We start from the raw sequence: 144,179 nt of genomic DNA on the forward strand, positions 1-144,179 counted from the left end.
ACTCAAAACTCTGTTAAGTTCAGGGATATCCGCTTTATTATAAATTATGAGTTTTTAAACACATGTACCTATTATCCGTACTATTTTGAAAAGTGCTTGAAGCTGGACATTTGTTGTTGCTTTCTTTCTTGCAATTTAACATTTTAATGTTTCAATGTTTCCATTTCAATGCAGAAAGTTTATAGAAAAACGGCTAAATTCTACATAATTCCCGGGCAAGAGGAAATTGCTTCCAGCACTTTTCATGTAAAGGGATTTCTTTCAAAGAAAACACAAACAATTTTAATAGTGAAAATATATCTGTATATCGTTGAGCTTTCAGGATCTTTGTACTCATACATATTTATATATATATATATACATGTCACGTGACAGACAGCTGATGTAAGTGAAGTTGCTTTGACCGAACTCGGCATAGACCCGATAGAAACATATGAAAAAATGGAGCCCCCATTCATCAAAACTCATGCTGTTAAAAAGTACATCAAAACTATATTCCTTTTCTTTGTATTTCCTATTGGCGACCTTAATTATGTACACTGCTAAATATGGTTTAGGTATTTATATATCAATTAAATGAAAAGGTATATCTTTAATTTCAAATAACACTGCATGATATCTCGAGAATAGTGCAAGTCTAATCATTATCCCGGAAGATTTACAGGAAATGACAAGAGGAGAATTGGATTTGTACCAGCACACATAACGAGAACTCCACTTTTTTAAATTACTGTCAAATAAACGGAAATGAAAAAGAATTAATTATAGAATTTTAAGTACTATTCTACATTATTTTCTTCAAAGTGACCTGTTTTGATAATTTCAAAAAAATACAATTTGTCATTGAACCCTCTTAATACGAATGAATCTTTTTTGTCGTTTTTAAATTGAAATGATATTCTACTTATTTGGGGATGGGGGCGGGGTGCTCCCTTATTTAGATAAAAAAAAGTGGTCTCTAATAAGACTTTGAATGACAATGTCAATGTTGAATTCACAAAACAATAAGTGATTATCGTAATTATTCATGGCTTATAGCTGTTATGACAGTTATTTTACAACATAGGAAATACACGCATAAGGTTTTTTTATGTTACATACAAACTAGTAAATCTGGCCATAAATTATCAAATACATATTTACAAATAATCTTTAAAATATGTTTCATGTCCATTTCAAGCGTTTTCGATAGATTTTACAATATTGTATAGGATATAGAAAGTACTGGGGGCACTGAACAAATTCATATTTAATTCGCGTAATTGACAAATTTAAACTAAAAATACAAAAATAGATTACTTGATTACTTTCCTTTAAATATCAATGTACAGGATTACATGAAAATCCATTTGGTTTCCTTTGATCTTAATATTTCTATTTATACCAATTAATACTTTGTTAATTAATTTCAGTTAGTTACTGTATTTCCCAAAACCATCTTCCATGTGAGACAATATATGATATAGAATATGTTGGCCATATATGAAGTTAACGTATCCTTTTTTATAAAGTTGATTTTCTGTATTTTTATTTAGAATTCAAATTAGTCAAAGATATATTCGATTCATCATTGTAACCACCTATTATGAAAAAAAATATATATATATAAATGCACAGAATACATGTCAATCCACTTTTAAGTACTCTTCGTTGAAACAAGTAGAGGACAAAATAGCCAAAAAGGTACAATGCTTCTTTTAAATATAGATGCATGTCTTTATTACGAAGTACGATTTTTTTTAAATAATCAAAATCTTGCGGAAAAAAAAATTGTCGACAATCTTGATTTAAATTTCTCGATTTATTATTCTTTTAGATGCCTTGAATCGTTATTAAAGAAATCGTTCTATCATCTATTGGTGAAAAAATCGGAAAGATTTACGTGGAACAATTATGGAACGGCAAATTATATATCTACTTTTATCGTGAGAACGTAAAACTCATTTACATATTTAGAGAATTAAAAATATCCATAACAGAAGATATTATTATAAAGAACAATATTGTACATTTAACGAGGCCGAGCCTAATTTTTTCTACCCTAGATATTTCAATAAATTTTCTTGAATAAAGTTTTACTATTATATTAATTATTTTAAGATAAAAAAAATCAAATGTTTACCATCCCGATTTCTTAGTGGACCATCTCAAAAGCTGTCAAATTTCACTATTGGACCCTATGGAAATTTGTTGGAAAAGCGCCAAATTATCACATTTTTCCATATTTTTTGTATTTCTGTCCTAGAAATTTCTTTTCAAGTCAAGTACACGAAAGTTATTGTAAAAATCACCAAATTGTGAAATTAAAAAAAAAGACCATTTGGTTTAGTCTAGGAATTATTACGAAGTTATGTTCTGTCAACAATTTTTAATAAAATCTCCATGGGCGTCTTGAATACTCAAACGGTTCATGCGTCATTCTTCAGCGTCATGCATTGCTTATAGAACCGAAAACAGTGACGTCGTGAAAGCCATGTCAGCGTTTATTCCTAATTATTATGTTAAAAACACATTGTAAGAACAATTCACGTTACAGATAATGTTAAATAATGTTAATTTTGTATCAAAATTATTATACTTAAGATAGGTGTTACGTTGCACCTACGACTGTATGAAACTAAAAACATGCGCAAAGTCATGCGCACTCGAATTAGACTCGGCCTCGTTAAATGAATAATTATTTCAAGGTTTCAATCATGATGTACAATTATTTCCCCACTTAGTTTCGGCGTCAGTGTCCGTATATTCTGAAAACCTACATTTTGACACAACTGTCTTTAATGATTTATATATTGACTTTTTTTCCGCTGAGCACATTTTTTGCAAAGTTTGAGAAGAAAAGGAGACATATTACAGTAAGTGTGAAGCAATTTTATATTTTAAATTCAATGAAAAGGAATTAATATTAGATTTGTCGCTCCTTGTAATTAGTTCAATGAAACCCTGATAAAGTGGTTTGTGAGAATACATGTAAAATTGACATTGACTTAAAATAGCAAAAATAGCTTCAAATGGTGATGGTTTTTTTTTTTTTTATAAATGTAACATACATGTATCAATTTATATATTTCATGTTCAGTAATTCAATTTAAGATTCAATTGAAGAAAGAAAATAAGTCATTAATATGACATAAATAACATTAATAAAAATTACATTAATTTTAAGATTGTTATATATGTATTTTTATAAACTTTTTTATACTCATCAGTATACGTAGTCACTCACTGTTAACTTTAATTTTTAGAAATTCGTACTGATAAAATATCTAAAGATTCACAATTAAAGCCTCATATTACCTAAAGTATTGCTGAATTCAGTGACCTTATCATTTATTGCATATCGCATTGCGATTATTTTATAAATTATTTAAGAAATGTTAATAATAAAAAAGAACAATAAAAATAATAAAATATGATGTAATACAGCTACAAAGAAGTTTCTAAACAAAGTTTATACACTTGTACATTCATGTATTTCTTTTTGTACAACTAATCTTTACTAACATTCTAAAAAAAGACATGCTAACTCTTTTTCATAGATAATTGAGAGAATGCCTATGTTTTCTCAGATAAAGTCTGCTATACAAGCTTTATATCATGGGGGCAAGAATAACTCAGAATTTTTTTTCCATGCAGTGTCCGGTATTATCCCAGAGACGATCCTTGTTTGAGTTAATTTTTGTCAATCAACAAGCTGCACTATAGAGACTCAAATGGAGGGTCTATACTTCAGCGGTTTCTTTGATGCGGTTCCTCTGGTTGGTCACGTAAAAGGCTTCCTTCACTATGCTTTAGGAGACAAAGATGGCGGGGATTATGCTATGAAATCTGCATCTCGTACAACAGTGGTAATGATGGGTGGTGCCGCTGGTTTCGTTATCGGTGGAAATCCATGGGCCGTTCTTGGAGGTATTGCAGGGGGAGAAATCATAGATATAGTGATTACAGAGGTAGATTCTGCTGTTCATGGTTATAGAAGACCATTTGGTATTGTTAGGCAAATTGTAGACATCTGTGAAAATCCTTCTGACCTAGGGAAATGGTTCGAGACTATTATTATGGTAGCAGGGGATGGAGCTTGTGGATTTGCAAGTGGGACAGCGTACGTCTCAGTGATGAAATTTTTAGCAAAAAAGGGAATTCTAAATCAGTTTGAATCCAAACAAAAATCTTTAATCGTAGATTTAGGGAAGCCTGGTGAAAAGGATTTTACTAAACCTGCGGATAGTTCAAAATACATGGTTCCTGACAATGAGCCGTATGATAAAACTATTCTTTGGGATTTGGAAAATAATGATGAATACCCTTGGTATGAGGTTCACCGTCACCAACTGAAAAACCTTTGGAAAATTCAAGAGCAGCAAGAGGCTGAAATCATGGGTAGCAAATATCCTCATTCAAAAATAAAAAGTCCATATGTGGAGCCGCTTTGGAAGCTTCAGCCTAATCAAAACACATTTACAGAAATACATAATTTTAACAAAGTAAAACCTCATGTTCATCCAAAGAATACACTTCCTGCAAGTGCTTCTATTGACAAAACAAATAAAATTCGAGCAATAAAACACTGATAAAATTACACAGCTTAGATGTTCCAGAAGATAAATGATAGACGGTGATTTTTTTTTCTTAATTATCCAGATTTTGGAAAATGTTCCTCCTTCTGTGAATGGCAATTGCTGAAGGGGTTGAAGAAATTCACATAAGAACATAAAAGAAAAATAAAAGGACACAAAAAAGAAATAGAAATAGAAAATTAGTCTTTATTTTAGAAGCCAAAACTAGTCTTTGCTAACTCATATAAGGCCATATGGCTTTTTGTCATGGAATACAATTTTATTTTATTTTATCAATTGATTTTTGGAGTCACTGCATTAAGTTAAGTTCAGATTCGATTGTTTTAATTTTAGTGATCGCTACTTTACTATCAGAAGAAAGAAAAAATATAGATGTGAGTCATACCACAGACCTACAAACATTATATAGTCCAACACTCATTTTCCTATGTAATTTTTTATCATTTATTTTATGACTTTAATATTACATGTGTGTGCACTCGTTTTCGTTATCTTACAGTCTTTCTCATATTCACAGTGTAATTTTATGTGTAACAAAATTAACTGGCATTTTTTCCTTATGATTGTAGATTTCATATATGCAAGCAAGTAATTTTTTTCATTACATCAAATTTGAATGTTCATATTTCTATTAAACAAATACATTAAAGCTATCTATTAGTTTTGTGAGATATTTAGTTGAAAGGTTGCCATATTCTGTATATTACAGTTTGTAGAAATTCTGTATTATTCATTTTAGCACTGATTCTGTCCGTCGTGAACATGCTGAACGGATAAGGTCGACTAAGAGATCAGAATGATAAGAAGAAAATTCTAACACGTATTGAATGATGAAGGCTAGAGCTGATTCTTGTCTTCCAAATATTTTGTCGATGTCCGAAAATCTGCTACTGCAACTCTTAGCAGCAATATACCTGGCCCTTCAAATACAGAACGAATTATTTTGTTATGGCAATTGATTTTATTGGATATTGTTAAAACTATGTAGTAGTTTGCGATATCTGCAATGGAAGCAAAAAATTGGGATATGATTTTTTTTCTATCGGAATTTCTTTTCAGGAATCTAGCTAAAGTAAGCACCAAATACTCAAATCTATACGCACATAACATATATTTATATATCTATTCTACATATATTCGGATATTTAAAATGCTCAGTACGCTGCTCTGTCTAAGCTTATGTTGGTGTTTTGCCGAATTTCACCAAGATGTAATAGCTGGAAGTACACTCGAAGGCGGAATTATTGGCATTCCTTTCTGAGCTTTGCAGACTAACGATAGTGTGTTGCAATTGTGCATCGCTTTTGCTCAATGCCATATGTTTAATTTCATTGTCAGGTGTACATGTAAAAATGCTGTTTGTTCTTCTCCGAAGAGAGATTATTAAAATGTGATCCTATTCAGATATATGAAAATGCAAGAAAGGTGTGTCCATCGTAATTCAACTTCACTGGTCATGACCTATAAGGAATTAAAACTTTGCGCCAAAATTATGTCTATTGTATATATAGTTTTGGCCTTTAAGACCTGGAAAATATTTTCATTTATGTCAACTGAATCTGCAAAAAACAAGAAAAAAAGTTACAGACATTTTTTTTTCAGCATAAATTATGAAAGCGAAAGTTTCTTTTTTGATTTTACAAAATTAAACAATCACAGTTATTCAGCATCCAATTTTACGGAAGTAAATAATGTATGCCTGCTCTGAGCTTTCCATTACAGATCTTCACTTAAGATGTAGACAAAGTAGAAGTGGAGAAACTCAAAGGTATTTATATAGTTTGAATTGTTATTAAACTAATTGTCCCCCGCTTTCGCGAAAGTGAGGGAACATTAAATCTCATTCGTCTATCTGTCAGTCTGTCAGTCTGTCGCAAAAACTTTAACCTTGGTCATAACTTTTGAATGAGAATAGATAGGGCTTTCATATTTCGTATGTATATTACCTGTGACAAGACCTTTCCAAACATATTATGATTTTTGACCCCATGACCATGATGTTGAGGTTTGAACTACTTTTAAAAAATTTTAACAATACTTTAAATTGGTCATAAAATTTGATTGAAAAAAAATTTGACCTTCATATTACATTTTTACAATACATATGACAAGACCTTTCCAAATATACTATGGTTTTTACACCCCGTGACCTTGTCCTACTTTCAAAATAAAAAAAAGTATCTATGCTAAAATTTTGATTGAGAATAGACAGGGCTTTCATATTTGACATGTGACAAGGTGATTCTGAGCATGCTATTCTTTTGACTCCTTGACTTTGACCTTTAGGTTTGATCTTTTTTTCAAAACTTTTAACTTTGGTGATTACTTTTGAATGATATATGATAGGGCGTTCATATTTGACAAGTGAAATTTGTGAAAAACAAAGTGATGAATTCGCATGTTTCTTTCGTGTAACAAATCCTGATTGCTGAAGGGATACATGGAACAATTGTACATGACTGACTACAAAGTGTATAAATTGAATAATTTAACAGAAGGGATCAAATATTTTTGTTTCCAAAGCAGATTACTAAACACCTTCAATGACACTCGTAATCAGTAGCAGGTATTGTTGTACAAGAAGTTATGTTTGTTTGTTTGAATGTTGTTTAACATACCTCTCGAGAATTTTTCACTCATTTGGAGACGCCACCGCTCGGCACTCAGGGCCATTGAGCAGCGAGGGATCTTTTTCGTATCAACCTACTGCGACACGGGACCTCGGTTAATGCAGTCTCATCCGAAGGACTGGTCTCCACATCCCACAGTGGATTCGAACCCGCGACGTAAGGATAAACTCCTTACTTCGCGACTCTAGAGCAGATGCTCTAACCACTACTCAAGAAGTTATGTGCACGGTCCCTTTTATGGCTGAGAATTAATTTTCTTAATTGTCAAAGGCTGATCCAGCACCAGCGGACCGTGCGATGCCCCCTCCCCCCTTTTGAGATTTTTTTTTAATTTAGCTATATTTATTTATTTATTTTCCCTTCTGTTAATTTTTTCAACTTGCTCATACACTTAATTTAGTCCACATGAAATGTTTTTAATACTTTTAAGTTAATGGAAACTCAGTCGTGTAGGTGAATTACTTTTCTTAGATTTGCATACATTATGAACACATTTATTTTAATGCAAAACCCATTTGTGTTGGATTTCTATTTTAATAATTTGTCAGTCATCAAAATATGATAGTTACTTTGAAATATAAACCCCTATATTTTCCTCTGTTTTCAGTTTAAAAAAAAATTCATAATTGATATTATATTCATTCATTAATTTTATATCATGGCACTTAACACATGAAACACCTCAATGTTACGAAAGCCCAGAAAACTCATTCCTTAACATTTTATATAATTTTATTTTTCTCCCTAATCAATGGAGTCATTAAATTATTTATCGACGTGAAAAATTTCTTGTTCAACGATAAGGCTTTATAATATCTATGTATTTATTGTTTTATTAAATAAGAAAAAAAAGTCATTAATGCATAATTTTATCAACGTAACCAAATATCCATGTTCATTTCGTTTTCTTAACTGTAACATTCTTTCTTACATTATTATTTAATCAAATGACTCGAGACTTACACGCTAGGTGTCGTTTTTGCATCACTTCCGTAATTTCTACTTTGACATTTCCAAATCTTGTAGCATTTTTCACGTTTGACAATGAATACTCGGATTATTATGGAATGCCTGGGCAATCAAATAGCACGATTAAAGACAAAAATATCTACCGAAACAAGATATCATGACACATTTTGGTGACATGTATTACGTAAATGATATTTCGGGCCTGATATCCAAGAGGGGTCAAGTGTAAACAAATGGAAGTGACTTACCTTCTCTATTTTATAATACCGCTGGTATGATTTTTTAGTAAAACGTTAATTCTGCGTTATTTTTTTTTTTATTTTTCTAATGGAATACATTGCAAATGTGTACTAGAAGAATATTTTATGAAAAAATTACATAAAAATATTTTTGACCTGTGGGGTATATTCGGGGGGGGGGGGAGGGGGGGTCTTGTCCACAAGTACCTGTGCTAGGGAGTTCTGGTATAATTTCATTGCAAAGGCTCAAAAGCTTCTTGAGATATCGCCCAGAAACGAAAGTGTTACACAAAGACGGAATGTATAAATTTATGACCTTGACCTTTGACCTTTTGACCTCAAAATCAATAGGGTTCTTCTTTAAGCCATAGGGAGTTGCTATGAAAAATTTCATTGCGAAAGCTCAAAGGGTTTTCGAGATATCGCGCGCAAATGAAAGTGTTACAGACAGTATATAAATACTGCATGTAGTTGAGTGTAACATTGAAAATTTTCACCCCAAGAAAACCATTGTCAACCGAGGTGCAGCCGAGGTTGACAATGGTTTTCGAGGGGTGAAAATTTTCAATGTTACACTCAACTACATGCAGTATTTATTATATTATACTGAATGTTTTATACAAATACATATTACAGTGAACCTTGCGCGCATGAATTCTGCGCAGTCAATATTTTTTGGAATAACACCCGTCGTCAAGCAATGTTAACTGTTGCTACGCTGGTGGGCGTGGCTTCCTTATTCAGCGGGTAATAGTGTTTTTTAACAAATGTTTCTCGACGAATCAGATTCAACTAATTTACATGAAAATATAATATACAGAAATACAGACGGACGGATGGACGGACAGACAGACCCAAATCAATATCCCCCACTTTCAGTGAAAGCGGGGGACAAAAATGTTCGATTACAAACTACTTCCAATTACTTGACAATCTGTAAAATAATTACACTCTTTTTCACTTACTTTTTTTAAACATTTTCCCATCCCCTTTATCTATTACCAAGATACACATTTGATTGTGTACCTGACACCAGAAGTGCTACGTGCAGTATATAATATATAGCCCGACAGATTTACAGTAAGTGGCGAGGAGGAAATTGTGTTGTTGTTTTTATTAACCAACACTATTAATTACGAGAATCCCAGTTAGCAAGAACTGTCACATATACCTAAATGAAAAATAAGTGAATTTAAATGTACTTCTTATTCTATTCACTACAAACTAACGAATTGCCAAAGCTCTAATAAGTTGGGAAAACAAACTGCCATTGTGCCTTCAAAGCGGGAATGAGTCTATGTGTACTTTTCCTTTGTATAATAATATTTATTTACATTCTGCATATATTATTAACGTTCTGCATATATTATAAAGAACTAAACTGCAATGGTAGCAATATAATTATTTTAATGTGCACATTTACAAAACAGCAGAAACATATTATTTATATGCTATAACTGTGAAAAAGTTAAACCAATATAAAAAATCAATGAAATCAATCAAATTTTGAAAGAAAAAAAAGTTAATTGGTTGATGCCAAAATTGAGGCCATTTCTTTCTACAGAAGCCAAAATAGAGGACAGGTTTCGGGGGCCAGGTCAGGTTTTTATGGTATGCCAAAACAGAGCGCACTTAAATCATTATGAATGATTCATTGTGATGTAGTTTTCTTTCCTTTACACGTACTCAGGATAGTTTCGGTTTCAGTGTGCTTATCATGTTTTATACGGTACTGTATTGACTTAACCTTGAAGGGGAATTTAAAACACCGACGTAAGTTTTTGATTTTCATGCTCAATTGACAAATGCTCATTGATCTGAGTAAATTCATAGACATTTTTACGCATGTTGACCACAAGATGCAACTTTTCATGTGTACTTACCTCATGCTTTTATGTATTCAAAATATATAGGTTAAATTATTTCGCATTGCTTTGACATCTTTCATATTTACTCACACATGGTTTACCTTTAAATATCAAGCACACTTGGCAATGTCGTTATAAAGATGACAAAAAATAAGATGACATTTTTCGAGAAAGTTATTGAAATATGCTGACATTGAACTGCCAAGGCATGAGGGATGTCAATAAAAATGAGAAATGACTTCGATTTTTGCAGGGAAAAAATAATGTGAAAAAAAACGAGAAGTACATATTATTTTTAGTAACATGTACATGTAGATTGTACGATTCTTGTATTTCTCAACACTTAATTCTTTGTATTTTTTTATAAAAAGTTACTCCTTTTATATTTTACACTGATATTTAAATAACTTGCAGGACTATCGTTGTTTTTTCTATTTATATTTTTTTATTGCCAAAAACAGATATTTACTCGTGTATGGTGTATTTATCTTACTAAGGGGCTAGCTGTTTCTAACTTTAAACAAACATTCTGAGGGTATTGCGTAAATGATATTAGTCCCTAACAAGCAAGTACAATCTGGTACCTCTTTAAAAAAAAAAATGTAATTCTCTCAAAAATAATTAAAAGCAGATGAAAATTGATCTGGAACTCAAGACAGATTTATATACCAAATCCTAGTATCAGTTGAATATCTGTGCATTTTTTTTTAGAAAATAATTGTGGAAAACCAAGTGGGGTAGACTGACAGAAAAATAAAGGGTGAGACAGATTGACATTTGAGGAGGAATCCTGTAGTCCCCTCAGGTTATCAGGAGAGTTATGTTTGTTTGTTTAACGTCCCTTCGAGAATTTTAACTCATATTGAGACGCCATTAACTGTCGGTGAAGGGCTGCAGACCTGTACTCGGCACTTACGGCCTTTGAGCATTGAGAGATCTTTTTCGTGCCAGCCCCTAATGCGACAAAGAACCTGGTTTATACGGTCTCATCCAAAGGACCAGTATCCACGTCCCCCTGTGGGATTTGAACCAGTGGGATCATCTCCTTACTCCGCGACTCTAGAGCAAACGCTGAGCTACGCCGGCGACTAGGAGACAAATAAAAATAAACACAGCACACAAACATCCCTAAACTAAGTGGTATGAACGTCATTATTTAATTGTAGGGCATTAACTTGTGACAAATTCACTTTTAAAATAAGGACACAATATCTGTTGAAAAGTAAAATATTTTAAAAATTAAATTTAGATTATTAGATGTATAAAAATGCCATCATTTGTTGCGATCGAAGTACAACCATGGTGTGGATTATTTTATACCTAATTATATACCGTCTTGTTTTGTTTTCCTATACTCATTACACAAGCTGTAATCTGAAATGCATTCACACTGTTTCATTTCCGTAGGGATTTTTTTTTCTTTACTCTCCTAAAAGTCACCTTTTAAATTGACAAATTATTATCATAGCTCATCCTAAGTCGTAATACATGTAAGTGCGTGTGAATTAATGCAATCAAACGGAAAGTTTCTGTATTGTTTAAATTTAATAACAGAAAAAGGGCTTGTCGTTATTTGAAATTTAATGAGAGCTTATTTCTTTTGTCCATTCATATTGTAATGATGATTTGGAACCTTCGATTTGGTTTTCCTTATGTATTTCCTTTATTTATTTCAATAAAATAATCCGAAAAGGTATGATTATATACAGGTCCATTTTGAAGTGAAAAAAGTTTCGGAGGAAATGGATCATGATGTGCCGGGTTTCGGTTTCGCATAATTACTTATTTCTAGAGTTAAGTACATGTAATTGTTTGTTCACAAGGGGGTATGTGTAAAACACGAAACGAGAAACAAGAAATGAGAAACTACGGAATAAAAACATAAAAATGACCTCAAAATGCCAACCAAGGGGGCAGTTTTTACTCTGATTTAATTCTGTTAGACAACTACGGAAGCCGGTTGGTGCCAGGTAGAAAAAATATTTTATCTGGCGGCCGCCACATAAATAACTGGCGGCCACCAGAAACTTATCTGGCGGCCGCCAAATAATTTTCTGGCGGCCGCCAGATAAAATATTTTTCTACCTGCCACCTACCGGCTTCCGTAGACAACAGATGCTGAGTGAAATTAAAACATTTAACTGCTCTGCTAACCCATAAAGTCTTGACAGATTTAATTAGATATGAACAGCTGCAAAGTACGGTAGAGTCTATAACATAACCCAGTCACGGTTTCCGGGAAAATTATTTCCGGTATGGTTTTTTGTAATATAACGCATATTCGATCCCGATGCAATATAGTTTTGTAAACACTATCTATCGTGTGTGGTAAATAATACGATCAATAGCCATAATCGGAGTCTTAATATTAGGACATTCAGGCGAATGAACGACTTTCACGAAGGTTAGGGTATTAAATAGTTATAACATGATAAATTAATAGATTGCGTTTTCATGGCCTGTTAGCCACTGGTAGAACTAGTGACCTAGTTAGTATGTGTGTATGCACAGCAGAAAAGACTTGAATTTCTCAATAATTATTTTTTACGCTAATCTTCCGAGGGTAAACGGAATCCCGCCCATAAAGACAATCACGTACAGTGAAAAAACAAAAATCACTAAATTGTTGACCTGCAGTTTTACAAGAAGTGGTGATTCTTAAATATGACCTATTAGGTCACAGTAAAAAATTTCCCAGTTACAAACCAACATAATCTAGTCTTTGAACAACATAACCTAGTCACTGTGAAACTTAACTCAGTCACTTGAAAACCTAACCTAGTCACTGTTCAACGTATTATACCCAATCAATAACATAACCAATTCACTGTTCAACTGTGAGATAATGAACACACATAATTTAGTAGATATTCATGGTTTTCTAAATTTATTTAAATCCTATTTTACAGCTTTGAAATACACTGTAAAAGATGATAAAAAACTTTCTGACTATAACACTTTCTGGCAAAAATGGGTTGTTATATTTTAATGTTTTTTGGCAATCACTTTAATATGATACAAGTGAATCCCTCAAAACTGCACTGTTCTAGCTTTTCTTTCTCTTTTCTTCATTTTCTTTCTCAATTGTGAGCTTAAATGAAACAACATAACCCAGTCACTGCTTAACAAAACCAAGTCACTGAAAAACATAACCAAGTCACTGTACAACAAAACCCATTCACTGGGAAACCTAACCCAGTCACAGTTCAACATAACCCAGTCTCTCAACAGCATAACCCAGTCACTGAAAAATATAACCCATTTACTGAGAACCAAATCCCAGTCCCTGAATAACATAACCCAGTCACTGAAAATCATTACCCAGTCACCGAGCAACATAACCCAGTCTCTCAACAACATAACCCAGAGAGAAACATAACCCAGTCACTGTACAACATAACCCTGTCACTGAGGAACATAACTTAGTTTTTGAACAACATTACCCAGTCACAGAGAAACATAATCCAGTCACTCAACAACAAAACTTAGTCACAGAGATATATAACCCAGTCACTGAACAACATAACTCAGTCTCCGAGCAATATAAACCAGTCCCTGCGCAACATAACCCAGAAACAGAGGAAAATAAGCCAGTCACTGAGAAACATAACCCAGTTACTGTACAACAAAACCCATCATTGGGAAACCTAACCCTGTCACAGTTCAACATAACCCAGTCACTGTTCAACGTAACCCAGTCACTGAACAACATAACCCAGTCACTGTTCAACATAACCCAGTCACTGAACAACATACCCCAGTCACTGTTTAACATAACCCAGTCACTGTTTAACATAACCCAATCACTGTTTAACATAACCCAGTCACTGTTTAACATAACCCAGTCACTGTTCAACATAACCCAGTCACTGAACAACATAACCCAGTCACTGTTCAACATAACCCAGTCACTGAACAACATAACCCAGTCACTGTTTAACATAACCCAGTCACTGAGGAACATAACCCAGTCACTGTTTAACATAACCCAGTCACTGAGGAACATGGCCCAGTCACTGTTCAACATAACCCAGTCACTGAACAACATAACCCAGTCACTGTTTAACATAACCCAGTCACTGTTCAACATAACCCAGTCACTGAGCAACATAACCCAGTCACTGTTCAACATAACCCAGTCACTGAGCAACATAACCCAGTCACTGAGCAACATAACCCAGTCACTGAGGAGCATGACCCAGTCACTGTTCAACATAACCCAGTCACTGAACAACAAAACCCAGTCAATGTTCAACATAACCCAGTCACTGTTCAACATAACCCAGTCACTGAACAACATAACCCAGTCACTGTTCAACATAACCCAGTCTCTCAGCAGCATAACCCAGTCATGCACTGAACAACATAACCCAGTCACTGAACAACATAACCATGTCACTGTTCAACATAACCCAGTCACTGAGGAACATAACCCAGTCACTGAACAACATAACCCAGTCACTGAACAACATAACCCAAGCATTGAATATGAATTAATGTGCATAATTTGGTCTCCATATATAAGGCATATATACAAAAGTGGTAAGGAAAATAATTTATTTGACACAATCATTATTTGGAACATAAACTAATGTTAAGCCTTTTTCTAGAGCTCTGCTCCCAATTTTTATACAAATTGGGTTTAGTCACTGAGGAACTTAAAGATGAAAATAACATAGATCAATTAATCCTAGGGGAAAAAAATGGCCACACAATATTAAGACCATACAAATGTATTACAGGTACTGTTTAAGAAATAATGCATGGTTGCACAAGTGTTCCTTTTAAATTACACCCAAATCCAATGGTATGAATTCTGCATGTGAAATTCATTTCACTTGTCAGAAAAACAAAACTTTAATAGATATTTTCAAAGTCAAATTACATCAAATTTTATTAAATTCTTCCTACATTTAAACTAATGTTTCTAGTAGGAATTAATGATAAAACAGTCTGGGTCTGGTGTGGATTTGATTTGAATGAAATCACAATTATTAGAGTTTATGAGTTCATCTAGAGTAACCAAGTACAATTGATCAGCCCTGACAAATATTGTTCAACATTGTTGTCATATAGCAATTGATGTAGAACATCTTTTGCAATGCTATCACAATCGAAATATTCCAATATAACAAATTTGCAAACTCAATCAACCGAAACATAAATTTGTTATTTCAATGGAAAGAGAAGTTCTTCAGCTTCTCTATATGTTATGTTCTTGACAACAGAAGCAATAATGATTCTTGCTTCTACAAGCAATACATCCTTAAAGTATCTAACTCCTTCATTCAATCTCTGTCCTGTCCTAAAAGAGAATGAAAATAATAAAGAATAAAGTTGTCTATGGAGATCAATCAAATCAAGAAAATATCAGACATGAATTATGATTAAATTATGAATATGAAGAGACATATGGTTTACTTTAAAAGTTAATAATTTAGTTACAAAGATAACCCCTGACTGACATTACACAATATGCCTCTCAATTTTCTTCAACAAGGATGAATAAAAAATATCATACTCATCTTCCAGTGTTGCCTTAAGCTTTCCATTATTGCAGTTTTTCAAACTAAGGTAATATCCTGGAGGACCGAAGAGACCACTAAAATCGACAAATTTTTTTTATTAAAAAAGTACAATGAAGAATGCTGAACATGACTTAGTCGTCTTTAATTTGTTGAAAAGGGGGAGTGGAATTAACTTGGTGCAAAATGTGTGCTTCTTTTATTTGATATTTACAAGCAAAATAAAATTTTCACAACTTTTGGTATCTGCCCTATATAATCTTTATAAGAGAAATATTATGTGTGAATGAAATTTTCCCCTACAAACAGTCTCGCTAATATGCAAAAATAAAGTTATCACCAAAAAAAAAATTATTTACAGTACATACAATATTCTTTAATGGGTACATTATGTCTACCTCTTGAAATCAATCCTTAGTAAGCAGATGTACTGATGATGTATGTCTAGAAATTTATTTATAAATCTTAGTCGGACTTATATGAAGTCTTGATGACAATTTTCTTAACTCCAAGAGTTAAATATTCACAAAGCTCTAAAGGTGACAGGTTAAGATTCATCTTCCGTGGTAAGTTTATATAGCTATATAATATAGAATAGCAAATTAAATTGAGGTATAAACTTACATGAGTGTTTTTGGTTTAAACAAGCCAAATTCTTCTAAAACAAGAGCACTCATTTCAGCCCATCTCTACTGGAAGGGAAAAAAAATAGGCAAATAAACTTGTTTCCTTCTCTAACACACACACACATACACACGCTCATGCATATATATGTATACAGTCAAACCTCGTTATCTCCAACTCAATGGGACCGAGAATAAACTTCAAGATATCTGAGGGTTCGAGATATTGGGGGTAAAATACTTAAAATATTAAGTGCTTGGGACTTCCAAATCACCTCGAGTCATATCCATAAGATTTGAGATATCCGTGTTCGAGATACCGAAGTTCAACTGTATATATATATATATATATATCATGAGTAGAGAAAGACTCTGTTCAATAAAAAAGAAAACAATCATGTTATAAATCAGTATCCATAACAACACTTGCGCATGAGCAAGAATATGCAGGACTAGCCTTGTAAAATATACATTAAAATCTACAGAGAGTACATATGGATGTTATCTCTTTATGAAAAAGTTTATTTCTTTCTTCCATTCCTTTCACAGAGTTATTCATCACGTACATTATGGTCGGTCAAATCATTCCTGTCAATCCATCGCAGATGTCTCCAGCGTGGTTCATAACACCTGTAAAAGGAATATTATAACACTCGATCAAGTTCATTTAATTTTAACCAGTTGTTAAGGTACATCTTGTAAACCAAAGTGCATGAAACAGTGTTAAACTATAAAAGACATACCATAAAATCTCTTTAATTTCCAATGAATGGAATCTCATTTTATTGCCCATAAATTTAATGAAGACAATTTAAAAGTAAATGGCTGCTTTCAATGTTTATTATTTACCTCTTATCACCCTCTTCTAATTCCAATATTTCCTTCAGTTTTGTTTTGATGTCTTTTGCAAACTGTTAAAATTTTTAAATAATTACAGGATTTTTTTCTCCTGAAAATCTCTCTGCCATAAACAGGTAGTGTTACAGAACTATTACTAATCACTTAGAGCAGGCTATACTATCCCCTTTTTCACTCTAATCTTCATTGTTGAGCTTATATATATATATCATGCTGTTTATATATCTAAACATCAATTCTTAATAAATTTCTCTAACTTGACCTGAAGATTGAGTCAGTTTCAGAAAGTGTGATATGGATTCAGAAAACTGATCAGAAAGTCAGATCACACCATATGATTGTGTGAAATAAACAGTAAAATTGAGTGATAAATAAGTCAGAATTAAATTCTGAACCCAGGGCTGTTAGATAACCATGCATGCAACAGATACTAAAAATTACCAGAGTTGCTATATTGTAGCCTTGTATGTTTCCTGTTCCCTTGTTTAAATGGGAAGATCCATCCTTGGCCATTCGCACAAAATGTTAACCAGTTTCATGGACTGTTCAGTCTATAAACAAAAAAATGTTAATTTTTCATGAACAATATAGACAAACCTTATTGTTTAACTTTTAGTTAAGTCAAATTTGATTGGTTTAAAAACATTTGTTAAAAAGTACTGCTACCCTACCGCATGTGTAAACTATGCCCTCCACGTAACATTACATAACAACGGTGACACTGCATGACGACAGGTTACAGTGCAAAATTGGGCAGAATGTATGCCCGTACGGTTTACTGTGGGTTCTTTTTTTTAAATGCTTTATTCTAAATAGATTTGGTATAACAAAGGAAAATATTTACATTTTTAAGGTTATCCCTTGAAAACCATTGCTGCCTGGTGTCCATCATGCTATCTTTAAACTATTTACATTATAAAAACTAGAGGCCCATGAGCCACAACACTCACCTGAGTAACTTTGGCCCTGCTGTTCTTCACCAGACTTTCCCCAATGTTATACCTATTGTGGCCCCACCCTACCCCCAGGAGTATGATTTTAACAATTTGTAATCTTCACTACTCCAGGTTGCTTCCACATAAATTTCAGCATATATGGCCCAGTGGTTCTTAAAAAGGAGATCTCCAAGGATTTTTTCATATATATTTTAATGTAAAAAATAGATTCCTGTTGTGGCCCCACTCTATCCCTGGGGATCATGATTTTAACAATTTAGAATCTACACTACTCCAGCATGATTCCATGAGTTTAAGCTTTTCTGGCCCAGTGGTTCTTAAGAATAAGATTTTTTAATGACCCCACCCTATTTTTGCCTTTTCTTGATTATCTCCCCTTGTAAGGGGGTTTGCCCCTTATTTTAACAATTTAATTTCCCCTTCACCAAAGGATGCTTTGTACCAACTTTGGTTAAAATTGGCCCAGTGGTTCTTGAGAAGAAGATGAAAATGTGAAAAATTAACAGACGGACAACGGGTGATCAGAAGAGCTCACTTGAGCTTTCAGCTCAGGTGAGCTAATAATACATTTTTAGGGTAACATGTGAAATTGTTATCCCTTGAAAACCATTGATGACCTCAGCTTTGCATCAGTCAGCAATGGTTTTCACAGGATATCAATTTAATGTGTTACCCTAAAACATCATAACATGTTTTATTTTTATAATGTAAATAGTTTAAAGATAGTATGATGGACACCAGAAGAATTTGTTTCATCAGAAATGCTCATAGGAATATTTAATGGGTCAGGTGACATGGAAAGTAACCAGAAAGACATTGGAATGCATTTATATACTAAAGGTGTGAATTGCATGTATATTAATTATTATTATTATACTCACTTCAGCTTTTACACTCTTGTGCAACCAGGCATTGCATTCTGATATCTGTTCTGAAGCTTTCTGTTTAGTGGAAAAAATATGATGAATTAATGACTAGTACATTTAATAAGAATTTTCATTTGTATCATCTATATCGCTATGACCAAAATACAAGGGTTGTCCAGTAAAATAATAAAATGACTAGATGTAAAAAAAAAAAAAAAATCAGCGCTGCACTCTTAAATTTACACAACACTCATTAACACAATAATTTCTTAAATGTACATATACAACTGTAGCAATTTTTATAAAGATATATGTGTAAATATGGCATTATATGTCATATATATGCTATCACCTTACAGAACATGGATCATATCGTCAAAATGTCTGAACAACCTCAAGTTTCATTAATTTTGATAATCTGCTAAAAAAAAAGTGGATCTGCTTGCATCGATACACTGGATTTTCATTCATCAGATTATGATGCAAGGGATTAATCTCTCTTGAAGTTTTGCATTAGCCTGTTATCGAGGTACTTACAAAATTTAACTAAAGAAGCAATCTGACAAACCGGCCGTTTTCTGATAGTATGTCAAATGTGTTGACAGCATCTTTCATTACTGCCTGAGTTACTACAACTGTTTACTCGTATATGTTTTGGTCTGTGACTATAAGTCCAAAGTTCTGCTTAAAAAGTTCATAGGCCATTTTTATATCAAAGATCAAATAATATTCTATTTTTTTCCCCTCTGCTTATATTGTTAAAAGGTCTGAAGAAAACATTTTTGGCAGGTTTCTATTTGTCAGCTTTTGATGAAAAAAAAAAATATATGGATGAAAGATATTATAATGGGTAAACCTCATTTCCCTCCTAAAACACAGATTTGTTTATCAATTAAAAAAAAATTATCAAACCTAGCTCTACATAATCAAAGGGAATTGCTTTCTCTTATAACTGTGTATACTTACTGTAAGAACTCTCTCCCAAACACCTCACCTTTGAACAAGGCATATATCTAAAATAAAAGAAAAACATATTTACCTACAAAAATGAGATGACAAAATAAAACTGTATGTACACATGCTTCTAATAATTCTGTGTATATGCAAGTTAACATTTAACCAGTGTCTAATAATAAATTAAGCTAATTGAGTGAAATCAACCAAAAACACACACACACATACACCCTACACACAAACAACATATTACCGATCATTAATACAAATCATACACATAAGGTTTACATAAAATGGTTTATGAAAATAAAAAGTAAACACATTGCATATAATCACAACAAATATAGTTAATGAGCACACTGAATTTTGTGCCTGGTGCTGAATTCAATAAATTCCAAAAAGGTTGCTTTTTATAAGTTACATGCTTGTATGTTTACTAAATATCATTATTAGTACTGATAACATGTAATAATATTTAGTATGAAACTTTCATGTACATGTATATGATTGAACTTGGAACATCTCAAAGATTCCCATTTATAAACATAATCTTTGCAATGGTTGTTTGCTACAACTACTCTGTAACTCAAACTGCTGAACTTATTGCAATTGCTTATAAAGAAGTCTAAACTAAGAACTTTTCTATTTCAATGCCCATGCTGAAACTTTTGTGTACCTTCCTCTAATATCTGAGTACAAGAAAGATGTTCTCTTTCTTTTCTGAAAAGTAATTGATCAAAGATGAACTTTTTGTGTACTGGCCTTCATTATTACCTAACCATTTTATAACTGTCAATAAAACCGTTATTTAATTGAAGAATATTGGCTTTGCGGGACAACTGTAATTGTTCATTAATTAATGACAAAGACGAACATGCACACTTAGGTATTCATATGTAAGTTCTACAGGAATAAATTAGTTTAACATCTCATTGACAACAGAAAAAAGCTGTTAAACAAAAAAGTGATTTTACCCAAAATTGTTAAAATATTTTTACCTTTCCTCAAATAATATTCTACAGAGATCTGAAATCATTTAGCATGTCAAGTTAATAAAGATATTGTGAATTTGAGTACAGAAATATATATGTGTGACATATAAAGAAAATTTTCCTCAAGAATATCTCTTTCAGATCCAATTTACCATTTCCAAGTAACTTACAATATACAATGTTCAGTGACTGGGTTATGTTGAACAATGACTGGGTTATGTTGTTCAGTGACTGGGTTATGTTGTTCAGTGACTGGGTTATGTTCCTCAGTGACTGGGTTATGTTGTTTGGTGACTTGGTAATGTTGTTCAGTGACTTAGTTATGTTTCTCTGTGACTGGGTATGTTCCTCAGTGACATGGTTATGTTGTTCAGTGACTGGGTTATGTTGTTCAGTGACTGGGTTATGTTGAACAGTGACTGAGTTATGTTGAACAGTGACTGGGTTATATTAAACAGTGACTGGGTTATGTTGTTCAGTGACTGGGTTATGTTGTTCAGTGACTGGGTTATGTTGAACAGTGACTGGGTTATGTTAAACAGTGACTGGGTTATGTTCCTCAGTGACTGGGTTATATTCCTCAGTGACTGGGTTATGTTGTATAGTGACTGGGTTATGTTGTTCAGTGACTGGGTTATGTTGTAAAGTGACTGGGTTGTGTTAAACAGTGACTGGGTTATATTAAACAGTGACTGGGTTATGTTGTTCAGTGACTGGGTTATGTTAAACAGTGACTGGGTTATATTAAACAGTGACTGGGTTATGTTGTTTAGTGACTGGGTTATGTTAAACAGTGACTGGGTTATGTTAAACAGTGACTGGGTTATGTTAAACAGTGACTGGGTTATGTTGTTTGGTGACTTGGTTATGTTGTTCGGTGACTTTGTTATGTTTCTCTGTGACTGGGTTATGCTGTTCAGTGACTGGGTTATGTTAAACAGTGACTGGCTTATGTTGTTCAGTGACTGGGTTATGTTCCTCAGTGACTGGGTTATGTTATACAGTAACTGGGATATGTTATACATTGACTGGGTTATGTTAAACAGTGACTTGGTTATGTTGAACAGTGACTGGGATATGTTATACAGTGACTGGGTTATGTTGAACAATGACTGGATCATGTTATACATTGACTGGGTTATGTTAAACAGTGACTGGGTTATGTTGAACAGTGACTGGGTTATGTTAAACAGTGACTGGGTTATGTTGTTCGGTGACTTGGTTATGTTGTTCAGTGACTTAGTTATGTTTCTCTGTGATTGGGTATGTTCCTCAGTGACATGGTTATGATGTTCAGTGACTGGGTTATGTTGTTCAGTGACTGGGTTATGTTGAACAGTGACTGGGTTATGTTAAACAGTGACTGGGTTATGTTGTATAGTGACTGGGTTATGTTCCTCAGTGACTGGGTTATGTTAAACAGTGACTGGGTTATGTTAAACAGTGACTGGGTTATGTTGTATAGTGACTGGGTTATGTTCCTCAGTGACTGGGTTATGTTAAACAGTGACTGGGTTATGTTAAACAGTGACTGGGTTATATTGTTCAGTGACTGGGTTATGTTGAACAGTGACTGGGTTATGTTAAACAGTGACTGGGTTATGTTCCTCAGTGACTGGGTTATGTTGTTCCCCAGAGAATGGATATAGCCCGACTGGTCTAGTTCTCATAAAATTAATGTGAAACCCTAGACAGTGGGTTATCCTTCTCAGTCCTCATCTTTGCTTCATTATTAGTTTATTAGAAGTAGAATAAATAATGCATACTTACATCTTCTCTTGCTTTGCTTTGTTTCTTTTGGTTGTTTCTTTTGTCTCTGTCATATCCCTGGTGACATTCCAAGATTTTTTGGCACATAATAATGAAAGGGATAGCATCATATTCTATATGGGGTTCAGCATTTTCCTGTGTGTCCACAAATGTGATATGGGATTTATCAATCTCTCCTACATCTACAGTAATTGCAAAAGAATTTTCAGTGTAAATTGGTATTAACAAATGTGAATCTGAAAGGGGGGGGGGGGGTACTTTGAACAAATACATAAAAAAGTTTCTAAGTTCAACTTCTCAACTTTTCTGGAGAATAAGTTGAGAAGATTTTAAAAATGTTTACAACACCCAAAACACCAACAACACAGACAATGGACAAATTTCGATCACAAAAGCTCATGTGAGCCTAGAATGGGGATGGTTACCTACCTCTTACTTGTTCGACCTACGTGGTTTCGACATAAACCATGCAGGTCATAACCATGCAGGTCAAACACGGAATCAAAATGTAACCACCCGACTAGGGGTGCAACGATACACTAACCTCACGATACGATACGTATCACGGTATTCAGTTCACGATACGATACATATCACGATACATGACAAGGTTAAAAAGTCTTTCAAGTTTGCATCATATTTTTTTTAAACCTTGACAGGGTTATATAAAATGTTCATATTTTTTAATAATAATAAAAATAAAATTTTGTTAACTTGAATTGGATTGTTAGGTAGATCTTTGAGTTTTGACAATTTTCTAAACCAATGATGAACATTTACAGGGAACTACGGGGACCTTTCCTAATAATCTTCCTTTTAAATTGGAATGAAAAAGGAAGACATTCATTCTTTTATTCATTTTATTTACGTAGAAAACCAGTTGTCATATTTCTCATGTTAACACGTTTTAGTCAACAAGACAGTGAATTTTCATCAAAATACACAGGTGATGAAATATCGTGTATTACCAAAGAATACGTTTAGATCTAAAGGGTTTGTCTTAACATGTATAACTTATAATCACATTAAGTCCTTCTCCGTTTTAAATCTGAGGTCTGTAAGATGCTGGAGATGAGTTTAACTTCCGTTAATGCGTTATCGGCGACCTCACGTTTTGCGCTAGCCTGGTTCCGGCCTACCCATAATGCTACGCACAGTACGTAGCATTATGGGTAGGCCGGAACCAGGCTAGTTTTGCGCGGAAGCCATTTTGAAATTGTAAAAAAGGAAACAAAACGGACAATTCGGATAATTCTGGACCGATTGAACCGAACCGCGATATCAGTTAAGCGTATCGTGAATTGAACCGTGGAAAAATATACCGCGATATACCGTCAAACGGTTTATCGTTGCACCCTTACACCCGACGCCATGAGTCTATGGTTCAGGTGAGCTTAAAATGGTTACAATAATGAGAAGATTCAAGAAATTATTTTGCTGAAGTTGCATTTAAAAATAAAATATTGCAACAAGACCTTACCAACATCCTTTCCAAATTGTTTGGAACTTTTTAAACATCGGAACCTAGAGGAAGTTGCATAATCATACTCCTGTGACAACTTGTCCAATTTTGTGGAAGATGTCACATACCCAGATAGTGATGTTGATCTTACATCGAACTGATCTTTCCAAGTGTCACTATGGATAAGGAAAAAAAATAATTATAAAAAAAACCTGTTAACACTCGACTAAATTTGGCACCCTCTCTCTTTGAATCCGGGTATTATCAGTGATTATATCTTTACAAAAACTTTATCCAGGTGTTGAGAATTTCTTGAATACTGCATATTCACTATATCATAATTATCTTCATACAACATTCTTACCTTGTTTCTTCATCCATTTCATACAGTTGCTGAGATGAAAGGATAACGGCATTCAATACCTCGAACTTTTCCTTACTTGGATTTCCCGCCTCAATGTCACGAAAAATACAATCGGGTTCGGTATTAAATAAAATTGTACATTTGAAAACCATACCGGAAATAATTTTCCCGGAAACCGTGACTGGGTCGTGTTATTAACAATCGGATCACCTCGCCCTTTTCCGTCGCACGCTAGAAAAAAGACTCGGAAGTAAGCGTATGAACAAGTTTGGCTTTCCAGAAAGCCTGAAATGTCATTTCTTTGGCTTCATTAATGTCACAGAATAAACAGTGGAATGTTATATTATTTTCTCAGCTATTACAGGCAGTAGTATCGCTTTTGAAAAAATGGGGGGTGGAGGACAGAAAAAAAAATCGACGATTTATCTGAACAATCTTTGACAAGGGGAAAAAGGGGCTATCCAAACTCAACATTTTCATTTCTTGGAAGGAGGGATTACAACTTTTCCGACAAACATATTTTATATTATAATACATTCTTCATGTTCTTATGGGATGACTTGACGTACCATACTGCAACAAAAGGTGGAAGAGGGGTCAAGGGTGCGCCTTTTCAATGTTTGGGAAAACAGTGGAAGGGGACGGCCCTCCTGGTGCTATGTGCCTGTATTATTTTGCCTGTTGTAAATATGCTTTATTCAGTTTAAATATATTTTGTATAATGTCTGTAAAAAAAATCTAACCACTGAGAAATATTCGTAAGAATTATTTAAAATCAAATATTGCGGGTTTTTTTTAATAAGTTCAGACTACCTAAATTAAAAAGATCTTTCTATTTGTTTTATTACTTTATATAAAAATAGGACTTTCCTGTAAATTTCACAATTTAAATCAATCACGTTTCAAAGATATTAGAAATTTAAAACAATAACCGATTTATTTACCGATTCAGATTTTAATTAACAGACACAGTTTTAAATTTTTTTTTAATCAGTCGAACTGTGGAAACATGAGGTAATTCAAGTTCAAAATCGGTGAAAAATTTAATTTCAACGTAAATAACATATATCATGTTTAGCTACACCCAATCTCGTATTTTTATTTTTTAGCTCAGATACGCCATATATAGCTTTAACAATTATTCCGAAAGAAGATGGATAAAAAATTAGCGTTCCTTTTGACTTTAGTTCTTAGCCGCCTACTACGGCAGCAAAGAAGTTTTAAAGCGCCAACTTAAATTAATCTGAACCTGAATTAATTCCCAAGACTCTCCTTATTTTCCTTAATCGTATCCTCTGAAGTGACTTGGCCATCGAGCCACTGGGAATATCAAGGGAAAAACTGAGACACTCCTGCATCATGCCCTTCTGCTGCCCATGCAGATTCATGTTCTAACGCTATATTATGTGTAATATAAGTACATGTACATGTATACGCTCCTGGGAAAAAAAATCATGCATAGAAAGGTAATAAAATTGAAACGTTGCCATTTAAAATTAAGTATTTACACACTGAAAAGAACCCCAATCTACCAACATCGATTTTATAGGCTGTTCCATGAGACACACATTTTATAATTTTAGCTTTATTTCAAGAATACGAGGAGTGATTTTTTTTTTTACCTTTTCTCATTCACAAAAAACGCAGTTTAGAATTACATAAAGAAAAATGATAAACAGTTGCTTTGTTTATTAATTCTTAAAATCTGAGCCAGGAAAAGAAAACTGTATCTTTTCCTAAAACTTTTCTACAGGGGTAAATTTAAATAAAAAAGAATATAGCACACACATCCGAGAAAATACTCATAATGATTCTTTATGATCTTTATTCCAATGCCTGCAGCACCGAGTTACTTAAATCAGAGACATTTATGTTTCTGCCTAAATTGTGCTTTTAGGTAGAATTTCTTTCTTTCTTTATTTATTTATTTATTTTTTGAATAAGTTCTGTTTTATTTTTCATATATATACGGCATTAATTATCGATTGACTAAAGTGCACATAAAAGTAAAGTTTTTGCCATTGTATAAATGCATTTAATGTGAGTTGTTATTTAAATGTTTTCACTGTTTACTTTCGTCAGTAAATCTTGGATCCACGCCTTGGCTTATACATTCAATATGCCATGTTTTGTGTATATTGATCCCCGCGCGCTGACCATCGTTTTACGCAAAAGCCTAGATACAATGTTTATGTATATATATATACATGTATATATATAAGCCGTTAATGAAGACCCACCACAACCCAAGTGATCCTACCTCTATTACTCTTAATGAACCCTGGCGTAGTTTTACCTTAACTTTAAGATGGACCATTTTGTTTAATAATAATAAGACAGACTTTGGTCAATTTTGTTTACATCTCTATATTTAGAAATCGTGTCATCGTCAGTTCCTTTGCCAGACCACCAGCTTATCAATGGCAGCTTACACTAGGACTTTACTTCCGGTGATTCAAACTTAATGTATCCCGAGGGAGATGACAATAATGCTCGAACAATCGGATCACCTCGCCCTTTTCCGTCGCACGCTTCTTTTTTCTAGCGTGCGACGGAAAAGGGCGAGATGATCCGATTGGTGTTATTAACTGGTGAGGGTCAGATCACATCAAATTATTATCTGATTGCTACATAATCAAAGAAATAAACAAAACATTAAAAATACATTTATACATGCTGTTTATCAATAAAAATATATAAAATATCAAAAGCTATTATAACATTGACTTATTTAAATTACAACAATTAATTATTGTAATGTAACCAGATTTACTAAATCACAAAGATGGTCTTGGACATTGTGATATTGAAAGCTAATGATCTGTAATAGTTCATTTTTCTTAGACAGAGTGTAGTAAGTTTATCACTGAATTATCACTGAAAGTATCATTTGATGACAAATTTATTATTATCGGCAAAAACTGAGCAAGCATTTCTTTCAGATAATAGTATTGTATTGATTAAATCCGTCAAGATTTTCTGATTTTTCTGTGTGAGATAGTTGTGTGGATCACTGGTAAATCTGATCTAAATTAGATGTTTAAATCATTTCACTATGCATCTGTCATCTAACAAAATGAAGTCATAAGCACAAGATGTCCCCCTTTATTGACATTTTAAGGTCATTAGTTATTTTATGCTGAATCTCATTTCATTGTTTCTTGTTTCGTGTCTCTTGTTTCTCGTTTCGTGTTTTACAAATTCCCACGTTGTCGCATAACTGTTACAATTCAAGGCTATGTACCGATAACATCCATTACTACGTTGTATATGTAAACATACAGGCTTTTCAAGTAAATGTGGGGAGTTACGTCTTTGATAATGCATCAAAATAAGAGGACGAGAGGATGACACAGTTTTAAATTTTCTTCATAAAGTGTTATCTAAAAATGAAATCTCAAATAGAAATAAAACAATTTTGTTTCAGTAATAAATTTCAAAAGAATTGCAGGTTTCAGATTAATTGAAATGACCGAAGTAACGTAGAATTTTGACCTGGGGTTCATTTTTCAAGGTTGAATATTGAAGCAGGGGTGAATTTTCAATTGAAAATTGAGACCAAAGGTCGTGAAATTTATATCCGGAGTCATTTTTAAACATCTTGGTTATTTATTTTATTTCGGCGCTTACGGCATAAACGCGTTGAGAATTGCTTGAACATCTTCATAAAAATGTTTCAGTAATATAAATTATCGATTTTAAAAATCTCTCGTTTTTGAAACATTTAAAACATGGCCGTAGGAATCGGAGGGGGGGGGGGAGGGCGTGCCCCCCCCCCCAATAATTTTGCCGATATATAGATTACTGTAGTAAACATAGATACTATACGCTTGTGCCCCCTCAATAAAAACGTCTGATGACCTTTGGTTTTTTTTTTTTTTTTTTTTTGCTTGTCAGTGGTAGTGCCCCCTCAACTCTCAACTGCAAAATGTTTGGCTGTGCCCCCCCGCCCCCCCCAACTGAAATTGCTTCCTACGGGCCTGTTAAATCACAATTTTTCTCCAAAGTCAGTAACACCAAAACGTATGATTTTTCAACACATTATATAGCCATTCCTTACGATAAATCAACCATAAGGTGTTTTGCTATCATAGAATGGCTTCCTCAAGAAAAATGGAATAAGGAAAATTTCCTGCCTAGTGACTAGTCATTATACAATTAATTTCATTAAGAAAACAGTCTAAATTCTACAAACAAGTATACTCTAAGGATGATGTTAAAATTATGCCTTAGTTACTCTTTCACAAGATCTACCCGGTATGTAGACTTTGGAGACCATGTTCTCCAATAATCTGTTGGAATTTCGATGGGACCTAATTGTATTCCTTTATTAAAACCTGTTTTTATAATCCTTATGATGTAGAATTTATTCAAATACTTCTACATGAGAACAAAGCAAAAAAAAAAAAAAAAAAAAAAAAAAAAAAAAAAAATCCTGCATGTTGTGGGCTTTTACTAAACATTCAGATATATCGACGACGTTTTATCTATTAACAATAATTACTTTCATGAGCAAGATTGCCTCTTCCAAAATTGTGAAATTCATAGCCCCTTGGTAAGGGTTCCTGGTGTTATGGCGGGGCTCTATTGATTATATATAGTGAAAATGCATTAAGTATTTGAAAATCTTCTTCTCTATTCCTGGGTATTATTTTAACAAACTAGTAAGTGCGTAGTTTATGATTATGATAAGCAAGGAATGCTCTTCCAAAATTGTGAAATCCATTGCCCAAAGGTCGGAGTAAGTAGTTCATTACTCTTATGCAGCTAAGAATCGCAAATTATTTCATTTTCTGTTATTGTGAGGAATTGCTATATTTGTGTGATGTCACAGTAAACTTTTCCCGTATAAATTAGGCCCCGCCCCTTTATGCAGCCTTAACAGAGCTGCGTGGTTCCGGTGATAGAGTAGGTGAATCTGTAGTGAAAATGCATTATTTCTTTGAAAATCTTCTCTCCTCCTGGGCATAAACGAGGCATATTAATAAACGAGGGTATTTTACCAGATTTTTGAACATCTGGACATTTTGTCAAGTGTTCTGGTCCTGGCCAGGGCTCTATTAATTTACAGGTATTCTACTGATGGAAGTTATTCTCCTTTGCCATTCACTTTTAATAATTAATTAGTGTAAACAATGTATTTGAAAGGTTTGTTTGCTTATTGTTTAACGTCTCTCTCATATGGAGATGCCACCACTTGCCGGTGGAGGGCTGCAAATTTATACCTATACATGGTCTCCACGTCCAGCAATGGATTCCGGTCCTTCGGATGAGACTGTTTAAACCGAGGTCCCGTGTCGCAGTAGGTGTTGGCACGAAAAAGATCCCTCACTGCTCAATGGCCCTGAGTGCCAAGTTTAAGTATTTGAAAGGTTAATAGAATAAAAGAATTATGCAAGAATTTTATTGTATATTACAAAAAGTACTTTCATAGTTTTAATGATCAGGTAAATAATAAATAAATAAAATGAGACAAAAATAACATATCTTATTAAATGTTCTTCAAAGATCAAGGAAGGCCAATGTGAGAGGTTACAATATGGGGTTAAAAATGTACAGAATAGTTTGTTAATAGTCTACATGGTGATGGTGAAAAATGGGGGGGGGGGGGCAGATTAAAACTGAATTTATGAGTTGTTACTGAATACTAGACTAACTACTTCGTTGATCCTGATCATCCTATTTCTCTTGCTTTTAGACAACAAAGCTTCATCTATCAGTTGTTTTATTCTCTGTGGATCCTCTAAATTGTTGTATTATACTCAGGTGACCCTTAAGGCTCTTGGACCTCTTGTTTTGAATTCAAATAAATAAAGATATTGAAAACACCGATACATTGTTTTATTGACTTGGGAATAAATTGGAATAAATTGCTTTTTCACTGTTAAAAAGTGGGCACATGCATATACATTTCCTTAGGATGCTTTTGAATTAAAATTAGTATATGACACATAATGGCTTTGCTGTTCTTAGGAGTAAAATTTTTATTGATGTATCCTTTATATTCCTTTGTATAAATGATCCCATGTTATGGCCCCTCTATTTCCCTGGGGGTCATGATTTGAACAAATCTGAATCTACATTACCAGGGGATGCTTTAATATTATTATGACCAATCATGGCTTTGCTGTTCTTGAGAAGAATTTTAATGATCTTTCCTATGTATTCCTACGTAAAACTTTGATCACCCATTGTAGCCCCACCCTACCCCAGGGGGTCATGATTGGACAAACTTGATTCTACATACCTGAGGATTCTTGCATATAAATATGACCAATCATGGCTTTGCTATTCTTGAGAAGAAGATTTTTAAAGTTTTCTTATGTAAAACTTTTTAAAATCGCCCATTGTAGCCCCACCCTACCCCTTGGGGGTCATGTTTTGAACAAACTTGAATCTACACTATCTGAGGATGCTTGCATATAAATATGACCAATCATGGCGTTTCTGTTCTGGAGAAGAAGGCTTTTTCAATGATTTAAAGTATGAATAGATACATTTCTTAACTATCTTCCCTTAGGAATACACAAGGTCTAGAGCAGAGGTAGTGTACTGTCCAAGTCATGGCATAGTCCTAAGTTGTAGCTTAGAGTAGATTTTACACTCGCATTGTGACATAGGAGGGGACACAACTCAGATGTCTCAGCCTGCAACACACAAATACAAATTATTACACTATAACAGAGATAAAAAGAAAATCCAAGTCATGATTACTTTATGGAAGGTATACTCCATGAATTGTGCCAAAGTCAATACCAAACAGCCAATTACTAGTATAAAATTTTTTATAAATTTTGCAGTCAAATTGTGAAAAGTGATTTGGAATATATGTACCCATAATGGCTGCACTGAGCCCTAAATAGTGATTAATTTCAGAAATAATTCAAATTAATAATTTGATTTCAAAAATAATTTTAAAAATCTGAGAAATTGTCAGAGAATGTACATGTACCATGATATATTTTGTTGGGAAATAAAAACAAAGACCAATGGGCAAGGATTTTATTTATTTTTTAAAAAAAATCTGGAGATTAAGGGAAACCTATATTCTCCTACAGTGGCAAGGAAAGTATTTCTATTCTGCTAAGGCAAATTTTTAAACTTCTAAAAAAAAAAGAAACAAGTTCAAACTATAGATTTCCAATAAAAGAAGTGTTGCAATTATGACTTGGCAATCCATTAATAACTTTACTATAATTTTTATTTCCATTTCACACAATAGAATTTGCATCAAAATCGAAGAATGCACTGATCTCTTTCCTTTAGTGATAGCAGTAAAAATTAAAATTAGATTCAACTAGATCGTAATGTGTAGCAATCTCGTTGGAGTGGAATAAAGATCTAATTTTAGTTAGACTGAATTTACTGAAATTTGTTTATTTTGTTTGTAATTTATAGAAGGATAATGACCAGCACTTATTACTCATCTTTGCAATCAATCAAAGTTAAGCATATTTGTACAAAAGACAAGAGACAAAATGCACATCAAACCACAGGTGCTTGGGGACAGGAACACCCCCTCCCCCCATAAATTAAGGGCTTCCCGAGTTTTTTTTTTATGATTTATTTTTTTAAGCATATGTTGATGTATATTGCACTATAAAAATTCACAATTAATAATATAGCTACTTCATTCTTGGGTTGGGCATGCTGAGTCTTTTTCTCAAATTTATTTCAGAGAGCTATATGTGATACACATGTACTTCCTGCCATGTCGCGTCTAGCCTCGTTTCGTATGATATAGGGGAAAAATAATTATTTCATTTTAAGGATAACTGGAAACGAGATATATATCTCTTACATTAAATGATATATTTTTCTAACTTAGAAAGATATTTCTTTTTGAAAATCTAAAGAGATATCTCTTAAGCTTAGAAAGATATCTCTTTTAACGTTGTTTAAGAGATATCTCTCTAACTCCATGAGGCATCTCTCTCGCTTAAAGAGATATCTCTCTAGCTTAAAAAGATATCTCTCTAAGTAAAAGAGATATCTCTTGCAAAAAGAAATATCTCTTTTGTTTAAAAAAATATCTCTCTAGGTTATAAAGATATCTCCCCTAGTCAAAGAGATATCTCTTTTAGTTAAAGAGATATCTCCAAAAGGTGAAGAGATATCTCTAAAAGCTAAAGAGATATCTCTCTTATTGAAAGAAATTGAAAGAAAATTTTTATTTTATGATATTGTAAAAGGGCTTGCCCTAAAAGAACAATCTGAAAAAGGAACAGACTATTTAACGTCTATATAGCGTCTCCACGTTATGTTCTTTTCACGGTTATCTGGTGTACGGCTGTACTCCTTGTATCGTGAAGCCTCGATGGGGAGATCAGAACATCAAATTTGTTATCCGCCTGATGACAGACTTAGATATAGGTTTTGCCTCCATTTCATCAGCTTTATTACTACATGTAAATGTATAACCTAGTCTCACTTAAAGGGTGGTTGGATGTAAAATGAAAAGAAACAAGATGTGTTTGTGAAACACTGATGCCCCCGTATGGCAGCTTATGGCGAAGATTAAAGTTCTTGAATGCAAGTCAAACTCCATGTCAAGAGATCAAAAATGTTGGTACCCAAAGAAAGGTCTTGTCTCGAGGAAATACCTGTGAAATATGAAAGCCCTAGTACAAACCGTTGAAAAGTTATTTTTTCAAAGTAAGTAAAACGGCAAAGTCAAGGTCAAATGGTGCCCTAGGGGAGTTCTTATCACAAGTGATACAAATGATCGTGAAATGTGAAAGCCCTAGAACCAAACGTTTAAATGTTATGGCCAATGTTAAAAATTTTTAAGAGTAGGTCAAACTCCAAGGTCAATGCCAAAATTGTTGGTATCCAAAGGAAGGTCTTGTCACAAGGAATATACTTGTGAAGTATGAAAGCTCTAACACCAACTGTTCAAAAAATATGGCCAAGGTTAAAGTTTTTTAAAAGTAGGTCAAACTTCAAGGTCAAGGTCAAAGGGTCAGATTTGTTGGTATCTAAAGGAAGGTCTTGTCACAAGGAATACACATGTGAAATATGAAAGCCATAGCTCCAACCAATCAAAAGTTATGGGCAAGGTTAAAGTTTTTGCGGACAAACAGACAGACAGACAGACGGACGGACAGGGCAAAAACTATATGCTACCGAATCTTCGATTACGGGGGCATAAAAAATGAACGAGATGGGTGGCTTCAAATCCTTTGCCACTGTTTGCAGTTTAACATATTATCATATTCAAACCAAAAAACCAACTATAAACTGCCTGCATGTTAGTTTTAATATGTTTTGTTCAAAATAAGAAAAAAAGGGTTTTTTTCTCTTTACAGACTATTTCGAGATGTCTGAAAACATTACCACACTAACTGGCGTCCTTGTTGATGTTTCTGGATCAATGAGGTGGAATGTTGGAGAAGGTGTTAACGAAGGAGGCGGTGATTGGGTGCGATCAATATTTCAGCTAGGTCATTGACGATCTAATCAAACACGATATATCTGAAACAAACGAAGTGTTTGCTATCGCTTATGGAGCAAACAATTGTAAAAATGAAATTTTTGACATTCTTAGCACGTTAAAACGGTTTCAAATTCCAGTGCCTCGTTACGAGTCTTTTAGACAAATTATTGACCGTTTACTGCAAATACTTCAGAATGCCGGTGCTTCATCTGTCAGAAAATGGGCAACTATTGATGTCATCAAGAATGCCATTTCACATAACCTGGCGGCTGCAATATTGCGCGAACTCGAATCTGACCGTAACTTTGTAACATTTTGCGTCGATAAATGTTTACCACCAGCATGCAAGGGATATACACCAGTAGCCCTCAGAGGATATGATATATTTTCTTTGTTTGCAAAGGGAGTGATAGGCACAGCTGAGTCCGTAGCCAGTACAGTTCGCCCAGCAACGAAGGCTGATATAACAGAAGCAGTGGGAAAGGCAATGGGTTTCCTCCTAAATGATGTCAGCATAAGTTCATCCATATTTAGTGTTCAAGAGGCTTCAAACATAATCCATGGAAGCGTTGGTGAAGAAGAGCTCACAGAAAATCGTTTGCAGGAGTTGATTGATACAGTAAGGCCTATTATTTATGGTTTTACACCATTTTATACATCATTGCGAAAGGCGAAAGAACTGTTTTCCAGTACAAGGTATAGAAACCATAAAAAGCTGTTGTTTGTTTTTTCTGATGGAGTGCCTACGGATCAAGGAAATGAAAAAATGTTCGGGGAGTTGAGGGATGAAAATGTAGTGGTGGTGAGCTGTTTCATTACAAGATCAACAGCAGTCGAGTCACAGAGACTTTATAGTGAGATTGAAAGAGAATGGGACAACGGTGCTAAATTAATGTTTAAGCTGAGTTCCAAAGTTCCAACTCAGCTGCTGCCACGTACAATATTCGTTAAGCGTGGGTGGAAGATTGATATAAAAAATAACGAAACAAAATTGTTTTTGCAGGCGAATCACCCTGATATCATGAGGGATGCCTGTAGTCTAGCGCGGAATGTAGTCTGTTGTCAAGATGCATTAGCGGATATACTTGTTTCGGTTTCGCTAGACATTTATATCAACCAAAGTACCACTGGGTTTGGTGCACAACGTCAGGTTGGGGGTACGTGCTATGCTAACGCTTCAGCAGCAGTACTTCATCTGTCAATGAAACGAATTCTTGGACGAGAGGGTGGTTATCCGGACTTCTTAGAGTTGAGACAAGATTTAATCGATTTGTATGGTATAGAGGGAGCAAATACTCTTGCAGTTCTTCAAAATGTGTGCCCAAAGTACCGGCTACATTGTAAGGAAGTTGACATAATCGGCGCAATGCATGCCATAACTGCCAAGCGCCCAGTGGTTGCAAGGTTCCGTCTTACTGATGCCGAATGGAAAGTATTTTCAAAGTTCTATGAAGAACACAAAACAGGTGTTCTTACTAGAAATGAAATAGATCTACGCAAATCCCGATTTGGTAAACTAGGAGGCCATGCAGTCGTTCTTACTAGCTTCAACAGTGAGTGTCTGTATTTGATGAATTCCTGGGGAACAGAATGGGGAGACAATGGATTTTTTAGGGTGCAAAATGCTGATGTCCTTAATTTAGAGTTCATTGATGTTTTCTGGACACTAAATGATCTCACTGAAAATGAAAAAGACTACTATAAGCGACATGGCTCTGAAGTTGCTGATAAATTGATGAAAAGTTTGATTAGCTTACAGAGGGCAAAGTACCAATGCCCAGTATGCAACCAAACATCACTTGTCACTGAGTTTTCAGGCCATTTGACACAAGCAAAATGTCCAAAATGCTATTGCTTTTTCAATAGTAATGAAGCGGGGAATATCTTAGCATTGAATATGTACCTCACCTCCATCAGTAGCTAGGTAGATGGTTTATTTTTGAAAACTGAGAAATGACACTTTCAACATTTTCATCCTTATACACATTCCAGTGGATGAAAGAAGATAGGTGAACAAGTCGAGAAACATGTCTATGGTTCGACAAATAAAAATATGAAAATGAAATCTCAATTACAACACAACTTTCTTTGATATCTTAGTGAACATTAAAGTAGTAACATTGAAGTTTGAAATATAACATGCATATGATGAACGTATCAGATATAGCAAAACATCTATAAGTAATAAAATTGTTTGACCCTATAGCACTCACTTGAAGCGTGATTTACTGTAACTGTACATGTTAAGCAAGACACGCTCTATGCTTTATCAATATGATATACTTTACTATACAGGGAATAAAAATCCCTTCGTTGTAATTCATTAACAGTGTTTTAAAGTTTCCTCTTTGATACATACATGTTATTCATATTATAGCTATATATAGTAAAGATTGTTTCTGCAGTTTTATAATGGGTATTGCCCTGTTGGCCACCTCATCAGGGGTCCACCTTACAGTGAATTCCTGTGGGAAACGTAATCAAATAATCATATCGCCTTTGCTTTTGTGCTTGCTGTAAGCTATAATTGGTTCCAGTGTAAATATGTGTCTGTTTTCATCTCATTCCAGCATTTTATGATGCATCTTATTCATTCTTTGATTCTTGGATCATATTCTGCAAACAGAAGTGATAACTAATTATGGATTATGGTTTTATTTAGCATGTCATTTCTGTCACCTCATGCCCTTAAGAATGAAGTTTATATCTGAGAAAGAAACTTGGTGCAAGTACGTGTACACAATATAAAACCATCGAAATACCCTTTACTATATTACCATTTATCATGAATTATACACAAAAAAAGGAAAATAAAATGTCGCAAAAATTAGTATTGGAGTGTCAGTTACCTAATAAATTTCATACACAAATTTGGCTGAATGTCCTTTTTTCACACCAAATGATGTTTAACTTTAAGTCAAATCTGATCTGTAAGTCATCAGAAATAAAAGCAAACACAAATCTGGAAAACTTAATGTGAAAGAATGACAGATTGACAATCTGAGGGATAGAGGGGGTTAAAAAATTCCATGGCATTTCTTTATAAAACAACAACAACATTAGAAAAAGGTCTCAATTTTTTATTATTGCACATCTATTGACTTCTACAGGACTCAGGACATCTGTATCTCCTACAATACAAAAAGATTCAGGACATAAGTAAGACTAAGTGTCATGATACAAATGACATATCCAAACTTTACTATCAAGAACATGGAGTGTGATAAAAATCACAAGTACAAAGTACTTACAATTATTTCAGTATTTGGAAATTCAGAATTAACCAAAGAAAATCAATGTCTGCTACATATACAATAAATATTATTCAATATTTTTTTGGGCAAGTAACATTCCAGGTAAAATTTTCAAAATAAAATAGCTGAATTAAATTTTATTTTTAGGTGCAGGCTAATATCAGCATCAGTCAACTGAATTACAAAATACCTCATAATTCCTAACCCATGTGTATGCATTAGACATAGAATTCCATTTACCGGTACGTAAAAAAATTAGTGTGCAATAACACGGGGGTATTTTGATGTAATCAAATCATCTTAATTAAAATAAAATAATTTTTACAGTGAAAGACATATCAAAATACATTGAACTGTAAAATCAATTATATTCAGGGAGTCAAATTTTTGTGGGAAAAGGAAAACATTTGGTTTCTGGGGACTTTATTTCATGGTTTAAGAAGACACATGAATACTTTTGTTTAAAATTTTATCATTTTGTGAAGGATGTCTCTTTGTATCCCATAAACAAATGAAAATTAATCCACTTTGGAAATTAATGAATTCATGGTAATAAATACTGTATTGAAAAAGGCCCATGCAAACATATATATATATATATGATCATGTAGAGCTTTAAATTAATTTTAAAATGCATAACATCAAAAATACTTATATTCATTATGATAATTATTGAGAGTTAAATTTTATATTTCCGCTGTCATTAAATTGCTCGCAATATGGCAATAAGATTTATTTATCTATATTCTATATCACAAAGATACAATGAGACCCACTAAATCCATTAAATGACATCATTTACTTTATAGTACTGAAGTAAAACTTCTAAAACATTCATAACAAAGCTACTATAAGCAGTATAAAAATGTACAGAAAAATGACAATAACATTTAAATATTACAAAGGTAAAATATTTTAAAACAAATGCCACCGTGATTGTTACATTATTTGTCAATTTTACAGATACCAAAACTTAAATCACAAATATTCATTTAAATGATTATTGCAAAACAAACATCAAAAAATCTTCATAAATGCAGCAGCTCTGATGACATACAAAAACTTAAACACAAGACATAAACAAAAATTTCCTGTTCCTCATTTTTGTAAGAAAATATGGTTCATTACAGAGATTCTTTTTCCACATTCTATCCAGCCGAAATCAAGTCGCACTCTTCTGCGGGTTTCATCTTAGATGCTGCAAGAGAAACTGGCTTGTACTGGAAGCACGAATTATAAACATTCCATTTCCTTTGTGAAATAAGGCATGAAAACCATTTGACAGGTAACTAAGCAACAAGATAAGGTCAGTCTAATATCTGTAAAATGTCTGTACATCACTAATCCTTTCCAACTCGCTTCTTTCTCACTGAAAAGAAAAATAAAGATCAAATCTTGTCAGTAACACTTAAAACATTTTCTATTAAAACAAGTTTAGAACAAGATGTGTTTGTGAAACACTGATGCCCCCGTATGGCAGCTTATGGCGAAGGTTAAAGTTTCTTCAAATGCAAGTCAAAATCCAGGCCAAAAGATAAGAAATGTTGACACCCAAAGAAAGGTCTTGTCTCGAGGAATACACCTATGAAATTTGAAAGACCTAGATACAACTGTTCAGAAGTTATGGCGAAGGTTAAAGTTTTTTGAATAAAAGTCAAACGTCAAGGTCAAGGTCAAAGTGGTTAGTATCCAAAGGAAGATCTTGTCACAAGGATTACATGTGTGAAGTATGAAAGCCCTAGCACCAACCATTCAAAAGTTATGGCCAAGGTTAAAGTTTTTCAAAAGTAGGTCAAACTCCTAGGTCAAGGTCAAAGGGTCAACTAGGTTGGTATCCAAAGGAAGGTCTTGTCACAAGGATTACATATGTGAAGTATGAAAGCCCTAGCATCAACCATTCCAAAGTTATGGCCAAGGTTAAAGTTTTTCAAAAGTAGGTCAAACTCCAAGGTCAAGGTCAAAAGGTCATAGTGGTGGTTGGTATCCAAAGGAAGGTCTTGTCGCAAGGATTACATATGTGAAGTATGAAAGCCCTAGCTCCAACCATTCAAAAGTTATGGCCAAGGTTAAAGTTTTTCAAAAGTAGGTCAAACTCCTAGGTCAAGGTCAAAGGGTCAAAGTGGTTGATATCCAGAGGAAGGTCTTGTCACAAGGAATACACATGTGAAGTTTGAAACCCTAAGCACCAACTGTACAAAAGTTATGGCCAAGGTTAAAGTTTTTCAAAAGTAGGTCAAACTCCAAGGTCAAGGTCAAAAGGTCAAAGTTGTTGGTATCCAAAGGAAGGCCTTGTCACAAAGAATACACATGTGAAGTTTGAAACCCCTAGCACCAACTGTTCAGAAGTTATGGCTAAGGTTAAAGTCTCATAAAATTTTGCAAAAGTAAGTCAAACTCCAAGGTCAAGGTCAAAAGGTCAAATATGATGGTACCCAAAGAAAGGCCTTGTCACAAGGAATATACATGTGAAATATGAAAGTCATAGCTCCAACCAATCAAAAGTTATGGGCAAGGTTAAAGTTGACAACAGACAGACAGACAAACGGACAAACAGACAAACGGACAAACAGACAAACAGATAAACAGACAAACAGATAAACAGACAAACAGACAGACAGGACAAAAACAATATACCCCTGGGATCTTTCGATCCGGGGGCATAAAAATATTTATTCATATACTGTAGAAATACTTTTTTCTGCATCAGAGATTACTTTTTACTGTGTATGCAGTAAGAAATTTTCCACAAAAATTTTGTCACTGTGTACTCTGAGTTCCTTTAAGACACAATGACTATCCAAGAAATCTGCGTATTTTTCTAACCATGTACAGAAATTCTAATTTCACAGAATTATGACCCCATAGAAAGAAGTATGTCTACAGTACATGTATTTAAACAGCTTTTTTTTTCTTCAAATAAATGGTATTGCATCATAGTATTTAAATTGCATCTTGAAGCACAAGTTGAAGAATAATCTCAGATAATGTCTATATGCATCAGTTTTCTTTCAGCTTTTATGGAAACATCTTCATAATTACTTACAATTATCGTTGTTCTCCTGGAGTTTTTCATGGATTCGAACTCTTGCATCAGGAAATTCTAAAGCAATTCCAAACCTAAGTAAGTTACTGTTTTCACCGACTAGTTTGACTAGAGCCATCTCGACCTTGTTTCCCAGCACCTCTGGTTTCTACAAAATAATATCAAAAAGTGGAGATGATGCACAATATGTGTCACATACATGTAAAACATGATGAGGAAAAAAATAGCCTTTCAAATCATTTTCAAAGAAATGAGAGTTGTCTTTCTTGGTCTATCACGTCTGATCTGGAAAAGAAGTCCAAGACTTCAAGAAAAGAATTTTTTAACTAAACTAAAGACAGTCAAATTTTGGATTCAAAATAAGCATTCACATTAAATTCCTGAGTGCTAACAATCTATGTATTGTTTGTTTTGTCTTTAAAATATCTCCAATACAGGGTGTTTCAGAAAACATGCAACCATATACTTTCCTCACTTTATTCATATGCAAACATGAACATACGGACATTTTATATAAAATTATGCTAAAAAGGTTAAAGTTTTTATTAATAACAAAAATTTAGAAAAAAAATTACCATTTGAATTAATTATGACATCATATTTGACATCACTGAAAAAACAGATAATTTCATTCTTAATGTGGAATTTAATAAAAAGCAATCATCAGGAGTTCTGATACTGCTTTATCAGAGCATGTCACTAGTTCCTGTGATTAGGACAAGGAAAATAACGTTTACAGAATGCAAAGAACTTACTAAATAAATAGTAATATAAAGTGGAAGTTGTATAAATCTGTAAAATTTTGCAACTAATGGAAGAGTTAATGCATGATTAAAGAAATTTAAAGAAAAAAATTGAAGAAAAAGACAATTAGAACACATGAAAACATTTAGAATGTTACAAAAGAGGCATTGTTCCAGAGACTCACATGAAATCCTTTTGTAAAATAACAGAGTCTGTGAACAAATTGAGCAAGTCAAGTGTAGATCAGATGCTGAAATATGTTTTGAGTCTTAAACCTTGGACTTGTTAGAACAAGTGTTTGGAGGACCATTCAACTCTTTCAAATCCGTTAAATTTGGTCTCCACACTCACCTGACTTAACACCCCTTGACTTTTATCTGTGGGGATATTTAAAGGTCAAAGTTTTTAAAATACACCCCCAAAAACAAATGAACTCAAAATGGTGCGAAAAATGATACCTGATTCATTACCAAGAGACTCTCTGCAATAGTAATGAGAACTTTCTTGCATCGGATAGATTTATTCATTCAGCAAAAATGACGCCATTTAGGACATATTTTGTAACCAAGTGAAACTTTACAAGTTTCTTTTTTCTTTTGTAATTCATTATCTATTTGACATATTAACTTTATTTTCATTAGAATAAATCTTGAGCTTGTGACTTTTAATTTGATATGTTGGTGCATGGTATTGATTGAAACACCAGTAAAATTTAATCAATCAAAATGGTTGCATGTTTTCTGAAACATCCTGTACCTGATTTTCTATTTTGATATCATAATCATCTTATATTGACTCTGTTGACCGCCGATATATGGCTGAAATATTGCCGACTCGGCGTTAAATAATATCAATCAGTCTTTCTGTTCTTTTATCTGATTGGCTACTTATATATATATATAGCTCTATAGAGCTCCTTAAATGTTTTCTTTATATTGAAAGCTTAATTTCTACAATCTGATTGGTAGTTTAGAGTTTTTCTCTTACCTGATTGGCTACTCTAAGCTCCTGAAGTGTTTGGTTCTTATTGATAGCTTTCATAAGTTCTACTATGGATTCCCCGCTAATGAAATTGGACTCCACATTTAACACTTTCAGGGTTTTATTTTCTGACAAGGCCTCTGCTAATTTCTGAAAAATGCAGAACAATTTAACACTAGAAATTAAAAGAACTATATTCTTAAAAGCATATTTTGGTATATTGGTCATTATCGAATATAGTCCTTTATTATTCACAATCTAAATGTTGTGTTGAAAACATGCAATGAAAGATAAGAAAACTCAGCTAACACATGCAACTTTGACCTGTTAACCACTTTTGTTGTTTTTCAGTATTTCAGATGACATTTGTCAGTAAAATTTGGCCTTCTAATTAAGATTCACAGATTTGACAATGCAGAATAAAGTGATTAAAGTAAAACAAAAAAAAAACAAAAAACAAAAGAAAAAAAAATCAATAGCTTTAATTACTTTAACTAAGCTGCCATTACAAAGCATTCTAGATGTAATCATTCAAGCATTTGCTTGACAATAATACTTCTGAAGTGTTTATGAAACTTAGATGCTAAAATTTTTAATTTTCAAATTTTAATAGATAAACACACACTTAGAATATACAATTATTTAATTAGCATTCAAATTCAAAAGAAAAAATTGCTATTACCATGATAATGTCATTTGAATCCTCAAAGCATGCTTATATTTGTAAATCCATTCAAAATATCCCCAACATCAACATCCCCTGGCCACATTTATAGATAAATCAGGCATCTTGAAAAATGGTTCCATGTTTGGTAATTTCTATAATGCAATGTTTACTGAAAAGTTTATTTTATATTACCTTGGCAACTTTGTCTGTCATATTAACACTAGCCATCTCCAGATTTTCCAGGACTGTGTTTGTTTTCAGAGCATCACAAATCTCTATCAACCTCTCCACCGAAATATTCTAAATAAACAAATGCTTTAATTTAATAATCACATTGATTTTTTAAAATCTCAATTGTACAAAAATTCACCAAGCGGCTACAAATCTTATGAAAGAATGACACTGTTTTCTTTCTTTTTTTTTTTAACAATCATTTGCACATTCCAGCTGAATTTACTTATTTTGAGGAATAATCTTACACTGATGTAAATTAACAGTCAACAAAGTTGATATGAATGTTCCCTCAACATGCCATACACTGATTTGAATAAAATCAAAAATTTGTGTAGCAGGGAGTGTTGGATTAGACAGGTCTCACTGTATTACACATATTAATTTCAATGCATTTACAGATAACCTTACATTCAATGACACATGTATGAGACTGACCTTGATAACATTGACGTTAAGGTGTTAACCTGAATAAGAGACTGACCTTGATATTGTTAAGGTGTTTGAAACTGACCTTGATACTGTTGAGTTTGAGGTGTTAACTGACCATGATATTGTTGACACTGAGTTCACTGACCTTGATATTGTTGAAGTTGAGGTGTTTACTGACCTTGATATTGTTAAGGTTGAGGTATGTACTTACCTAGATATTTGAGGTTGTGGTGTTTACTGACCTTAATACGTTTGAGGACTATTGAGGTTGAGAGGTTAACTGACCTTCATACTGTTGAGGTTGTGGTGTTGACTGACCTTAATATGTTTGAGGACAATTGAGGTTGAGGTGTTGACTGACCTTGATATTTGAGGTTGAGATGTTGACTGACCTTGATATTTTTGAGGTTTAGGTGTTTACCGACCTTAATATTGTTAAGGATGAGGTCTTTACTGACCTTGATATTGTTGAGGTTGAGGTGTTTCAGTTTTGGGTCGTTGTCCTTTAGTTTCTGTAGACTCTCCTCCACATCTGTGGTGTTGGGAGGCTCGTCTGGGACCTTGATCAACTCCTGGGCTTTGGCAACTCCTAAAACACGTATATACAGACATCTGAATAACACTACTGAACAGCCATAATTTGTTGTATATCCCGTCTCTATCCTGACAAACTACTAGCATTCTGATAACCATCTTATATGGTTTCTTTTCTTTTGTAATATTTTCTTTCATCAACTTCTAAATGAATTTCATACTTTGTAATGATAAAACAGCTTTACAATTCAGCAATACGTTGACAATTTATATCTACTTTGAAAAATATTAAAATTATGACATTTATGTCACAATTAAACTTTATGATACTATGAGTTATTTGATTTTTTAACAAAAATAAAAATGCAGTATTTCATGATTAAAATGATATATGGTTTGTATTAGAAATATGATCATAGGTAAAAAAAAATACTTAGCTTTAAAAATGTAACATATATCATGAAACACTCTGTATGTAATATGATGTAGTCTTCTAGAATTTACTTTATTTGTTGGTTTTATTTTTTGTCTTTAGTAATTGCTAGAAACTCATTTTCAAGCTTAAACACTTTAATCTACATTTAAATTAATCTTGAGCAAAGACACTTCTGTTTTCAAGTCTGCATCTATTTACTATTATAAGACAAGTGGCTTTACTCAGGCCATCTAAAAACTAAATAGAAATTCACATTCATAGTTTGACCCAGTGTAGAAAGAATTTTCACTATTAAACCAAAAATCTGAAATTCTAGCTAAAATCTGTACATTTTGGAACATAGCTTTAAAATTAGACTGGCTCATTTAAAAAAAAAAAAAAATTCAAAACACCCAGAAAATCTGTCGTTTACCCTGAAATCCGCCACCGTCAATCTTCGTGTTCTCCAGTCCGGCATAGTACTGAGTCTGGTTCAGCATTCCGTGGAACCCCAGCACCGCGGCGAGGTCTACCAGCTCCTCCTCTGAGGCCTGGGTCAGGATGTCGTCCCACTCTGTATCAATGCTCTCCTCCTCCTTAGTTTTGGGTTCCTCCTTCGGTTTCCAGATTTTTCCTGGGTAATTAATATATCATATACTGTGAAATCACTACTTTTCAGGGGGGGATTGTTAATTCTCATTGTTTTTGTGGTATGACGAAACCCACGAATTCGTGTCCTCAACGATATGTACAATTTCAAATGCCTTATAACTAACACTTCTTCATCCACAAAAATAAATCCCCATAAACCTTCTTTTTTTTTTTCTCAAATTGGGATGAACCAGTATTTTTTTTTCTCTCAAACCACAAAAATCTGACCCATACAAATATGTACAGTAATTCTCTAAGCTGTAGTTGGTCCTTGATATCTTGAATATGTTGGAACTATATCAAAGACATCCAGTTGTTTGTGTTATTATTAAAGTAAATATTGTAATGTTGGATAAGGTCAGGATCACTGATTCACTATGACACATTCACCAATAATAAACATCTCAATGTTTGAGATATTAAAATTAAATAGAGTGTAAGTGGAATTTTGAGCAAAAATTTAGCCATTTGATGATGCCTAGAAGATAACGGAAATCTCCGATGTGGAATGAATTGCTAGTAATATTCAATTTTAGTGATCTCAACATCTTCGCTAAAAATATCGAAATCATTTATAACAACCTTCAGCCTTTGACCTAAAGTGACCTCTGATTTCCTTTTTAATCTTTCACCTATACTGAGCTCTGATTTCCTTTTTAACCTTTTACCTATACTGACCTCTGATCTCCCTTTTAACTTTTGACCTATACTGACCTCTGATCTCCTTTTTAACCTTTGAACTATACTGACCTCTGATCTCCTTTTAACCTTTGACCTATACTGACCTCTGATTTCCTTGACAAAAGGTTTATTTTGTTCCCAGTCTTTTTCTTCCTTAGCCTTCTTCTCCAGGAACTGGAGCAGTTTCTGTCTCTGGAACGGCCCAGTCGGTGCCTTAGAGGTCTGGTTCTTCATACGCTGACTAGGGGGAAGTAAGGAATTCTGTGAAAAAGGGGCACAAATTACATAGCATATTTTTGAATAGTAAACATTATGTTTGAGACAAAGAAAATATACCTTTTTCTGCTGCACAGAAGGTATGTTTTGACAGATTTACCTTGCTAGAAAATATTTACTGAATTACAGAAGTTAATTTTTTTTCTTCTCATAACTGATCTATTCTGTTTTATTACATTTACTAATACATGTGCTATAGTGACAATACTGATGAAACAAGTACAGAATTCCTAAACCTCATCATTGTTTAACTTTCTGCATGATGATAGCTGATGTTTATTATGATGATGATCATAATGATGATGATAGCTGATAAGGAAAGAGCTCTCTCCCAATTTATGAAATTAATGCCCTTAAATCCAGACTAAGAGTCCATGCTGTAATAATCATTCAATTTACACCTGGATGTCTCAAAATAATTCCTTAACAAACTCACAGCTAGGTCAAAGTTCCCATTCAACCCTAACATTTATCTCACATGGGGATCATTTTAAGTTCCCATTCAACCTTAACAAACTCACATCTGGGTCAAAGTTCCCATTCAATCTAATCTAAGACTTAACAAACTCACATTTGGATCAAAGTTCCCATTCAACCTTAACAAACTCACATCTGGATCAAAGTTCCCATTCAACCTTAACAAACTCACATCTGGATCAAAGTTCCTATTCAACCTTAACAAAACTCACATCTGGGTCTAAGTTCCCATTCAATTTAATCTTAACAAACTCAGACACATTGGGATCAAAGTTCCCATTCAACCTTAACAAACTCACATCTGGGTCAAAGTTCCCATTCAGCTCTTCCAGCTCCTCTGGGGACAGGGATTCCAGGAGTTTGTCAATGTCATCGAGGTCAATTTCGGGGACATCATGGACGGGCTTCAGACTGGGGACCTCCATATTGTCAGCTGACTACAATTATACAACAGTTATCATAGTAACATATTAATCACAAAATTTCTGTATAAATGTACAGATGACAATGAGTTTCATGTTTTAATTACTATATACTAGATGTGTATTGTCACAGAACCACTCATTATTATTTGCTATAATTCTTAGATTTATTTCAATATAGTTTTTCAAATATGTCTTGTACATTTCTCTATGGACATGATCCGAATTAAGAAATATAAAATTTTACAATATTTATGAAATACATACAACACTATTTAAGTATTCAGTTTATATTTTAAGATTCGGTTTTGAAATGAAATAAATTCCATGAAAATCATTTTTTAAGACTTTCATTTTTCTCAACAATTGAATAGTAGCATAAAATAGCTAACCCATATTTAAAACGATTAACTACCTGTTCATTAAATAAAACTGTATGTATGATGCATCTAAGTTTCCCTTTATCTAAATTTTCATTCATATATACAGTTGTCAAACTTGCTGATGAACATTATTGACACTTGAAGGCATTAAAATACACATACCATTGGGATGACTAACTCATGATTACAAATTATAATATCTGTTTGGGCTGTACATACATCTAATAAATTGGTCTAATGCACAGCTAAATATCAGTTTTACCCTTTTCAAAGTATATAATTCATAATCTAGATATACATGTATCTATATACATCTCATAGTAAATTTATGCTAGTAGCTACACTCTATTCCATATTACATGTATGACACCTTTAATACTAGTCTTAGTACATATACCACTTGGATATACCTAACTGCTTTATTCATCAATACTAATAATATGAGTACACTGTATATAGTATCATGTCTACAACTGAAATATATTTACAGACAGAAAAGGGATTAAACTCTTATAATCTTTTAATTAAATCATGGCACAATGTAAGTACCAGGTTTCTTCATTCAGAGCAAGTAAACTATGATACAGCAGCTGTTTGATGTATACGCCATAAACCAGCTGATGACCTGTAATACATACAGCTAGATCTATTTATAGAGAGGAATGTCTGGCAGACTCCATAGATAACACACAACATGTGGCCAACATTGAGGGTGTGTTCTTGTACAATATCCAAAATACAAATAATTCTATTTCAATTCATCTTTTTTTTTTTGCATCTTCATTCCATTTATTCTATTTTCAAAGTAAAAACCCCAGCCGACCTTCAATCAATTTAATAAATACCCAGTACATGGTGTTCAGATCACAGGTAATGGAAGTTAATGTAAATATTGAGGATGCGCATGTATAAAAATTTACACATGCACATCCTCAATATTTACATTAACTTCCAGTACCCGTGGTTTAGATCAAGAACTTTACTGAAATGTTCTAAACTTGTTAATTGGGAATTCAACAAATATTTAGTTTAACTATTCCACTAATACAATGCCAACTAGTTAAAAAAATGTGTAGTGTTATTATTCTATGATGGATTTCCTAGATTCATCGTTTAAGTGTGATTTAACTAATTTGATAAAAAGCAAATATTCAGATTTATACAGGTCTTCTCTTCAAAATGGGATTTTTTTTCCAAAAGGGGGAAAATTGGGGCATGATATGCTAGTGATATGTATATCCCTTTAAAATCTCTGCTATAAAACAAAGAAATCCCTTTTAAATAATGTACATGAAAATCGGACAAACTTACTACAAAAATACATTATACTCAAAATATTCTGCGAGTAATCATCTAGCTAACAAAGGCTTAAGAAATATTATTCCTACTCCAGTTTTAAAAATGACTGCCCCCATTTTTCAAAGTAAACCTATGTTCACTTAACTGTTCAATAGGTTTAAGCTCCTATTTTGGGTTTAAATACCTGTGGATACAAAGCCTGTTTATCTTGGCTGTTATAAGTAACTGACTCATCAGATTAAAAAGATCAAAAACTGTTTATTATTCACAAGTAGTTATAAAGGAGTAATTTATGTGTGTTTGTTAATATGCTTTGAATACAGCGCCACACTAGAGAATATATAAAACAATGTATAAGCAAGTCTTAGAATATTCCGTAAATTCTGGAACAGTTATTTCTCTCTAGATTTTAAAAACCTATTATTTTTTCTACAAATATCAGCAAACATTAATTTATAATTCTCTAAGTACATATGTACTACATATACAGCTATAGTAGTGAGATAACATTCTCATCAAACATGTGTTTATAGCTGGGATAAAAAAAGCTAACATTCATAGGCTTAGGATTTTGTTCCTGGATGTGTATTCATGTTCAGCTACATATATCATTATGTATTATAAAAAGTACTATAAATTAAATGCACTATGTAAATTTATACATGACTATAACTCGTGGACAGTTTTTGGTGAAACTCTCCGTATCTTACATAGAACACGATAAGTCAATGTGACCATTTTTTTTCTTCATCTTTATGTTCTAGTCTGAGCATAACAAACATAAATAAATTGTTTTGTTTGCTACTTGTCTGTCTGTCTGTCCAGCTGTACGTCCTAAGTCGTCCTTCTGTCTGAGAATTTCCAAATTTCAAAAAAGTACATGACAGCAATTGATTATCATACATGACCATTTCTTTTTCATTCAGTTTTAATAATTAAAGGAGAGTAAAAGGTGGTCTTTCAAAATTTTAGACAAAGTTTTTAAGTCAAATCTTTTCTTTTATCTCTATCCATTCATTGACATAATAAATTGTTTTCTAAAATCTACAAAGTAAATGCACTGCTCTATAAAATCTACAATGAAAACCTGTGCATTTTTCCCATCTGTCTCTTTTGAATCCATCTCTGAAAATAAGAGCTAGCTACCTTAAAAATCAAGAAATTATAAACTAATCTGTGTTCTAAAAATGCTTTAAATTTCAATGTTATCATAAGCAGTTGTCAAAAACTGTTGGTCCTGTAGGCAAAGCCAGTAAGAAATCGTCTGGATGAATAGCTTATTAAAAAAAAACATTGGTCCAAATGTCAGACTGTTGTTTGGGAAAAAAAAATGGTGTGATGCAAATTTTTAAAAGATCAGGATCCAGATGCATAGGTAAGAGGCAAAAAAACAAAACAAAACAAAACAAAAAAAAAACAAACAAACAAACAAACAAACAAATATGGCTTTGCAGTGATGGTGCTTGATTAAATTTATGACAGCATAGACATAAATCGCGTTATTTAGGTTTCTCTGAGATGGAATGCTGTTGAAAACAATGAAAAGGCATTTTGTTGAAGTTTACTGTTAGAAATTTTATTTTCTGTAAATAAATAAGATTCATGCACAGTAATGATGTATCTGGTCTGACATAATTTTATCTGGTCTGATAGAACTTCTAACTTATCTGACAGTGATTTTAGAAAAAAAATTCTACAACTCTGATCAATAAAAGCATTTTCTATTTTATTTTACTTTAAAGAGTTTAATATTTAGCCTTTTATATTACAAATGCAAGTCTACAAAATTAAAGCCTTGTCTCCTAAAAATATGTAAAAGTGTTAAATATGTAATTATAATTAAAAATTATTGATTAATTAAGTGGATTACTCTCTTTTCACTTAGAAAAATCTAGTGTTTAACAAGGAAATTCTAATAAAATCCCATAAAAAAAATACTTAATACAGAAATGGCAATGAATCTTCATATTTGTATTACATACACCATGTATATTCATGTATATAGCACCTCTCAAAAGGCTGCATATGATGTAAACAACTAATTAAGTGCTGGAAACTCTTAGATGTTATCTTACTGTGCTGTATGTAACACAAACCATCTGGTGAAACCCAATATATTAGCAGGCCTGTTGTGTGCATGTACATGTATTTTATCACCAAGCAACTCCATGTTAATACAAATGTAGCCTAAAATTGTGCAAAAAACACTTTTTCCGCATTGCTAAATTTATAGTTAATTTACCCAACTGCATCAGAAGGAAATTTGAAGAGAGCTTTTACACTGTATTGTATGCAGGTTATGTTGAATAAAACAAGTGATAAATTTATCATATCTCTTGTTTTTTTTCAAAATTAATATATATATATATATTTTCGAGTTAAAATAAAAAAAAACATGCAGAACACAATGCTTGTAACCACTACCCACTAACCTGATTTTAAGGCCTGTTGAAGTTTTACGTTCCACTTAAAGTTCTGTGCACATGTAAATCACACTGTCCTGACCTGTACAAATATTATGGTCACTTTTAATACCACTGACTTCTATAAATGTTTACACCTGTTTGTGAGTAATAGCTGAACAAACAGTGAAGAATTTCACTTTTGGTGTTACTACATACTTATCTGATAAGATGAATTTAATATGTTTATAAACATGTTACAGGATAGCTAAAGGGCCGTAACTTTTGCTTCATCTCGGTAAGTCTACATAATTTATTTATCATTATATATATACCAATGCATCATTACACTCATGTCCTAGTATGACTGATTATTATTATTTATATTTATTCAGCAAATTTTTACATAATGTTTATGAATGGTAGAAGTTATGATTCTCTTTATATTACCCCCTCCCCTAAAAATTTATATACATTTAAAAGCTAAATAAACTTTTGAAACAATGCATATTGTAATCAATAGTTCACTATGTGTTGATAATTATTAAACGTTGAGTTGGAAAATAGATCAAAATAACATTTATTGATGATTCTTCTGACATACTTATCATTAAATTGTATTTAATGGAGCACATTCTGATTCAAAGCAAGAATTTTAGTTTTGGAATCCACTGTACAACCATTAAGACTAGAGGGGATATGGACCTACATCTTTCTTTTCTCTTTGTAAAAAATAAAAAAAAAAAACAAACATTTGTAGTTCCCAATGGTTAGAAAAAAATCTTGAATAAATAATTATAATGCAGTATTGAAATAAAAACCTCTAAATTTAGTCTGTAGGCAGTGTTTTGTTAACGCAAATTTCTGCGTAATTTATGCATAAAAAATACCTTATACCCCCTAATTCATCACCCAAAGGGTCATCATGATGCAAGAAAAATACGGAAACCAATATTAAAAAGTTCCATGTTGTTGCCTGGATGGAACCAGTTTAATAATCTGCATTCAAAAATTCTAGGAATAAACTGTTGCTTTAATTTCCAAGTGACAGTGCTTGGAGTGAGTCTCGTTCAAACAGACGTAAACTCCTACGAGCTAGAATTTTAGCATATCAACAATCTATTTAAATTTTCAAATGATCTATCCAATTTTTAACAAAACTGGAAGTCCGAATTTAAAAGAAATCATGTCTGACATCTGCATATTTATTTCAGTTTTGGCTTTGTAAAAAAGACTGAAGATAGTAAGAATAAGGTCAGCGAAATTCAAATAATTAATGAACAGTTTTGCAAAACGTTCAAAGAACTTTTAGATGTTGCCTCTTGAAAGACGTACTGTAACCAATATGGCGGAATTGGTAGAATGTGTAAATAAAACAAGTTCAATTATATTTTTTACTTTCATATTTTTAAACATTAAATTATGATGAAAGGAATCATACCTAGTATAACATCTGAAAGCAAAATAAGAATATATTTTGACCCTCAAAAATTCTCTTTGACTTCCAAAAGTTCAAAAGGTCATGATGACCCTTAGTTTTCAGAGTCAGCGGAAACACTGGGAAGTCTGTGGTCTTGACATAAGCTGTACATTATTTTGTAGGAGTACAAAACATCAAAGAGAGAAGATTGAGTTTGTAGTAACATATATACATGGTCCTCCTCCTCTTCATAATGAGAGAGAGAGAATGAAACAAGCATCTAAGGTCCTATGATGTAAATAATTAATAATAATAAGCCCTCCTAATTAATGACTTAACTAAAAATAAATTGTCAGAAAACAGCAAAACAATCTCGTTTTCCTATACTATACTGAAGCAACAATACACAGTAGATTATCTCACTCAGTAAGCGATTGTTTAGTAAAAATGAGTCAGAATAAACATCAGGCTTGCTCAAAGGTCTAACGTTAGTCTGGGCCGGGACAGGTCGGCATTAAAATTTTCTTCAATAAACTCTACTTTATAAACAATTCTAATGTAAATGAATATCATAAATTTAGTTTTGATATTTTTAGTCTGGAAACATTTGTTTTACCAAAGTAAATGTAAAAAATTCACCTTTTATTCACTTCTTTTCACTGCACCGTACGTCTCACTCTTCGTCAAGAATCCAATTGACCTTCACCTTGTCAATAAATCTAAAAATAAATATACTTGTTCTCGTTACTGCGAGAAGACATTATATCTTCTTTTTTTTTTTTTACAATTTTTTTTTGCCTGTTATTGTTTCATTGTGAATTAAAGCGTTTGCTAAATTTCTGTATATGTATTCATTTTTTTTTTCTTTAAAAGTAGCGAAACCTACCGTGTTGCCAAGCAATGTGTAAGCAACATGGCCGCCAAAAAGTGTATCTACTTTTGATTAGGTGGCCAAAATGCAGTAAATACAAGCTGTTTTAGACAGCAATTCATATAGATTTTGAATAAACGTGGAGATAATAGAAAAGGTATTTATAAAATGTTAAGAAAACTTAATGTTTTTCATCTCTTTTTCCTTTGAATTTATTGTTTTGTGTGCAATAATTGAATGTCTGCCAAAAATTCAAACAGATTATACAGGACAGGGGGTCGTGTTAAATTTTGTAACACTAGTATGAGTAATTGGTAACTGCGTTTTTGTTTGTCATTTTTGCTATTCATTTCTTCTGGATTTTTCACTGTTTGTTTTTAAGGTTAATGGAACGATCAAGATCTATACTGCATTCTAGATCTATTTTTATTTATAATTGTATAGAAAAGTTGACAATGGTAGATGTCAATGAAAATTTATACTTTCATATATAACCAGAATTTGTTTTTATGTGATTTAAATACAATTGAGTGATTTGACATTGTTTTATAGGTTACAAAATGGCCTACAGACAAACAAATGGTGTACACAGGAGTATGAATGATGCTGCAAACATGAATGGATCAGGGATGAATGGAGCAACAGATAATGATCAAATGGCAGCTAGTCAGCCCATGGGATTGAGGGGTATAGACCCAGAATCTCTTAAATCCCGACTCATCTCCTTTGCTCCACAGCAAGCGGCAGTGAATACAAAGGCTCTTCGATTCAATAGAGTCACACAAACCCAAATGAGGAAAAGTTTTGCTCCCATTGGACCAAAATTGGAACCTGTGGTATATACTTATTCTTTGATTGCAACAGGATCATTTACCGAAAGCTGTATTTTGTGTTAAATCACATGTAAATGTTTTCAACATGACGAAATAAAATTTAATCTAAACTTATTAAATGCATCCCTCTAATATTGTGATATTGTGGTGTAATCAAAGCTTTAGCATTATCCATGAACACATGATATGCTACCTCAGAAGTACTGAATATATGTACATTGTAAGATTAAGACTGGAATAAAAAGCAACACTTTTATTTCAATTTCAGCCAAGTTTACAAAAATACCAAGAGAGAAATCATCCAACTTACATTCAGAATCAGAATAGAATAAGGTTGGAGTCCCAGGGAATGTTCAAGAAGGATGAACCTACAGCCAAGAAGATGAAAAGGGCTGGTTCTGTAGAACCAATGGACAAATCCGAGTCCCCCCTCCCAGAATTACCTGGTGACCTCCAACAAAAACAGGTCAGAATTTTTGATAAATTTTGTTTCGTCAAGTTGTTAGAAATGCATTTTTTTTTATTCTTACATTATGGTTATCCCCATGACTATTGAAAATTAACCCCCAGTAATTGTGTTTGCCTGCTACTCAGTTGTTTGATTAATAAGCATTGTTCAATAATTTTTTAAAATTTTGAAACCAGGATTCCATGGTTTTACGAGTGCCTACACCCCCATCAGAGCCCAAGCCTATCTCACCTCGGGGTAAAGCACACACATCTGGTCCCAAAATGCCAGCATCAACAAAAGCCAAAAGTAAGTGCTTGGTTTCAGAAAAAAAAGAAGCACCAAAAATATATCATACAAACAATGTAGCTCAAAACTGTATTTAGGAATTCACAAAGTAATGTGCATAGCTATGTTATTATAAAATGTAACTTTTAGGGTTAAATTGTTGCTCAAAACTGTATTTAGGAATTCACAAAGTAATGTGCATAGTTATGTTATTATAAAAGGTAACTTTAAGGATGAAATTGCACAAAAATTATGTTGAACTAAATGTTGCTTCCAGAGATACAGATAAGAGAAATGTTCATATCTTATATAGATTATTTTATTTCATGAACAGAAACTTACAATTAAGACATAAATGACTTTCAGACTCTTTAGCTCTATATGAAAAATTCAAATTACCATTATTCCGTGAGTATGAAATACGAATGAAAATTTTTTGACTTTCCATTATCTTGGAAAAAGGTAGCACATGCTTAAATGAATAAATTTATGTTTGGATTGAAAAGATGTGAAAAATGTTCCTGAAAATTTCAAGACAAAATTGCTTAAACTTATTTCAGTCTTGGAACCTATATTAAGACTTTTATTACAATCATGTATTGATAAGTTTGGAATAGATCAAGCAAGAAAGCAATTTTTGAAGATACATATTGATTATTAAAGAAAATATTTCACATCTTTAAAGTTCAGAATTTTTACAGAGATTTAAATATGTTTTACTTGAGTTTTCTGTTCCAAATTTTGGTTAAAGAAAAAAAAAGCAAGTGTGCTTGTTTATTTGTTTTAAGCATTACCAAATTGTTTTAATTTGCATTTTGCAATACATGTATAGCAATGCATGAGACATATGTATTGATGATTTATGCACATTTGCTGCATCCATGATTTTTGTGCAACATTTGCACATTAGCTATGCGGCAAAAATTCTGAATGCAACATTTTACATGGAGTACAAATATGTGAAAAACAAGAACTTATTATTACATGTATGACAAGTGTGGTTTCTTTGAAACCGTGGACTCGTTTTTATTTCTGAGTGCTAAATTTTTAAAGATTGTCAAAAACCTAAAAGATTCTCTCAATATTTCTCAGGTTTGATCATAATTTTGACATATTTATTAACCCTATTTTTTTTTCATATTTCAGTTGCTGAGACCCATGAAGGGCTGAATGATGCTGATGAAATCATCAGACTGATAAAGGAAGACAAGAGAATCGGATTCTTATATCTGAGTCCAAATGTACCGAAATCCTCAGTCAAATATCACTATTACAATCTCAGGTAAGTACCAGACTTGTTACAACTCAGTATCTGTTATCTGTGCTGATCCAATATAGTGGGACATCAGCAGCATCCCTCAACCCCCCCACCTTACACACAATGTAAGTACATGTACATGTATTGTTGAGGCCATTTTTCATGCAGAAAGTTGTCTCGGACTTGGATGGCGATGTTGTTCACAACGGAACATCTTATGATTTGACAATTGCGTGCTTCAATTCTTATGTATATATATGTAGACAATTTAAGTATTTAAGCTATGAATTTATCATGAATGATAATGTTAAAAATTCTTAAACTTAATTCATCAGATAATAAAGCAACACCAGAAAAAATGTCCTAATTGGAGACCAATGAGATTCAATTTTTTTAATGTTGTCCATCAGATCATAGGAACATTTGATAAATGCACAAAGGAGTTTCCTTTAAACACTGTCTTTTTTTTTTCAGGGTGGTGAACCACCAAAACATCAACCACACAGACTACTGTACGATCAGCCAGGAGGGCGTGACGAGAATGCGTAATGATGACGAGACAGAGTTTGTGACCCTGGATCGCTGGGAACAGGAGTACAACTACTTCAAAAAAATTATCAAGGTCAGCGATGTCTGTAAATAAATTAAGGAACTACGTTTTTTGTAAATACAGGACACAATTTTAAAGTACAGTAAATGCTGGTTATCTCGAACTGAATGGGACTGAGGAAAAACTTCGAGATATCTCAGGATTTGAGTTATTGAGGGTAAAATACTTAAAGAATAAGTGTTTTGGACTTCAAAATCACTTCAACCTATCCATGGTATTCCAGATATCAATGTCCAAAATTACAATTAAAGTTCAACTGTATTTGGACCAGTGCAGCATATGATTCAAGTGTCTTTTGTCTACATGCTTGAAAGTATTGTAGATTTATACTTGATATTTTGTAATCATTAAATACATGTATTATTCGTACTAATTAAGAATTCTTCAACTTATTTTGACTTTCATATTTTGATATATCTGAGAGCATGGAAGTATAGCATTTATATTTTAGATTAAGCAGTTACTTATTCTGTTCTCAAACAAAATACCGGGATATTCCATCTTTTACGTCTTTTCCAGATCAAGACTTTTGCACTGTTTAGAAAATGGAAGGCATTTAATGTCTGGAGGAAGAATGTCAGAACAAAGAAGATAACAGAGTGTACCAAAGCACTCAATGAAAATCTGTTTATTGTTAACCCGGTCAGTGTTTGTATTTACATTGTAATTATTAAAGAGGTTATCAGTTTTGTTGTCAGGAACTATTCACAACTGAAAGATGTTAAATCAAGCTTACAGTTGAGCTATTAATTATATTTTATTTACTCTTTAGTTAGTTTTTGAGTTTATGAGACCTGCTTGCCTATTTGAGATTATGTTTGAATGGACATTCACTAAATATTTTAATTTTGAATAAGTAATGATTACTTTGGATTTCAATCAGATGTGTAAAATTCAGATCTACATTTAATGTTTTCAGGCTTTCAGTAGAGCTAAGCCATATCACTCTGTATTTTACAATTTAAACATGTTTTTTCAGTCTTTGAGACCTGCCCTGCTTAACGTACGTGAGATGTGTCATCGTATCAGTGATATGGGTCTGTGTAAGGTGGAGAAGGGGAACACGTACGCCCTGTCACAGTTCCGGGAGGCCCAATTTACACAGCTTACAGAGGTATCGGAAATGTACATGACTCTTCAGAAAACTGTAAACCAAATCTTATTTGCATGCAAGAAATATCCACATATTACTAAATCTTACTCGCAAATATTTCTCATCCTGAACTATTTATTTAATTGTGTATTTATTGTCGCATACTGCAGATTTCAAATGACAAATTGCAAATAAAAGTTGTCACAAATGATAGTTGCTCTATAGTAACTCGATCCACAACAAATGAAAACTTACTAGTTATATGAAGCTAGATGTTATTAAATAAAACTTTTTATGGTCAATTAAGTCATATACCAAAGAACTGATAGTGACAATGGGTTAATAGTTCTTCATATTGTTTGACTAAACTGGAAAAAGCTAGGAAATTTCCTTTTACACTTACTTTTCAAGATTTAAGTTAACTTGCACATGATGCATATTCATTAACACATTGAATAATTTATTCTCCAGGTTGCAGGCAGATTGTCGGAGTTCCGGGACTTGGTTAAGGAGGTGGTCCGTTCCGCCTGTAGAACCGCCCTCCTGGAGGCGGGCTTCACTCCTGACGATTATTACATGGCAGATGATGGCGCCAACAGCCCAGGACTTGGTAAGAATCATTCTAAGACTATAGTTAGTGATAGCATACAGAGTGAATTCTATATCAGAGGATCTCAGCTTGGTTATCTATAACTCTTTACCCTCTGAACTTTACAAATTACATGACTCCTTGTGTGTTTTTTTGCTCTTCACCCTTTGACCATTACAAGCAAGATGGCTTCTGCTGATCTGTAACTCTTTGCCATTTAACCTTCACAAGTGACATGGCCCCAGGATTATAGTTCTAGAGTATATTTGTAACTCTTTGCCCTTTGACCTTTACAGGTGACATGGCCCCTGGTACCTCCTCCAGCTACATGATGCCTAGTAACTATGATATGGATATATATGGTGAGGCCCCAGACAGGATGACATACACAGAGCAGGCCAACAAGAGGGCACACTGCAAGCGCCTCACGTGGTAAGCTTGTTATTCAGAATAAGTTGAATTTATATTTTTTTTTTAAAGAACAATTACAATGTTTGAAGATAATACAGACTGTTGTATTTGATTTGTACAAAGCATATTTAACATATTAAATAAAATTTTGAAAAATGAAAAAAAAAATTACCAATACCTGGAAATATTTCTGAAAAGTACTTATGATAAATTTATTCACAGCTTCATCCGATTGGCTGATTACCTGATTGTGAACACAATGCATGTTCTGGCTGTGAACTCCGTGTCCACTCTCCTGAACTACCTATCTGAACAACTCCAGAGCACGCCCACTCTTGAACAAATCCAGGCATTCGCAGAAGAGGCCAAGCAGGCTGCCGACGAACTCAAGGAAGATCCAGAGACGGTAAGTAATCCATGGAGTAAATCCAGATGGTTTTTATCTGGCTTGGATGTGAGATTCTATTTTTCTTTTTGGATAAATTTAAATTTAAAGATATGAATTCTTATATACCCTAGTACATGTATATTTAAAAAAAATCTCTTTCATAGAGTTTAAATTGTTTTTTGAAAAAGCTTTTCAGAATATTTTAAAGACCTAAAAAATCTTAGTACCCCTGGTACTTGGGAGGAGGGGGTGTTACATTTATACTCAAGTAAATCAAGCACAGTTATAATACTGGCACCAGTCCCTATATAAAAGAGATAATAATAACATTCTTATTGATAGTGATGTATTTTATGTATTGTATTGTGTGTAATTAATGACTTGACATTTAATCAGATTCTCCCTGCAGTGTGTGATACATGTGTATAATATTGTGTGGCATTCCTTTGTACTAGCATGTAAAACTTTTGTGGTCTTTTTTATCTGCAGTGTGAATTACTCCATTTAAATACTCATTTGCATGTGTGTAATAAGGAAATTTATATCTATGTGCATTCAACTGCCTTGCAGAGTTAAACTTAATTTGCTTAAAATACATTATTTTAGCCGAACTTTCTATTTATAAGGCTTTCATTAAATTGAATTTCACTCAGTGTCCTTCAGTAAATGAAAATAAAAAGTATCCTTGTAAACTTGATTATTAAATAAATAAATGCAAGAAAATAAGAGTCAAGCCTTGTAAGGATAGGGGAGGTTAAATCTTCAATATGGACCTAATCTAAATCTTCACGAGAAAAATTGGGGAGGGGAGGGGGGGGTTAGAGTATAAATTTCTCTTCAGTGTGCTTTGAAATTCTAGCAGCATTGTGAATATATATATACATGTATGACCAAGCTTCAGTGATTGTGTTATCATAAATCAGACTAAACAACCAAATACTATTTCTGAGTAACTCTCCCAGCTTTACAATGATATGGAAACCAAGCATTCATTATCTTCCTTATAAATTCTCTAATTATTTTATTAAAAAGCATTATCTAAACCTTGTTGCAAGGTTTTTATTACACCCCTCTAAGGCTTTGTAATTATACATGTACTCATCATTTCCAGAGGGTAAAGTAATTTCTATACCATATCTCTAGTTCTACGAGGTAGGAAAAAAATTCTTTCAGAATCCGAATTAAAGCCGAGCTACACTGATCACACAAGGCAAATCTATTTTTCTGTTTAACCCTCATTTAATGTGGCTGGCCTGTGACCTTACAGAGAGAAGAGAAAAAAGCCGAAAAAGCGCGACAAGAAAAAGAGAAAGCCGAAAAGGGAAAACATGAGGAACAGGTAGAAGAATTATCTCCCTTATTTTGTTGTTTTGACGTAGTTATCACCCTTTTCCTGGTAGATCTATATATAGCTGCCCTCTGCTTATGCTTTTAAGCACACATATCTCCCCTGCTTTTATAAAAAGAAGAGTTACTTGTAGTTCTTAGATAAGGTGAAGGGATATCAATTTATTTTTGTTTTAGTTTACAGGTTCAACTTGCAAGCTGTATTTAATATTAAAATGTCTTCACTTTTAACTGTCACTAATGAAATGACTTCACATATTAATAACATGGTGTGCTCATGTTCATGGAGTGTAGTTTGAATAGCTAATCAATGAAAATTATCAGAAACTACCATCATTTAGCTGTTTCCCTATTTATAAGATATGCCTAACATTTTCAATAGGGAATTTTTTTTTCATATTTTTATTTCCAGATAAAAAAAAAAAAAAAATTAATAAATAAATAGATACATAAACAAATGCAGTACATTTTTTTTTTCAAAAAATGTTAAAGCTACTGTTTCATTTAAGATTCTAAATGTTATATTCTCCAAAAATGTTGAAATATCAAAGGCAGATACATATAGTTGTACCTGTAGGGATATTATGACCTTCAAAGATGTCTGTCATCTTTTTGAAGTCGATAGCTACAAACTATATACTATAAATAAATTATTTCTCTTTAGTACCTATATTTCTACTGTGACACACCTGATCTGGACTCTGGGGTACACATAAAAATTATTTAGTAGTTGTATTTCTCTCTCTCTCTCTCTCTCTTTGTTATGGCATTTCAAAAGGCAACATAGTCAATTTCTTTTGAATTTAATGTTATTTACTGGAATGTTTTGTTTTAATTTTTTTTAAAGTCAATGTTCATGACTTTTGTTATAGTTTGACTTTTTTCTAAAACTAGTTTACTTTAAAACAAATAATTAAATTAAAAAAAAAAATAATTTTTTATGCTCATTAATTACAATAATTTTCATAAAACTCAAATCAAATATACAGAACTTCTAAAAAATGTTTATGAAACTAGCTAAAACAGATCTAAGGTTATCTGAAATTTCAAACAGCAGATCAAAATTTACTTAATTCAGATTTTAATTTGAGTGTTATCTGCCCTTACAGGAGGATGAGGAAGGGCACCAGTTGCCTCCCTTGTTCATCACAGAGTTTGTCCTGGAGCCCAATCAGCTCTTATTTGCGCCGGACTCGGACGACTTCCAGGAGGGACTGGCTGAGGTCATCAAGAAGTTCCAGGATGCTGTGTTGTCGGTTCAGAACCTGGTACCAGACAATTACTTTGATGCTTTCACACAGTAAGTTAATGCTGAAACATGTTTATGTTTTTAAAGGAACTGACACAGTGAATGAGAAAAATGAGGGTGCTGTAACATTTTGTACAGTTCTATATGTTAACCTAGTCATACATATTCTTGGTCATATTCAAATTTTAGAGCAAGTGATGGATGTATAATCAAATTAAAATCAGCTCTTTGATCCACTCCCAAATTTTATATATGTATTTATATCTCATTCGGGAGTTGATCATAGATTTGAATTTAATCAGATTGGTGTTGGATATGCTGTTTTTAACAAAATCATGAATTAACACTAATGAGCACAGAAATATATTACTAACACCAAATGCATTATACATCCTGGTTTATATGCACAAAATGCCAACATCTTATTTCAACTAAGATTTCAACACATTAATTTGATGAAATAAATTCAGATATGATACATGTATATGTCAAGTTCATCAGAGATGCTCTGGATGTTTTTAGATAGAATTCTTGTAACTACATTTAATGATGTCCTTCTTTTAGCCCGATCATCAACAACAAATTTGAGGAGAAGACGTGCGGTGACGGTCCTAGTCTAAGTACCATGTTTGAAGATGACAAGCACCTACAGAGCATCATAGCAGACATCAGGGTCAGTCAAATGTTTGATTTCTATGTACAAAGCACCTGTTCATAATATTGATCAATTTATAAATTAATTTCAATCAGTATTATCATTTTAGGTGAACAACACATAATTTTTTGATACTCAGTCAGTAAAATGATTTTTGTTCTTTCTTGCAGAACTCTATTACTGCGGCTTTCAATGCTGCCTCTAACTATGCTGACACATTTGAGCCTCACCGAGAATTCTACAGAGAGAACGAGAGTCTGGATCTGGAGGCACTCCGAGCACAAGAGCATGGTAAACTAAGAGTTACTGCCCTTTGTGATGAAAGTACATGCACAAATACAAATAATGTACCAGATGAAATTACTCAATTTTATTAATTGATTTACCTGCATGGTTTTGGACTTCTAGAAATGTGAACTTCAAATATTTAGTTTTCAAGCAAGTTACTTTTTTGAATCCTATTTTAGATGTGGCCTTTTTTACTGAGGCTCTAGAGAAGTACAACGGACAGGTGAGGATGGCCCAGGTCATCAAGGAGAAACGACCAATCGGAATGCTCCTCATAGACGGAACTAAGATGAAGAGTCTGCTGTGTCCCTCACCCATACGATGTCTGGATGTAAGTCATATATATTTAATTTTTAGATGCAATGTAAAGTTTTCATGTACAGCATCTTATCTGACTTTATGTATTAATACACAGACAAACTTAAATATCCTTAGGCTAGAGTAACTGTGAAAATATTCTAGATATCAAAGAGTTTGAAATTTCAAAGATGAAAAATTAATTGAAAAGTCAGACCACCGTTTCACTTTTACATTTCCTTTGTATTCAATATATCAATGTTTTGAGAAACTGAATTTCAAAGGCAGGTCTATGATTGATCAATTTCAGGTCATTAATGATCTACTACCAGTGAAGGCCAGAAAGGAAGTGGACAGACTCATTGCTGAGTTACAGGACGCTCAGTTCAAACTTGAGGTCGTACCTACCACCACCATTGAGTTTGTCAACTCGCTCACGTTCCTGGATGACATTCAAGTCAGGGTAAGTTAAGTTGACTCAGAGTAAGTTGCCACACGACAAAGATGGCTTATGCTCATGAAAACATGGGAAATCTTAGGTGTAATAAAATTTTTAGATACTTATCTTTTTTAACATGTTCTTAAAATATTTAAATGTCTTGAATGTACGTCATCAATAAAAATGTACAGTGTATATTCAAGCTTAGAATTCCTATTTTTTTAACAGATTGATCCTTTGGAGAAGGAGGCAATGGTTGTGAAGGATATGTATGAATTAATTGAGCAGTATAATGTACCTACACCACCAGAGGATTTTGCTGTATACCAGGTAATGTGTACATGTGTCTATAGGTAGTCAAAATTGTTACAAGTCAACTGACTTGATCACTTCTGAGAGGCATAAAGCCAATTGTGGGATATTAAATGCTGAAAATTTTATTCATAATTGGGAAAGGGTGGGAGAGGAGGGGGATTCTAAGGTAAGAAGGGGGTGGAAAGAATTCAGGGAACCTTCTAAAAACCCACTTTATTTCAAAGATGAAAGCACATGTACTTACTGAACTTTGATGTTTTGTTTTTGAATTTTCTGACAGACATTGAACCCCAGCATCACAGGTGTTAGAAATGCCATAGATAAGTCACTAACAGAGAGAGATGCCAACATTGACAAGTTCTGTACTCACCTTGACAAGGACATAGCCGAGCTCGGCAAAGAGGTCAAAGAAATCAAACAGGAGGCTCAGGTAAAGGGAGATAATCCAGAGGTTTGGTAAGGGAGATAATCATGTGAATGCTGCATGCAGGAATTCTTTCTCAAACAAATGATTTTTGTTTTTTTCCCTTTTTAAGCTTTTCAAGATTCAGAAATAAAAAGTTAGAATTTAGATCTTATTGAACATAGTTGCTAAGACTGTCAAATTTTTCAAAGTTAACATAGGAATTACTCAAATATTTCTAAAAGTCTCTCAGGTCTGCTTTAAAAAAGTTGAACAGAATTTTTTTTGTACTACACAAGGTGCAGTGTGCTTCAATGTTTTTTATTTTGTTATATGTATATCTTGTAACACATAACATTAAATGTCTTCAGAACCCATTGATTCTGGATTCCACCGCAGAGAAAGATAAGGTACAGGGCATTCTGAAGAGAATGCTGAACCAGATAGAGGGTCTACAGAAACAAGCCTTCACGTACAAGTCGTACCAGAAGAACTTCAAGGTTGAGGTCACAAAGTACGATGCTCTGGAGGAAGTCCATGCTGAACTGAAGCTGAAGGAGCTGTTGTGGACGGCCATTGATGAGTGGGATGGCCATATTAATGAATGGATGAATGTAAGTAGAATACGGAAATTAGGGCTGGAAAAATTTACTACAGGAAGCATTCTTTGTGGGGCTGGGTGGGAGAAGCAATATTTTTTTGTTTACATAGTAGTTAGAAAAGGTTAGAATGTGCATAAGACATTAGATAATTGGAAAATTTGAAGTGAATTTAATTTTTATTAGACTAATGATTTTATGATGCAATTAAAATTTCAGAATATTTGAAAATGGGGAATAAATTCTTCACTTCAAATTTTCTGAGGAAAATAAATCATTATAAAGATATATCTTAAATTTTTAAGAGATTTAAAGTTGGTTTATGATATTGTGTGTGTGTGTTGGGGGGGGGGGGGGGTAAGGGGATGGTGAACATGTATATGCCTTGAAAAGTTGAGGTGTACTTATAATTTAAATAAACTGCAAATACTTTTTTAGGTTCCATTTGAGACCCTTGACCCAGAGCAGATGAACAACACAACCATGAAGTTTGCCAAGTCTGTGATGCAGCTGGAAAAAGGACTGCCCCCTAATGGGGTTGTCCCCATGCTGAAGGAAAGAGTGGAAACAATGAGAGACAGGGTAGGTCATTTCATGTAATCAATAGTTTTTTTTTTCTTGAATTTTCAATTTTTGATGTGTAAAATGGAAATGGGATGGTTATAAGAGGTGAATAGATTAGTTTATTAATTTTCGTACTTGTGATGTCTGACATATCTCCATTTTCAGTTGCCAGTAATCACAGATTTAAGGAACCCTACCCTGAAGCCCCGTCACTGGGAGGTGATAGAACAGATCCTGGATTACCACTTCACCCCAGAGGACCCCCTCACCCTGGGGAAACTTGTGGAAATCAATGCCTTCCGCAGTGGAGAGGCCTTACAGGAAATCTCAGGCCAGGCCAGCTCAGAGGCCAGTCTGGAGGCCATCCTCAAAAAAGTACGTAGTAGTAGGAGGCAATTTTATTTAAGTATGAAAGGGGAGTAACATAATTTTCTGTTTGAAGTTAAAACAAAAATAACCATAATTCAGAAAATTTGATGACAAGAGGAAGAAAGATAACTCTTGCAAGAAGAATAAAAGTCTTAAAACCTTGCTTCATTTTTTTTTTTAAATGAAATTTATAGGAGAAGCATATTATCAGATGAATTTCATTATTCGCAAGAAATATAAATTTTCTGAGATTTCCACAAAAACTGAACAACCACAAAAACTACTTGTTATACTGCTGTGTTAGCATGCTAATTCAAGGTTCAAATTTGTTTTCAAAGTTTAAATAATTTTATACCCAATATTTAGCAACTTAAGTTAGTCATGTGCTTGTACAAAAATTATGCATTTTCCTATTATGTACCGGTAATCAGAACATTGGTTTAATGGACCACATTTTCTGTCTCTTTTAGGTGGAGGATTCCTGGAAAGCCACAGAGTTCATGGTTCTGCCACACAAAGATTCCAAGGATGTTTTTATCCTTGGTGGCACGGACGATATTCAGCAACTTCTGGATGACAGCAACATCAATGTAGCAACCATCGCTAGCTCTAGACATGTCGGCCCAATCAAGAGCAAGGTTGACGAATGGACCAGAAACCTGGATCTGTTTGGAAAAACCCTGGTAAATATTTCATTTTTTGAGATTACGTAATTAACCAGTCAAATTAAGTAATAATTTTATGTTTTTGTAAAACGACAAGAGATTACATATTTTATGTATTGGTCATATGATTGACCAATCAAATTAGCTTGTAATATCATATGGCACAAGAAATTAAAAAAAAAAAAAAAAAAACAAGATCTTTATATATCTGAGAATGAATTTATTCAAAACTGTTTGCTTCTCGATGGAAATTATCTGACATCTAAGGTCATATTTTCTTAGAAATGTAAACAATTACACTGTAACTCAGTACAAAATTTTCTGTCTCTTTCAGGATGAGTGGTTGAACTGCCAGCGTAACTGGTTGTACTTGGAGAGTATTTTCTCTGCCCCTGACATTCAGCGTCAGCTGCCAGCGGAGGCCAGAATGTTCATGCAGGTGGACAAATCCTACAAAGATATCATGAGGAAGGTCAACAGGGTACCACTGGCCATAAGAGCTGCCACTCAACCTGGTAAGTTATACCACTGGCCAAAGAAGATTCCACAGGCTTTTATGAGTCTGATAAGTCTGTAGGGTACCACTGGTGATCTCAGGCACCACCTAGCCATAAAAGTTTGTCATGTAACACAGTTTGATAAATATTATGACAGATATACATAAACATGTAATAAACATGTATCATGTTTTAAATCTTTGTCTGATTTATTTTTTTCCAAATTTGTTAATTTAAAGGTTTGCTGGAGACTTTCCAGAACAACAATGCCTTGTTGGACCAGATCCAGAAATGTCTAGAAGCCTATCTGGAGTCCAAGAGAGTTCTGTTTGCCAGGTCTGTCTGTTTGTCTAGCTGTCATCATTTTAACTTCCTTCAATTGCATCTGCTAAATCATATCAAACTTTAAAGCATGGAATGGTTAAGATATATATAAATTATAAATCAATTGAATGTTGTTCTGAATTTCAATTGAGTTGAAGGTTAAGTTGAAAATGATTTGAAATCTATTCCAGATTTTACTTCTTGTCTAATGACGAGCTCCTTGAAATCCTGGCTCAAACCAGGAACCCCCTGGCTGTACAACCACATCTCAGGAAGTGCTTTGACGCCATCGCTAAACTCGAGTTTGGAGTTTTACCATCTCAAGACCCAGATGGTGAGATAGTCTGTGAAGACAGAAATTTATGAGTCAAAACTAAATAGCATGATTTGAATTTACAGATTTACTAACACTGAGTACCTGTTATGTTTATTATTTGAGCAGAAAGTCTTATCTATTACAGTTTAAATCTGCAAAACATCTATCTGGCAGTGCATTGATAAGGAATTGTCAGTGTTACTTTGTGTTATATTGCAGCAAGAATACTTGATCATTATTTATGTCATGCTTTTGTGATTTTCAAAACTTTTAAAATATTTTTGATCAACAGAGGAAGTACAGTACAGTAATGATATCCTGGCCATGGTTTCTCCAGAAAATGAAGTCGTCAGCTTAGGAAGGGTAAGTTGAATTAGACTGAACTTTCAGAGTTTAATTAAAGAAGATAATTATTGAGGAAATTTTGTCCAAGATCACATGAGGAACCTGTGGGAATTCACATAAATTTTCAGCAACTTTATATAGTAAGTGGTGTCTAGATTGGTAATTCACATAAAGTTATCACCTTTTGTCACGAAGTATGAGAGCTTTATTTCACAATTTAATGATTTTTTTGCACAATTAATGCATTCTATTTTATCCAGGGTTTGAAAGCCAGAGGAAATGTGGAAGACTGGTTAGGAAAAGTAGAAGAGGCCATGTTTGTTAACCTCCGTAAGCTTGTAAAGGCGGCTTTGGTAGATTTTGAACAGAGACCGCGAGCTGAGTGGGTGGTGACTCACGCCTCTCAGATCGTCCTGACTGTGTCACAGATCATCTGGTGCCGAAATGTGACAGAAATTCTGGAGGGAGACATGGACAGACTAGAGGGCATGAGAGAATTTGAACAGAAAAATTTCAAGGTGAGCTGAGGTCATTGAACCTTGACCTCAATAGTTATCTTGTCAAATTTTTTCAATAAACCTAGATTCTCATTTATTAACATCATATGCATGTAGTAGGTCTTAAATACATGGATAGCAGGGAGAAGGCTTTTTTTCACTAAAGTCTTTTACCTTCTGTGTATTTTAGGATTTGAATGAATTGGCTGCCATTGTACGTGGGGAAATCCCCAAACTCGCTCGAGCAAACCTCTGTGCTCTGATCACACTTGACGTCCATGCTCGAGACATGATCACTGGTATGGTGGCTTCTAAGGTAGACACTGTAACTAACTTTGAGTGGCAGAAACAACTGAGATATTACTGGGATCTGGAGATGGACAACTGTGTGGTCAGGATGTCAAACTCGCTGTATGTGTACGGATACGAGTATCTCGGGGCATCACCGAGATTGGTCATCACCCCATTGACTGTAAGTATATATTAAAAAGTTTTGTGGTAAGAAACAGAAGGAAAATAAACATGTAATTTTTGTTAATTTTGTAAGCTTTGCCAAAGAAAAGATTACTAAGTTGCATTAAAATTGTTTTACAGATGATAAAAATATTTCTAGGCAATTTAAAAAAAAAATTATTTTTGGTAAATCTTCAGAGAGATAAATAAAGCTGTTTATTTCACTGCAGTGTATAGAATTATCTTTCTGAGCATAAAAACCAGTGCTGGTTTTATATAAAAACACTAAGAAACTTTGTACAGCCTACCTATTTGACTATTAAAGGATCGTTGTTACCTGTGTCTTATGGGAGCCTTACAGCTGGATCTTGGGGGTGCCCCAGCTGGCCCTGCAGGGACAGGCAAAACAGAAACCACTAAAGATCTGGCCAAGTCCCTCGCCAAGCAGTGTGTGGTCTTCAACTGCTCTGATGGTCTGGATTACAAGGTAAAAAGATTCTGAATTATATATTCTGTACAAGCTAAAGGGCAATAACTCTTACAGTAACCTAACAAATCCTTAACGGTTAATAGAGAAAAAAAATATAAATCTTTTGGGTTCTAAATTGTTTCCATTCCTTCAAACTGAAATGGAGTTGTATGAATGGGAACTAGTTACAACAGTGAAATAACATGAATTCATGTTTCTTGATAAAATTTTCTTATTTACAAGCAAATGTTTGATTAAACACAAGGGACTTAACCTGTATATTAAACTCAGGTCTTGATTGTGCTGAAATCAGATACAAAACCTTATGCATATTCTGTAAATATACTTTTTTTAGCTCACCTCGACGAAGTCGAGATGAGCTTATGCTATACCCCCGGCGTTGGCGTCGGCGTTAGCGTCGGCGTCCCGGTTAAAGTTTTAAAAGCAAGTCCCATTCCCAAGTAACTATAAGCCCTACCTGGACCAAACTTGCATGGATGATGCATCTAGGGATGGACACTTCCACACTTGCTTCGGATGCTGGATATGACCTAGATTTTCCAGATGATCGACCAGGTTAAAGTTTTTGGAGCAGGTCCATTCCCAAGGAATTATAAGCCCTACCTGGACCAAACTTGCATGGAGGATGCATCTAGGGATGGACACTACAACACTTGCTTCGGATGCTGGATATGACCTAGATTTTCCAGATGAGTGACCAGGTTAAAGTTTTTGGAGCAGGTCCATTCCCAAGTAACTATAAGCCCTACCTGGACCAAACTTGCATGGATGATGCATATAGGGATGGACACTACCACACTTGCTTCGGATGCTGGATCTGACCTACATTTTCCAGATGAGTGACCAGGTTAAAGTTTTTGGAGCAGGTCCATTCCCAAGTAACTATAAGCCCTACCTGGACCAAACTTGCATGGATGATGCATCTAGGGATGGACACTACCACACTTGCTTCAGATGCTGGATCTGACCTAGATTTTCCAGATGATTGACCAGGTTAAAGTTTTTTGGAGCAGGTCCATTCCCAAGTAATTATGAGCCTTACCTGGATCAAACTTGCATGGAGGATGCATTTAGGAATGGACACTACCACACTTGCTTCGGATGCTGGATATGACCTAGATTTTGCAGATGGGTCACTAGGTTGAAGTTTTTGGAGCAGGTTCATTCCCAAGAAACTATTAGCCCTACCTGGACCAAACTTGCATGGATGATGCATCTGGGGATGGACATTACCACACTTGCTTCGGATGCTGGATCTGACCTAGATTTTCCAGATGAGTGACCAGGTTAAAGTTTTTGGAGCAGGTATCCAATTATAAGCCCTACCTGGACCAAACCTGCATGGATGATGCATCAAAGGAAGGACACTACCATACTTGCTTCAGATGCTGGATCTAACCTACATTTTCCAGATGAGTGACTAGATTAAAGGTTTGGGAGCAGGTCTATTCCCAAGTGATTATTTAAGCCTTACCTTGAACAAACTTGCGTGGATAATGCATCTAGGGATGGACGCTACCACACTTGCTTGGGATGCTGGATCAGACCTAGATTTTCCAGATGAGTGACCAGGTTAAAGTTTTTGGAACAGGTCCATTCCCAAGTAACTATAAGCCCTACCTGGACCAAACTTGCATGGAGGATGCATCTAGGGATGGACACTACCACACTTGCTTCAGATGCTGGATCTGACCTAGATTTTCCAGATGAGTGACCAGGTTAAAATTTTTGGAGCAGGTCCATTCCCAAGATATTATAAGCCTTACCTTGACCAAACTTGCATGGATGATGCATCTGGGGATGGACACTACTATACTTGTTTCAGATGCTGGATCTGACCTAGATTTTCCAGATGATTGACCAGGTTGAAGTTTTTGGAGCAAGTCCATTCCCAAGAAACTATAAGCCCCACCTGGACCAAATTTGCATGGATGATACATCTAGGGATAGACACTACCATATTTTCTTCAGATGCTGGATCTGACCTAGATTTTCCAGATGATTGACCAGGTTAAAGTTTTTTTGGAGCAAGTCCATTCCCAAGGAACTATAAGCCCTACCTGGACCAAACTTGCATGGATGATGCATCTAGGGATGTACACTAACTAACCTGCTTCGGATTCTGGATCTGACCTAGATTTTTCACATGAGTGAATTTTAGCCATATTTTAACCAAATTAGCATGGATGATGATGTATCTAGAGATGGACACTTCCAGACTTACTTTGGATTCTGAATCTAATATTGATGGATATTAATCTTGGAATGTACACTAACTAGGAAAAAAATATGATGTGAGATTTACCTTACTTATAGATAACATTCGTCGAGGTGAGCTTAGTAATCTTTGATTACCTATGTTTTTATGAGGTATTAATTCCATGGAATGACAATTTCTTTTAAACTACACTTGGACTAATTTCCAAGGAAAACTTAATACAGACACATAGCGTAAATTAATACCATGCAGACAAAAGTACATGTACTTCTTATAGTAATTATTTTTCCTCTTCAGATGATGGGTCGGTTCTTCTCTGGTCTGGCTCAGTCTGGTGCCTGGTGTTGCTTTGACGAATTTAATCGAATTGACATTGAAGTCTTGTCTGTGATTGCCCAGCAGCTGATCACAATCAGAAATGCCAAGAGTGCCAAAGTGTCACGGTTCATGTTTGAGGGACGTGAAATCAAGCTGGTGATGACCTGCGCTGCGTTTATTACAATGAATCCAGGGTATGCCGGGAGAACTGAACTGCCTGATAACCTGAAGGCCTTATTCAGACCTATCTCCATGATGGTCCCAGATTATGGTGTGTTTTTCTTGTTCACTCGTAGAACTTTCCTGATGTTGAATTTTTTGATGAAGGGGGTGGGGGGGGGGGTTGAGCTGAAAAGAGGAGGTGTTAATTTTAAAAACCTAAAAGATAGAAAGAGGTGGAGACTTTTCTCTTAATTTAATGTTTTAATACATGTAACGGTAAATGTACAAACTTTCCTTTTTTTTTTTGTCGAAGCTATATTCCTCACACTTTAGAATTATATACATATTATATCAATCCACCTTTATTTGCAATAACCTATGTAGGGTGAAGACATATGATTAATCTATGAAAAATAGCTTTGAACTATTTATAACCATATTACTTTGTTTTTCAGCCTTGATTGCAGAAGTGATCTTGTACTCGGAGGGATTCGAGTCCTCCAAGAACTTGGCCAAGAAGATGGTACAGATGTACAAACTGTGTAGTGAACAGCTTTCCCAGCAGGACCACTACGACTTTGGTATGAGGGCTGTCAAGTCTGTGCTGGTGATGGCTGGAGCTCTGAAGAGACAGAACCCCGACAAGAACGAGGACGTGGTCCTGATTCGTGCCCTCAGGGACAGTAACCTCCCAAAGTTCCTCAAACAAGATGCCTCTCTGTTTCAGGTGGGTGTCAGAATTTAGTGAGTTTTTGGTACAAGTGAGCACATTGCTTATAGTTTTCATATTTATATTTCTGTTGCTTTGATAAAACTGGAGCTATACTGTGTTTGTTATGTATGATCTTTAAGGAAACAAATATCTGTGTATGAAATCTATCAATACAATGTTGAGCTTCTTATGTTAAAAATTTCCTGGGTGACTGATTTTGACATGCATTAAAAAATACTTAATGCATAAAAGTTTCAGTATGTGCAAGTTCTTGATTCATGCACTATATAAAATTATCTATACAAGTTGTAGCTGATCTAGAGTAATACCATATATTACAGCATAATTTTACATATTTCTGGGTTTTTTTTTTTGGTAGGCCATCCTACAAGATTTATTCCCAGGGGTTGAAATCCCAGAACACGATTACGGAAGATTGGAGGAAGAAATCAAGAATGTTGTAGTGACCCGTAAACTTCAAGTTGTACAGACACAGGTCAAGAAGGTCATTCAGTTCTACGAGACCATGGAGGTCCGACATGGAGTTATGTTGGTGGGGCCCACAGGAGGGGGCAAAACCACAGTGTACAATGTAAGTTAAAGGGCAACAACTCTGTATCATGTTATCAAAATGGTCACAGGATAGTTGTAAATAAGTCGCAATTAATAATATTTTCAATTTTAACATTTGGACTTAGATTATGATGTTTAGTAGACATTAAGGACAATATAAATAAACTTCCCATTTTTGCAAGTTGAATAATGATAGAATATTGTGTTTGAAATAACAATGTCAGCCAAAGCTCAGATAAAAAATGCCATCAAAAAAAGATGAAAAATAAGGTCTGTTCACCAAGGACCAGTAGAGAACAGGCCTCTACTGGCAGTTATTGAAAAAATAAAAGAATAAATGACCCCAAAGTTTTCGAAATTATGTTCATAATTGTCATAAAACATGGTTTTGAGTTCACAAGCTCGGTAAAAGAAAAAAATCAATGTGAAGCTCCCATTGGTTACCAATGATGCATGTTTGTGTTATTTTGTAGGTACTGAAGGATACGCTGACCAATCTCCATGCTGCGGGGGAGAAGAACCCCTTCTATCAGCCCTGTCACACCCACGTCCTCAACCCTAAGTCCATCACTATGGAGGAGTTGTATGGGGGGATCAATAAACTGACCCTGGAGTGGTCTGATGGACTCATGGCTATGACTGTCAGAGCCTGTGTGCAGGTAAATAGACTTAAGTAGAGGGGTGGATCTAATGTAGAGGGGTGGATCCCATGCCTTTGCCAAGTCCATGAACATGATGTTAGTTTGGGTGTTGTCTTTTTACATTATATACATTTAAATGGGCAAATTTTAAATCATAGAATGGGAAGATCATTAGAAATTTCCTCCCATAACTGAATACATGTATCTTGGTCAGAAAGGGAAATTTGTATTGTCTTGTAGCTGCGTTTAATTAATTGCCCTGAGCTTTATTTATTGCCAAAAGTTTTATCTTTTGGTGCTATGGGATTGAATTCTTTATTAAGATCTCTGAATCTTAACAATAATTTCAAACATTTAGTTAGTGAAAGTGAGAGTAAAAGAAAAACACTCTATTCTATTTTTAGGATACCTCAATGGACCACCACTGGGTGGTATGTGACGGCCCTGTGGATGCCCTATGGATTGAGAACATGAACACAGTGCTGGATGATAACAAGATGTTGTGTCTGGCTAACAGTGAGAGAATCAAGTTCACCCCCTACATACACATGTTGTTTGAGGTTCAGGACTTAGCAGTTGCCTCCCCTGCCACAGTCAGCAGGTAAACTGAATTTGTTCTTAATAATTGTTCAAAAGAAAAGATTTTATGGGCATATTTTTTTTGTAATTTAACCAATATCTTTTCCAATAGGAATATATTTGTGTAAGAAAGAATTTCATTGCTGTTGATTATAAATTGTAATACATCTGTTTTTTTTACCTTTGGTATTTGGATAAATGACAAAAATTTCTTCAATTGAAGGACAGAAAAATATTTTTTTTTAAACTCCTTCCCCTCTACTCACAAAAAAATATTTCAATATACAGTAATTTGTAATTTAAGAACATGGCCACAAATTTTGTACCTGCCTTTCCTTTGTCCACTCAGGACAAACACAGTCACAAAACTATTTCAATAAATAAAGATAAATTTAAACTTAAACTTTAAAATTTAGAAATTTTAACTTTGTAAACTTTGTAGATGTGGTATGGTATTTGTGGACCCAGAGGAACTGAAATGGCTTCCCTTCACCCAGACCTGGATAAACGGATATGCTGACAAAGTGAAGGATGAAATCCGAGAGTACATTTTGGATTTGTTTGTCAGATATGTGGATGATGGTTTGACATTTGTCCGCAAGAAGTGTCAACAAAGCATCAACCAGGTAAAAAATCACAGATTTTTTTTTTTAAAACTACATGTAAATAGTGCTGCAAAGGAGACTAGTTAATGAATCATATTGCAGCAACACATTGTAAGTCATGATAAATAATAATAAGAAAAAAAGAATGGACATGAATATTGTCCAGCATTTTGGACAAAAAACTGCAACTAGAAGAAAATTTCAGATTAAATTGTTTTTAACTGAAAATTTTTTAATTGAAAATTTACAGATAAAACTTTTTCTACCTTTAGGTTGATGTCAGCAAAGTTATCTCCCTTTGCCGTCTGTTGGAATCTCTGCTGTTCCGTCGTGGCGGTCCGGATTTGAACCAGGATCCCAACAAACTGAACCCGCTGCTGTGTACGACGTTTGTCTTCTGTTATCTGTGGTGTATTGGTGGGAACATCACAGAGAATTACTGGGATGCTTTTGATACATTTGTCAGACAACAGTTTGAGGAAAATGGAGACGCCAAGGTTTGTTTGACTTTGTCACCCCAAAAATAGATGTCACTACATGTAATGAAGAAAAAAAATCAATAGTAAATTATCTGTTATCTCCTATTTATCAAATTTGTTTTTAGGGTAGGATTTTTTAATATAGTCATATTGCATTTTATTTCAGAACAATTCGCAATAATTGTTTTTCATCAAAATTAAGACAATAAATAGTAATTAGTCAAAAGCATTTAGTGATTAATTGATTTTCCTTTGATTGTGCAATAGCTTCCCAATGCTGGAGACCTTTGGAGCTGTTACATGGACTTTGAAACCCGCCGCATGGACTTATGGGAGAAGATCGTCCCTCCCTTCAAATACGACAGAGAGGTGCCATTCTTTGAAATGTTGGTGCCAACTATCGATACCGTCAGATTTGGTTACCTGCTGGAGAAGTTCCTGTCTGTTAAACACTCTGTATTGTACACTGGAGGTACTGGTGTTGGAAAGGTAATTCAAGTTTGCTTGTTGCTTGTTAATTTTGCAATTGTATTGAAATGAGTTCTGCTTTTGTATTTTCAAAGTACAGATGACTGCATGTCCAAAAACTTTGAGATCACTGGATCACCCAAAACTTTTGACAGAACAAGAGTTTGAGCAATCAGGCCCCAAAACTTTGATCAGAAATTAAACAGTGGATTCATTAACTTTTTATTGGTTGTGGCGAAAAATAAAATTTTTTGATGTGCAAATTTGTGGATTCATTTCCAGTGTCAATAGCTAAATGTACCTAGTTTTATTCTATAATTAAATTTGTAGTTCATTGATTACAGGTACTTTATTTCTTGGACTTATTCAACGATGAAAACATTGAATAATAGTGATCATTGAAAAAAAAAAATGAAACAACTTGCAGTATATAAAAAAACATTTTCTTCTTTGACAGTCTGTGATTGCAAGAGGACTTCTGAATGGCATCGCTGAGAAGGCCAGCTACGTTCCTCAGTTCATTAACTTCTCCGCTCAAACAAGCAGCAAGAGAACCCAAGAAATGATTGAAGGAAAACTCGAAAAAAGGAGAAAGAACATTATTGGTGCCCCAGTCGGCAAACGTGTGATAATCTTTGTGGATGATTTGAACATGCCTAAACTTGACACATATGGCTCTCAGCCACCCATTGAGTTACTGAGGCAGTACCAGGACTTTGGAGGAATGTACGACAGAGAGAAATTATTCTGGAAGGAAATACAGGACGTGACATTATCCGCTGCTTGTGCGCCCCCTGGTGGAGGAAGGAATCCTGTCTCTCCAAGATTTTTCCGTCATTTTGCCATGTTATCAATTCCCCCACCCACTGAGCACAGTCTTAAACACATGTTTATGGTGAGATCTAAAATTTTGTAAAGTTAAACATGTTAAAATGAAGCTTGGATTCTAAATTGTATGTTTCAACAACAATTAGAAGAAAGATTCTAAGATATCACCAACTTATTGAAGATGACATTAAGGTGTCTTTGAATCAGAATGAAATAACGCAAATTAGCAAAGCTTGAAATCAAAGTTAAATCCTATACCAGAATATGCAGTACAACTGACATGAAGTTCACACTTCATCTCCTAGGTCAAAAAATTAATTTGCATTCAATTTTGATGTATCTAAATTTCAGCAAATCCTGGCTGGATTTTTAATGGACTTCCCTACATCAGTACGTCAGTCGACCGAGTCGATCGTTCAGGCTGCCGTGGAGATATATGGCCGAATGTCTACTGATCTCCTACCCACCCCGGCTAAATCTCACTACGTCTTCAACCTTAGAGATCTCTCAAAATGTGTCCAAGGTTAAAATTCTACCAAAAAGATTTTATTGATGCGTAAAATTTCATCAGACTGTACATAAATTTTTCAAAAAATCCAAGATGTATAAAGTAGTATGTATGTACGTGGTTAGCTTATTGAATGTTTTTCATCAAACTCAAAATTCTGTGGAAAACCATAAAACAATCTTCATAGCAAGAAGTACAATATTTATCTGGTGCACATGTCGGGTAGAAATAGGTGAAAATTTCTCGATCAATATATTTTAAATCACGATATACTTGTGGCCTTCTTCAGGTTTGCTCCAGGCAGACACAGGAGTTATTCGAGATGCTAAGCAAATCTTCCGTCTCTTTTGTCACGAGGCCATGAGAGTATTCCATGATCGTTTGATCAACAATGAAGACAAGAAATACTTCCACACCATGCTCTCTGAGATGGCTAGCAAACACTTTGGAGAGGTACAATTTTGTCTCGTCCATAATTAAATCCAGGAATTTTTTTCTAGTAAGGGAGGAGTTAGGGTAACCATGGAACTCATTGAAAATATAAACTTGGCAAATATCAGCTTTAAAAAAAAACATCTTCTCATGCAAAAAGGCCGAGTAATTTCACATCATTCCTTATAAGCTAGCAACAAAGTTACTTGTACATGATTAAAAAGGAAATTGATGGTTTAAATAATATTCTTTAGATATGATTATTACAAAATCTATATTTTTTCAGAATGTGGAGCCTGAGAGTTTTACTACACATCCTATAATATTTGGAGACTTCATCAAAATTGGCGCTGAAAAAGCCGACAGAATTTATGAAGAACTCAATGATCTGAAGAAACTTACTAATGTGTTACAAGATGTAAGTCGCTGTGTCTAGTGTTTCTAAAGTCAAAAACCAAATTATATTTTCAGAAATTTGTATAACAAATGATTTTTAAGTTTGAATTTTTTTGGTATAATTTGATGCTACATGGGTAAGCATTTTTATATATTCTGTTTTGTGTTGTAGTATCTGGATGATTACAATATGAACTCGTCCAAAGAAATGAAGCTGGTATTTTTCATGGACGCCATTGAGCATGTGTCGCGTATTGCTCGTATGATTCGACAGGATCGTGGTAACGCCCTCCTAGTGGGAGTGGGTGGTACTGGTAAACAATCACTGACAAGGTAATTAATAATTGTCTTTCTTCTAAATCAGATTCAGATTTTGTGTTTGGTAAGAGTTATTCCCCTTTAAATGCTTTCTGGTGTTTTTTCTCAGTTTTAGATTTTGTGTTTATAAGAGTTGTTCCCCTTAAAATGCTTTATAGTAAATCTATTCAAAAGTTTGATAGATTTCAAATATCATAATAGAAAATTATAATAATTAATGAATTTGGAAAATGGAAAACAAATGTCCTATTTTTTAAACAGTTCTTACACCTCAAATATTTTTATTCTCGAAGCAAATTAATTTGATGGTTTTTCAATATTCCATTTCATCTTTTAGATTGGCATCACATATCTGTAACTACAAGTGTGTCCAGATTGAGTTGAGTAGAGGTTATGGCTATGCTGAGTTCCATGAGGATCTAAAGAAACTTTACAACTATGCGGGAGTACAGAACACACACACGACATTCTTATTTACTGACACACAGGTAAGTACAGAACACACACACAACATTTTTATTTACCGACACACAGGTAAACAATGTGCAGTCTTAATTATTGTTTTCACTGTTGTATAATTGGAGAAAAATGTCAAAAACAAAGAAAATCTCTTCCTTTATATAAGCATGTACAGTAGGCTATCAATAGAAGCTTTTCTATTACATGTATTTCCCTTTATCAATAATTTTGGACAATTTACATAATTTTGTTTGATCAGAGGATTTTAACAGTTGATTTTAGAATACATGTACATGCTGCAATAGTCTATGTTCTTACATAGTACTTATGTACTTCTTCCTCATAATGAAACCTTTTGGAATAAACTTCCAGCATTGGCTAATTATTAATAAATTAATTTTGGTTGTAACGCATCATTTGATTGGATAAAAAAATTAGAATAAATTGTATAACCTGGGTTGCCTACTTCACAATGACTTACGTCAAAAACGTATCAATCTGCTTGACGTTACATTTAAAATACGTACAATTTGAAGGCATTTTCGGAGGAGAAATTGTCTTATTTTTTTACACTTAATGATGGGAAATTAAATTACAAGGAATGAATTTAATAGCTACCCAAGTTATACTGGTATAACCTGGGTTGGAACAGTTTACGCTTTTTTATAAACTGCTTCGTAACTTGGGTAGCTATTAAATTCATTCCTTAAATGAATAACTAATGATGCGTTGGTTAATTATTAATGAATAACTAATGATTCTGTGTTTTTAAAAGATTGTTGTGGAGGAATTCTTAGAGGATATAAATAACATTCTGAACTCTGGTGAGGTGCCTAACTTGTTTGAACCTGACGAGTATGAACAGCTGATTATCGGATGTAGGCCGGGGGCCAAAGAGGCGGGTATTGCTGAGGGTAACAGGGACGCCATCTATGACTTCTGTATAAACAGAGTCAGGTATATAACAGTTCTTTTTTTTTCTCTGAGAAAAAAAAAAGATAAAAAGTGTGTAAAAAATGGATATTTGCTATGTATGTACAAATATAAGTGGATGAATTGAAATACATTTTTATGTGAATTAAAAAAAAAAGAAGAAAACTAATTTTGAATAATTAACAAACTTAATTACATTCATATTACATGTATCAGTAAGACAGAATGTATTTTGAAGAACTCATAAGTACAGGCATGTCTATAATTGATAAGTCATAGTAATGAAAAGAGCAATGTAAACAATATTGATACATCATAGTACTGAAACAATATTTTATTTTCATTCCAGGAACAACCTCCATATTGTCCTGTGTATGAGCCCTGTGGGTAGCTCCTTTAGGACGCGCTGTCGTATGTTTCCCTCCCTCGTTAATTGCTGTACCATTGATTGGTTCACGGAGTGGCCCAGGGAGGCCTTGTTGAGTGTCTCAACTTCATTCTTTGAAAACGTGGAACTTGGAGAGGAAACACTAAAGGTAATTGTTAGATTAAAAAAGCTCTTATCTGATTTTAGGAGGGAGAGGAGGGGGGAGGGGGTGATGAGTAGGATTTTGGAAGAGGAAATGAGGGAACAGTAAGAAAGAGATATAGAGAAGAGGCAGAAAGTAATGGGAAAAAGAGACATGACAAAGGTGATGAAGAAGATGAAAAATGTGTAGAAATTGTGAAAAACAGAGGGGAATTTCGAATTCCTTATGTCCATCTTCACATGTACCAATCAAAAACTATGGAAATCATAAACCCCAATGAAATAGTATGAGTTTGTATTTTACACTACATGAACATTTAATACATATTGATGTATGAGAAAAAAATATCCTTCTAATATGGAAAATACTTTGTTTTTACAGCAAAAGATAGCAGAAATGTGTGTGGAGATCCATATGAGTGTGAGTGATATGGCTGAGCGGTTCTACTCGGAACTAAAACGGCGTTATTACACCACCCCCACCAGCTATCTGGAACTCATCAGAATCTATCTCTCCATGCTGCAGGAGAAAACAAAGTGAGTTATCTCCCTTTATTTATTGTCAAAGTCACATTATTGAGTACACAATTAGTCAGAATAATTGAAATATACAGGATGAGGGGAGAAAAAATCTTTATGCAGTACGTGGGGCATAGATAAATGTGCTACCTTTCCTCTGAGCTTTTTATCCTCCTTTTTAGAGTTGATTATTATGTGCATTTGGAATTCTAATTAATGATTTATATGAGATTTTTTTTTCATAATTTTCCACCTACATAGTTTTTTAAAGTCATACAAATACTTAAGTCAAAACCTTAAATTTCAGGCAGCTGAAGATGGCCCGTGATCGTGTTGACAATGGCTTGAAAAAGATTCTGGAGACAAACGAGCTCGTGGACAAGATGAAGAAAGAGTTGATCGCTCTGGAACCGGAACTAAAAAAGAAATCTGAGGACACAAACAATTTAATGGAGAGATTAGTGGTGGATCAAGAAGCTGCTGACAAGGTCAGGGTCATATGATTTGTCAAGTCATGTGATTTGTCAAGAGTCATGTGATTTGTGTAGAGTCATGTGATTTGTCAGGAATCATTTGACATGAGTTTTGAAGTATCATTAGAATTATATGAGAGCTACAGTAATGTATACATTTCTTCTTCCCCAGGGTGCTTCTATCTCAAATAATTAGTTAACATGATGTTCTTTCTCATTTTCTGTTTTCTAATTTGACTTGTGATGAACAAATTGGTTGTGTTTCAGCTATAGAGAATTTGTTTTCTCATATTTGAAACATTTATGTATGGAAGGCATTATTGATGTCTAGCAAAACTCTAATTTATAAGGTCCTTGCATTCATTGATATAATTATTTGAGATAATACAATTGACTCTGATTAAGGAATTAATACAATTTAGATTGAGAAAATTTAAAAGATAACCAGGAGTAAGCACAATTTAAGATTTTATTTTAACGTTTAAAGAAAATGCATAAAAAAAATAAATTTCCTCATTTTGAATTATAGGTCAGGAAAGTAGTTGTTGAAGATGAAGCTGTGGCGAAAGTCAAGGCAGAGGAAACTCAGGCTATTGCTGACGATGCCCAGCGTGACCTTGACCAGGCCCTGCCTGCCTTGGAGGCCGCTGTCAAGGCCCTGGATGCCTTGGATAAGAATGACATTTCTGAGATCCGTGTATTTGCTAAACCTCCAGAGATGGTACAAACTGTCATGGAAGCTGTGTGTATTCTAATGGGTTCAAAGTAAGGGGATCAAATATTTTACATCTATAGTGTTTTACATGAGGCCATCTTTAAAAAAAATGTTTCCTTGCCCTCTTCCGACTCAGGATAAAAAAAAGTGGGTAGGTAGGGGGAATTTTTTTTTTTTCAAATACACCTGCTAATGTGATGTTAAAATAATTATTAATAGGATAAGAAACCTTCTTAATGAATTTAAAAAAAAATAAATATATCCTGATGGGTAAAAAAAGGTTTTGAATTTGACTGCTTTTAGTCAGTGGGTCAGGGAAAGACAAATAACATTTTTTTATAGATGGCCTAACTATAAAGCAAATATTGTTGGTGACAATTTGTATTCCTGATGCAATATGAATTAATGCACAATAAAAGGAACGGATTGCAATGAGAAATAACTGGTATATGTAAATAAAAGTTGGCAAATCTCAAAAGTTGTTTTAAAGTACCTTTTTCAATTACCTCAGCTTTGTATATATACATGTATATATTAGTCTTCTGTTTCTGGTGATTTTCCAAGTTTACATGAAAGTTATGTTAAATTATTAATTAACTTCAATTTTTTAATTGTTCAGGACAGACTGGTCATCAGCTAAGGTCCTCCTTGGAGATTCTAACTTCTTGAAGAACCTTCAGACCTACGACAAGGACAGCATCCCTGACAGAATGCTAAAACAACTCAAAAAGTACATAGAAAACCCCAACTTTGTCCCCGATAAAGTAGAAAAAGTCTCAAAGGTAATTACATTTAATAAGTTCTGTTCACTGATCAAAGTGCATATATTTTTTTGTCTTCTATATTTTATTTTGGTCAGATACAACATACATTTTATTCATCTGTGAAGTACATAATTTTGGTATATTTTGAGCCAAAAATTAAATTTGTTATTTGTTTTTCTCTGTATGCATATAAAAATTGTATTCATAATTATATAGTCAAGGCATTTGCGTATCTTTTTATATACCATATCATAATTTTCCAAAGGGAACATAGTGCATTAAATTTGTTTTATTAAACAGTTTTAAAGCAGAAAATTTTTTTTTATATTAATATAAATGAACTGATAATTATTCTTTCAGTTTCTAGATCTACCTTGAATATTGTAATATTTAAAATTCCATCAGTTTTGAATTTCAGCATGAAGACTAATATAATCTCTTTATTAAAGTATTTGATTCTCGATGAATTGTTAATAATATAGACCAAATAATGTACATTATCTAGCCATTAGATTTATTATCAATATATAGTGGAGCAGTATTAATCTGGATGTTTCAACTTCGACACAAAATTTGTGTGAAACAATAAATATTAATTTTATATACAGTATTTTCAAGCATACAGTAAAACATGCTTATAACGAAGTGCCAGGGATTTTGCTTCGTTTTAAATGCAATTTGTTATATTCATTAAATTTACAATATATTTTAAAGCCACAGGGAATGAAAATCACTTCGCTGTAAGCGTCAATTCATTTTAAGTGTGCTGGCTATAAGCGTGTTTTACTGTATTTCAATTTTCTAAGTAACCCAAGTGTCCCGATTAATGAAGATACACTGTACATACATGTATAACATGTCATGGTTCTGATTGAATTTATAATTTAATTTGAAAATAAAGCTGTCTTTTAGTTTATCTATTAAACATTAACCCTTTTTCTCTCCACCCTTCCTCTCCAGGCCTGTAAGTCCATGTGTATGTGGGTTCTCGCTATGGATTCGTACTCCCATGTTTTCAGGACTGTGGAACCTAAACGTGCTAAGTAAGTCCCATACAAGAGTGAAGCGCTGTGTTACAAGCTGTGAAGTCTGCTGCAATGCCCCAACACTTCCATATTTACCATTTATATAAACTGTTTGTGATGTATAATGTTGACGTGTTTCACATGTTTGGCATGCTGCACACTGCAGGTCTTACCAGGTTTTCATGGGATATATGTAAATAGTTGCCCCTAAAATATTAGATTTTAGGGTACATCTTTGTATGTTAGTCCAAAAGTCTAGCTTTTGCAACACCATGAACTATGCAAAAGAAAGGGTTAAGGTCATCATGCTTCATGTCCTTCGTGAAACAAGTTTTAAAAAGGGTAAGGGGGGGGGGGGGTAATTGCAAACACACATATATATGTACTGTGAATGTCCCATGAAAACCCAGATTGTAACTAACTCCGTCCATTTTTGTTTTCACTGCAAAATGAGCAATTATGAGTATAAATTAACCTCAGGGGATGCTTAATACTCCATGGCACCTGATCCCACCTCTGATGTTTTTAGAGGTCCACATTTGCTCTGGTCTTGATTTGTATTGTTTCCATGGACTTTTGAGCTTTAATTATTACTTCAGCTGGTTATTTCCATGTTTGATTAAGTACTAGCTATTCTGCTTCACAGAATCTCAAAAAAATGTTAAATATTTCAGGAAATTTTGATACCAATTAATTTTTACTATGTTGCTCCTTTTGCTTTATTGAAGGCTTTGTTTTTGTTTGTTCTGTAATAAAGAATTAACCATTTGTTAGGAGTGTTAACTAATTGCTAAATTCCAATAATTGATCTGAAGGCAATTGATTTAGCAATTAGTGATAAACTGACATAATTAATATTAAGCTATTTCAGGGCTTAGAAGGAATGATACGCCGATGGTGATTTAATACACAGCTATTGCAATCAAGGTTCAGGGTTCTTTAGGTTACTTTATCACATATATTCACATATTACTGTAAATTGTTTACAGGCCTGTAAATCAATGTGTATGTGGGTCCTGGCTATGGATACGTATGCACAAGTTTATCGACTTGTCCAACCTAAAAAAGAGAAGTAAGACTAGTAAATGCACATAGAGTTCTAGAGATAGAATAGAGATATATTTATAGAGTTAGTGTAGAGACTGTAACTTTTGATCTGGAACAGTTTCTTTAGCTAGTTTTATTCTAGATGGAGGTGAATACTAGTACTAGTAATTCTTCCTCTACTTTAAAATTATCTATCTTTATATCGTACTCATTCCCTGAATATAGCTAGCTATTCTGCACTTCACAAATTTGTTCCATTAAGGACAAAGTAGATCGTAAGGAAAAAAAAAAAGAAATCTCTCTCCATTTCTATAATAGTTTGCCTTTTTCCTAAACATTCAATTGAGTTTTGTATTATGATCTTTCCTATATGAAATTGAAATAATTTGATGGCATTTGCTCTTTGTGGATCTAAATTTGTATATTTAGTTCTTACTAATCATGACTTCACTTTCTCTTGGAATGTTAAATTCTGATTAAACAAATATCTGATTAAACAAATATCAGTTTATGATTATTTCCTAATAATTATATAACTTTGCATGTTTCTGACTTTTATAGTCTATTTCTTTCTTCTTACATATATGTATACAACTTAAATTATTTTCAAATATTTCTTGAAATTTAATGAAATTTTGATGAAAGAAAAAGGTTTAAATAAAGCATCTCTGAAAGATATATTCAATAAAAAATTGTCAAAATTTTTAATCTAAATGACTATATAAAAATGATTCATATCTGATCAAACTTAATGATATTAATGTTAATGATTATACATGGTATAGAAAAGGTAAAACTTATCCCCACCCCTTTTTGATTGACAGGTTGGCAGAGGCCCAAAAAGAGTTAGATGGAGTAATGAAGATGTTGAAGGAAAAACAAGACCAGCTGGCAGAAGTCGAGGCAAAGATTGCGGAACTTCAGGCAACGTATGACAACAGTGTCAGAGAAAAACAGAAGCTGGAGAGGAATATCGCCACGACCGCTGCTCGACTCAAACGTGCTGCTAAACTGACAACAGCCCTTGGTGACGAACAGATTCGCTGGGCCGAAACAGTCAAGGTAAGCAATTTAGTTATTGTATTTTGAATACTCATATGGCTTGCAGAAAGCATGGTATATGACAAAATAGGAATTTTCTTTATTACTGTTTTGTTGAATTAGATGACATGCAGCGATATATTAATAAAATATTTCTCATATTTATGTAATCTTGGGAAATATCAGACTTTTGCATGTGATTAGTTTCAAATTTAGATAAATTTTTGACATTTTTTTTGAAATTAAAATTTTGATATTTGAAATAAAAAAAAACACTTTAAATAAAAATTCTGAAAAATGAAATTAAAAAAAAAATTTGGTTTCAGGACTTCAACAAGCAGATAGGCAATGTCGTGGGAGATGTATTTGTGTCCACAGCCTGCGTTGCTTACTACGGAGCCTTCACCAGCAACTACAGACATGAACTCGTTGAACAATGGACCAATCGCTGCATAGAACTAGAAATCCCCGTCACACCAGGAATGACCATCGTGTCAGTTTTAGCCGATCCATTTGAGATTCGACAGTGGAATTCTGATGGACTTCCTAAAGATCAGCTGTCCACAGAGAATGCCATTCTTGTTACCAGAGGGCGTCGCTGGCCATTGATGATTGACCCTCAAGAGCAGGTAACCCTTACACATGGTATTTAATTGGCGGCTCTAGAATTACAGATATGATTAACAATGACACTGGTTTTTAGCTCAGCCAAAGCCCCCCTCCTGGATCTATCATTTACTTTTTATATGATAACAACTAGGAAAGAAAATTGTGATTAAATAATTTTATTGTGGGTGTCTAAACCTATTTTGATTGGATAAAAAGTCAAGTTTATACTGAATAAACTGTCTCATCACATGGTGATATTCTGAAGTGCTGAATAAATTTTTTTATTCTATCGAGGGATATTGATTCTGTTTCAATATATTTATTTAGAAAATGGATTAAATTACATTGTCAAGGAAATTTCCAAGTTTTAATATTATGATATACTCCCTCTCCAGGCTAACAGATGGATCAGAAATAAGGAAGCTAAGAACGGCCTGAAGATCATTAAGCTGACAGATGGTAACTTCCTGCGTACCCTGGAGAACTGTATCCGTATTGGAATGCCCGTACTGTGTGAGGACATCGGGGAATCCCTGGACCCTGCCCTGGAGCCTGTGCTCCTTAAACAGACCTTCATGTCTGTAAGTAACAGAAGGGGTGACCCATGATTTAAAAAAAAAAAAAAACTTGGGTGCTGGATTATAGTTTTGTGTGTAAAAAATCTCTTTGATTTTTTTTTATGGCTGGTTTTCTTTATTCATTCAGTTTTTACAAGTACAAGTTTGGTGTTTTTCCCCCTAATTCTGTAGAAAAAGGCTTAAACATATAGAAGCCTTGCCTGCTGCTCAGTCTAATTATGAATTTAACATAATAATCAAAATAATTTTGATAATTGATTTCTGTGTGGTAAATTCAATAGAGAACTGATTTGATATGATTTTCTTTAATTGTTAATAGGGAGGTCGTCTGCTGATCCGATTAGGAGATAGCGATATCGACTACGATCGTAACTTCCGATTCTTTATGACGTCTAAGATGGCCAACCCCCACTACCTGCCAGAAGTCTGTATCAAGGTCACCATTATCAACTTCACTGTCACTCTGTCTGGTCTAGAAGATCAGCTGCTCAGGTAAATCTATTTTCTTATAGCAAAAAAATTCACTTCAAACATAGGGTTGGGTTTTTTTTTTCAAATGGAGTACTATTTGCTATGTTCTACTATGTATTGTAAATTTATTATGTTATAGTTTCACAATATGTTTATATGTTTGGGCTTTTCTGGAGATTTTACGTCAGTGCAATGTGCATGAATTTGCCAAATTGTAATAAATATCAAGCTGGTAAAAAGTACTGTACTGATAAATTACCAAGCAATGAATTACCATACTGTTTAATTACCCTGTTGATAAATTACCATGACACACTATAATGTCATGTGTATTCTCCTCTCTAGTGATGTGGTAGGCTTAGAGAGACCCGATCTTGAGGAACAGAGGAACCAGTTAATCGTGAAGATCAACTCGGATAAGAACCAGCTAAATGCTATTGAGGACAGGATCCTGAAGCTGCTGTTTGAGTCACAGGGAAATATTCTTGATAATGAGGAGCTTATTAACATTCTTAACGAATCCAAGGTAATTAAATGGTTTTTTCAATAGCTTTTTATTCTTCATTTTTATTTACATGTACCTTGGAACAAGTTTTACTGCAAGTAGAAAGAAGTTTTGTTGCTGCATTATTTCAGTTGGCAAACTCAATACTGACAGAGGCTAGCGTTATTTCTCTTTAAACACAACTTTAAATTTATATGGCAAAGTTGTATACAAGTATGACAGGGTGAAATAACATGGGATGAAATAATCATGAATTCTGTATTCCAGTTTCCAAATGGATATTGTTTTACTGCAAAATAATTCTAATAAAATGTTTGAAAATTGTATTGGTAAAAATACTGTTTATGGTATTATAGCATTTTGGAAATAAATGTTGATTGAATACTTTTTACAAGGCATCAAGATGAAATTTAAAAAATTATTTTTCCTGTTGCCTAGGTAACATCAGGAGTAATCAAACAGAGGCTGAATGAAGCCGAAATAACTGAGGAGAAAATTAATACAGCTCGAGAAAAGTATCGCTCGGTGGCCACTCGTGGTTCCGTCCTGTACTTTGTGGTGGCCAGTATGGGAGAGGTGGATCCAATGTACCAGTTCTCACTCAAGTATTTCAAACAGGTAATAATTAAGCAGACTTTCTCAATATACATTGAACCGTTTACTACCACACTTGTAATGCTGATCAAAATGTACAGAAATTAGTGAAGTGAAATTTCGCAAGCAGAATGAATTGTTAAGGAAAAGTGTATATGTAAAGTGAGCACAGAGTGCAACTGGAGCAGAGCTCTAATGTACAAATGAGTGCTAAGTGAAAAAGTGAGCAAAATGTAGAAAGCTGAATTGCTAAGAAAATAGTGCACTTCGATCAAAATATTATATTTTGTTCTAATACATAGGAAGTAAACAACTTCATTTTATCTATTTATATAGTATGAATTTATGTTAGTTATAACTAAGCTTTTACAAAGTAACTCACTGCTTGTTTTGTTTTTTAACAGCTGTTTAATGCCACCATTGAGACGTCAGAGAAGAGTGACCAACTAGCTGAGAGACTGGCCATCTGTCTAAGGGAGACAACAATGACAATCTATAACAATGTAGCCAGGTAAGGAGTTATATATATACATATATATATATATATATATATATATATATATATATATATATATATATATATATATAGACTTTATCAATTTACCACAAGGTGAGCAAGATTTTAGTCATGCACATTTATGCCGCATACTTATTTCTCTTGCTACAATTTTTTAACTGCCCTTTGTGTTACTCTTGTGTACTTCGCTAAGTAAATTTACATATCCATCATTTTTTTCCCATAAGGTGTTTATGCATAAAATGCATTGAAAGTATTCTTTTTAATCTACACTTTTTTAAAGATAATCAAGTCATAGTATTTTTCTTCAAAAGACTTTTAAAAAAAAATTGATAAGTTAGAATTTAAGCCTGCTAGCTTTATCAAGAGATTTTCCATATCATTTGCATTATTTATACTGTTTCATCAAATTGAGCATAACACTTTATAAGTGTATTTTCTGTATGTTTACAGAGGATTATTTGAGAAAGATAAACTTGTCTTCTCCTTCATGATGTGTATCGAGATCATGAAACAGGAAGAGAAGATAACTCCTGCTGAGTGGAACTTCTTTCTCCGCGGGGCAGCGGGAATGGACAAAGAACGACCAGGCATGCCCACTGCTCCCTTCCTGAATAACGTCAAAGTCTGGAATAATGCTTTTGATCTCAATGAGATTTTCCCAATATTTAAGGGAATTCATAAGGACCTCACAAAGACACCCGTGTTCATTAAACTGGGATCTCTTGAGGTAAAAATTAAATCAAAGTACTGAAAGTACTGAAACTCCCTTAGCTTAATTGGTTGTCTCTATTAGGCAGAATATTATTTTTTTTTGATTCAGAAATCAAATAATTTAAAGAAATACAATCACATACATGATTTAATCTACTGGATGATGTTATCTGGAGGTATGAGAATGAAAGTTGAAATCCAACTAATGGCAAAAATGTTGCTGCAGTTATAGCTGTATGCCTAGTGCTAAAAAAAGGAGATAGTAGTCAATCTAGTCAATGAAGATCACTGTAGAGTATCTGAATTATCTGAGATATGATTTAAAATATTATAGGTACGAGCTAACCCTGAAACTTATGAAGATTATGAGGCTCTTCCTGCTGAGCCTCAGGGGGTACCAGGAGCAATGGAGGACATGGAATCAGACAAAACTAAGGGTCACTGGGAAATGAGGCTGACCAGCTTCCAGAAACTCATGTTCATCAAAGTCTTCAAAACAGAGAAGGTAGGCCTTTTTCAAAAACCTCTAAGAAATTTAAAATTTAATTTTTAACTCCTCTTTTATGTAAGAATATTTGCTTCTTTTCTCACAACTCTTGTAAAATTCTTGAAGAGAAAAATCATTTTCTTTCTGGACCAAGGATGATAAGACAATTTAAAATCAAAATCTGTACATTTTCCCAAAATGGTGTAAAGGGCAAGCAGTACAAAATGATTTTTTTTTTAAGAAATGGGATCAGTAGTGTATTTTTTCAATGTACGTGTATGGTATCTGAAAATTCTGAAATTATGAAGAATTTTCACATGATTAATATATAGATTTATGATTGAAGCCTGAGTGTATTCCATGATCCCAGTGCATGATATGTTGGAGAAGAAATGAACCTCTATATCTATAACACAGATATATGAAAGTCTCTCTTGTAAATATATCATCACAAATGTAAATTCCTCGTGCCTTTTAGACAATCTTTGCTGTGACGGAGTTTGTGAGTGAGAACCTGGGTAAGAAGTTCGTGGAGAGTCCCCCCGTCGGCCTTCAGACCCTCTACGACGACATGAACAATATCACCCCCCTTGTGTTTGTACTCAGCACCGGGTCAGATCCTATGGGGGCATTCCTCAGGTTTGCCAGAGACAAAGGATATACAGACAAGTAAGCAGAGCAGTTATTATTGTTGGTCATAAATCATGATTATCATGGGTATTAGTGTTATGGTGCACTGAATCATGTTTTAACAAAATATTTCTTATGATATATAGAAGTATATACATGTAAACTGACTTCAATTAAATGTTTTATAGAGTACAGTCCATCTCTCTGGGTCAAGGTCAAGGTCCAGTTGCCGAGAAACTAATCCACGCTGCCGTAAAAACGGGTGACTGGGTGTTCCTTCAGAATTGCCACTTAGCAGCATCTTGGATGTTGGCCATGGAAAACACAGTGAAAGGCATGTCCGAAAAACCAGACGAAATTCACGAGGACTTCCGTCTTTTCCTCAGTTCCATGCCTGCCAGACACTTCCCTGTTAGTGTCCTTCAGAACAGTGTCAAGGTCACCAATGAACCACCAAAGGGCATCCGTGCCAACATGAGGAGAGCTTTTGCTGAAATTACACCCCAGTTCTTTGAAGAGCATGGTAGGTAGAATTTTTTGATTACTTAGCATTGTTTTTTTTTCAGTTAAGATAAAGAAGGCTTGAAATCACTATGTTTAAAATGTGTTTCTATTGATAGTTGGAAATATGTCAATATAAGGTTACATATGTAAAAATGTTGAGAAGTTATGTCAGCTGTCAATATAGATGTGAAATATAAGAACTCCAAAGCAGAGAAACAATATTTAAAAAAAATCTCTACTAAAACTTATTTAGAGACATTTGATTTAATTTATCTTGAAATACTTTCTTGACCTATCATATGTACATGTACACCCCATCATACAAGATAAAGTAAATTTCAATGAACAGAAATTTATGTTGAATTTTGACCAAGTATGTAAACTGCTGGCCTCTGACACATGCACTTGGGGAGACAGATCCCCCTCTTTTCGGATTCCATTTCCAAAAAAGAAATGAAAGGGGGGGGGGGGTCCATCCCCCAAATGGCTATGGCGTCTGATTACTGATTTTATTGATATTAAACTGTAACCCTTTTCAGTGCTTGGATCCAAGTGGAAGAGGATGATTTTTGGTGTCTGTTTCTTCCACGCTGTTATTCTGGAGAGGAAGAAGTTTGGTCCTCTGGGTTGGAACATCAGGGTAAGCCTCATTTTCTTTTCTAGCTACCTCCTCCTTAAAGAACTGTTGCTATAGTTAAGTCATGAAATCAGTATTAAGGTTGAGGTACCGGGTATATTTTTCTCCAGATATTCTTTTGCAAAAACAAATGTATAATTTGTCCAGAACTATTTTTGAAAATTGCAAAATGGTATTAGAAAGTTACAGTAAGTTAGCTTTATTGAATGACAGAAATGATCAATGTTATTTTTCTCAGTTTGAGTGGGTTCACTACTATTTGAACTCTCAGGTTTTATGAGTGTTATGATAATCTGTTTGATTTCAGTATGAGTTTGGTTGTCATGAGTGTGCTCAGTTGAATTATTAGATGATATGAGTCTCTGACAATCTGTTTGTTTTCAGTATAAGTTCAGTGACAGTGATTGCGATTGTGCTCAGTTGAACTGTCAGATGTTTTGAGTCACTAATGATATTCTGTTTGTTTTCAGTATGAGTTTAGTGACAGTGAGAGTGATTGTGCTCAGTTGAACTGTCAGATGTTACGAGTCTTATTATAACCTGTTTGATTTCAGTATGAGTTTAGTGACAGTAATTGTGTGTGTGCTCAGATGAACTGTCAGATGTTCTGAGTTACTAATGATATTCTGTTTGATTTCAGTATGAGTTTAGTGACAGTGATTGTGAGTGTGCTCAGTTTATCTGTCAGATTTTATGAGTCTCTAATTACCGGTATTCTGATTTCAGTGTGAGTTTAGTGACAGTGATCTTGAGTACGCTTAGTTAAACTATGAAGATATTTTGAGTCTTATGATATTCTGTTTGATTTCAGTATGAGTTCAGTGACAGTGATCGTGAGTGTGCTCAGTTGAATTGTCAGATGTTCTGTGCAGAAGGAGTCATTCCATGGGATGCCCTTATCTACATCACAGGCATGGTATGTATCATTCTAAATGTTTCAGGTGTAGTACATGTAATAAATTTTGTAAAAATATTACTAGAAATCTAATATATACAATTTAGGAGGTTGCACATCTATAGGCGATATTTTTAAGTAAGTGAAATATCCTTTATATCTGACAATTTTATATCGTACAATATATTTACCTCCTCAAATCTTTTGCTTTTATTACCTAGCTTATAAATATTTGTTGTGAATCAGGTACTTATACATGTAAATAAAATAAAAAGTGTAATGTAACTATTTGTGGATTTCACATTGATAATTGTTAAAATAATGATGTTGCATAGACGGTGGCTGTAAAAGAAGTGTTTTTTATCCTCCATTTTTGTTTAGATCCCCTTCATTCCTAATTATTTATTGTCAAAGGATGTTATAAAAGTTTTCTGTACAAATGTTTCAGATTACCTATGGAGGTCGTGTGACGGATGCTATTGATCAGAGGTGCCTGGAGACCATCCTAAAGACCTTCTTTTACCCCAACACACTGGAGGAGGGTTACAAGTACTCACCCTCAGGTAAAACTACAGACTTGTTAAATCTTACTCCATAAACAAGTCCACCAAGAAATTATAAACTGTAACAAGTTCAAATACTTCAAACCTCATTATCTGGAACTCAATGGGACTGATAAAATTATTTGAGATATCCTAGGATTTGAGATTTCGAGGGTAAAAAAACCAAAAGGGTGAGTGACTGGGACTTTGACATATACATGGTATTCAAGATATCAGTGTTTGAGATACCTAAGTTCAACTGTACTGCAATTTTAACATTTGTGCATGATGTCACTATTTCCCTGCTTGATAAATGTCACATTTACAAATGGAGTATATAATTTCCATTACATGCCCCTACCTTTTCTCTCTGCTGTAGAATACATAGATATTTTTGTTGCTTATTTCTTATATAACAATCTTAGGTTGAAAATTTGTGATGTTAAGATGAAGCTAATTAATTACAGAAATTAATTGAGAAATAAATTACGTTTTGTGAAATGTTACAGGTATATACTATGCCCCTGACTACCCTACACTACAGGAATACAGAGACTATATAGAGACTCTACCCATTAATGACGAACCTGAGATATTTGGCATGCATGAAAATGCCAACATTGCATTCCAGGTAATGTTAATGAAGTTTTAATCTTTTGTTCTTAAAGATATTTTCTCCAAGTCTTGAAGAAGATATGTAAAAAGAAATTGAGCTTAATAATCAACATAATTGCTGTAAAAATGCTGTAAATGACTGAATGCTGTAAAAAACAATGAATGTGTTTTCCAGGCAGAGGAGACTAACCACCTGATCCAGACTATTCTGGACGTCCAACCCCGCCAGTCCAGTGGTGGTACCGGAAAATCCAACGACGAGATCGTGTACGAGTTAGCGGAGAGCATTCTGGGTAAACTGATGGATAAACTCGACATTGAGCAGGCCAATCAGGAAATGTTCGAGCCGGATGAGAAAGGTCGACTGAATTCACTGACCACTGTACTGACTCAAGAAGTGGACAGATTTAACAAACTTCTAAAGGTCATCAAGGTAAGAAGAAGGTCAAGGTTATTTTACATACCATTCTCAAACACAAGATGCTTTTTGGTACATGTAATATATTTTCAATGATCGGATGACTCTGTTCTGTGAACCATGAAAAGAATACCTTTCACAAACTTGGAACGACAAATACATTTTAAGAGTTTTTTATTTCATTCAAAGACTTATTCCTATCCCATAGTCTTGGAGAAATATTTTAAAAAAGAAAAAGTGAGCAAGCTCACATACCCCACGCTTCCCCAAAACTCGACAATGCAACACGTAATGAATGGCACAGTGCATTTTAAATACACAGTATAATTCAAAAAAGGGGAATTACTTGCAAAAAATCATCACATCAAAACTTCTTGCATATAAGGACATTCAAATCTTTGTATGTTACAAATTTAACTGGGCTGAAGTTTCTAGATAAATAATGGAATCAAAATTTCTTGGTAATATACAAATCTATACATTATTCTGAAATACCTACAAAGTTTCAGGAAATTCAGTGCCGGAATTATGCTGACAAACTGTTATTTAAATTCCTCAGTGATTTCGATTTGTTAATGAGTGTAAGTCCATGTCCAACACATGACAGTTTACACATTTAAATAATTGATGGAAACAAAATTATGATGTAGTCATATGAATCTGTTTATATACTGTACTTATGAAATTATTTAAGGCAAAGCACACCAATTTGAAGGGGGGGGGGGGGGGGGGAGAACTATCGAAGATGGTGTGTGTGTGAGTGTGTGTTTGAGTTAAACCATTAATATTTTGATCTCAAAATCAATAGGGGTCTTTTAAGGTCATAAAATATTTCACATAGAATTTCATTACAAAAAGCTGATTCCAGTGGAGTTTCTTATTACCTAGCTGGAAAGTTTCTTCAATAAAAGGCAAAACTCTTAAGGCAAAAATAATGGAGTCGGAATTTCCTGGTAATATGCACATCTACACACTGTGTACTAAATATCTGCAAAGTTTGTTCAAATTCTGTGCAGCGGTTTAAGAGGAGTTGTGCTGACAAACTGTTCATCTCTATATTCAAGATATGGCCAAAAACCTAAGTTGAAAAGTGCCGAAATTCCCAGAAAAAATAATGGAATCAGAATTTCCTGGTAATATGCACATCTACACACTGTGTACTAAATATCTGCAGAGATTGACCAAATTCTGTGCAGCGGTTTAAGAGGAGTTGCGCAGACAAACTGTTCATCTTTATATTGAAGATATGGCCAAAAATCTAAGTTGAAAAGTGCCGAAATTCCAAGAAAATATAAAGGAATCGGAATTTCCTGGTAATATGCACATCTATACATTGTGTGCTAAATATCTGCAAAGTTTGACCAAATTCTATGCAGCGGTTTAATAGGAGTTGTACTGACAAACTGTTCACCTCTATATTCAAGATATGGCCAAAAACCTAAGTTGAAAAGTGCCGAAATTCCCAGAAAAATACGGAATCGGAATTTCCTGGTAATATGCACATCTACACACTGTGTACTAAATATCTGCAGAGATTGACCAAATTCTGTGCAGCGGTTTAAGAGGAGTTGCGCAGACAAACTGTTCATCTTTATATTGAAGATATGGCCAAAAATCTAAGTTGAAAAGTGCCGAAATTCCAAGAAAATATAAAGGAATCGGAATTTCCTGGAAATATGCACATCTATACATTGTGTGCTAAATATCTGCAAAGTTTGACCAAATTCTATGCAGCGGTTTAATAGGAGTTGTGCTGACAAACTGTTCACCTCTATATTCAAGATATGGCCAAAAACCTAAGTTGAAAAGTGCCGAAATTCCCAGAAAAATACGGAATCGGAATTTCCTGGTAATATGCACATCTACACACTGTGTACTAAATATCTGCAAAGTTTGACCAAATTCTGTGCAGCGGTTTAAGAGGAGTTGCGCTGACAAACTGTTCATCTCTATATTCAAGATATGGCCAAAAATCTAAGTTGAAAAGTGCTGAAATTCCCAGAAAAATAATGGAATCGGAATTTCCTGGTAATATGCACATCTACACATTGTGTCCTAAATATCTGCAAAGTTTGACCAAATTCTGTGCAGCGGTTTAAGAGGAGTTGTGCTGACAAACTGTTCATCTTTATATTGAAGATATGGCCAAAAATCTAAGTTGAAAAGTGCCGAAATTCCAAGAAAATATAAAGGAATCGGAATTTCCTGGTAATATGCACATCTATACATTGTGTGCTAAATATCTGCAAAGTTTGACCAAATTCTGTGCATTGGTTTATGAGGAGTTGCGCTGACAAACTGTTCATCTCCATATTCAAGATATGGCCAAAATTCTAAGTTGAAAAGTGCCGAAATTCCGAGAAAAAATAAAGGAATCGGAATTTCCTGGTAATATGCACATCTACACATTGTGTCCTAAATATCTGCAAAGTTTGACGAAATTCTGTGCAGCGGTTTATGAGGAGTTGCGCTGACAAAAAAACAGGACTGACGGACTGACTGACTGACTGACTGACTGACACACTGACTGACTGACTGACTGACGGACGGGTCAAAAACATTATACCTCACGCAACTTGTTGCGTGGGGTATAAATATATCACATTGTTACAATATATTTGTAAAGATTTCTTTTCATAACTACACGGTACTTAGTTTTGAAATCCTGAAGAATTACTTTTTTGTTTTGTAGAACTCTCTTGATCAGCTGAAGAAGGCCATTAAAGGTTTTGTTGTGATGAGTGATGAGTTAGAACTTGTCTACCAAGCCTTCATCAACAGCCAGGTTCCCAGCCTGTGGGCTAATGCTGCCTACCCCTCCCTGAAGCCCCTGGGTAGCTGGGTCAATGACCTCATTTACAGATGTGCCTTCATTGATAACTGGGTCAGGCACGGACAGCCCAAGTCTTTCTGGATGTCTGGGTTCTTCTTCCCACAAGGTTTGTTTTCATTTTTTAATACTTATATTTTAAAAAAGGCTTTATAGTAATATTATTTGTACGTTGTGAATTTATTGGATAATTGGTTCATCTAAATTACTAAACCCCAGGGGCTGTCAAATCCCATTGTATAGCACTTAGGGCTATTGAATTTTTAAGTAAGGAGTATATTGTGTTGTATATATTGTCAATATTGATTTTTTCCCCCTCTCTTTTAGGGTTCTTGACTGGTACCCTCCAGAATTATGCCAGGAAGTACAACCTTCCCATTGATCATCTCACCTTCCATTTCCACCCTCTCCCTCATTTCCGTGACCAGAAAGAGGTCACGGCTCAGATGGCGGAACTCAAATTTGGGGAGGAGATTGAACTGGACAAAGAAGTAAGAAGCACTGTATTACACCAAATTGAAACTCTGGAATTGTGAAAAGATGGGGTGTCATACCTGAAAAATATTTCAATATTATGTTTGCTGTACATTTTAAAAAAGTTATGAAATTCAACACAATAAAGGTTTAAAGTTTATATTTTAAAAATACTTAAAAAACTATACTTGAATTTTCCTGCAGCTGCCCACTCCTCAAGATGGTGTCCTGGTCCATGGAATGTTTATGGATGGATTCCGCTGGGATGAGAAGGAAATGGTGGTCACAGACTCCATTAAAGGCATAATGAACTCGGCACTGTGTATGTTCCACATGGAGCCTAAGATGGACTTTGTGCCAGATGAGGCAGACTACATCGCCCCACTGTACAAGACCTCTGCCAGGGCTGGAGTCCTGTCCACAACAGGTAAAACGTGATACAGATAAATAAATGTTATGTGGCTTAAAGTACAAGTCAGTATTTTTATGCTCAAAAGATCAAGGAACTGTTTGGACTACCAGTCCTAATATTAATATTATTGATATGTTTTTTTTATCTGTTTTTCTTCCCATCCATCTTCTTACTGTTAAATCTTTTTTAGTAAGACTGCATAAACCACTGAGCCTTACAATATTAAAATTACATTATCTTTTTCTCTGTATTTTGAAGAACCAAACTTTTTTGAATTTTTTTTTAAAGTATTCTAGGTATTATGCAGTTAACTTCATTTTACAGTTTTATATATAGACACAGCAGTCACATAGCAATGCTACTCATAGATAACAACATGAATTTAAATGCTCAACATAATTTTTTTTTTTTGCAGGACATTCCACTAACTTTGTGGTGTTTGTTCATCTGCCTTCGAAGCAGCCTCAAGACTACTGGATATCTAAAGGGGCTGCCCTCTTGTGTCAACTGAATGATTAAAGGGCAGACAACTCGTAAACATTTAAATGGAACTTTTGTTTGTTTGTCAGTGCTTGACTTCTTGCACAAAGGGTGTGAAAGATAAAACTTGTACATAGAGATTCCACAAATATTCCGTCCATAGAGACTTTATTTATATGTTATATGATCTGTGATAATTTTACAAGTATTGGAGTGCATTTTAATTTTATTTCTACTAGAATAATGATATATTTTATGTATATATTTAAATATATTTTGTTGACTTAAAAGATGTTTCTCCTGATAAGTGCAAGTTGCTTGTTGAAGGCCTTAATTTTGTCTAAAATAATTTGATTATTTACAGTTTGTTTTATTATCCAACTGTGATTTGGGTGTGCCTCTTGTTCATTGTTTTTCCCTGTCTTACAGTTCTTTAATATTTTTTTTTAACAATTCATGAATATTAACCTGCTACTTCTGCTGTGAATTTCACATTAATTTTAAAGTGTTCTAAGTTGTCAATAATTATGATATTTATTTAATGTAATAAAATTATTTAAACCATTGAAATGGATGTTAAATACTATGTTGATTTTCCCTATATTATTCTCAACATCTTATACAAGTTGTGATCAATAAAATATCTCATCTTACCCTATCTTTGTTCTTTGATCACTCCTTGAGGATTATTGTTTAGGCTGGGTGAGGTGTGTTGGATTTTTAAAATTATCTTTTTAGGCTCTTCACCAGAGTGTTACCAAAAAAGGTCTGTATTTCACTCCCTCCTCTATTTCATTATGAAGACTATTCACGCATGTATATCATTCATCCAGCAATTTGTGCAATTAAGTTTTTTTATGCAACCGCCGTAAAATGGCCGGGGCATATAGTGTTACCCTTTTCTGTCATTCTGTCATCATTGACTTTCCGATCATTATCTCGGCAACAACAGCATACATTCTACTCAAATTTGAAATAGGGATATGTCATAGGTATGCCCAGGTCAAGTTCGAATTTGGTCATGGTCCGATGATTATCGACAGTTATCCCACTTGAACTGAAAAAAAAAAATTCAGTTTCCGCTCTCTTACTTTTGTAGGGATGTATGTATAAGTTTGAAATTGCATATGCAGGAATTTTATTAGAAATGACAGGTCAAGTTTGATTTTTGGTCGTGGTCCGATGATTTTTGACAGAGTTATTTCTCTTGAACTGAGAAAAAAAGAAGAAGATATTTTCAGTTTCCCCTCTCTAACTTTTGTAGGGACGTATGTGTAAGGTTGAAATTGCATATGCAGGTATTTTACCAGAAAATACAGGTCAAGTTCGACAAACAAATTTAAAACTAAATATGGCATTTGAAGTTTTGGCTGCCTGCGGGTGCATTCGTAGGGTTACGACACATCTAGTTTTTGTTTGTTTTTTAGTTGAAACTTGTTCTATGATTATAATTGAGTGTAAAGAATAAAATGATGTATGTATTACATGTTGTATGACAAATGTTAGGCCCGAGTTCCATAAAGAACAGTAGCTGTGCAAAAGTAACAAATTTAAGAATATACCTGGCAGCTTTATAGAAGTGGGGGCCCTTTTATGGCCCAACATGAAGCAAAGACAATCCCCTTTTTTTGGATGTTACAAATTGCTTTTTAATGCATAAATGATAACTTGAATAACTAGCAAAACTTTTTTTTAAAGGAGCCTGGACTGCTGAGCCCTCTTCTAGAATCCTGGGTCCGCCACTTAAAATAAATCAATATGCATGGCCTAAATTTATCCGTAAAAATATGAATATGTGTTAATTAGACAAAACGAAATTCGCAAAATCTGTTCAAAACAGTTATAAATAAACAATTTTTTGAGGTTAAGGAATCGATCACTTCAATCAATGATGTTCATTACAAACTACCGTTGATTTTTAAAGCCTTTTAAAGTATTTTAAAACCTTGCCATTCTGTTAAAAATTACTTTCATAAATAAATTATTGATGCAAACTTTGTAAAGGTACTGCCATTATATGCATCAAATGATATCGTCCATCGGCCTTCAGTTGTGTTTTACTTGAGCAGAGATAAAAAAAAAAAAGGTGGACATTTAAATCATAACCTTAATTTTAATGACAAATTAATGATAAAATTTGTCTAATTCTTTTACATAAATCCGAAAAATTGAAGCATGTATGTATTTTTTTTTTATGGTTTAAAACTATGATTTAGCAAATTCCTAGGATATTTGTTTTTTTAATGGTTGTTACATAGAGAATAATATTACGTACTAAAATCTATATCATGTCATATCAGCCCGAGTGGCCCCATATCAGCCCGTTGGTTGTATTCTATTTATCATATATTTAAAGTACTTAATATGCGAGTTTACATAAAGTCACTGAAGAATGTTTCGTACATGTTTATGACCTTTTTCTTTAAAATATAATAGAACCAATTTTAGGTCTTTGAAAACAAATTAAGTCCACATAAATAGAGAATATTACATACTAAAATCCATATCGTATGTCATATCAGCCCGAGTGGCCCCATATCAGCCCGAGGGCCGAAGGCCCGAAGTCTGATATGGGGCCCGAGGGCTGATATGACATATGATATGGATTTCAGTATGTAGTATTCTATTTATCATATATTTAAAATACTTGATATGCGAGTTCACATAAAATCATTGAAGAATGTTTCGTGCATGTTTATGAACTTCTTTCTTTTAAAATCTAATAAAGCAAATTTTAGGTCTTTGAAAACAAGTTAAGTCCATAGATGTTAGTACAGAATTTTTTTTACATGTATATTTAAATAAAATCAAGTTAATTGACTTTTAAACTTTAAACAAACGTTACTTCCGGTTTGATATGGACTTTTGCCCGCCGGTCCGATACGTGATATGGATTTTTGGACCGATCCTTGATATAGGGTATTGTAACCGTCATCCGTATCGCACAGTGCAGAATCAGTGTATTTACTACTAAGTATATGATAAATATTATTAAAGAATTATTTTACATGTATATTTAAACAAAATCAAGTTAATTAACTTTTAAACTTTATAAAACGTACTTTACTTCCGGTTTGATACGGATTTTTGAACGCCGGTCCGATACGTGATATGGATTTTCGGACCAGTCCTTGATATGGGGTATTGTAACGTCATCCGTATCTCACAGTGCAGAATCGGTGTATTTACTACTAAGTATATGATAAAATGGAATATATAGATCGTATATTGTGTGGTACATGTATGTGATCGAAGTGTTTTTAGGAATTTTAATGATTCAGAAACTTGATAACCGTGAAATGTCTCGTATGTTTTTCCACGAACTCGACGTTCTTCTGGAAGCCTTGACATAGAAATTAAGAAAAAAATATCTGTTTGCATGTTATGAGTCATTACATAGAAAAAGAGGGAGGACATACAAATTGACTCTGTTTGATCAATGGGTTTCTCTTTGATAATATTTTCTTGCAGCAATGAATAAGAGGAAAAGAGGGGGATTAGAAAGAAACAGAGATGGGATGAATAACAAAAGTTCATATATCCTGATTACAAATATAGAGGAATTCACAATGCGAAATAATTTTGTAAGGAAAACTTATTAAAAAAAAAGTTCAACTAATTAGAACTTTGTATCAAGAATCTAACATTAACCCTATCAGTGTTTAATAAGGTTATCTGTCTGTCTCTGAACACTAATGTGATGTTATATATATTTGAGTACTAAAATCCGAGCTTAAAAAGTCGTACCGAAATAAAATATTGATGGAGGAAGACGGTAATATTTTTTAAAGTGTTTTACAAAAAGTAAAAAAAATTAAATAAAACAAATAGGCGCGGATCATCAGATCAAACTCGAAGCTTCGCGTCTCGTTTGATCTGATGGCTTGTCAACTCGACGTGATACGGCTCTTCGGATCAAGTTACTATTATAATAATATATATTTACAAACCACCCTTAATTTCAACTCTTGATTTTGTAGCCTTTAGGTATTTTTACACCTAATTAAACGTCTCAGTTTCAGGTGGATACAATTACGTACATGCACTTAAAAGGATGGTTTAATTTTACCTGTTCCTTCTCAATTACACAAAGCATGAATAGAAATATTATAAGTGAGATACTGAAACAACTGCGTTTTCCTACCAGAGAAATGAAAAAAGAAATGGACATTTAAATCCCACCCTCAATTTCTATAACATAATCAATGATAATATCTAAGGTTTGATAAAAAAAATGTCTAATCTATTTATACATATAAGTCCGAATAATGATGCATGATTATGTATTTGTTAATGATTTTACAATAAGTTATTTTGCAAATTCCTACGACATTTGATTGTATGATTGAAAATATAAATACATTTATATGCAGATTTCATGTAAATAATTCTGTCCATTGCAAGTAACTTAATACTTTAGTCCTTGTCTGGTACGTTTGTAATCCCAGTGTTGAGGAATTTTGGCGATCTAGAACACCAAACTTGATAACCGTGAATTAAATGTCTCTTGTGTTTTTCCACGAAATTTAGTTCTTGTAATCTTGAAGCTTTGACATTTAAAAACAACTTCCTCTGATATGAATCACTACATAGAAAAAAGGGGTGGTCGTACAAATAAATCGATTTTGGTTTTGGGGTTCTTTTATAGTATCCTCTCTTTCTCAAAAATATACTCTAGACCAACTTTAGTCGCATGCGAGAAATGTTTGAGGGTTTTTAGACCTTCTTTATTAGGGAATATTTCATGCCGCCAACCATAATTACTGGGTTTTTTTTTATTTATTTATGTAGAATGTTTCCTCAGTAATTGCAAGAGTATTTGTCGCGGATTGCTGTTCTTCAACACATTTCCAGTAGCATTTGCTCTCCACACTACATTTTACATGGAATTTATACGTATGTATATATAGTTAAAGCAAGGAGTTAAAAAATGTAAATATAAGCATTGAATCATTTTTTTTTAAAGATACAGTCTCATAACTGCAACGTGTGCGTCACTCAATTTGTTTGCACACACCGTTGCAGTTATGAGACTACATGTATGTCTTTCATAAATGTAATGATTCAGTGCTTGATTAATTATTACCAAGATACTGTTCAGTGAGATCGGAAACCCCCTCTCAATATACAGCAAAAGTCGTTCAAATGTTCCTGAATTTCAATTTCTAAACCACTTATAATATCGCCGAACAACTGATTTCAAGATCGATTCTGTCTTTTCTTCTGAAACATTAAAAAGGGACAGACAATTAACTCGAAAGCATTTAAATGAAACTTCTGTTTGTGCTACATGTTGAACTCTGATTACATTCATACCTGCAAAAGGTAACATGAGTCACTAACGTTCTGTCCTAATGTTGATCTGAGATACATTATTTACGTGCTGTATCTTCTGTGATGATTTTACAAGTGCATATTTCATCTTAAATTACTTATAATAGATGCCTCTTAACTCAGCATTTTTTGTCCTTAACTTATTTATTTACACTTTTTTTTTTTACCAAACAGTGATTTGGGCGTGTCTTTTGTTTAATATGTTTTTTTTCTGCATTTAAATTCATGAAAATAATTCATGAAGAAATATGAACATAATAAACAGTAATAAAAAAATTGATAAGTACTATCTAAATTATGTAATATATTCTTTCATTTCCAATTATGGCCCTCAGGTAAATATCCTGGTAATAGTAGCTTTCTAACCGCATTCATTTCGAAGGAGGTCGGCAAAACACAGTATGAAATATGTAATTCAAATAATTAATGTAATTTCTTAATAATTATACATTTTCATGTTTCAAATGACATATAGAAATGTTAGTTTCAATTCACAAAATTTCCTAGGCCGATTTGGCACTATAAATTGAAAGTGCATTTAGAACGAAATGAATTCATTCATTCATTCTTTCTTTATTTCCTCCTATTGGAGATTCATTAATTATACAAAAATACACATTTAACGAAAGTAACTTCACATAGGTGCTATTATGTACATTGGTGTAAAAGTTAACAAAAGGATGAACTTAATCCGGAAAATGTTTGCATGTGAGTTTGCAACAGAGTTAGAGCACAGAGGTTACAACTGTCCGGTCCATTCAAGGGAACACGGTTGTCTTTCTGTAGTATGCCGCTGCCACATCTCTTATAAAACGGGAATTAAGAAGATGGAGTTCGTACGTGTCATAGTCCGAGAGTGAGGTAGTTAGACATCTAGCACCGAGAAGAAACAAGTATAATTCATTTTCTGACAGTCCTGATAGCTCGGCGCCTAGTGAGATGTCGTAGTCCTCAATCACAATTTCCCACCAGGCATCGCGATACAGAGAAGTATGTGTTGGAGTGGCAGTCATTTATCAAAGACCACATTGTGCCTGATATTCCGAGTTCGTGAAGTTTGCACATGAGGCCTTGTCTCCATACAGTGTCAAAGGCTTTCTGTGTGTCTAAAAAGGCAACATAAACAGAGCTATTGTGTTCAATGTTGTGAAAAATAGTCTCTTGCAAATTAAAGGACGCTGTTAGACATCCAAGTTTTTGCTGGAAACCTTGTTGTTGAGAACAAGGAAATGAGATTGAGGGCAGTAAGTTTGACTGTACCCTAGTGAGAATAAACTTTTCAAACACTTTAAACGCGCAAGGGAGGAGAGCAATTGGTCTGTAGCTATCGGGAGATTTCCGAGGTTTGTTATTGCCTTTATAGATGGGCACAATCAAGTCTTTTTTCCAGCAGGATGGAACATACCCGACTTCCAGAATTGCGTTGAAAAGGTGAATAATGCATCTAGCTAATTGTATACCACCATGAATAAAATGTTCGTTTTGAATAAGATCGAGACCAGGCGCTTTTCTGCGTTTGAGATTTCGAATGATGTTTTGTATTTCGTTGACGGTAGCAGGACCTCCTGGGAAACTATCATTTGATGAACTGGAAACGCGTTCGAGTTCACTATAACGGTTTTAAATTGAAGTGAGGAATTCTGAATGATAATTTGCATTTTCTTTGGCATTATAAATATCTGAGAAATGCTTTGCAAATGCAAAAGAGACGCCAGGGGGGTCATCGAACTGTTCGTCATTGTACTCAATAACAGGGTAAATACTAGAGGAACGTGGTTTTAACCGTCTGATTAACTTCCAGAACAGGCGAACATCACACTCTGATGATTCTTAAAGACGCCAGACATGTCGATCATGTTCGTCGTTGAGTTCGTTCCGGAAGTTTCGTTTCCCTAGTTTGTAATTTTTGTAGGAGCTGTATGTCATTCCCCGAGGGCGACCTTCATTTATCCACACCCTTCGCATTTGACGCTCTGTTTCGTGTAGCGATTTTACTTTGGGGGTCCATTCTGGCCTCAGAAAGGGTTTGTACTTTGCCGTGGGGATAGACAGCGATGATGCAGAATGCAGAGTAGTGTTTAACTATGTGCAGAACTTGTCAAGTTCTTCTATAGTTTTCAGACTTTTTTCTAGAAAATCTGCATGATTATGAATATATTTTTCGTACTCCCTTATTTGATCTGGTTTAGCTTTATGCCAGGCTGGAAGCGAGACGGATGGTTTACATAGAACATGTGTTTTGATGTCAGTTTGTAGTTCCATACTAATTGGCAGATGGTCAGAAGTAGAGCTGAAAGAGCCCTCTTCAAGAACATGATAGTTTATGACATAATTGCACATAGTTTTGCTGCAGATGATGTAGTCTAATGTAGTGCGTGTCGTATTAAAAGTGTAATTCGAGCCAGTTGTTTTGAAGTCTATGTCGGGGCATGCCAGGTCGCTTCGAGTAATAAAGTCTTTTAAGACCTTTGATTTTTGCAAATTACAGCGCGATTAGTCTTTGGTATGAAGACTGGCATTAAAATCACCCCCAATAAGCACATCACCATATGCAGAGTAGAGATTATATAAGGCTTCAAGTAGGTTTATCTCGTCTATATAAGATTGTGTATTGCTATCCGACGGAAGATAAACACCAAAAATAAACAACGACTTGTGATTGTAGCGCTTGAGTTCTACGCCAATAATGCGAGTAGAGCTAATGTCAATAATTTCGACAACTGAGAACTGGATGTTTTTCTTGTACATTATACTTACTCCACCCTTGCCCAAAAATCGACAAATATCGGTTAGAGTATCATTAGTAGATTTTTCTATACGTGTGATACTACAATAATCTGAACATATGGAATCCAGGTAATTTACACTGCTTGATTTTAATTTGTTCTGTTATTATTGCCACATCACAGTTTGTTTTTGCTAAGAGTTCAGCTAAAGAAAGTTACGACGATATGACACCAAGGACATTCCAGGTCAAAATATTTATGGAATTAGGCATTTTATGATAGGACAAAATACTTGTTTATTGCAATGCGAGAGAATCAAGACTGTTCGGTTTCCCAGTCTTATTCCTCAGTAGTACCATTTTCAGCAGGTCTAATTTGCGCAATCTTTGATTCCCAGTCCTTTTCACTCAGCCACAGTCGACAAGAGATTCCTTGCGGCCAAAATCCAGGAGCTTCCACGGTTTGGGCATCGGACAGAGCTACATTTATTTTTGCGTTGCGGCGAGACCCAGGGTGTTTCGGTTTAAAGAACACACAATAAGAGACAGATATTCCTTTGCGTTTGAGGAAGTTTAGCATGCCTGGTTGCGTTGATCTCTGACCGATTCCTGATATATAGTACCTCGCATTGCGTCTATAGGTTGCACCTTCAAAGATTTCGTTATCGTCATTGCTGAGTGGAGACATTTCTGAAAAGGTTTTGTTAGATACTGTAGCACCCGTTACCGAAGTGCCCGCATCCACTGTATAACTATACTGTTGGCTTATAGTATTCGCAATGTCAAAAGGAGGATCATATAATCGAACACTCTTAGACGACAAAGAACATGAGTTTGGTATGAGGTTACGCTTGTGTTGGCGAGAATTGTCGTGCGTTGCTTTTTTGTCCAGAGGCGATGGCTGATTTACGGCCTATGCAGTTTTGCTACCACTAGTATTTTTGCTCACGACCGGGTCGATTTTGTCTGAACGATCGAGTAAATCTTGTGTATTTGGTCTGATCGTTGCAGACAGGTCAGGTTTGCTATTGACGTATATGGGCGGGAGCACAATGGAACAATCAGCACTGTCTGCATGGGAACAGTTAGCTTGATCGCTCGGTGTGAAGCCCCTTTAAATTCCACCTCGGCTGAAGGAGGGGTCCTCTGAGGGGAAATAGCTGAAGCATATGATTTATGTGTTTTTGTGTTAGAAATTTGTTTCTGTAAATTAACACAAACTTTGGATACTCTTGATAGTTCTTCATTCATTTTCTTGTTCACAGCTTGGTATTCAGTGAAGTCAAGACCATCAAGTTTTTTCAAGTGTGCTTTGGTATTTTTGCGAGAAGTCTCGCATCCTGTTGCGTGTGAAACAAAATCTGATTGTATTTTGTTGGTTATATTAGAAAGCGTTTCATTTTCTGATTTCAACTCATTGTCTGACTTTTTGAGAGACTCTATGGTCTTGACATAACTGGATTGTGCTTTCTCAAGTTCGGTCACTCTCTGCATTAGCGATTGAGTTAGCGATCGTAGTTCGATAAACGCTTGAGTAGGGCGTTCATTAAAATGATCTTGTTTTGATTTATCAAACACATCAGATATATATAAACTATCACCATTGCAGAGCATGTATAGGGCAAAACAGTCTCTAGCATATTTGGTGGAACTAGTGTTACTTTTAGTTGTTTTTCTGGTGATAAGTTTACCCATTGGGCACCCCTGAATATTTTTTGCTTCCACCAGTAGTGCATATCTGTATTCTATAATAAGCTGTTTAGTAACTTTATTTTGCCTAAAATAATTTGATTATTTACAGTTTGTTTTATTATTCAACTGTGATTTGGGTGTGCCTCTTGTTCATTGTTTTTTCTCTGTATTACAGTTCTCTAATATTTTTTTTTAACAATTCATGAATATTAACCTGCTACTTCTGCTGTGAATTTCACATTTAAAATGTTCTAAGTTGTCAATAATTATGATATTTTATATAATGTAAAATTATTTGAAACAGTGAAATGGATGTTAAATACTATGTTGAATTTCCTTTATCATTCTCTACATCTTATACAAGTTGTGATCAATAAAATATCTCATCTTAAGTACCCTTTCTTTGTTCTTTGATCACTCCTTGAGCATTATTGTTTAGGGTGGGTGAGGTGTGTTGGATTTTTATGCCCCCGTAATCGAAGATTCGGGGGCATATAGTTTTTTCCCGGTCCGTCCGTCTGTCTGTCTTTCTGTCTGTCTGTCTGTTTGTCCGCAAAAACCTTAACCTTGCCCATTACTTTTGATTGGTTGGAGCTATGGCTTTCATATTTCACATTTGTATTCCTTGTGACAAGACCTTTCTTTGGGTACCTTCATATTTGACCTTTTGACCTTGACCTTGGAGGTTGACCCAATTTTGCAAAATTTTATTAGACTTTAACCCTTGGCCATATCTTTTGAACACTTGGAGCTTGGGCTTTACAACTTCACAGGTGTATTTTTTGTGAAAAGGTCTTCCTTTGGATATCAACATCTTTGCCCCTTTGACCTTGACCTTGGAGTTTGACCTACTGTTGAAAAAACTTTAACCTTGGCTATAACTTTTGAACAATTTGAGCTAGGTCTTTCATACTTCGCATGTGTACTCCTCTTGATAAGACCTTTCTTTGCATACCAACAGCTTTGACCTTGACCTTGGAGTTTGACTTTCTTAAATTTTGAAAAATTTTAAACTTGACCATAACTTTTGAACAGTTAGTGCTAGGGTTTTCATACTTTACATATGCATTTCTTGTGACAAGACCTTCCTTTAAATACCAACAACTCTGACCCTTTGACCTTGAAGTTTGACCTACTTTTGAAAAACTTTAACCTTGGCCATAACTTTTGAACAGTTGATGTTAGAGCATTCATACTTCACATGTATATTCCTTGTGACAAGACCTTCCTTTGGATACCAACAATTTTGGCATTGACCTTGGTGTTTGACCTACTTTTAAAAATTTTTAACATTGGCCATAATATTTTAACGTTTGGTTTTGAGGCTTTCACATTTCAGGATCATGTGTATCACTTGTGACAAGATCTTCCCTTGGGCATCATTTGACCTTGACCTTGCCGTTTTACTTACTTAAAAAAAACTTTAACCTTTGCCATAACTTTTAAACAGTTTGTACTAGGGCTTTACTATTTCACAGGTATATTCCTCGAGACAAGACCTTTCCTTGGGTACCAACACTTTTGATTTCTTAACATGGAGTTTGATTTGCATTTAAGCAACTTTAACCTTCGCCATAAGTTGCCATATGGGGGCATCAGTGTTTCATAAACACATCTTGTTTAAATTATCTTTTTTAGGCTCTTCACCAGAGTGTTACTTAAAAGGGTCTGCATTTCACTCCCTCCTCTATTTCATTATGAAGACTATTCACGCATGTATATCATTCATCCAGCAATTTGTGCAATTAAGTTTTTCTATGCAACCGCCGTAAAATGGCCGGGGCATATAGTGTTACCCTTTTCTGTCATTCCGTCATCAATGACTTTCCGTTTCATTATCTCGGCAACAACAGCATACATTCTACTCAAATTTGACATAGGGATATGTCATAGGTATACCCAGGTCAAGTTCGAATTTGGTCATGGTCCGATGATTATCGACAGTTATCCCACTTGAACTTAGAAAAAAAATAGAAAAAAAATCCAGTTTCCGCTCTCTTACTTTTGTAGGGATGTATGTATAAGTTTGAAATTGCATATGCAGGAATTTTATTAGAAATTACAGGTCAAGTTTGATTTTTGGTCGTGGTCCGATGATTTTTGACAGTTATTCCTCTTGAACTGAGGAAAAAAAAGAAGATATTTTCAGTTTCCCCTCTCTAACTTTTGTAGGGACGTATGTGTAAGGTTGAAATTGCATATGCAGGTATTTTACCAGAAAATACACTCAGGTCAAGTTCGACAAACAAATTTAAAACTAAATATGGCATTTGAAGTTTTGGCTGCCTGCGGGGGCATTCGTAGCGTTACGACACATCTAGTTTTTGTTTGTTTTTTAGTTGAAACTTGTTCTATGATTATAATTGAGTGTAAAGAATAAAATGATGTATGTATTACATGTTGTATGACAAATGTTAGCCCCGAGTTCCATAAAGAACAGTAGCTGTGCAAAAGTAACAAATTTAAGAATATACCTGGCAGCTTTATAGAAGTGGGGGCCCTTTTATGACCCAACATGAAGCAAAGACAATCCCCCTTTCTTGGATGTTACAAACTGCTTTTTAATGCATAAATGATAACTTGAATAACTAGCAAAACTTTTTTTTAAAGGAGCCTGGACTGCTGAGCCCTCTTCTAGAATTTGAAATAAATCAATATATAAATATGGTCTAAATTTATCCGTAAAAATATGAATATGTATTAATTAGACAAAAAGAAATTCGCAAAATCTGTCCAAAACAGTTATAAATAAACAATTTTTGAAGTTAAGGAATCGATTATTGTCGCAAATACAAATTCAAAGTACGCAAATATGACTTTTCACTTCAATCAATGATGTTCATTACAAGCTACCGTTGATTTTTGAAGCCTTTTAAAAGTATTTTAAAACCTTTCCATTCTGTTAAAAATTACTTTTATAAATAAATGATTGATACAAACTTTGTAAAGGTACTGCCTTTATATGCATCAAATGATATCGTCCATCGGCCTTCAATTGTGTTTTACTTGAGCAGAGATTAAAAAAAAAAGGTGTACATTATCATAACCTTAATTTTAATGACAATTTTTTTTAATTTAAGACATGATAAAATTCGTCTAATTCTTTTACATAAATCCGAAAAATGAAGCATGTATGTAGTTTTTTTTATGGTTTAAAACTATGATTTAGCAAATTTCTAGGATATTTGTTTTTTTAATGGTTGTTACATAGAGAATAATATTACATACTTAAATCCATATCATATGTCATATCAGCCCGAGTGCCCCCATATCAGCCCGTTGGTTGTATTCTATTTATCATATATTTAAAATACTTAATATGTGAGTTCACATAAAGTCACTGAAGAATGTTTCGTACATGTTTATGACCTTTTTCTTTAAAATATAATAGAGCCAATTTTAGGTGTTTGAAAACAAATTAAGTCCACATAAATATTATTGAAGAATTATTTTACATGTATATTTAAATAAAATCAAGTTAATTATCTTTTAAACTTTATACAAACGTTACTGTCGGTTTGATACGGATTTTTGAACGCCGGTCCGATACGTGATATGGATTTTCGGACCAGTCCTTGATATGGGGTATTAAGAGGTCATCCGTATCTCACAGTGCAGAATCGGTGTATTTACTACTAAGTATATGATAAAATGGAATATATAGATCGTATATTGTGTGGTACATGTATGTGATCGAAGTGTTTTTAGGAATTTTAATGATTCAGAAACTTGATAACCGTGAAATGTCTCGTATGTTTTTCCACGAACTCGACGTTCTTCTGGAAGCCTTGACATAGAAATTAATTTTACCTGTTCTTTCTCAATTACACAAAGCATGAATAGAAATATTTTAAGTGAGATACTAAAATAACTGCGTTTTCCTACTAGAGAAATGAAAAAAAGAAATGGACATTTAAATCCGACCCTCAATTTCTATAACATAATCAATGATGATATCTAAGGTTTGATAAAAAAAAATGTCTAATCTATTTATACTCATAAGTCCGAATAATGATGCATGATTATGTATTTGTTTATGATTTTAAAATAAGTTATTTTGCAAATTCCTACGACATTTGATTGTATAATTGAAAATATAAATACATGTATATGCAGATTTCATGTAAATAATTCTGTCCATTGCAAGTAACTTAATACTTTAGTCCTTGTCTGGTATGTTTGTAATCCCAGTGTTGAGGAATTTTGGCGATCTAGAACACCAAACTTGATAACCGTGAATTAAATGTCGATTGCGTTTTTCCACGAAATTTAGTTCTTGTAATCTTGAAGCTTTGACATTTAAAAACAACTTCCTCTGATATGAATCACTACATAGAAAAAAGGGGTGGTCGTACAAATAAATCGATTTTGGTTTTGGGGTTCTTTTATAGTATCCTCTCTTTCTCAAAAATATACTCTATACCAACTTTATTCGCATGCGAGAAATGTTTGAAGATTTTTAGACCTTCTTTATTAGGGCATATTTCATGCCGCCAACCATTATTACTGTTTTTTTTTTTTTATTGTTTTTTTTTTATTTATTTATTTATGTAGAATGTTTCCTCAGTAATTGCAATAGTATTTGTCGCGGATTGCTATTCTTCAACACATTTCCAGTAGCATTTGCTCTCCTTACTACATTTTACATGGAATTTGTACGTATGTATATATAGTTAAAGCAAGGATCGAGTTAAAAAATGTAAATATAAGCATTGAATCATTTTTTTTAAAAAGATATCGTCTCATAACTGCAACGTGTGATTCACTCAATTTGTTTGCACACACCGTTGCAGTTATGAGACTACATGTATGTCTTTCAAAAAAGTAATGATTCAGTGCTTAATTAATACGTTCTATTTCCATTAGTGAACTCTTCAAAATTAGAGGCGCGTTTGGTTGTCTGACTGGGACAGCATGGCGTTGCGGATAATACAAAACAAGCCAATCTCAATCCAATTTTAAATGTTAAATGTATTTGTCATTTCAATTAAAGAATAGAAGAACTACCCAGGTAGCACAAAACATTTTCAAAACATTTTACTGCAGTTATAAAAAGGTTTTTTAAAACATTTCAGAGTAAACATTTTTAAAATGTTTTAAAGCATTTTTCTTTCCCATTGTAAAATTTTAAAAACATTTTTAAAATGTTTTCAAAATGGTTAAGGTAAAGTTTTTAAGGAACATTTCTTTAAAATGTTTTTGAAACGTTTTAAAAATGATTTGAAAGGTATGTTTTGTTTGCATATATTAAATGTTTTTAAAATATGACATAAAACGTTCCTCTTCTATAAATCTGTAACATTGTAATGTTTCTTTTCTAAAACATTTTGAAGGAACGTCGTCAAAATGTTTTTAAAACATTCTACATACTGCTTATAGTATAATATTTAAATGTTTTCAGGTGTTGGTCGTGAAAATGTTTTTAAAACATTTAACAAAAAGTGTTCTCCTCCTACAACTGAAACATTTTATTTATGATTTATGCAACATATTTTATTGAAACATTTTCAAAATGTTTTTAAAACATTTATTTCATTTTCAATGTTAATGCATTTATTTATTTTCAAATTAAGTTGTAAAAATGTTTTTAGAACATTGACTCTAACGTTTATTCTTCTAAAGACTTTAACATTTTATTTAGCATTAATGCAACATTTTGTAATGTAATTTTCAAAATGTTTTGAAAATATTCACGACTAACCAAATTGTCTGAGAAAAAAAATGCATAGAATATCCAGAGAAGATTGGGATTAAATGAAAAATTGCTTTTAAAAACTTTCTGAAGACATTAATATTACTGCAACTCGATCACATGCGTATCCCGGTATTTTCTTTCTTTTTTCAATGATACATTTAAAAAAAAAAAAAGTCTTATTGAGTTCACAGACTTGTAATCAATACAAAGTTCATTGAATAAATTTAAGATACTTTAATTTTAAAAAGAGAACAAAATAATAAACAAACTGTTTAAAATAATCAACACAGCCTGATTTATGACGGTCTCGCCTGTTTGCATCATATTTCTTAAAATCCAAGGCAGCAGATTAGGAGTGACTTCACTGGTCAGTTTCAGTGTCAAGATAACCTTGTTCTCCTGCTGGGCAGCGCGTTATAGAGTATAGTGGTTTGCAGCTTATCTAGGCCAAAATTTGAATTCTGGTAAACAGGATGTGCGCGTTTTCTTGTCGCTGATTTTCAAACAAGATTTTTGCATCATATAGGCCTGTGGATCTTTTCACAAAATAATCTTACGACATATTTTTATCTTAAGTGAAAACCTATGATAAAAACCGTTTTCACAAAAATTCTTAAGAAAGTCATAAGTGCAATATCTGTCGTAACTTTACGAGAGCCCAAACCCTCTCTTAAGTATTTTAAAACCGATTTTATTGTAAAAATATAACCTCAAAAACCCAAATGCACGTTAAATTGAACTTTTTAAAGCAAATAACAATGATATTTTATATTTTTTTCACAATCTTTGTCGAAAAATTAAATGAAATACACTACAAAATATTTACGATGCAAGTTTCACTTAAGATTTTCGTATAACCTACTTTTACGTCAGACTTGTGATTGTGACGTCAGATTCTAAACTTCTTTGCTTCACAAACGATTGCATTCGATATTTGTTGTCAATAATGTTTGTTATACTGACAGATGACGAAAACTAAGTTTTATTTTTATTTTCACCCACTTATTTAAGGATTATAAAGCATATTGAAGTCGTTGCTAGGGATGAAGTCTGTCGTAAGTAAAATCTTAAGTTCAATCTGCTAAGAATGCGTTCGTGAAAAGCACTTAAGATTTGTCGTAAGAGACTCTTAAGTTAAAATCTTATGCAAAAACTGAAGATTTTTTGTGAAAAGGGCTACTGGAGAATAAGCGCTGGATTATTAACATCTGCATTGTGAGTATACTTTAATCAGAGATTTCAAAGGATAATCTTTAAAAATAACCTTTATGTTACCAGTACATCATTGTATTCTTGTATGCATATGTGTATTAAAGACAAAGATATTATGTATTTGAATTAAATACTTTATTCAACAACAAATATACCTCCTTATCTTATGTTGATCATAATTCAAAATATCTTATTATTGAAACATGAAATCATATTGCAGTTAGATGACAGTTCCAGCAACAGACTTGAATTCCATTCAAATTGCCACATTTGAAAGAACCGCCTCTAGCTGACAAACACAAAGGCACTTTTTTTGTACGTAAATACCATTGCTCTTTAATAATATTATTGTGTTATAGTTATGAACAAGCAACAAATTTAATTCTTTTCATAATGGAAATGGGAAAAGTTCTTGTGATTTTATGATTTAATTAAAAATGTTCTTTTATATTTTCATCATTTAAAGATCTGAAGTAGACGGATGACTTAACTCTGTTGTCTCCATGTTTACAGGTTCTGCTTTACTGAAAAGATCGAGCGACTTGTTGAATTCTTTCCGAGGACAGACTTCTTGTGAAGTTTTTGTGTGCGATTCCATTTACATAATAGCTAGATCCGCCGCTCTGTGGAACCTACACATATACATGTAGATACATGCTTTTTGCGGGATCGTAATTGATAACAGTGATCTAGGCCTGGTTATTCTTTTTATGGGAAGAATGTGTGTGATTCTGTTGTTTTTAAATTCAGTGAATGGATTTTTTATTCTTTAAAAATACCTGTTGGGTTAAAAAATATAACTCAGAACTTGCACTGGAAATGGAACTAAAATGTGTTTTGCATATTGCATAAGGGTTTGTATTAAAATTTGTAAGAAAAAAATGAATTCATTCAGTTGTCATTTATTCTTTGAGAGTTATAATTAAGATGAAATGTATTAAAAGCGCTCTTAAAATCGTACAAAATGATGTTCTCATGTCATTATTGAAAACGCCTATTGACATTTCAGGAAAGAGATGCCATTGCAACATTTGGGTAAAATGTTTTAAACACGTTTTAAAAACCATGCAAAATCACGTGAATAAAACATTTGCAAAAATGTTCTTGTAACATTTTAGGAAAATGTTCAGATAACATTTGCTGAAACATTTGGGTAAAATGTTTTAAAAACGTTTAAAAAACCATACAAAATCACGTGATTAAAACATTTTTGGAAAATGTTTTTGTAACATTTTAATTAAATGTTCTGATAACATTTGCTAAAATATTTTGCTGAAATGTTTTAAAAACGTTTAAAAAACCATACAAAATCACGTGATTAAAACATTTTTGAAAAATGTTTTTGTAACATTTTAATTAAATGTTATGATAACATTTGCTGAAATATTTTGCTGAAATGTTTTAAAAACGTTTAAAAACCATACAAAATCACGTGATTAAAACATTTTTGAAAAATGTTTTTGTAACATTTTAATTAAATGTTATGATAACATTTGCTGAAATATTTTGCTTAAATGTTTTAAAAACGTTTAAAAACCATACAAAATCACGTGATTAAAACATTTTTGAAAAATGTTTTTGTAACATTTTAATTAAATGTTATGATAACATTTGCTGAAATATTTTGCTGAAATGTTTTAAAAACGTTTAAAAACCATACAAAATCACGTGATTAAAACATTTTTGAAAAATGTTTTTGTAAACATTTTGAAAATGTTTTAAAAACATTTTAAAAATGTTTTTGTGCTAGCTGGATAAAAGACATATGTAAGACTGCGAGAACCCTAAATTTATCATCCAGTAATAAAAAAATACGACATTTCCGAGGCACGTGTATTACATTTAGAGGTACCATACAATAAATAGATACATACGATCAACAATAGATATAAATTGGTATCGTTGTCATTCATACTCTTGATGTATATAAAGTTCACAACAATAAAATATTACATTAGCATTTTCTTAGGATTTGTTCATCGACATTCAACATATTGCTTACATGTTTATGTAACGTTTGTCCCAGAAATCCCGCGAGATTTGTACATTTTCCATCTTTTTCACAAAAGAGCGCACTAAGAAGTATAACTCTTCCATAGTGGAAATAGAACGTATTATTACCAAGATACTGTTCAGTGAGATCGGAAACCCCCTCTCAATATACAGCATTAGTTGTTCAAATGTTCCTGAATTTCAATTTCTAAACCACTTATAATATCGCCGAACAATTGATTTCAAGATCGATTCTGTCTTTTCTTCTGAAACATTAAAAAGGGACAGACAATTAACTCGAAAGCATTTAAATGAAACTTCTGTTTGTGCTACATGTTGAACTCTGATTACATTCATACCTGCAAAAGGTAACATGAGTCACTAACGTTCTGTCCTAATGTTGATCTGAGATACATTATTTACGTGCTGTATCTTCTGTGATGATTTTACAAGTGCATATTTCATCTTAAATTTCTTATAATAGATGCCTCTTAACTCAGCATTTTTTGTCCTTAACTTATTTATTTACACTTTTTTTTTTACCAAACAGTGATTTGGGCGTGCCTTTTGTTTAATATGTTTTTTCTGCATCTAAATTCATGAAAATAATTCATGAAGAAATACGAACATAACAAACAGTAATCAAGCTCAAGTGTCCCTTATAACAATACCAACGGGAGCAGAGCAGACATAAACCTCTAAAAACACCAGGTAGGATCAAGTGTCCCTTATAACAATACCAACGGGAGCAGAGCAAACATATACCTCTAAAAACACCAGGCAGGATCAAGTGCCATGGAGGAGTAATTTTAAGCATCCCCTATCGCCCCGTCACATCCACCTTGTACTCCCTGTCATGGATATCATGTATCATATCAAGTATCATGTTAATATTTTAGCAAAATCCGTTCGATAATGTTCATACTACTAAATGAAATGTGTTCTGCATATGGACCATAGTTTTTCTGATTAATGACCAACCTGATTCACTGACAGTGGAAGGAGATCTGGTAAATAAACACGGATTTAGGACAAATAAAACATTACACTTTGACCGGGTGTGAACAAAAGAGACATCTCCTTGATCTGTTTCTTGCATAAATTCTATTTGAAATGTTGTATTAACGCTGAAAATCTCCGTCGAAATGTGGCACCATGTTCTAAGATTTTGGTTCTTACATATAAAGACAGAGATTTTAAGCACCACCTTCAAAAATACCTGGTCTGTGTACCCCTGTCAATCAAGTACGTTAAGGTACATCATTCTGTACACCTTGTTTTACACTCGTGGTGTCCTTCAAATTAACTTTTGATTCTTTGATATTTACCACACATGGTATAAACAATAGAGAAGCTGTATTACTATGGAATTTTTAGCTTGATAATATATATACATACACACCTTTAATATTTGAAATAATTATGATATTCTTTATGATAATATATATCAAAATTTGGTATAACTTTTTTTTTCAAAGCTCAACAAATAATTTGAATAATAATATTTTTTAATCGGCGGGGATACTTTGACACATATTCAATTACAAATTAATAAAATTATTGAGATTAAACTATATTTACAACTTTTTATTTCTATTTTAAAATCATCTCAAAATCCCAACACAGGTAAAGTTTGACTTCTTGGGTACTCTACTGTGTATTTAATCACTTCCTGTTATAGGGATTAGGAGACAAACGACCGCAAGTAGACTGCTAGCCCTCAGGGCATTCACACTTGTACAAAATAAGCCCCTCCCTCACCTTGAATTTACCACCCGGTAAAAAATCTCTGCCTTTAAGCTGAAAAGGACTCGTACATGTAAATAGACATACGCCATAATTTTCCTATCTCCTATATTAGCACTGGGGTATATCATTCGCATTCGTTACACCTGACTGCTTTCTTGTCATGGGTGCCTGCGTGGAATAGACGACACGTTTTCGAATGGGTTATCTAACATTACCTTTAAATTCTTTACCCCTCTACATGTGCCAAGTGTGGTTGAAATTGGCCCAGTAGTTCTGGAGAAGAAGATACAATTGTAAAAAGTTTACGATAACGACAAGACAACGACGACAGAAAACGGGCAAATTTTGATCAGAAAAGTTCACTTGAGCCTTCGGCTCAGGTGAGATAAAAATACAGAAGGGCATATATAGAAATTTTCATCAATATTCATTAAAATGAATGCACACAACTAGAACATGTAAAAACTTTCAATTTTCATTTCAATCCTTTGCTAAGAACACAGAAAATAAAATTCATACAATTGAATAATTTTAAATAACATTTCTTTCTTTCTTTCTTTTTTTTAAGATATATTAATTTTTTTATTATCTATGTGCGATATTTACTTGACATTAAACAAACACTTCGTAGTTAGGTAACGGTGAAATATTTTACATACTTTTATTTAGATAATGTGCGTTTCTTTGATCTGATTAATAATCAAACAATGGAGCATTTTTGGGAAAATTCTTTTTATTTAGCTTATCATCAGATTTGATAATCTTGTTAAAATAAAGAAAGAAAATAATTTCCTTTAAATGAAAATTATGTCTTTTTGTTTTTACTATTAACCGAATTTAAGACTCCACATCCCTTTTACCAATGTACCTAAACTGTTTCATAAATGTTTATAGTTAACAAAATTTGATGTGTTCTATCTAAATTATGTAAAATATTCTTTCATTTCCAATTATGGACCGTCACGTAAACATCCTGGTAATAGTAGCTTTCTAACCTCATTCATTTCGTAGGAGGTCAGCAAAACACAGCATGAAATATGTTATTCAAATAATTAATGTAATTTCTTAATAATTATTTGAATTACATGTTTCAAATGACATATAGAAATGTCAGTTTCAATTCACAAAATTTCCTAGGCCGATTTGGCACTATAAATTGAAAATGCATTTAGTTACGAAATAAGGTATCATTATTTTAAAAAACATCTATCGGGCTATAAATACGGGTTGGTCACGAGATCAAATTCCATAAGGCCCGAAGGGCTTTATGGTAAATGTGATCTCGTACCAACCCGTATTTATAGCCCGATAGATGTTTTAAAATGGTACCTTATTGCTTATATTTACATTTGTGACTTATTCATATTTTATATTTGCCTGATTATAATCTTTAACGCGTGAAACGTTTTATTTTTCAAACCCAACGGCATATGTTTGATCCACTGATTGCGCGTCGACCCTTTATGACGTCACTGAGAAATTACGTCGAACGTTTATGACGCGAGGAACCCGTGTTTATAAGGATATAGATACGCATTGCTTTTAATAGTGTTATATAAAGAAAACATTTGCAAATGTAAATATAACGAAATGAATGAAATCATACCCTCGATGTATAAATTTAGAAGACATCTTCAATTGATTTTAAAGGCATGATAGAAATCTTAACATAAGCTCTTTTCACATATCTGATAACTATTACATGATCGCGTGAATGTTATTTGAAAATTAAGACTGAATGTAATAAATTGTGTCATAGTAACTTAACACCTCTGATCAATGTATAATGCTTTTGTGTCCAAACCTTGAGGAATTAATGTAAGCGATACGCGTATCATTACTGGGTTTCCTCGAAATATCACGTATATAAGTCCTTCCACGAACTCGAAGTTCTTATTCTGCCAGAAACGCTTGCACAACAAAGCCCTATCCTTCCCAGATGAATAAATACACAGAGCAAAGATTGCAAATTTACAAAATCGCTTTGTTTGAAAGGGATGATTTCGGCATTGAAGACATTCGATCTCACAATATAACAGTTTATATTTGTACAAATGCATGATTCTGTTAAGATTTATTACCCGGGGTCGCAAAAAACAATATCGAAAAAAGCGGGTTCGAATCCCACTGTGGAACGTGGAAACCGGTCCTTTGGATGAGACCGTATAAACCGAGGTCCAGTGTCGCAGTAGATGCTGGCACGAAAAAGATACCTCACTGCTCAATGGCCTTGAGTGCCCAGTATAGGTCAAAATTTGCAGCTCTCCAACGGCAAGTGGTGGCGTCTCCTTATGAATGAAAAATTTTCGAGAGGGACGTTAAACAACAAACAAACAAAAACGAACCTTAAGATATAAACTTATCTGGGAAAATTCGAAGTACATACCCATTGTAATAAAGCAAAAGTAAGTAACACAACTGGTAAGTTTTTTGTGTGTTATTGTTAGAAATAGCGGTTAATAACTCAACAAATTGAGAACGTTGTTTTTGCGATATCTTATTACTCCGCGTCTTAAAATTTAGGTCCTATATTTTTTAACTATGCTATATGTTGGGCAGTCATTCGTTCTCATGTTGAATTTCATCATTTAAGAAATAAGGTATCATTTTTAAACATCTATTGGGATATCTTATTACTTATATTTACAATTGTGACTTATTCATATTTTATATTTGCCTGATTATAATCTTTAACGCGTGAAACGTTTTATTTTTCAAACCCAACGGCACGTGTTTGATCCTCTGATTGCGTCGACCCTTTATGACGTCACTGAGAAATTACGTCGGACGTTTATGACGCGTGGAACCCGTGTTTATACGGATATAGAAACCAACAGAAACCAGATTAATATATATATATATATATATATATATATATATATATATATATATATATATATATATATATATATATATATATATATATATATATTATATATATATATATATATATATATATATATAGTAACCTACAAATAGCTAAATCTTACATAAAACTTTTGTAAATAATGAAAAGTTTGTATATTTGTATATGCACTGCAGGCACGTAGCGTCCGGATTGAAGGGGGGAGGGGGGCTGCCCCTCTTTTTTTCCAAACATAACATTTTACTGTTGAAAGTGTTCGTTGAAAAGGGAGATTCTCCCCCCTTTTGTTGCAGTATGGTCAAATAATGGTATTAATGTTGAAGTGTTTGATTTTCGAGTTTGGAAACTGCCCTTTTTACTTGTGCATGTCAAGTTTTTTATGCATTATTAATTGACGAAAGTAAAATCTTACCATTTCATAAAAATACTGCCTTATATAAGGGCCTACAAACGTATCTTCTGTCATATTTGACGTCATTAGTCTTGACCTAACGCAATACAAGTTACCCGGAGGGGTGGATCTATTGGAATAATAATTACAAAAATGCTAAATGAAATACAGAATCATCGTCAATATTTGAATCTAATCTACAAAACTTAAAAGAAAATTTTGTTTTAAATAAAATTGTGTATATAATTAATTTATCAAGACGTAAGCAGTTGCTTGGCGTAAGACAAAGTTAATAAAATCGCGAATACGATAAGCATATTCCAGATAAACCAAAAAAAATGCAAGGGCATACAGTAGACCGTTCAAGCTGTAATACAGAATTTCAATTGCTGATATCATGTATATTATAAAAACTGAATCAAGTTTTTTTTTTTTAAATAATTACGGTGTAGAGGCGAAGTGGACTTTTTTTTTGCTATTTCGAGCATTCTCGGCTAAATTACGAATGCTTCTCCAACAGTATAAACTAACCCCCAGCACTTTTCAGGTATGGAATGTAAACCTCTTTTAATGTGTATCACTTTTAATGGCCAAATACAACTGGTCGTCCTCGCACTAACATCATTTTTTATATCCCTAAATTATTTAATACCAGTTACTTGACACACAGCCGATACCTGTGATGTAACTGGTACTAAATACGACACAAATCTTTTCATTACTGGGAACTATATAACTTTTCCTTTATTTTATAGTTACTATGTTTGCAGTGATTATTAAATATAAAATATATCAAGAAGGTATTAAAATCGCACTTCCCATTTCCTTCCTTTACATAGCTGAGCAGTTGAAAAAAAAAGTTAATTGCTTTTATGGAAAGGAACTCATTTTAATGGTGCATTTAAAATCATAAACTTAATCTATGGAGCTCAAATTCACTTTGAAGTTGCACCACTATTGATTTAAATTCTTGATGTTCTACGAAACACCAACGATCGAGATTTGGAGGCACAATGCAAACATTGCTTAAAAAATTAGTTCTAGGTCATTTAAAGCCTTTAGTTCACGTGTTTTCGTTGTAGTCCACGATTTTGTGATTTCACGATATCAAAAATGGGTTACCTTGAAACGACACTTAAAGTCTTTCTACGAATTCGAAGTTCTTTTCACTAAAAAAAAATCTTTACAAATACCAAACTTTAAAGGATGGATTACCACATAGATAAGGAAAAGGAGAATACAGACACAAAATTTCGTTTCATTTTAAATAGTTTTTTTCTGTTTCAATGATTTCTTTCAAATTCAATGCAGTTAATCAAAACAAAATCCATACAGAATTCATAGACTTAGAGAGATTTTATATGCTATATACATACATTCTACAAAGAAAAAAACAATAAATATATCGGGAAAATTTATGAAAAGTCACGATTACCGCCAATGTAGTCAGACTAAAAGTTCGAAATATGTTGATTCCTCTTTTCTATTTATTTCTATCATTGCTAGATGCAATTAATCTAGAAAGCAATTCCAACTAGTTATAATTGTAACGGGGACCGTTACAGATGTTCCCCAAACGCTCCCCAACTCCCTTTTGGTGTCTTATTTCCTGTAAGCTTCATTAAATAAGGCAATGAAGTATATTTTTGCATTTCACGCGCGTGCACGTGCATGCATGTGCAGGATTACCATGTCATCCTGTCTGTACTATAAATGCATCTTTATATTCTCAGTATCAAAACATTTCATCAGAAAATATATAAGTTCCGGCTATATCAAGCATATTGGTCATCTTAGCATTGCGCGCACGCGCACCTGCATGCATGTTCATAATGAACATGCCATTTGTCTACACTTACAATACGTCTGTTTATTCTTAGTATCAAAGCTTTTCATCAAAAAATATAAAAATCACGGCTATATTAAGTGTATTGGTCATTTAACACATTGCACGCGCGCGCATGTGCATGCATGTGCATGATGGTCACATCATCTTGTCTACACTTTGAATATTTCTGTATATTTTTAATATCAAAGCTTTTCATAAAAAAATATAAAAATTACGGCTATATAAAATAAATTGGTCATTTAACACATTGCATGCGCGCGCACGTGCATGCATATGCATGCATATGCAGGATGACCATGTCGTCTTGTCTACACTTCTAATATATATAAATATTTTGAGTATCAAAGCATTTCATCAAAAAGTATCAAAGTTACGACTATATCGAGTAAATTGGTCATTTTACGCTTTGCACGTGCGCGCACGTGCATGCATGTGCATGCTGACCATGTCATCTTGTTAACACTTTTAATATATCCCTGTATTCTGAGTATCAAAGCATTTCATAAAAAAATATAAAAGTTACAACTATATCAAGAATATTGGTCATTTTATGCAATGCACGCGCACGCACGTGCATGCAGGTGCGCGCAAAATGACCTTCGTTCCGCAAATCTACATAACATGCCTAGTAACCCTAAAAAGGTTTCACATCAATTGGATGTATAGTTTCCGAGATCACTCACGGACAAAAAAGTACCCAGGAAGAAAAATAATAATAATAATAATAATAATAATAAGAAACAGAGTAAAAACAATATGTTCCCAAACTTCGTTTGGGGAACATAATAATGATAAAGGCACAACCAAATCACTGAGAATGCAGGCTACATTTTGTTTTTAAATTTCCAACAATGTATTTTTTTAGCATAATTAACGAAAACATAAAACAAGAGCCAGACTAGAAACATAAATGATTTTCTGTTAGATTTTCACAATAGAGAGGTTTAGCAAACCAACGTGTACGCGTACTTGTACGTGTAAACAACAAGAGTTACACGTACATTATTAATTTTTTTGTTTAGCAAGTAAGACGTGTACGTGAAAAATTTTTGAATGCTAAAGTTTTTATCATTAGATAATTTTAAACATTTGTTAGTTGATCACCTTTAATTTTACAAACTTTCGAAAATGGCACTAAATTTTAAGATGTTAGCAGCCATTTCAGAAGATGACGATTTATTACTACTGGAAACAATGCATTCCAGTAAATATCAATCTGTTCTACAATTACAAGACATTTCAGAAGTACAATGTAAGCATTTACATGTATTTCGTTTTGATAAAACGGGATTGAATGAAATTAAATGTGCGATGGAAATCCCAGAGGTTTTTCGGTGTGCAAATCGCACAGTGTTCAGTGGAATGGAGGGGTTGTGCGTTGTTATCAGGCGTCTTGCATACCCTAATCGCCTGAAGGACCTATCCCCCGCTGTTTGGTAGAACAAAATATGAACTTTCAAACATATTCGATACAGAACTTGATTACATATACGACAATTATGCCTATCTTCTCGAAACACTGGTTGTCACTTGCAGAGTTTCAAGTCATGGCTACCGCTATTCGGGATAAAAATGCTCCTCTGGAAAACTGCTGGGGTTTCATCGACGGTACTATTCGTCCAATATGTCGTTCAGCGCACGACCAGAGAATTGTTTACAATGGCCAAAAACATGTCCATGACTTAAAATTTCAAAGTGTCATGGCCCCTAATGGAATAATTGCCCACTTTTATGGCCCAGTGGAAGGAAGACGACACGATGCTGGTTTGCTGAGAGAGAGTGGTGTGGAAATCAATATGCAGAGATGTATGACAACTCCTAACAATGAGACATATTGTGTATTCTTGGATCCAGCATATCCCTTAACGCCATACATCGTACCACCCTTTAAAGGTGATTTTTTTTTCTGCTTACCAAGCACGTTTTAACGAACAGACGCATGTCAGCCGTTAGAATTTGTGTGGAGTGGGGATTTGGGAAACTGTTGAGTCTGTTTGCTTTCCTTGACTACAAGAAAAACCACAAACTCTATCTTCAGCCTGTTGGAAAATACTATAAAGTTGCAGCCTTACTGACCAATTGTCATACATGCTTGTATGGGAGTGAAACTGGATCGCTTTTTGTTCTGAATCCACCCTCCCTTGAAGAATACCTACATCGTTGACTGTTGTGAACTATTTTAATTCAAATTTAAGAGACGCACAGTAAAGAAAAATGTACAAGAACAAACTTAAGACATATGCATGAAACAACTCATTTATTTTAATCTAGTACATGTTTTTTTTTTTTTTTTTTTTTTTTTTTTTGAGATTCTAAATTTCTTCATTTTTTAAATTACTGATTTGAATGAAATATGAATCTTGATAAACACAAATTAAATAGGTACAACAAGTTATAATTATAGCATTTTTTCCTTATTCAATGGCTCGTTTTCGTATATCCTTGCTTTTTCGATCATCGGCAGACCTCTTCTCTTTCTCACTTTCTTTTATTCTTTCTTCCTCCTCTTTTAATTCCAAAATGTCGTCTAATAATATTGATTTCTCGTCATGTTCTTCAACAACTTCTGATCTAAGTTAGAAAAAACACTATTATATGATGCTGAATCTAAAAATCATGTTTAATCATGTATTTATAAATCAATAAATATTAGAAGTCTAGTCATAGATTAGGAGCAACGTAGCGAATTTCAATACAAACAATGGTATTGTTCAAATTTTCTGCTTGAACGCTGTACATGATTCCTAAATAAAATATATCTAAATCTGTACTAATATACAAAGCCCCTTATTGACTTTTTCAGTAACCCGAACCCCCCTTTTTTTTTTTACAAATCGATGTTACTGCACTGATCTTGATCATTTTGATAATGGATTAAGTACTTTGAAATATTTTTACAACATGCAGCATTGTAATTTATCTAAGCCTAACAACATAAATGTATAAATCTATTACCATGTACAAGTCATATGCAAAATGTATGCAATAAAAAAATCAAATTAGGAATTAATCCAAAATTTCATAAATATTATGCTTTTTCTTGCTCTCTGCACCAGTTCTTCCAGGGTGTTATATCAACAGGCTGGTTCTCTCTCTGACTTTCCTGCCATCTACAGCGAAACCACCCCTGCTAAGCGTCGTTGACGTCAGTCCACTTTGCTCAATCTTTAAAGGGTTTTTTTTATTATTTCAATTACACGCCATCTCTCTCTCTCTCTCTCTCTCTCTCTCTCTCTCTGGACCACTGACCATCGGACCAGGCTGTCTCTCTTCCAAGAATTAAAAATATGTTATTTGTAAAGTATATATATCACTAACTTGAACATATCTATGCATAGGTTTTTAACGAAAATGTTTTTTAAAAGTTGTCATAAACTTGATTCGTAAGAGCAAGCTTTTATAATTTGATTGTCAAGAGAAGTGTATTTGACAATCAATAAAATATTTTTTTCAATGAGAGACATTTAGTTTTTCTATCAATATCCGCATTATATCTTCTAGTTTTCGAAAATCGTTATCTATCTTTGAAATAAACATCAAATAAGAAAATATAAGCTACAACTTCGTACTTATGTGTACTCGGTGATTTACACGTTTGAAGAAACGTATAGAAATTCGTCATAAACAATAATGATGACGTAATACACAGATTTCCGGGGGAATCCCCTGCTACATGTACAAGTACGCGTACACGTTGGTTTGCTAAACCTCTAAGTAAGAAGTAAACTTCAGACATTAACTTTCATTCTTTAACCAACAGGTATCACCAACATGTCAGTCCTTTGATTTTACATCTGAGTCTATTGATTTTAATTTAAGCTGTTTGTTTGTATTTCAATATGTTTTTCCAAATTATTTGTTGGTTTTGTGTAAACGTCTTTCTTACCCTTTCCGCCGCCCACACTTTTTGATATTTAAATGGACCCATAGTATTCCAGTGTGAGCTGAAGTGTGTTTGTGAAAAATCGTAGTATTACTTATCTACAAAATATTTCATAAAAATTTCCTAAACTGAACATAGATTAGTCAAGTCATGTTCTATCATGACGTCATATGTTGATAGCTCACGAAGTGCACCGTGTTATCCATAAAAAACAAGAGGCCCAAGGGCCTTAACGGTCACCTGAGTATAATACAACAATTTAGAGGATCCATAGAGTATAAAATGAACTGAAAGGTGAAGCTTTGTTGCCCAAAAGCAAAAAAAATAGGGTTATCATGATCAACAAAATAATTGGTCTTAATATTCATTAACAGTTCATAAATTAGGTTCTAATCTGTTCCCATTTACCACTATCACCATACAGGATATTAACTTTGTACTATTTTAATCCCTTGTTGAAATCTCTTACATTGGCCTCTCTTGGTCCTTGATGAACATGTAATAAGACAAGTTATTTTTGTCTCATTTTTATTTATGTACTACTTACAAGTCTATCTGATCATTAAAACTATAAAAGTACTTTTTGTATTATACAATTAAAGTTTTTGCATAATTCTCTTATTCTATTTACCTTTCAAGTACATTATTTACAGTGATAAATTATCAAAAGTAAATGGCAAAGGGGAATAACTCCTCTCAGTAGAATACAAACTAATAGAGCCCTGGCCAGGACCAGAACACTTGACCAAATGGTCCAGATGTTCAAAAATCTGGTAAAAATTCCCTTCCTTATAAAAACTTTTACTCTGTTTGCCTCAGATATGCCCAGGTGCGGAGAAGATTTTTAAAGAAATAATGCATTTTTACTACAGATTCACTATATTATCAATAGACCCCCCCCCCCCCCCCCCACCGAAACACCAGAGCTTCTGACCCTGGGACCATAAGTTTGCTCATCATAACTAATCACTTTGTTTATCTGCTTAACACTAAGGGGCAAACAAGATTTTTGAATAGAATTAATGCATTTTCACTATATTATCAAGAGCCCCACCATCACACCGGCACATCTGACCCAGGGGTCATGAAATTCACTACTCTGGAAGAAGCACTCTTGCTCATCTTAACTATACACTTAGCTTCTTTGCTTTTTTAACCAGAAGCAGAAAAGAATATTTTCAGAGAAATTTTGCTTTTTCACTTTATAATCAATAGAAGCCCCCCTCCCCCCCCCCCCCCCACACACACACACCAGAACCCTTAAACCTGGGGTCATAAAATTCACAATTTTGGAAGAGGCATCCTTGCGTATCATAACAATGTACTCAGTTTGTTTAAACAATACCCAGGGGCAGAGAAGAAGATTTTCAAAGAAATAATTCACCTTCACTATAGGATCTATATAGCCCCGCCCTAGCACCAGAACTCCTGTCCCCGGGGCCATGAATTTCACAGTTTTGGAAGAGGCATCCTTGCTTATCATAACAATGTACTTAGTTTGTTTAAATGATACCGAGGAGTAGAGAAGAAGATTTTCAAAGAATTAATGCATTTTCACTATATAATCAATAGAGCCCCGCCCTAACACCAGAACCCCTGACCCAGGGGCCATGAAATTCAAAATTTTGGAAGAGGCACTCTTACTCATCATAACTATGTACTTAGTTACTTTATTTAATACCCAGGAGCAGAGAAGAAGATTTTCAAAGAATTAATGCATTTTCACTATATAATCAATAGCGCCCCGCCCTAACACCAGAACACCTCCCCCTGGGGTCATGAAATTCACAATTTTGGAAGAGGCACTCTAGCTCATCATAACTTCGTACTTAGTTACTGTATTTAATACTCTGGAGCAGAGAAGAAGATTTTCAAAGAATTAATGCATTTTCACTATATAATCAATAGAGCCCCACCTTAACACCAGAACCCCTGACCCTGGGGCCATGAATTTCACAATTTTGGAAGAGGCTCTCTTACTCATCATAACTATATACTTAGTTAGTTTATTTAATACCCAGGAGCAGACAAGAAGATTTTCAAAGAAATAATGCACTTTCACTATATGATCTATATAGCCCCGCCCTAACACCAGAACCCCTGACCCTGGGGCCATGAATTTCACAATTTTGGTAGAGGGCTCAATGCTTATTACAATCATACCAACAGTTTGACTGCTTGATGTCCAGGAGTAAAGAAGATTTTTAAAGATTGCATTAATTTTGGTGGTTTTAGCCCCACCCCTCAGGCCCCTGGGGGGCAGGGACCATGAAATTCAGAATTTTTTGTTCCACTTTACCCATAGATGCTATATGCTAAATTTGGTTGAAATTGGTTGAGCGGTTTTAGAGAAGAAGCTAAAAATGTTCAAATGTTAACGCACATCGCACGACGCACGACGCTGGACAAAAACGGATAGCAATAGGTCACCTGAGTGACTCAGGTGACCTAAAAACCTTATAATGTCTGCAAAATCTTAAACACAGAGGTTATTCCACATAGATACACTTTTCTCTACACTTAAGGGAGCCCTGGATTTTTTGTGTAAAACATCAATAGAGAAAGTTTTTACCTTTAAAATATGTGTTACCTACACTGATTTCAGTATAATATTATATGCAAAGTTTCAGCTAGGAAAATCTTGGTATTTTTTGGCACCATCTCAGAATACAGCTAAATTTAGTAAAGCATTGTATGGGAATTGCTTTTTTCTTAATTCAAGGGCAAATCATAAAAGTGCTGCAATTGACCTTTTGCTCAAATTATGATTGGTGATAAGTCATACTATATTTTGCGTTAAATGTAAGAAACACACAATTCTTCGACTGGTTTCCAAAGGGGGCATCTCAAAATGTCAAAATTTACGATTTTTTTCCTGTTTCATGGGGTACTACAAAGTATGACAGATACTACCAATTTATATAAAAAATAAATAAAACTATATACTAACTGAAAAAATTTAAAAAAATAACTTTATTACGATTTAGAGGCGAAGTGGAATTTTATGCAATTTTGATCATTCTCGACTAAATTACGAATACTTCTCTAACAGCACAAACTAGCTCCCAGCACTTTTCAGGTAAGGGATGTAAACCTCTTTTAATGTGTATCACTTTTAATGGCCAAATACAACTGGTCGTCCTCGCATTATTTTTTATATCCCTAAATTTTTTATTTAATACCAGTTACTTGACACACAGCCGATGCCTGTAATGTAACTGGTACTAAATATATATATAAACCTTTTCATTACTGGGAACTATATAACTTTTCCTTTATTTTATAGTTACTATGTTTGCAGTGATTATTAAATATAAAATATATCAAGAAGGTATTAAAATCGCACTTCCCATTTCCTTCCTTTACATAGCTGAGCAGTTGAAATATCATGAATTGTCTTAATTGAAAGGAACTCAATTTAATGTGGCTTATAAATTATATCCCAAGTCTATACAAATCATATTTAGTTTGAAGATGCACCACTATTGTGTTTGCTATTGTTTTCAAAGCATGTTGTTCTGCGAAACACTAACGATCGAGATTTGGAGGCACAATGCAAAAATGCTTAAAAAGTTATTTCAAGGTCATTTAAAACCTTTAGTTCACGTGTTTTTGTTGTCGCCCACGATTTTGTGATTTCACGATATCAATAATGGGTTACCTTGAAACGACACTTAAAGTCTTTCTACGAATTCGAAGTTCTTTTTACTTAAAAAATCTTTACAAATACCAAACTTTAAAGGATGGATTACCACATAGATAAGGAAAAGGAGAATACAGACACAAAATTTCGTTTCATTTTAAATAGTTTTTTTTTTCTGTTTCAATGATTTCTTTCAAATTCAATGCAGTTAATCAAAACAAAATCCATACAGAATTCACAGGCTTAGAGAGATTCTATATGCTACATACATTCTATACAGGAAAAAACAATAAATATATCATGAAAAGTCATGATTACAGCCAATGTAGTCAGACTAAAAGTTCGAAATATGTTGATTCCTCTTTTCTATTTATTTCTATCATTGCTAGATGCAATTAATCTAGAAAGCAATTACAATAATGAAAAAGGCACAACCAAATCACTGAGAATGCAGTCTTCATTTTGTTTTTAAATTTCCAACAATGCATTTTTTGGAGAATAATTAATGAAAAACATAAACAGGGGCCAGACAATAAACATAAATGATTTTCTTTGTTAGATTATCACAATATACCTTATAAATAAGAAGTTGTGAAAAAAATTTTGAATTAGAATATGTAATTTACTTAGTATGTAAATTTATTTGTCTTGTTTCTTTTTTCTTTCAAATCATAGATAAATATATAAAAGATGTGCAATCATTGAAAGCTGAACATCTCTACTTCATAAACTTAATGGTATTCTTCTCTGTAAATTGGGTACCTTTTTTTAATTTTTGATTGATCCTGGAGATTAGAAAACTACGATGATTCAAAATCATCATTCACACATTGTTCTATCATCATAAGTATAAGATCGAATCTTATGTTTTTTTTATATGCATAAAGTTAAAAAAAGTGTAGTCTATAACATTGTGTGATATAACATTGCAATAGAAAAAAGAAACATCAATTTCCAAATGCACATATTTAGATATGTAATAAAACTATGTTTTTCTCAAAGTAAGGGAGTTTTATTAAGATCAGCTAAATTAATGATTGACTACAGGTTTCTTTAATATGAGAATGTTATAAATATTATAATAATAGTTATCATTATTACATGATTATATTTATAGAATTGAGAGATCGATAATATTCAATCCGTTTTGTGGTTTTTTATATTACCTATGAATAAACTGCCTAGATGAAAAGCTTTTTAATTATTTGACCTGTGCAAAACAAGTAGTATCAGGTCTAGTTCTTGGAAATTTTCTAGACATTTAAATGTTCTATCTGTTAAAGCTTATATCAGTGAAGAAGGAGCTTCGAGGTAAGAAGTACTGCTGATTTTACATTTTTTTTTTATTTGAAGTAAATGAATATGTAGAGTTAATTAATAGAGTTAATTAAATGGTTATCTAGTTTAAACTTAGCTTAGAAAGCTGATATTTTCGAGGAACTGCACCTGTCATGTAGTATTTCACTGTTCAAGTGTGCCCCCCCCCCGACCTTATTTAAAGTCTACACATTAACAGTTTAGTTGGATATGGAATATTATATTCAGGTATGTCTCTATTTTGGTCCGATTACTCTTGTTTCGTTTTTATTTTATATTTGTAAGCTACAATAGTAGCTTGATCCACACCTCAAGTAGAGAAACTACGTGTCAAACTAAGAAGTGATGTCGTCATCTTAGAAAGTAAAAAACGAGATCAAGCTGGCTTTCATTATAAATTTGCTAAGTGTTTTATTATAAATTCTGATTTTTAAAAAACCTGCAGCTATTATCCCGATTTTTTTTTAAAAAGTGCTAGGCGTTGCTTGTGAACTATTGATTTATTCCGTAAGTAAACATTATTTGAATGTGTGTTCGAACGCGTCGGGAGCTTATAGAAAGAAGCCTATATTTTACATCATTCCCGAGCATGAGGGAGTTTCACCCATCTCTTGTTTTGTTAAGGAATTTGTCTCAAAGAAAACAGAAGACATTCTATACCAAAAAGATACCCATAAATGTTCTTATTCTAAACCTGTCAATTGACAAATAGCAGATGTAAGTCATTTCACTTTGGCCAAACTCAGCAGAGACCCGATATATACAAATGCAAAAAGTGCAATTCCCATTCATCAAAACTCATACTGTAAAAAAAATACATTAACATTGGACTTATTTTCTCGGAACATTTCAAAGCGTATTTTCCATGGGCGTCCTTATTTTAGCTGTGAAATAAAAAGCTTTATCAAAGATTTAATATATATAAAGTCTTTGTTTGTTTGATTAACGCCCCTTCGAGAATATTTCACTCAGGGAGACACCATTACTTGCCGGTGGAAGACTGAAAATTTAGACCTATACTCGGCACTCAGAGCCATTGAGCAGTGAAGGATCTTATTTGTGCCAGCACCTACTGTAACACAGAACCTCAGATTATACGGTCTTCTCCGAGGAATCGGTCTCCGCCTTACACAGTGGATTCGAACCTGCGACGTAACCCTAACAAAAAATACTATAGTTAAATATAGTATCAAAGCTTTTACTTTAGGAAAACAAAGTTTTTATTATAGTTAAAGTATTTTTTACTATGGATTTCAGATTGTTATATTTAATGTTCTCCACTTCATTCATGTACATTTTTATATTAAATGGAATTAATACTTGTATTTTCACATATTATTTCAAAATTTTAATTCACTTTATCGAATTTTAGAGATTTTGAGCTTTGAAATCTCAAAAAAGTTCCAGGGTAGTTTCATAGTAGATCAAAGTATCAAAAATTTTACTATAGTTAAATATTGTACACTATCGTTAACTGTAGTTATCTTTGGTAAATTTTTGTTAGGGGAAGATCAACTCCTTATTTCGCGACTTTAGCTCAAATGTTCTAACCTCTGCACCACGCAGGCTACTAATATATGGTCTGAAAAAAAGACTTCTAAATATATAGAGATTTTAGTGTCCAATATCTTGAATGGTGAGATTGCGTTACGTATAATAGTATGACCAGAAACATTTTGAACATGACCGCTCAATATGGAACATCAAAAAAGTTGTGCCATGATCTAAAAGAATGTTTTGATGTTTTCTCTAGTCGAAGAGATTGCAATGATAATAAAATTGGACAATGAAGGTTTTGCCTGTAAGAATCAATATCACCTTCGATACGAAAAACGTAATAAGTTTTATTCTACCAGAACGTACCCAAATAACAATGTTTCATATCCCTTAAATTTTTACCACTTTATCTCGTATCTTAATATTTATATAAAATCGTTTTTAATTTTAAGACTAAACATACATGGAATTTGAAGGTAATGAAATCAATGAAGCTCAAAAGTCTACTGTAGCTCAAAAGTCCACTGAAACAATACGAATTTTGAGCAGAGGAAACACGGACCTCTAGAACACAGGTGGGATCAGGTGCTGAGGAAGAGTAAGCATCTCCTGTCGACCGCTCACACATGCTGTATGCTCCTTGTCATAATCTGGCAAACGGAAAAATCTGTAGACAATTCAGTGTGAAATAATGCCCTAACAATTTGTTTGAAAAACGCCTATCAACATTCGACTTTATGATAGATAGTATTTGCAGACAAGGTGATTGTATCGAAATTTTCGAAATATTAACTTTAAACCAGACTGTTGATCTTCTTCTTTTATCAACTTCTTTGTCAGTGGCTTGCCTTGTTTTAGAAACTGCTGGTACTTAGAGCATGCTTTTGCGTAGCAAATCAACTGGGAGACATAAAATCCATATGCAAGTGATAATGGTATATTGCTACATAAATAAGAGAAATTGACGACAAAAAGGTTGAAATTATTACGTTTATCAAAAAGATTTGTTGTTGGGCATACATAAACGTCTTTTTCTAGTAAAATATCCAAATCTGAAATAAATGTGCAAGCCATTGTGGTATCTATTATTTCGAGTTCAAGGGATATATATGTAATCAACATAGGAATGAAAATGAATAGTGTTAATTGATGTCGCTGATATATTTTAATGTTGAATTGAAGGCAACAGTTTTCTATTCATATGTATTGATATATATCTATTCATATCGAAGATTTTAAATAAATTCTGCTTGATATGAATACTTAAATAGGTCTGCTAATAAGGGGACGTAATAAGTATTCATGTTTTAGTAAATATTTAACCTCCGAATTATTATATAACAAAGGGAAGACATCTCCTATATAAAAAGTAGGGATGTCAATTTGTAACCTGTTAACCGATTACTCGGTAGGAACGATGATAAGTCGAAAAAATAAAATATAAGTAAGTTGGAATTCAATTTTCTTAAAATACATTCTTAAAAAGAGAAATCTCTGCGTAAATGTTGATAAATCAGTGCTTTCACCTTTTGATATTTTAAAGCTGATTTTGATTTGGAGGTAATTATGGCTCTTCGGATTGAGACCATGGGGATAATTGGTCAATTTGTGGAGTGTTAATTACTGTTTAAGCACGTGCCGTTACCCCGACTGTCTTAATTCTTTTATACTAATCTTAATTAAGCCAACGTTGAGCACTGTTAATTGGTATATTTATCTTTTGCATATATCTATCAAATAGTATTATCATACAGACATTTTGAATTGAGTAATAGTTCAGACTTAGTTTTGATTATGGTTAAAATGCAGAATGAAATCGTGTGAACTCTGCTTTGGAAAATTGACAATGTTCCATATACATGTAGTTTCCTTATCAACAGAATGTTTATAAAATTCTATTTTTTCTTATGTATATGAATAGAGCTACTTGAAAAGGAATAAATATGTCAAGAAAATGTATATTTTGATACGATTAATCGGTCAATCGGTCGAAAAGTCTCGCGACTAACTTATTAGCAATTTTGTATACCATAGCCATCACTAATAAAAAATCTTCTTGCAAAGAAATGCATGGATCTTGTTTCATGCATCATATATTGCCTTTCTGGAGCATTTTATTTCCGTAATGGTGATTCTGTAAATGTTTTTCAAGTAAAGGTATATAAGTCATGTGATATTGTTCTGCACGCAACAACAGAAATGGTAAAATAGGTCAAATTAATCACACGGCGGGTGTGATCGGTCGGCAGGGGATGCTCACTCCTCCATGGAACGTGATCCCACCTCTGATGTTTTGAAGGTCTGTGTATGCTCTGCTCCTATTTTGTATTGTTTAATGCACTTTTGAGCTTGAATACTGTTCGTTATCTCCATATATTTCATTAAGCATTTCCTTCCGTGACACTGACCTATGACGGTGGGTTTATCGAAATTGTTATAAAAATATCAACTACAAAAATGTATTCCAGATGTGTGGACATTTCTTGTTTTGAAGTGCTCTAAAATGTCCTTTAGAAAATTATCTTGCTTACTTCCCATTTATTTTTCATGTTTTATATCCTGAATTGGCCCTTTTATCATAAAAGGACGTAATGTATTTGATGCTTTTGAAATGACAGAAATTTTAGAAATCTTTCAAACAGATAGCTAAAAAATAGCTTATTATTGCTAATAAGTAACTTCAATCGGTCTTTTCATGAAAAAAAGAATAAAAAATTAAATATTGGATACAAATGATGTAGCCTACATTTCTCATAGATTATATGGAATCACAGTATCTTTTCAATCAGCATGTAGAAAATTACTCAAAAGTCTTAACACCACATGTCCTTAATGCATTTGAAGTACGTTGAGACAAATCTTTGCTGAAAAATTGTTATCGCATACATGTACATAGCGTAAATTAATTCCAGCGGAAAAAGTGTATATAGTATAAAATAGCTTTGCATCTTTCGACACGGTTAATAGTCTCAATAATTGTTAAATCTTATATAATATCACATCTACAATAGAATGAAATTTTATTTTGTTTTAGGAAAGAGATAAAAATAATGTTTTTGAGCATGCCCTTCTTTACCAATTTTCTATACGATTGTGGGCATGATTTTTTTTCTGGAACGACAAGTCCAATATAAACAGAAACTCTTATGTTGACTCTTATGTGGTTTAGAAGATAAATTATTAATGCTTATTCATGCTTGATATGATCGGCATAATTCGCATTTTTAGATACCCGAAAAGGCTAAGGTTTTGTTGTAGTAACTACAAAAATTAGATGAGAATAATAATCTCTAAGATCAGTCTCCGGGGCCATTAAACTTAGATGAGCTCACTTTTGATCTCAGTCTCACTTTTCTGCGATTAATTTCTTTGGTAAAAGTGAGACTGAGATCAAAAGTGAGCTCTTCAAAGTTTTATGGCCCCGGAGCCAGGTCTTGTCTAAAGTTGGCTTGCATTGTCTAATACATTGTATTGCATAGAAATGGCACTTGTTCTAGAGGCTGCAGTAATGAAACATGCCAAAACAAGGTACACTTTAACGTTCATTACCCTAGCCTTTATCTCTGGGGTGCAAATAAAATGTGAGTTCTGTAATATCTTAAGCAGGTAGCGATGAAATATACCAAGATATAAAATGAATCATTATTGTGCACCGTCATCAACCTTTGTTTTCTTATTCGGCTTTTGCATTTTTCTTCTGTATTATAGAGTAACTGAGCTTATATTGGTGAATATTGGCGCGGGTTAGTAGTAAAAATTAAAGAGCTTGCAAGTGAATTTTTACAGCCATTGAATGCCAATAGTCATCAATATCAGTTCAATAACTCCTTTATTTTATAGTAAAAACATATTCCAAATGATTTATATTAATGTTTTATATAATATATGCATAATTCCCAACCAAGCGGCTGGCTTTGCATACTGACGTTTTTTTTTATTGAGGCTTATTTACAATTTCAATTTTGTGTAAAAAAAAAAGACATATCTTACCTACAGGTAGTTGCCACTATCCATCACAAAGCTTATTGTTTATTGTTTGTTCAGAAGACATTTTTGTTTACCACGGCGCATTCGATATGGAATGCTTGTACTGCATTGCAAGCTCAATAAATCGCCTAGATATTGAATGCTAAAATTCTCTCGACCTTTAGTATTTTTTTCAATTAAAGACTACTTCTTACTTCTTACCTATATTATAAGTTATATTACTGATCGATATGCCAAAAACACCGCAAAACATGTTGACAATTTAAACTCCAATATAATCATGATCTTTTTGGCAGTTATTACACCTAAAAAGATGAACATTATTATCTCACCGAAGCCGAAGGCTCAAGTGAGCTTTTCTGATCAACGAGTGTCCGGCGTCCGTCCGGCGTCTGTAAACTTTTCACAAAGTTTACCATAAGAATATATAGGAAATACCTTTAAAAATCTTTTTCTCAAAAACAGCTACTAGATATATTAATACAGAAGTATCCTCAGGTAGTGTAGATTAAAGTTCAAATCATGACGAAGGAGGGGGGTTAGGGCGGGCCCACAACAGTGGGTGAAGGTTTACATATGAATAGATATGTGTAATGGTTAAGGGACAATGGCGTAAAACGCATTGAAGACTTCAAATAGTGGAATGACCTGACATCCCTTGGAATGAACTAACCTAAGGGTATATAAGGCAAAGCTTTGGGAAAGTCAGGCATTCAGAAGGTAGCTGAAGAAGTTGGATGATGAATCAGCAATAAAGAAGTTAAGGTATCCTATCCTAATAGCAAAAGATTCAATGAAATTGAATACATAACCGATGTATAGGTGTTAAATACTCAGTATATATAGACATAATTCCCATTTATTACTATTAGCATATAAGGGTCGGATGCATTCTTATTTATGACCTTGAATTTTGGTAAGAGTTACCTCCCTCTGTTTTTAATTAATAAAAAAATCAATTTTAAAAATCTTACCTGGTAAAAAAGTCATTTTCAATTGTCATTCTATTTCTAAAGTGTTTTAGTGCATTTTTTTCACCACAGTACTTAATGATATTCTTATTATTTGAGTTTTTATTTTCAAAAAAATTGCTCCAATACTTCAATGCAATCTTTGTTAAATGTAAGTACTGAAGTTCTGGGTGTAGTAAATCTGAACAGGATTGAGACAACTGGTTCTTAACTATCAATGGGAACCTAGGGGAGAAACATGGTGCACGTAGTACCATACCCAGTCCCCATCTCTAGATGAAAGAAAAAATTTTAAGTACTGTGTGATACACCCTCAAACATAGCTGTCCAAACATTAACTCAGACAGAGTAAAAGGAAAATCTATATATCCCTTGTAAGAACCTGACCATACGCGTTACATAGGAAATATCTTTGAAATCTTCTTCTCAAGAACAACTAAGCCATTATTAGTCATATTTTTACAGAAGCAACCTTAGGTATTGTAGAATCAAGTTTGTTCAAATTATGACCCCCAGAGGTTCGGGCCATGATTAGTCATATTATTAAGGAAGCATAATATTTAATAATTTGATTTATATTATAATACACAGGATGTGTACATTAAAATTTGTTCTAATTTAGGGTGGGTAGGATGGGGCCACAATTAGCAATTAGAGTTTTACATAGGAATACATAGGGAATCTCTTTTAAAAAATCTTCTGTTTAAGAACAGCAAAGCAATGATAAGTAATATCGATATGGAAGGTATTGTAGAATCAAGTTTGTTCAAATCATGAATCTCTCTCTCTCTCTCTCTCTCTCTCTCTCTCTCTCTCTCCAGGGGCTGTGGCACAACAGAGAGTCAAAGTTTATAAGAATATATAGAATTATCTTGAAAAAATCTGTTTCTCAAGAACAGCAAAGTCATAATTAGTCATATTATAGGAGTATCCAAAGGTAGTGTAGACTCAATTTGGTTCAAATTAGGGTGGGGCCACAATGACAAATCAGAGTTTACATAGGTATACATAGGAAAAATCTTTAGAATTCTTCTATTTAAGAACAGCAAAGCCATGATTAGTAATACTGATAAAGAAGCATCCTGAGGTAGTATAAATTTAAGTTTGCCCCCTTAAAACTTTTCAAAACACTGAACTGATTTCTGCTTCTTAATTCCTAGCCAGTGTGCTCACGTGAGCAATGTAGCCTATGGGCCTCTTATTATCTCTACCTTTTGTACAGTAACTCAGCGATACATAACCTTCAATGAAACTGATATCTTCAATAAATTTGGGGTCACTTTCCACTTAATGCAATTATTCTTTGAAAATTAAGAAATAAGGATAAAAATTTATCAACTAGTGTTACACCATCGGCGTATGACAATAACGAAAATGTTTGAAAAGGGTTGAGCTTCTGCTGAGATTGTATTGATTATAAACATTTTGTAAATCATTTTTTCTTTGGAAAGTTCGATAATGTTTGATTTTTCATGTATGATTTATGTATAAAATCATGCTTCCTGTGTTGGTTTGAACATTGCATTTATGCTTGTTTTTATTCTTAATACTCAGTAACGTAAGTCTTGTTTAGCAACATGTTTGTTATGAAAAGGTTTGAATGCAAGTCAATGGTGTTAGGAATAATTTCAGTTTTGTTTGAGTTATTGGTGTGTAAAACAAACACACTTGTCTCGTAGGCATATATCATGAAGCGCGCTAGCAAGTGATATTTACACACCCATAATTCACACAAAACTGAGAGACATCCCTTAAATTTACATTTTACATGTTTAAAAGGAGCAAAAATACACCCAGTGATTGAATTTCCCGCTGTCTATATCGTTATATTTTTAACGTCTCTTTAGCGTAACTGTGATGTTACTTTAGCTCGACTTTCTCCCTGTATATTTTCATGCGAGGGTATACAAAAAAATGGCATTCAAATTAATTATTTAGTTAGTATAGTAGAAAGACACGTCAAATTTAAATATGTATAATCATACTAACCATTTTTAAAATACTATTAATATCAAATAATATAAAGTTTTCAACTAGTGCAGGAAGGAATTTCCATAAAACTTCAATAAATAATAGTTTTTACATCGTCAACAAAAACACAATGTATTTTTTTTTCAGATGGATGAAATTTCGAATATGGACTCAGATGAGGTGAGAGTTCCTGTTTTAAATTTTCGATACTTTGCTGGCAATCAACGTTTGGTATGTTAGGAGCTTGTGGAATCATGTAGCATAAGTACTAAAAGGAAATACTCGTAATACACTTAGCAAAATTCCACATTATTAATAATTGAAATTATACTATTTCTTAACTGTAATATCTACTGAGCTTTCCCTTGAGTTTGCTATCGTCGAAACCTGGGGATATGGATTCCTTCAAACTTTCGTGGCATAGATTCTAGTATGCTCCGATTCCATTTTGTTTTCCAACTTAAGGAAAACAATGGAATATTCAGGTTTCTCATTCTGTAGAACGAGAAACCTGATGGAATCGGACCGTGACATGCAAACCCAGTTTCCATTATGAAACCCACTGGGAAACAAATTGTTAACCTGAGGTTTACAATGTTTTTAAATACATAGATACATAGTACATGTATATTATATCCTAATGTTATTCTACCACAGTAGAAAATGTATTTTCACTGATGTTTTACTCGTATTGCCAAGACCTTGCAATTTGTCGATTATTATTATAATGATTTACATTTACAAAATGTTTGAATTTACTTAAGTCTCAAGGACTCAAGGAAAGTGCAACATAAAATACGATTGCATAACATGTTTGTACTTTTCTGTTACAGGAAAGCAGTTCTTTGTCAACTTTTGATGAGGAGGATTTTTCTGAAATTCCTAGAGATAGACCGGTATGAATTTGATAAATAAAAAAACATATCATTCAAGCATAGGCACAATCAATATGATTTGAGTTTAAATCTACCTATTCGTACGATGGACGATAGCGGCCTCCATTTTGTACTGACGTTCCGTGTATAATATGTACACTCTATATATAAAGGTGGTATCAAGTATCAAAACAGAACCAGTGTTTCTTTGTGTTGCCCCACGGAGGTGCCTCTTGGAGTTGGTGTAAATTGACGGCCGGGGGAGGGGGGTGCACTTTTAGCCCTGTGAATATTTGAATAGTACCAAACACATAGATAATTATAAAAATGTACATGTAGTTATAAATTTGATGTAACATAGGTGAATATCAACTGGAGGTACCAAGGTACGATGCAATGGAACAATTTTAATAAGCACTTTTTTTTCTATGTATACACATGCATCTTTACACACACTCATGCACACACTCTGATGGTATTTTAATGTCCAAAATAAATTTTTAGAAAGCTCGCTATGTTTTAATGCAAATATATTTCATGCATATATTCCATTTTTATTTATCTATTCGGTATTATAATTTTTTTTGCAATTATATTGCTTGACATGTTGTTTTCATTTTTCCTTCCAGAAACGTTTGTTTGATTTATATGATGAAGTGTATGGCTCAGAAATTGACAGTAGTGACGACGAATCCGTACAGAATGATAAAAATGAAGGGGTAATATACATACATACATACATACATACATACATATATATATATATATAAAATATATATATATATATATATATATATATATATATATATATATATATATATATATATATATATATATATATATATATATATATATAGGGGTGATCAGAAAGTTCGCGAACTATCTCTATATTTACAAAACCACAATTCAGATCAGAATGAAATTCGGCACACATATAGTCATACACAGGTTCTATAAATAGCAGATGTCATGTAATGTTTTGCTCCGAGTTTGAGACGTCACAATGTGAAAATGACGTCAAGATGTAGGTGACTTGTGACAAAAAATTGTCGACTCAGTCGTACTCGAGCAACGAACGGCTGTAAAGTTTAACGTTTATCTCGGAAATTCCTTTGCAGTGGAATATGATAATTTGTACAAGGTTTATGAGGACGAAAGACTTTCAAGAAGTGCAATCATTAATTGGATTGATAGTTTTAGTGAAGGCAGGGAGATGGCTAAAAATGATGTTTATTCTGTTGCCCAACGAAAGCAAGCGTGTAAAAAGATGTGTCCTTAGTTGAGCAATTTGTTTTGAAAGACCGCCAAGTTACATGTAGAAAAATAGTTGAATATCTGAACAATAATATAATTATTAAATCCCTAAAATATCGTTTACTTTAGACTTAAAACATATGAGATATGAAAAAAAAGAAGGCGCCCATACTTTTTCCACATTGGATAAACGACTCTCCAGAGACAGAGGACTCGGGTTTTGATGGTCACCATGCTAATTCTAGGAAGGGATATCCTTATCCACCCATTCTATTGCCGAAATTTGGCCATTTTTGACAAATGGACTGTTCTTGTAATAA

At 33.6% G+C, this 144,179-nt stretch overlaps 2 protein-coding genes and 1 pseudogene across 5 annotated transcripts; 1 reads left to right on the forward strand and 2 right to left on the reverse strand.

Annotated features, from left to right (window-relative positions):
* Positions 1–15,452: 15,452 nt before the first annotated feature.
* LOC133176754 (uncharacterized) lies at positions 15,453–17,476 on the reverse strand (annotated as a pseudogene).
* A 19,677-nt stretch (positions 17,477–37,153) lies between these two features.
* Positions 37,154–53,086, reverse strand: LOC133176709 (tropomodulin-1-like). Of its 4 annotated transcripts, XM_061311779.1 has the most exons (10): positions 53,041–53,086; positions 51,012–51,084; positions 46,775–46,912; positions 45,827–45,983; positions 44,824–45,024; positions 43,900–44,030; positions 42,971–43,078; positions 42,118–42,261; positions 40,387–40,534; positions 37,154–38,712 (listed from the first exon to the last, which is right to left on the reverse strand). In XM_061311779.1, exons 3-10 carry the CDS (start codon positions 46,898–46,900, stop codon positions 38,684–38,686), a joined length of 1,044 nt encoding a protein of 347 aa, XP_061167763.1. In that variant the 5' UTR covers positions 46,901–46,912; positions 51,012–51,084; positions 53,041–53,086; the 3' UTR covers positions 37,154–38,683. The 4 variants fall into 4 exon arrangements, with proteins under 4 accessions (XP_061167763.1, XP_061167765.1, XP_061167762.1 ...); XM_061311781.1 differs by lacking the exon at positions 51,012–51,084 and having other exon boundaries at positions 53,041–53,059; XM_061311778.1 differs by lacking the exons at positions 51,012–51,084; positions 53,041–53,086 and adding an exon at positions 49,667–49,713.
* A 742-nt stretch (positions 53,087–53,828) lies between these two features.
* Positions 53,829–99,462, forward strand: LOC133176742 (dynein axonemal heavy chain 6-like). The gene is made up of 70 exons (XM_061311814.1): positions 53,829–54,108; positions 54,374–54,571; positions 54,751–54,862; positions 55,988–56,123; positions 56,574–56,721; positions 57,229–57,351; positions 57,689–57,823; positions 58,274–58,412; positions 58,688–58,823; positions 59,025–59,208; positions 60,458–60,529; positions 61,647–61,837; positions 62,351–62,459; positions 62,612–62,732; positions 62,909–63,060; positions 63,337–63,489; positions 63,694–63,795; positions 64,061–64,210; positions 64,555–64,797; positions 65,221–65,364; positions 65,512–65,721; positions 66,186–66,398; positions 66,715–66,895; positions 67,117–67,213; positions 67,393–67,535; positions 67,810–67,880; positions 68,123–68,380; positions 68,550–68,831; positions 69,138–69,299; positions 71,818–72,109; positions 72,456–72,727; positions 73,092–73,304; positions 73,759–73,944; positions 74,331–74,527; positions 74,948–75,131; positions 75,383–75,607; positions 75,857–76,078; positions 76,515–76,952; positions 77,237–77,408; positions 77,683–77,846; positions 78,112–78,243; positions 78,394–78,554; positions 78,877–79,027; positions 79,774–79,955; positions 80,281–80,467; positions 80,843–80,997; positions 81,287–81,467; positions 81,982–82,217; positions 82,787–82,949; positions 84,946–85,028; positions 85,828–86,065; positions 86,371–86,673; positions 87,049–87,234; positions 87,551–87,723; positions 88,048–88,228; positions 88,646–88,825; positions 89,206–89,312; positions 89,772–90,048; positions 90,367–90,537; positions 90,998–91,188; positions 91,338–91,672; positions 92,193–92,293; positions 93,102–93,206; positions 93,634–93,748; positions 94,237–94,358; positions 94,518–94,775; positions 97,453–97,699; positions 97,918–98,081; positions 98,269–98,491; positions 98,892–99,462. The coding sequence occupies exons 1-70, from the start codon at positions 53,833–53,835 to the stop codon at positions 98,993–98,995; spliced, it is 12,618 nt and encodes a 4,205-aa protein (XP_061167798.1). The 5' UTR covers positions 53,829–53,832; the 3' UTR covers positions 98,996–99,462.
* The last annotated feature ends 44,717 nt before the right edge of the window (positions 99,463–144,179 follow it).

This window comes from Saccostrea echinata, unplaced genomic scaffold (assembly GCF_033153115.1).
Source record: "Saccostrea echinata isolate AGI-Se365-2 ecotype Australia unplaced genomic scaffold, CSIRO_AGI_Sech_v1 ptg000081l, whole genome shotgun sequence".
Classification (NCBI taxonomy): Eukaryota; Metazoa; Mollusca; class Bivalvia; order Ostreida; family Ostreidae; genus Saccostrea; species Saccostrea echinata.

Bases quoted from the DNA above. Each gene is read 5' to 3' on its own strand.
- LOC133176709 (XM_061311778.1), bottom strand. From the start codon at position 49,702: ATGGATTCAAAAGAGACAGATGGGAAAAATGCACAG. The intron at 40,535-42,117 runs GTAAGAGAAAAA...ATTATTTTGTAG, and splicing joins AGCTTAGAGTAGCCAATCAG to AAACCAGAGGTGCTGGGAAA. The intron at 38,713-40,386 runs GTAAGTAATTAT...TTTTCTTTTCAG, and splicing joins CCAGGAGAACAACGATAATT to TGAGAAAGAAGCGAGTTGGA.
- LOC133176742 (XM_061311814.1), top strand. From the start codon at position 53,833: ATGGCCTACAGACAAACAAATGGTGTACACAGGAGTATGAATGATGCT. The intron at 68,832-69,137 runs GTAAGTATATAT...TGACTATTAAAG, and splicing joins TGGTCATCACCCCATTGACT to GATCGTTGTTACCTGTGTCT. The intron at 92,294-93,101 runs GTAAGCCTCATT...GTTTGATTTCAG, and splicing joins CTCTGGGTTGGAACATCAGG to TATGAGTTCAGTGACAGTGA.